The 139,539-nt window shown below is 43.7% G+C and overlaps 8 protein-coding genes across 20 annotated transcripts; 3 read left to right on the top strand and 5 right to left on the bottom strand.

Moving 5' to 3' along the window:
* The first annotated feature begins 3,510 nt into the window (after positions 1-3,510).
* Positions 3,511-46,626, top strand: EPS15L1 (epidermal growth factor receptor pathway substrate 15 like 1). 9 transcript variants are annotated; one of them, XM_086627943.1, is made up of 25 exons: positions 3,511-3,551; positions 8,558-8,599; positions 8,821-8,910; positions 9,266-9,313; positions 10,006-10,101; positions 10,645-10,707; positions 11,617-11,742; positions 13,334-13,393; positions 13,714-13,950; positions 14,565-14,722; positions 15,183-15,339; positions 16,071-16,133; positions 17,638-17,723; positions 18,125-18,197; positions 18,718-18,879; positions 19,742-19,939; positions 20,221-20,385; positions 22,509-22,635; positions 22,758-22,808; positions 23,163-23,299; positions 24,391-24,451; positions 24,825-24,907; positions 26,041-26,173; positions 38,283-38,488; positions 43,229-46,626. In XM_086627943.1, the coding sequence occupies exons 1-25, from the start codon at positions 3,522-3,524 to the stop codon at positions 43,373-43,375; spliced, it is 2,799 nt and encodes a 932-aa protein (XP_086484069.1). In that variant the 5' UTR covers positions 3,511-3,521; the 3' UTR covers positions 43,376-46,626. The 9 variants fall into 9 exon arrangements, with proteins under 9 accessions (XP_086484069.1, XP_086484068.1, XP_086484073.1 ...); XM_086627942.1 differs by having other exon boundaries at positions 18,718-18,885; XM_086627947.1 differs by lacking the exon at positions 16,071-16,133 and having other exon boundaries at positions 22,509-22,632.
* Positions 46,627-54,987: 8,361 nt separating this feature from the next.
* On the bottom strand, positions 54,988-57,313 carry KLF2 (KLF transcription factor 2). The gene is given in 4 exon segments (XM_086627816.1): positions 54,988-55,789; positions 56,201-56,255; positions 56,257-57,093; positions 57,227-57,313. Coding segments are annotated over 4 exon segments (1,143 nt in total). The 5' UTR covers positions 57,302-57,313; the 3' UTR covers positions 54,988-55,613.
* A 27,304-nt stretch (positions 57,314-84,617) lies between these two features.
* AP1M1 (adaptor related protein complex 1 subunit mu 1) lies at positions 84,618-92,529 on the bottom strand. The gene is made up of 12 exons (XM_086627752.1): positions 92,487-92,529; positions 91,850-92,006; positions 91,400-91,467; positions 90,690-90,820; positions 90,409-90,556; positions 89,903-90,029; positions 89,287-89,429; positions 88,396-88,467; positions 87,984-88,142; positions 87,201-87,326; positions 86,928-87,003; positions 84,618-86,691 (listed from the first exon to the last, which is right to left on the bottom strand). The coding sequence occupies exons 1-12, from the start codon at positions 92,526-92,528 to the stop codon at positions 86,669-86,671; spliced, it is 1,272 nt and encodes a 423-aa protein (XP_086483878.1). The 5' UTR covers position 92,529; the 3' UTR covers positions 84,618-86,668.
* An 884-nt stretch (positions 92,530-93,413) lies between these two features.
* FAM32A (family with sequence similarity 32 member A) lies at positions 93,414-94,256 on the bottom strand. Its single transcript, XM_086627799.1, has 4 exons — positions 94,180-94,256; positions 93,944-94,082; positions 93,757-93,810; positions 93,414-93,598 (listed from the first exon to the last, which is right to left on the bottom strand). Exons 1-4 carry the CDS (start codon positions 94,254-94,256, stop codon positions 93,530-93,532), a joined length of 339 nt encoding a protein of 112 aa, XP_086483925.1. The 3' UTR covers positions 93,414-93,529.
* A 1,097-nt stretch (positions 94,257-95,353) lies between these two features.
* On the top strand, positions 95,354-99,735 carry CIB3 (calcium and integrin binding family member 3). 2 transcript variants are annotated; one of them, XM_009982605.2, is made up of 6 exons: positions 95,354-95,404; positions 95,709-95,743; positions 97,468-97,579; positions 97,939-98,086; positions 99,004-99,199; positions 99,714-99,735. In XM_009982605.2, exons 1-6 carry the CDS (start codon positions 95,354-95,356, stop codon positions 99,733-99,735), a joined length of 564 nt encoding a protein of 187 aa, XP_009980907.2. The 2 variants fall into 2 exon arrangements, with proteins under 2 accessions (XP_009980907.2, XP_009980915.2); XM_009982613.2 differs by lacking the exons at positions 95,709-95,743; positions 97,468-97,579.
* A 3,330-nt stretch (positions 99,736-103,065) lies between these two features.
* RAB8A (RAB8A, member RAS oncogene family) lies at positions 103,066-108,894 on the bottom strand. Its single transcript, XM_086627668.1, has 8 exons — positions 108,765-108,894; positions 108,389-108,449; positions 108,066-108,126; positions 107,623-107,700; positions 107,079-107,168; positions 106,374-106,439; positions 105,838-105,888; positions 103,066-104,904 (listed from the first exon to the last, which is right to left on the bottom strand). Exons 1-8 carry the CDS (start codon positions 108,886-108,888, stop codon positions 104,812-104,814), a joined length of 624 nt encoding a protein of 207 aa, XP_086483794.1. The 5' UTR covers positions 108,889-108,894; the 3' UTR covers positions 103,066-104,811.
* A 488-nt stretch (positions 108,895-109,382) lies between these two features.
* TPM4 (tropomyosin 4) lies at positions 109,383-119,442 on the bottom strand. Of its 4 annotated transcripts, XM_086627874.1 has the most exons (10): positions 119,247-119,442; positions 118,361-118,508; positions 115,796-115,921; positions 112,518-112,651; positions 112,124-112,241; positions 111,733-111,803; positions 111,425-111,500; positions 110,796-110,858; positions 110,647-110,716; positions 109,383-109,507 (listed from the first exon to the last, which is right to left on the bottom strand). In XM_086627874.1, exons 1-10 carry the CDS (start codon positions 119,384-119,386, stop codon positions 109,425-109,427), a joined length of 1,029 nt encoding a protein of 342 aa, XP_086484000.1. In that variant the 5' UTR covers positions 119,387-119,442; the 3' UTR covers positions 109,383-109,424. The 4 variants fall into 4 exon arrangements, with proteins under 4 accessions (XP_086484000.1, XP_086484002.1, XP_086484003.1 ...); XM_086627876.1 differs by lacking the exons at positions 115,796-115,921; positions 118,361-118,508; positions 119,247-119,442 and adding an exon at positions 114,699-114,830; XM_086627875.1 differs by lacking the exons at positions 109,383-109,507; positions 115,796-115,921; positions 118,361-118,508; positions 119,247-119,442 and adding exons at positions 109,949-110,118; positions 114,699-114,830.
* A 9,046-nt stretch (positions 119,443-128,488) lies between these two features.
* Positions 128,489-128,930, top strand: TINCR (TINCR ubiquitin domain containing). The gene has a single exon (XM_086627925.1). It carries the CDS (start codon positions 128,667-128,669, stop codon positions 128,928-128,930), a length of 264 nt encoding a protein of 87 aa, XP_086484051.1. The 5' UTR covers positions 128,489-128,666.
* Positions 128,931-139,539: the final 10,609 nt, after the last annotated feature.

Here is a 139,539-nt window from a genome sequence, read left to right as displayed (position 1 = left end):
CCGCGCGGGCACGTGGCAGCGTGCCCCTCCCCCGGGGGACGCTAAGCCAATCTGAGCCCCGTTCATAATAATGAGGAGAGCGCAGCCAATCAGAGCCCGCGGAAGAGGGGCGGGGCCCCGAAGGCGGGAGGCGGCCGGCGGGCGGGGGCGAGAGGGCGGCGATGGCGGCCGAGGCGGCGCGGGGGGGCCGCGTGGTACGAACGCGATCGTTAAATTGCAAAAATACCATGAACTAGGAAATATCTGCGCTCCCAAAATGAGAGATGTGATGAGAAAGAGAACTTCCGAAAGGGGATTGATGTTTGCAATAGGTGATTGGGGGTTTTTTGTTGTTGTTTTTTTGTTTGTTTGCTTTTTTTTCTTTCTAATATCCCCATAACTTGATTATTTTAAAGTTTACGTATCTTTGAACTGTGTATTTACCTTGCGTCTGATTGGTTTCTTGACGGGATGGGGTTTATTCTTGTAATTTAAAATAATTTGGACTTTCTTTGTCTCGGATCCACCAATATCTGCCCCTACAAAGAGGTTACGTGCTTGTATCCTTAAGGTCTTTGCGGAGAAATACGGATTGTTTGCGTTTTCCTTCTAACACTGCTAGACAGCTCTCCCATTCCGTGTGTTTTGATGTATTCCGTTCCATTTTTAATGGATGACGTAGCTTCTACTCAAAAGTCTCTACGTCTACCTTAGAATTACATCTTGTGTAGTGGTAGAAAACCAAACCAGAAAACAAAAATCTAGGCAAAATAAAAGTTATCTACGGCACAAGCGAGTAACTATATAATTATTTTACATATATAATGACAAATTTCACTTTGACATACAAATGTGCAAAATTCACTAAGGCACTGGAAACTACATACTAGTATATAAGGGCTGATAATGGCCCTTAAAAGGGCAGGATGTTGTTTCAGTTAAAAGTCTTAAAAAAAAAAAAAAAGTTATACCCTTTACATATAAACCTTGTTGTTTTGGGATCTTGGGGACCTATGTCTTTAACTTGCTTTTATTGAAATACGTGTACAAAACAAGACGCACTGATCTTCTGTTGTAGTTATTGTTTGGATGATAATTTCCAGCTAAGTCGTGGGGCCTAAACTCGTTTGTGTAAGTGCTGCAAAGTGTGACTCAGTCACTTGACTGGAGGTGTGTAACTGGGGCTTCAAGCAGCTCAGTTACTCCTGACTTACCCTAAGATTAATGAGGAGAAATCTGCCCTCTGGGGTGCCTCTGAGATCTTCCTCTGCCTCAGGTCTCTTGGCTAGCCAGTGATGAGACTTAAAACTTCTTAGGAGAGCAGTGAAGTGTCTAAAGATAAAACAAGTTCTTTAGATTCTTGAAAACAGTTGTCAAAAAAGAGAGAATTCTTCATCAAATTCTGCAAAAATCTATAGGGTTCTTATTCAACATAATCATGTTATATGATACGAACATAGTTAATAAAAACACAACAGTTTTCTTAAGAAATGAAAACTTAAGAAAACAAATCCTAAGTTGGTTTTATTTTCCCTGTTCCTCCAAAGGTGAGAGCTGGCACAATTTTTGATAACTTCTTGATAACGGATGATGAGGTTTATGCAGAAGACTTTGGAGATGAAACATGGGGAGAAACAAAGGTAACATGAAACTCTTGCATCTGTTCTGGTTCTTTGTTGCCACATTTTAAAAATGCCCTGTCTAATCTGATCAAGAACCTATTGGTGCATAAAAATGAAATCTTAACATTAGGATCCTGAAAGGGAAAAGAACAGAAAGCAGACTGAGGAAGAGCAGGAGAGAGAAAGGAAAAGCTAGAGAGAAAAAAAGAATCTGGAAAGGATAGAGCAGTGAGGAACACTATCAAGAAGGAAGAGCTTTAATTGTTATTTGAAAGAAGTTCACTTTTTTTTTTACTTAAATCTTTATAGAGATTTTGATAGTTTGTTAACAGCTTGTTGGAATCTGCAGCAATACAGTTACATTTAAAACAGAATTTTTTAAAAAATTCAACATTAAATTTTGTGACGGGTTATTTTTTAATAAAAATACCGTAACAGTTGAATTCTCTATAGAAAGGTTATTTTTTAACTGTACCTTAATCCTGCTAAAATGTATTAAAACCACCTGTAATAAACAGTTCCAAAGCCTAGTGCTTTTGCATTTTCATGGTTCAATATTCAATGTAAAATCCACGCTCATTTTTGTTGAGGAAATGCCATGATAACCTTTCTATGATATTTCAGTAAAGCGTTCAGCATGCCAGATGTGTGAAGCACGTTTCACAGCACACTTCGAACCAAAGAGATGAGCTTTGCTAATTTTCTGCAGTCGTCGTGCACCTGTCAGAGTTTCAGGCTCCTCGGCCATTGCTCATCTGCTGATGGAACGTCCCGGCTGTCAGTCTGGGAGTGGGACCTGAGGGACAGCAGTCTGTCCGTCCACAGATCTGGAAATGTAAATGTGTTCAGACAATTTTTTCCATTCAGGAATCTGAAATGAATACGTGGTGCTTGGAAGTTGTCCTAAAATATTTTGTTTTTTTCTAACGGAGGGGAGGAATTTGAAACAGTGAACGTTGCGCCTGTTTTTCTGTCTGACCTCTTTCGTAATTCACTCTTCTGACTTGTTCAGTCACTTCCTTCATGCCTTCTCCAGTCCTTCTGCTTTTCTGCGTTTCCTTCCCCGTCCCAAGCCCTAATGCTGTGACTGTGACAAAACCTGAAGCCAGGCTTTGAGGCACCAGTTCTGCCTTCACCTCTGGGCTGCCCGAGCCGGGCCGCGCGGCGTTCCGTGCGGTAAGGAGCGGGACTGGGAGGATCTGCAGAAGCCCTGACTTAGCTGGGCCAGTTTCTGGAGCCATCGAGGTCAAATTCTTCTGCTTCTGCTCGCCCGAGTGATGTCCCCCCTAAAACATTTCCAGTGACGCTGTGGGGCGACGAACTTTGAAAGTGTCGAAACGCTCCGTAACGACAGTCGCCGTTCCCGTTCCTGTGGACTCAGCTTTTATTAGCCTGCCATGATGGAGCCTCCTTCAGGCTGCTGATCCGTATTCCCGCACTGCAGCCCGGGATGTGTGAACTTTGCTGTATCGACGCTGACGATCAGATCACAGGGCAGGGGAAGCCGAACGCGGTGAAGTCCGTTTTGACGAGGTTTAGTGCAACGAAGCAAAACAAGCGGGTTTGTGCAGGAGCAAGCGGGGTGCGGGTCATCCAGCCAAAAGGTGGATCCGTGCCGTGACGCCGTCACCCGGGAGAACGCTCCACAGGCAGCGGCAGCCTTCCCCAGAGCTGGAGCGGAGCCGCGCCCGGGAGCGGCGGGGCTGCGGGAACTCCGCGCGGGGCTGAGCCGGGGCGGGGCGGCGGGAGCAGCTGCCGGGGGCCGATAAGCCGCGGCCGCCTTGTTCCCGCCCAAGCGCCGGGCGCGGGCGGCCCGGCAGGCCCCGGCCCGGCGGGGCCGCGCGGTGCCAGGCGCGGCTCCCGCCCTCCCGCCGCTCGCCCCGCCCCGGCCGCGGCCCGGCCCGGATCGGTGGGAGGAAGATGGCGGCGCTCATCCCCCACAGCCAGCAGGTAACCGGCCCTGCCCGGCCCGCCGGCGGCCGGACGCTGCCGGGGCTGGGGCGGCTGAGGGGCGGCCGCGGGGGCTGAGCGCCGATCGGGCCCTCCCCGGCGCGGGTCCCCCTGCCGCCGGCGGGCGCATCCGGGGCTGGGGCGGCGCTGGGGCACAGGCCCTGCCTCTCCCCGCGGCCGGGGGGCGGCTGGGCCCGGGGCGGGGAGCGGGTCGGTGCGCGGCGAGGAGCAGGCCCCGGGCGGGCAGCCCCCGGCTGTGCCCCGCCGTCGGGCCGGGGCTGAGCCTCCCGGGGCGGGCGGCAGCCGCTGCTGGCGGGGGAGGGGGGCACAAAAGGCGCGGGCGCCCGCCCCTCATGGAGGCCTCGGGGCTGGGGCACGGGAGCACCGGGGCTTTCTGAACGCTTCCCCGCCCCGAGCAGCCGCCGGCGGGGCTGAGCTGCGGGGGTCGGAGCGGTCCGGCGGTGTGAGGTGCGGGGCTCGGACCGCCGTCACCCCGTTTTCCCGGGTGTAACGCGGAGCTGGTGCCGCCCGTGGCTGCTGGGGTGTCACGGCTGTGTGGGGGGGGCACACCAGTAGCGTAGCCGTGGGCGCGGGCACACCAGTGAAGGACGCGGTGGGGAGCACTGGGAAGGAGGAGGATGAAGACCCCGGACCTCGCCTCAGGAGGGTGGCATTCCGCTGGGAGAGGCGGTGTGTTAAGCTCGGGTTTAACACTTGGGATACTTGGGTCCATTGTTGTTGTTATAAGTCGTTTTGATTAATTTCTCACCCAAATAATATAAACCTGGACAGTGTCATCACTTATTTTCCATACTCATGAGAAGATAGTCAGCTTACTTAATTCCTTTAAAACAAAATAAAAGCTACACCACCCCGCTACTCCCCGATGCCTTGAAATGAAAACTGTTTTCTACACTGTGGCCAGACCAGTCAGGAATTCAGAACAGCTGCTGTTTATAGTGCAAATTATTTCAATTTCTTTTTAATGTTGGATTTTTGTTTGTGATACTCTGAAAACTTATCCGTGATGTTTGGGTAATGTGTAATTTGCTGTGTTTCTCATTAAGAGAGCAAACTGCTTTTGAGCTTTTGAATAGCAGTAGGAGTCCTGATTAACATCTATTTAACTAAATGAACGTATTCAGAAACATTTGAACGCTCTTGAACGTACGAACTGTTACCAAAAGTTTTCAAGTGAAGTGATGGGGTGCAAAATATATGTGTAAAATAAACTCTGGACTTGAAAGAGTTTGTTAGTGTGGAACTTCTGTAGTACCCTGTGTCAGATATTTATTACACTAGAAATCCTACTTCTGTGGTGTTGTTTAAATTCTAATTTATATTTGAGAGGCTGACATCCATGGTATTTTCTTTTTTGTAACATAATATCTTGAGGGGAAAAAGGGCCACCTTCTGTGAACATGTCAATTATTTTGATGTATTATTTTCCAGCTAATTCATTGGAAGCATTCTAGTTTTAAAACTTTTTTTCTATATTGAACTGTCGGGAGTAACCGAGCTGTAATCAGGGCAGTATACAGAATTTCCCTGGAAATTTGTAAACTTCCTCTTTAATAGCCTCAATTTAATGATTACTAGAGAGATGTGTGCTAGTTATAATAAATGCCAGAAATTACATTAAAAGGAATAGGAGAGGTTGCGTGTGCTGTGATGTTGAAGCATGTTCACTCAGATATAAAATAAAATAATTGATATCAGCATATTAGGAGCTATAAACGATATGGGTCATTCAAGTGTGTGAAAGTATTTAATCATATTTGTTCTCATAAATTAATTTTATTGTAGTGTCCTTTTGTTCTATGAAGTTATGTTTTCATGAAAGAGAATTTAGGTGTCTAACTTTACAGTATGCAAACTATTTAACGGATTTCAGCTGTTTAAACTGGCTGTGCATAAAAACAGTTGAAGGGCAAGCATGTAAAATCCGTTCTTGGAGGTAAACGACAGCTGAAACTGGATTTGGTTTAGCTGTGATTGCTTTATTTTCTTGAATATTTGATTACCTTATCAGTGGTCTTTCTGCTGTGCCAGGCACGTTCAGCCTCTGGAGGTTGTGGAAGGTGATGTTAGAGATATCGGAACAGCACAGGTCATTCTGTAGCTCAGCCTTCTGAGACAGCTCAGGATACTCAGCGAGTAGAGTAAGGGCAAAGGTAATCTTTCTGGGGCAGCAGCAACCTTCTTGGGCTCTCATCTTTGTGGGACACCTTGTTTTTTCCCCGTTCACAGTACCTATTTCCATCCGTCATATGGGGTGACAAGAGTGGCTGAAAGAAAATTGTGAAACAAGAGGACATCAAGGAAAATAATTCACCTGATCCAGAGTTCTTTTTGGCCCTGAGATGCCTCCAGGAAAGAGAGCTGCTAGGAACTGGCTCTATTAGTTGTTCTGGTGGCAGCAGCTCACGCAAGCCTTTTTCCCAGACCTCTGTTAAGGGCCATGGAGACGTGTCCATGTGCATGTGCCGCGTGCGACAAACGCAGTGTGCCGGATCTGCTGTGAGAGTGCAAGCTCAAGACTTGAACTTCGAATTTGTACAGGAAATCAACTTGGAGATCAAAAACAAGGCACCAGGGTTCTGTTTGAGAGCCAGCGTAAGGTGTTGGTCATAGGTTGTGTTTGGAGGAGTACAGAGTAGGCATAGAAACCATGAGGGTTGTTAAACTGCACGTTCAACTGGACTCCTACAGGAACAGGTTATATCCTTCGACCGCTCAGCAACTGTGAACTCTTCAGAATGTTTCTCTCTGATTGCCAGCATTGACACTGTGTTGCATAGGTTCTTCGTCAGCAGATGTTATCAGATTGCATAATCATCTTGAATGATAGTGATGTAGTCACGTGTGGTGACGGGCAGATAGGCAGCTGTGCTATTTTTATAATTTGAGCCCGTTTTGTCTGGTCTGCTTCATCACAGGATGCAGTCATTTAGGTAAGTCGGTCAGAGAGGCTCAATCTTTGTCAAATTGTGCAAGCAGAGAACGGAGCGATGAAGTGCTTTCCAGTAGCACGTGGATGAATTTATTGCTGTAGAAGAAACTTCGTGGCATTTAAGCACATCACCCTGGCTTCCTGCCACCTCCGTCAGGTCGGTCAGCTGCGTGTCGTGGCTGACAATACCAAACGAGGATGACGAGGATGTCTGGTGATGGAATGAGATCATTCCCTACTGCTGCCGGAGTAGTTTGCTGTCCATCTTGGTACGAGTCCAGCCTCTGCATGCTCTAGAATACACACCAGATTAGGTGAGCTCGTGGTTGGCATTTGGCTAGCTTCTCTGAGCTTTCTGATGAACAAGAGGTGTGTAGTTTGGTGGTAGTTGGCTAAAACGTACTAGGATTTTTTCAGAGTTGGGCAGACTGTTTCCTACCTCCACCTTTTCTCCGAATGATGTGTTTCCTACTTGGGGCAGGAACCCAGTGCTTATCCCTGCTGATCCTTTACAAGCCAGCAAAAAGCTGAGTCAGATTTGTGAGTTATGGTCACAGCTTGCTTCCTGAACTCCTCTCCAGCTTCTGGAAGAGCAAGAGCTTCTAGAGAGTGCTGATGTTGGAGAATGCAGTGGCTTGCTTTGTTGGTGGAGATAAGTGAAGTATGTGTAAGATGCTTAGGAAACTCTTCTGGAAATGCATCATTTTTCCAGCCAAGTAGAAATACTGATCTTCAAAGAGTCAGTGTTTGCTTGTGTTTGGTTAATGGGGTTTGGTTAATTTGGATAGCTCCTTAAATTAAGATTTGGCATGTTTATTGTAAACTTACAGGAAGATTCTCTTTGTGTAATATAAAGTTTTGTGCTCTTCCTTGGTCTTTTCTTTGATCATATTTCTGCCTCCCTTCCCCTCAGTGTAGGCAGAACTTTGGGAAATCCCTGTGGATGACACGGAAGAAGGTAGCATTTGGGAGGTGCCGTACCAGTGATCAGAGTTAGTGCAGAATCGTCGTTTGTCAGATGTTTGACTTATGGCCTGTAGGTGGAGAGCAGTTGTCCCAAGCAGCCTTTGGAATGTTTCGACGTCTTTGCCTCGCAGTCATTAAACTGTGTTTATTGGGTTGATTTTTCACTTGGTTTTTAAGGCCTTTGACTACTCTAAGGAGTGACTTGTTTGAGACTGGATTGTGACACTTCTGGGTTTGGCGTTGTGAGTAGAGAATGGTGTGAAGGTGCAACCTGCACGTGGCTGGAACTTGAGTTGGCAATTGTGGGAGACGAAAGAGGAGTTGAGTGTTGGTGCTTCCGCCTCTTTTGACGTTTCAGTTCCCGTTTGCTCGGAACATCAGCAAGAGGGAAGAGGAATCTGCTCTTTTAATATCCGAAAAGGCAGGACCTACCTTTGTATTTGCTGCTTTTGTGTAATGCAGTGACAACACCAAGTTGAAATCCTCAAACAACATTGTCAGGGAATTGTGCCATTTGTTAATTAACTGTTCATTCTATGTTGTGGGTTTTTTTTAAATTCTGTTTCAGTTTAAGATCCTAGTCTTCAAAATGCATAAACACAGACATATTTTGATACCAGGGCTCTGCATGTGTGTATATAATTTTCTGCTGAAAATGTTCCATGAGTATATATACAGTACAGAGGGTAGTTAAGTCCACGTTACGTTGAAAACTCTGCCTTTGATTTCGGTGGTTCTCAAACTGTGATCTGAAACACCTTGGCAGATAGTTCAAAGCTGTTCTACCAAACCTTAATACCACATAGTGTTGTTAATTAAAAGTGTGAGTACAAGTATGAACGCTGGTTAATAGGAAGTTCTAAGAGGTGACAGCAGACTGTTGGCTGCAGGTTTTGGGGGATCGCTGTTAGCCACACGTAGATTTCCATTATCCAGTTTGCAACATAGCAAATTAACATACCGCTTTATATTTTTGATGGAAGTCAGACACAAAGTACTGTGCACTTTTTTCCATCGATCCCTAAAGGTGGACTATCCATTATTACAGTTCTGTCTTTGTTTTCTTAATGTCTCTCTTGTTTTTCAGTTTTCTACTGGGAATCCATTATACGAAACTTATTACAAACAGGTAGGTTCTTAAAAAAAAAAAAAAATAAAGTGCAATTTCCTCTTCCCCAAGATTTCCCTGCCTTCTCTTTCCCCTTGCAGTGCTAAACTTCATCAGTTCTTTCTGCTGGGTGGTGATGCCTGCTCCTGTAACCCCTTTTGACCTGGAGACAAGAGACTTTTCGTTTATCTCTGCTTCCATGACAGACGTGCCTCATTTGAATGGGAATTTTTATCTTTCAGGTAGATCCAACATACACAGGGAGAGTTGGGGCAAGCGAAGCTGCGCTGTTTCTTAAAAAGTCCGGTCTCTCTGATATTATCCTTGGAAAAGTAAGTACAAGGGATTAAATAACGCAGTAATTATTTGTGCGCTTGCTTAAGTGCAGCTAAGGTTGAGCAAAATGGGTTTGCAGAAAGGGATTTGGTGGATTGCACGTCAGATCCTTTGAACATTGTTACCCACAGACTGGTAATAGCTCCAAGGTGTTGTTCCCAGTTCTGTAGGAATCTAAGAGGAAAAGTTGTCTGTTTTGTATCATTTTTGTTGTTCACTTAAAAATTAAGTAACATTGTATGTTCTAACTTGAAAGCTGCAAACAACAGCTCGAGAAGGCGTACGATGTGAAGTGCTGAGCTGAGTTCAGTTTTAATTTAAAATCACAGCTTTTATTTTCTATCTCCACAGATATGGGATTTGGCTGACCCAGAAGGTAAAGGGTACTTGGATAAACAGGTAAATGAAATGTGCTTGTAGACCTCTTTTCGTTACCTTCCACAGATCAGCCTTATTTCAGGAAAACCCTGGTATCCATAGTAGTTATCCTTAGCTTTTTTATTTAAGTTTTCGTTACAACATGAGTTTTTTTTCCTGCCACTGCTAACATCCAAGTATGTTACTCAGTGAGGCTGCTGGAGAAGTTTGGATCTAATTTCCTCTCCCTCTTTTGTTTTGTAAATAATCAGTGTGTGTGATGTATAGATACACAGGTATTGAGTTATCACAAATACAAACTACGATTTTGAGATTTATTTTAGAAGTCTTTCCTGCATGAAAAAATATATCTAGCATTTCTAAAAATAGCTTGGAATATTGAATACCGAGTTACTTGTAGATACGGAGAATTTTTTAAAAAAAAACATTATTAATTTTTAAGAAATGTTGAAATATTCTTAATTATGGGAGAGTCCTTCTTAAAACTAGCTTTGAAGTTTTCTGCCCTTTGTTCCATGTTACTGTAAAGCTTTTCCTGATTCATCTTTAAAAGCAGTGGGAAAGCTGTCAGTATGCAGTTAACGGAATGGGTCTGTATGTCTGTTGTTTCCACAGTTTTCTCAGTTACATCTGTACAGTAAAAATCACAAGTGGGTTATTGGGAGCTGCTTTAGACGTGTTGCTTTTTTAATAAAACCCACTCGTGTTTGCAGGGTTTCTACGTCGCGTTGCGCCTTGTAGCGTGCGCGCAGAATGGCCACGATGTTAACCTGAGCAGTCTGAACTTGACCGTGCCACCTCCTAAATTTGTAAGTAATATACCTGAATGTATGTATGATGTGTGAACTGAGGCTTCAGCTGGAACGCTGGAATAATCTTCTTTTTCATAAATGTCATGGTTCTGAGACTTCAGGCTGCTCCTTAAGACAGCTGCTGCCGTAGTCCTGTCTTCCTGAGTAGTTGGGCAGCAAAGCTGACTGGTCAGCTTGTTCAGGAAGCTGATGTGGCTAAACTCTAAATTTATGAAAAAAGAAAAGGAAAATTATTTCTGAGCTAAGTCACCAGGAGTGTGTAGTAAAGGGTACAACTGCGACTCTGCCTGCAGTGGCTGCTGTGGAGCCTCCTTTAGCTTGTCTTGGCTCTGTCTTTGGGTACCCCATGCTCCTAATGTTCTTATTGAAGTACTGTGATGTCATACATCAGTATGACGTTTTTTATTATATATTTACTTTTTGTTTTCAGTGTAGTTAAGCTTCATGTCTGTAACCACCCCTTAAAGCAATTACTAAGGATTAGAGACAGTGTGTCTGTTTTTATGTATACATATAAATAAAAAACTCTTCAATTTTTAGCATGACACTAGCAGTCCTTTGCTGATCACACCACCTTCAACAGAGACTCACTGGGCTGTTAGGGTAAGTGTAAAAGACAACATATTCCATCCGTTATTTAAAAGTAAATATTTCCTTGTCTGTAATTTTCCCAGTGAGAGAATCTTGTATCAAATATATTTACCATTTCAAAAGTTCTCCCTTTCTGATGACAGAACTTGTGCATAATAGAGAATACTGAGCTCTAGTTTTATATTTGAAATAAGTATTAAACAAGCCTTTGACAACCCCTGGTGTGATGTTTTTAAGACACAATGAATTTTAATCTCCTACCTGGATTTCTTCCAGAATCCTAATAGTAGGCACTTTCATGTTTGTATAAAGGAACTCCACTGAGAACAGCAAAGCATTTCACCAAATCCATCCCGAAGTATTAATTTAAAGCTTGAGTTCATATGTTCTGATTAGTATTTAGTAATACACATAATAGATATCGTTGGAAAACAGTAACTTTTGATACATACACGGGGATATTTCTATTTAGTGTCTAATGCTGTTTTTTTTTTTTTGTTTGGTTTTGGGTTTTCTTGTTGGTTTTTTTTTGTACTTGCATATTGTACTTTGAAGCGGGAAGCAAATTATTTGGGAAGAATAGCTTTTAGTTGTATGGAGTTTGTCAAAGTTTGTTGAAAATCTGGTTGGCAGTGTTGTAATCAGAACACGTTGTCCTTTTAGAACATTACAGTAACACATCTTGTATGCTGCATGTTAAAATCTCCCAGTTTTCATGAGCTCAGCTTTGAAATCAAGCTCCTAAATCTAGCTCTGTGGGGTTTACATTTAAATACAGCGTGGTGGCACTTGCAAGAAAGCTTGGAAAGTTAGAATGAATACATTACATTACTGACCAGTCTTAATTTCTTGCAAGATCTCATTTTCAACACTCACACAGGCACACTTTTTTACTTATTCAGGCTATTTCTTACCAACTAGGTGGAAGAAAAAGCAAAGTTTGATGGTATTTTTGAAAGCCTTTTGCCAGTAAATGGTTTACTTTCAGGAGACAAAGTAAAACCAGTACTGATGAATTCAAAGCTACCTCTTGATATCCTAGGAAGGGTAAGTATGCTGTTAAGATTTAGCTGTTCTCTATTTAGCTTCTTTTAGTTGCAGTGTTTAATTTTGAAATGTAACTTATGACCATAAGATCAAGTTTTGACTGAGATTTTACATTAAGTGTGTGCTATAAAGCAAGAACATGAAGTAGGCTCTGTAGTCTTCCACTTAGAAATAAGAATAACAGTAGTAATTTGGGCCCTGGAGGAGATTGGCTTCATTATCTCTGTATTCATTTTAAGAGCTAGAAATTTTGATTTTAGTTGTTTAAAACCAGGAAAAAGCTCTCCTAGACCATAATAGCTTTTACAACATTATATTCCACTGTTTTGTCACTTTTCCAAATACAATTTATTAGACATACCATTAAATCTATCCACTGTTTGTACAAGAGAACACTTTAAAACACCCTGATTTATTGTAGCTGTCAAATTGTCAAGTGTTTTTTTTTCATATATAAAAATACTTCTGAGATCTGAGTTCAGTGCATCCATTGCTTACTTGCAAGGGAAGCAAACCTTAAAGTATTTTTCTACTTTGTATTACAAAGACATTTGTAATCTATGTAATTACAATCTAGTAATTGTAATTACTATGTATTCTGTAATGTTTTGCATATGATATGACTGAGAATGAGTACATTCTGTGTAAGAGCTGTATCTGTTACGTACTTACATCTTTTCTTTCTCTGTATTGTCTACAAAATCTGAGTAAGACTTGTTTTAATTCTGTACTTGAATATTGTGAAGTACTCAGTCTTGAAAGGCTTTGTATTTTATCTTGTTATTGTCACGATAGACATTCAGGAAGCTTTTTCCTGTTCTGGAAAAGTTTACGAACCAGATAGAGGACTGAGGAAGTGGACAAAGGAACTAATCAACTAGCTGGAATTTGTACAGGGGTCCAGTGACAAAGCTGGGAGGAGAGTTCAGATGATTGAGCCTCAGTCTTAGCATTCTGTCCACTCTGCCCTACTGTCCCCAAACCTTACTGGTGCTGAAGCAGTGTTAGCTGATGGCTGAGTGTTCGAGCACACGACGTTGTGTGACCTGAATCTGCCGCAAGTGTCATCGGCTGTGCTTGACCTAATAGTGAACTAAAGTTGACAGATGCTTAAATTCTCTCCTCTAGAAAATCCTGGGGGGTGGACATGTTTTTTTGACTACAAGTGAAAACTAGAAATTTAGGAGTGGAGTGCAAATTGTAAATTTATTGACTTTTCTAAAATATTTTAACTTTCCTATGCGACAACTTTAAGCAGTCCGCTAGCCCCCGCCCGCCGGACGATTCTGAAACCACCTCTGAATGTTTTTAGTCAGCTTGATGACTCCTTAATTGCAACATAGAAGAAGTAAAACTTGCCTGTGTTGCATGCAGAATTTGTTAGAGCTGATGTTGATTCACGTTGCCAGAAAACTCTAATCCAGTCTGTTTCATCAGGGAATGTTTAGCTAGGTCTAATATAACTAATATGATCTTCACAAAAATCTGTTTGGAGTTTGTAGAGCGCATGCTTAGTGTGATGATGATTAACATCAAAAGTACAAAGTGTAACTTGTTCTCTAAATCATTGTTTTTATCATAATTGCCGTAGGTCTGGGATCTCAGTGATATTGATAAAGATGGTCATCTGGACAAGGATGAATTTGCTGTGGTAGGTAGCTTTAAATTCTCAATTCACAGCATGTCTGCTAGTTTTCTCAAGAGCTTTGCAGCTTTGTCTTCTACAGTTGACTGTTCTAATCTAAATTGTTCACATGGAGCTATTAAATGATGTTTCTCAAAACCGTCTACTGACTCTTGCCTGTGTCATCAAGATTAAACTCTTGGGAATTACCTTCAAAATTATCTGCTCTGGCTTACATCTCTAATCTTACTGTCTTTGTTTTACTAATATGTAAATGACTGACAATGAAAAATCTTATTGCTTTTTCTTCTAATTGTTCATGTTATCTGCCCTTTTTGCCCTTGCAGGCAATGCATTTGGTTTATAGAGCTCTTGAGAAAGAGCCAGTTCCTTCACTATTACCCCCTTCTCTCATACCACCTTCTAAAAGAAAGAAGACACCTGTCTTTCCTGGTGCAGTTCCTGTTCTCCCTGCAAGTCCTCCGCCAAAAGACAGCCTCCGTTCTACTCCGTCTCATGGTAGTGTCAACAGCCTGAACAGCACAGGGAGTTTGTCTCCCAAGCACAGCATCAAACAAGCACAGGTACCAATCTTTTTTTCTGTTCTCCCCTCTCCTTTTTTATTTTTCTGTTTTGTTTTTTTTTTTGTATCAGTAAATTGCAGGAAAAATTAAAAGTACTTTTTGATTTCTGCCTTATGTGAGCACTTTTCTGAAAACGTGTTTGTTGTTGGATGATTTGGGTGGAGGGAGTGAAATGGGAATGGTAAGACTTGGAAGAACGGGAGAAGAGCAAGCAAATTTTAGTCAGTGACATGAGGTAGCAAATCTTATGGGGAATTTTCACTTTTTGTAGATAGGTTTTATTCGTGTATCTGCTTTAATACCAAAGAAATCCTTAATCTACTTTCTAAAGCTCCTGTGTTATTAGTATGAGGACTTAGTATGCCTAGTTGGGTCCATATTTCCAAAGAATGAATGTTTGTCAACTGATGAATAGCTCTTTTATCAGTTTTTACAATTCAGGTGAAAAGTGTCAAGGTGAAACATTCACAGGAAAAGGGGAAATACCCATTTACCAATCAGATTTGTTTGCGTTAAGATGCTCAGCGCATCCAAGGCTGAATAATGTCATATGTACCCAGTGTGTTGATAAAGATTGTTTATCTTCTTTTGAAATGTGAAACTTTGTTTTACAGCCATCTGTGAATTGGGTAGTACCAATGTCTGAAAAAGTACGATACGATGAAATTTTCTTAAAAACAGACACAGACATGGATGGGTTTGTGAGTGGCCAAGAAGTAAAGGACATTTTTATGCATTCAGGTCTATCTCAGAACCTCCTAGCACATATATGGTAAGAAATCCCTAGTAACTGTATTTTTGTAACTTGCTGATCTGGAAAGTCAGGTCATCCAGCCAGAATTGTGATCCTAATACTAAAAAAAAAATCAAACAAAAAAAATTCCCAACTCTCTTACTGGTCCTGTTGCTGTACTGCAATATGTGGGCTGTATGGAAAAACAGGGAGAAATACATACTCTCAGTTTTTCCGGGCGGAGAGTATAGGTCAGTCTGTGAATTGTGATTTTTTTTTTGAAGTTCTAGTGCCCTAAATGTTTTTTCAGAGTAATGCTGTTCTGTTCAGTTAAATATGTCAATAAAATACTGCTTTATTTATGGAACTCTCACTAGGATAAGCAATCTCCAGTGAGACTGAATCAAAAGAAAGTTACATGTATATGTGTATTTCAGGCTTTTTGGTAGAAAAATAAGAGAAATAAACTTTTCTTCTTTATAAATCTGTTTTTTACCAGGGCTTTGGCGGACACAAGACAGATGGGAAAGCTCAGCAAAGATCAGTTTGCACTAGCAATGTACCTCATTCAGCAGAAGGTCAGTAAAGGGATTGATCCTCCACAAGTGTTGTCCCCGGATATGATCCCTCCCACAGAGAGGAACACTCCCATACAGGTAAATCATTGATTATTTGTGGATGATACTGAGCTTATGTGCTTGGAAAGGAATGTAATTTTTTTGTTGTAGTAGTATTATGGTAAAGAATTGCCAACTTTTTTTTCTCATTTCCTCTTAAAAAATTCTTTAACGTTTGAAAATATGCATAAATGTAAATTTTTAATAACACGAGACAGTAAGTAAAGAAGAATGCAGTAGAATATTCCATAAATAAAGGAATAATAATACTAAGAAAAGTTTAGCATGAAAAATGCTCCTTTGCATAAAAAAGAGGACTTTTTTAACTTCAGGGAACTGTTAAAAGCTGGTTTGGTAGCCTGTCCCTGACTGTGAGCAGTACTAAGTTACTCCCATGAAAACATGAAATTTTTCTAATGGCTAAACGCAGAGTGATGACTTCCTAGTTTCTAGGAATTGGTGGTTGATTCATCCCTTGTAGCACTGACAGTCCATATCCAATATCCATCACTGTTAATGCCATTTCACTGGAGCAGCTAATCTTTTGCTGAACCCTGCTTTGTTCTTTTCCTCAATAGTGTGTTAGTGTATTTCTGGAACTTAAATGAATAAATACTTCTGCAATGTCCGTACATTCGTCTTTTCTATAAATTATATAGTATTTTCCTTTACTTTCCCTAACCAGAAGGCTTCTGAGCCTCTAAATATATTTTAATTGTTGCTCTTGCTCAGGTCCTTTTAAGTTTTTTTCCTGTATCCTTTTTCTGTAGACTTTGTCAGGTTACTTGACCCCTGTAGGAACTGAGATCTCAGCACTAACAGAAATGCGTCGTGTGAGTAATTGTAATGTCCAAAAGAATGCCAAAATGTTGATGAATGCTACTTGTCACTTGACAAAGTTTTTATTTCTACACCTCCTGCCCCTTTGCTCTTGTGTTCTGTCACACTTGCTCGTGGCATGACGATAATGTTGCAGTCGTGGAAGTTGCCAGTATTGGCTGTTGACCTGGTGGTGTTGCTTCCCTCAGCACTTTGGGACGCGTTGATCTGTCAAGAAGTTCTTTGACAGGCAGCTCAGTGTTCACATGTTAATGTTACTCATGTTTTCATTCTCTGAAGCTGTGGGAATGAATATTCCTTGGTGCAAGAGCTTTAAGCATCCCATTATTTTCAGTTCTTTGTATTTTTTTTTTTTTTGTCTATTATGGTTTAATAAACTGTATGCTCCTGTGAACACAGCAGATTCCATTCATGTGGAATAATGAACTGGGTTATCCTAACCAGCACAGCAACTCACTTTAACTTCATCATCATATTGGGTAACACCTTACTGTGATCCTGGACAGCACACAGTACAGGTCTTCAGCAAATCTGTATCTGATCTGAAAATACAAAAGTGATATTCGAAGCTTTTGATATGCTAACTTGAAGAATTAGTCTGGATTGTTGTTTATGATTACTTAATGGCATATTACCAAAAGAAATGCTTATCCAAAAATGAGGACTTAATAAATTTATTTAAACCTTATATTCACCTATTGTTTCTGCAAAAAAGTCACTTTTTGTTATGCTGTTTGTGGCTTGTTGTTTGGGTTCTTGTTTTTTTTTTATATTGAATAAAGCCAAACGTTCTGTGGTTATCAGAACAATCTCAAAGTGAGTGAAGTAAGCAAACTACTTTCTTCTTTTAAATGCTATCTAAAAATGGTAGGTCTCATGATTTGTCATACTAGCAGTGAGTTCAGTGCTGCAGTGATTGTTTTTTTAAAGAACTGGCAATCCTTTTTATGACAAATTTTATACCAAGTGCTGAGATCCTCTGTTAAGAACTTCTAATGACAATTTTCACATCTAAGAGGTGAGGGATGCCCTCTGCATCTTCCCTGATCTACACCTGAGTGGCTGCAGAAATGCCCTGTGCTGCATGAAGCTGAGTGTAATTGGCATTAATTTGTGGCAGGGCTCAAGAAGACTGAAATTACGATCTGATTCCATTAAGTTCTCTGAAATCTTTGCTATTGACTGTAGCGGAGCTGGGGTTTAATTTTCGAATTTTAATTCTGCCATTGCCTACAGTTTATTCGTTGCCATTGTGCATGTGCTTTCACTGCTGTGTATTTCCACTGTCCCATTTGTTACTGGGCCTAGAGGAGATTCTCCTGTCTCACAGGTAGAATTGTGTGGCATGCTCAGTGGTTGTTGCATAATAATTTGATGTCTCCCATAGAATTTTGCAAATGCATATAATGAGGATTGTGTCCCACCTTTTCCCTCAGCCTTTGTAAAAGATCTTCTGTTATGACTTGACGTTTTAATAGACTGTTTCATTCTTAACAGGATAGTTCAAGTTCTGTTGGATCAGGAGAATTTACGGGGGTGAAGGAACTGGATGATATTAGTCAAGAAATTGCACAGCTGCAGAGGTAATAGTTGTGGACTATTAACAGAATCTTGGAGTAGGAGAACCAATTGAGTCTATAGTACTGATGTGTCCGTTACCTTTGTTTTCTTTTAGTCAGTTTGTCATTACTTGTGACTGAAGTTGGTGGCAAATCTCCCACTGTTACCCTACAGTTAGCCAGTTATGTAAAGCCAGCCTGGATTCTACTAGATGACTTCACATGATCCATTATGGAACAGATACAATTTTTCAAGGAATAATTGATATATGTTCACTTTTACTCCTTTAAAGAATATACCAGAATATGGGCTGGCATTTTTGGCTGCATGGTGTTTCCAGAATTATATTTAATTGATTTTTGCATGCACGTGTGTATGTGTTGTGTTCTTTAATCACGAATCCATGTACTTGTTTACCTTACAGAGAAAAGTATTCGCTGGAGCAGGACATTAGGGAAAAGGAAGAATCAATCAGACAGAAAACCAATGAAGTTCAGGTAAAAGCTCTGTTTATCATTATTAATTCTCATTTTAATCTAAAATAATATAAGGGAAATTAAGCATTCTTTTTTCTGTCTTTCCTTGTGTTGCTTCTGGGCAAGTCGTTCCTCCTTTCCCGGGATTTTCCTCTAACTTAGAGAAAGATCTTTATTTTCATGTTCTTAATCAGAAACGTTTTCTTCTGATGCTGGTTAATATAAATAGAAGATGATGCGTGAACAGTTTGAAACGTCTTTTTTGTTGGTGCTTCCCTCACACTGTAATTTATGAAATCATTGTTCAGAGAGAATTGGTTTTGGTAATTAGCATAGCGCAATTACAGGTGCTCTGTGTCACAGTCTCTTTCCATCTTGTGGGCACTGATTTGTCTCATGATGTCTCATATGCAGAAACAAAACATACGCGTGCAGGGAACAGCCTATATGGCATAGAAAATCCTTCCGAGTTTGCTAGCCTGTTTGTGGTTGATCATTCCTACAGCTAAATGTAAGTTACAAACTGTGGAATTTTCCTCAGGAACTGCAAAATGATTTAGACAGGGAGACAAGTAACTTGCAAGAGCTAGAGGCTCAGAAACAAGATGCCCAAGACCGTCTGGATGAAATGGACCAGCAGAAAGCCAAACTGAAAGATATGCTGAACGATGTAAGGCAGAAATGCCAGGAAGAAACACAGGTGGTGAGTGTACGTTAGTTCTGGACATGCTCAAGAGTATTGTCTTTTGCTGAAGGAAATTGTGTTTATTCAATGAATAAGCTTTCTTTCTTTACTCATTTATACCATAAGTAGCAATTTCCACACAAATACAGAGATCCCAGAAAGGATTTTGTTAACCTAAATACCTTTCATAATGGTCGTGAATGGGAGCTTGAACCAGATCATCTCCAGGGGTCCCTTTCTACCTAAATTGTTATTGTTCTGTGAATATATGAAACTTTTATTCAACCTAATAGGGTAGTTGAGAAGTGTTACTCCTGACCCATGAGACAGTCCATGGTCAGTGGTGCATATTTTGATCACAGTGAACCTCATCAGTATTCTGAGTTAAAAGTGGGTTTTCAGGGGTGTACAATTGCCAATCTGGCTAGTGTGTTCTCTTCGTGTAGAAACTTTGTGTACAAGGTCATGTAAGAAAGTATATAAGAGGAGTCATGTGCAACTGTGTAATTTTAACTCTTATCAGAGTTAAAAATCAACTTTACCATACTTGATAAATGTTTGAATGGAAAAGGAGCCAAGTTCTGAAAACTACAAGGTGACCATCTAAGAAACACCTTTTAATTCCCTTTATAATTAGTGTGATATTTCTGTCATTTAAAATATTAATATTTCTTGGTTTTATTGAATGTCCTATGTGCTTTTATCAAGGATTTTGTGTAACGTAATAATCAGTGTGCACTTCTTCATATTAAGTTCTTGTTGTCTTCCTTAGCCGTTGATAGGTTGCTTTACAACTTTCTGTTATGTATTACTAATTCATAATTTATTAAGTTGCATTTATTTCGAATTTCACTCCGATTTTCGTAACGTTTTGTTTCAGATTTCATCACTAAAAATGCAGATTCAATCTCAGGAATCAGATTTAAAATCACAGGAAGATGACCTTAATAGAGCAAAAGCAGAGCTGAATCGCCTCCAGCAAGAAGAGACTCAGCTAGAGCAGAGTATCCAGGCAGGAAAAGTGCAGCTCGAAACAATAATCAAATCTTTAAAATCAACACAGGAAGAAATAAACCAGGTATTCACTGTAGCTTGTACAACTTCTTTTTTGCTTCTTGAAAGGCTGAGATAAACATCAACTAGAAAGATTATTTTTCAGAAGAGGGCAAAAAAACCCACTGGTTCATGAAATGAACACTTTTTGACTAGTGTTTAGTGGGTTAATTCCCAGCCTGAGTCAGGAAAAGTTCAGCTCTGGTGGGGGGAAAACACAACTGTCTTGCAGATGTGTTTAAGGAGAGGGCAAGAATGACAGCGTTGTTGAACGCGTAACGTACCGAAGCGTTTTTCACTGCCTAGGCAAGAAGTAAACTTTCTCAGCTTCAAGAGAGTCATCAAGAAGTCAATAAGAATATAGAAGAGTACAACGAAGCTCTCAATGGGGTTCACGGTGGTAGCCTGACGAATTTAGCAGACATAAGTGAAGGCCTTGGGCAGACGGAAAGAAGCAATTATGGAGCTCTGGTAAGAAAAAAGCACTGTTACTCGGTGTATTTTACAATAATTAGGTTTGTGACTTGCACCTGGCCTCAGATAGTTCAGTTGTTTGTTTAGGTGGCTTTTGGTATGTTCACAAATACCATGATCCCTACAAGGTAACAGTCTTCAGTGCAAGGCAGGGATTTTAATGCTCATGGAAAACCTGATTTTTAAGCTTTGGGCTAGATCTCGTGCTACGATTTTGCACCCGTGTAACTCTTAATAGTATGGATATGTAAGCAAACTCTAGTTTTGCAAAGCAAAAAGAAAAGGTCGTGTTAACCCTTGATTTGTAACCTGTCATATCTTTAGTCTGGGAAGTAGGTAGGGCTTGATCTCCAATTCAGATGTTTCATTTTTTTCTTGCAAGTTCTCCCGTTTACCAAGGTGATTCCTTCTCTTGCTGTAAACTTCCCTTTAGTCTTGTATGTGTTTCTTATTTCCAAAAGAAGCTATACAAATTTCTCCTCTGCAGTGAGCTATGTTTGTTACATATTTCAGTAAAATACGTGTTTCCATCCCAAAATACATAGATAGCTTTCTTCTGCTTAAAAAATTCTAGCTGCTAATCATTTATCTCATTTATTGTATTTTATTTTAATCGTCTTTTTTCCCAATTCATAAGATCACTCAAGTTTGTGAAGATTTTTCCAATGAATTTCTTTTGGGGATCTGTTGTTGATTTTGATATTTAATAAATTACTCTAAGTCACAAGGTTTTTCATTTTTTAAGCCTATTTTTTCACTTGAAATATGAAAGTCAAATGCCTGCCTGATTCTACTTGCATGTTTACTTGGTGCTTCAGCATTAGGGAAACATATTTTCTAGAATCCTTGTAAGCACAGTATTTACTGTGGGTTTACTATGAAGTTAAATATGCTTCACATATAGTGCATCAGTAAGTACTCAGCAGGCATGCTGCCTTTATGCCCTGCTTTACACCTTCTTTATAAAACCAAAATACTCAAAAGAAGAAAAGCATGAATTAAAAACAATACATTGAGAGACGTGATCTTAAAACATTTTAGTGCTTAGGTTCCATGCTTGCATAAACATTGTGTTTAATTTCCAGTGGAAATGTCCAGATGTTTCTCTTATTTACAAAACTGAAGAAACACTTATTGGAAGAAAACCCCAGTATATGTTCATAGTAAATTTTTTTTAAAACGTTGTGTCCCTTTCCTGTTTCTTAATTCTTCTTTCTTCTTCCTCCTGTCCCCACCTCCCTCCCAGTTGTTGTGAGAATTACGAATTAAGACTTCTTCTTTTGCATCTTGTAAAGGGATGAACGAGATCCCGTATCTTTCTAGTGCTGGCAACACTAGTGTAAGTGGGTAGTTGTTGGGTATTTCTTAGATTAGAGCTGAATGGCTTTGATTGTCACTGGAGCTCTGTGGTACAGGTGCTGTATGCACATATTGCTACTGTGGCAAGGACTGGTTTCATCAGAGAGACCCAAACCAAACAAAAGACAGGGCTATGAGATGCAAACGTGTGCGCTGGCGAGGTTCTGATTGTTCATACTGGGGTTTTTGTAGCTTGGCCTCCACTGACAAACCTCTCCATTGTCAAAATGTTGGGGCGACACTCTTCCTGCCGTGCAGTGCTCTGTAATGTGGAATCAGTACTTGGGGCTTTCAACTCAAGAATGAGTTAACAAGAAGCAAACTTGTGTGTGACAACTCAGCAGTAACTTCTTGTTTGTAGTCCACAAATTATTTGTAGATCCTTTTCTTTTAAATAACTCTTACCTGAAGCTGAGCTGTAAAATAACTGAGAGAGAAGAATTTCTTGACAGAGTGATGGTTGAGGGTTTGGATTGGTTTTGTTATTTAAATATTTGATAATTGAATATATTAATATGAGAAACAGTTTAACCTTTTATTGTTATCTGTAAATACTTTTGATGTTCTGTGTAGCTTCGGGCTCCGTATTTCTTTTTGCTGTGTGATTACTTCTGCCTAGAAGCCTCTTATTCAGAAAGTTCTTTAGGAAGTTATTTTAAGATTGTAAACCAGAAACCAAGATACCATAGAATTTCTGCTAAATGGGTAGTTGAGCATTTTAATAATTAAGTTGCTGTAATGTTTCTCATCTTAATTTTTAGGATGATCCATTTAAGAATAAAGCCTTGATGTTTACCAATAGTACACAAGAATTGCACACAGACCCATTCCAGTCAGAAGATCCTTTCAAATCTGATCCATTTAAGGGAGCAGACCCTTTCAAAGGCAGTAAGTGACCAATGACTGACCTTAGACCTTGAAGACCAATTGTTTAGTAAATGATATTTTCACAAACTTTTATCATCTTGCTAAGTAGTGGATAAAACAAATAATTTTTCTATTCTGCATAGGTGATCCATTCCAGCATGATCCTTTTGCAGAACAACCACCTGCTCCAGCAGGTAATAGCCCTTTTGATGACAGGACAGAAGTGATACAAACAATTTGTAGCCAAACACAAAGATTTCCAAGTTTTCCCTGGCTTCAGGTTTTTGGTTTGCATGTGGGAACTTAGAAACCTGGCAGAGTGTGCATTCAGGATCCATATGGCAATAACATGCATGTAACTCCATCACCTTAATATAAATATGTACTTGGTCAGACTTAGTTAATACCCTCTTTAGAGAGGTATCTGGAAGTGTATCAGATTTCCCAAATCACTGTATGTTTTTATAAGAAAATCTGCATCAGTGAGTAGGAGGTCAAATACAGAATGGTTCATTATGGACACACATTCCTTTTAATACTCTTTCTAGATCCGTTCGGAGGTGATCCATTTAAGGAAAGTGACCCATTTCGTAGTTCTGCCCCTGAGGATTTCTTCAAGAAACAGGGCAAGAGTGACCCATTTACCTCAGATCCATTCACAAAACCCCCTACTTTACCCTCAAAGGTCAGTAATTTTTAAATCTATACATAGTAGATTTATTTACTATTGGCAAGCTTATTGTCTGAAAGCTAAAAGGAAGGAAATATCTCTACATGCTTTTCTCCTAACTGATGAAATAGCATTGATTTAATTCTTAAAATTAAGAATAGATTGTTTAGGCAATCATCAGTTTGTTCTTTCCAGTTCCATGATAATGGTATATATTCACTATGAAGATGCAGTTAGGTGGATATATTTATTTTTTTTCTCTGTTGGGAATTTCAACCCACCAGCACCCACTCATTCCCACCATTACCTCCATTCCATCCATGTTTCTATTTGTGCAGTCACATAGTGAATCGGATCAAGGAACTGATCTGGCTAAAGGATTACTGAGCTACCAACAGACAATAGAACCAACACAGTGGAAGGACTGCACAGAACACGTTTGTCGAATGTATAGTCACAGTTCTTAAGCTGTCCTTACGTGTATGGTCAGTTTGGGAGGCAGTGTGGATTTTTTGATTTGTTTTGTTGTGGTTTTTTTTAATTAATCCTTTCCTTCACCCTTATGGCATTCATTAACTGTTGCCACCAAGTGTTAGAACAATATTTTGGTATCAGACAGTGGGAGGTTAGTTTAAGTTTTGCAACATAGGTTTGTACTTGGGTAACAGCAGACTTTTCAAACTGAAGAGCAACTGTAAACACTGCCTGTTTAAAAAGAAACTATATACAGACTCTCCAAATCAGTAATAATGTAAATGTGTGACCCAAAATTCAGTCTCTTGTTGCTTAAAGACTGAACACTTCTGGGTGTAGTTTCTTATTTTGCCCTGGTAACTAGTATGGCTTGTGTTTCAGTGTGATCCACTTCTCACTTGAATGTGTTTCATTGTAGGTACTTGGTGTTTTGTTCAATGCTGTCAACAGCCAACTGCACTAATAACGCAAATTTCATATAATCGGTCCATTTTTACTCTACTGTATGTCCACTGAAGAGAGTGATCTGAAATTGGAAATAATTTGTCTTAAAGCAAGAGATGTTGATATGCATAAAAAGGAGAGTGCATAGCACAGCAGAACAATAATTATGTCTATCTGTTCTTATTTAGCCCGACCCTTTTGAAAGCAGTGATCCTTTTACGTCTTCCACTGTGTCTTCAAAAGGTCCAGGTAAGAAGAAGAAATTTTCTTAGGGAGATTAGTAAGGAGGTGTCTCTTTACGAAAGAAGAATCAAATGTAAAAGTTGAGAATAAAGAAAGTGTCTTGTGAACTGTTAGCAAATGTCATTGTGGTCCTATTAAGGATTATGAAGATTAAGTCTTTGCATACACTATAAATTTCACTTTTTTTTTTTTTTTTTTTAATCCTCCAAAGAACTGGTAGAAAACTTATTGTTTTAAGGAATTCTCTTTTAACATCTCATGCCAGGTCAAAATGCCAAGTGTTTTTTGGTCACCTACCTAGTTTTGTACTTCATTGGCATCAAGCATTCTTCATCATTCTTAAGTAAAATAATTTTTTTTTTTCCTATATCTGTTTCAGATCCATTTGGAACACTGGATCCGTTTGGAAGTGGTGCTTTCAGTAGTAGTGAGGGATTTGCAGACTTCAGTCAGATGTCAAAGGTAAAAGTTAAAAGGAAAGCAACTGTCCTTTTGAAAATTTATGTGCAGATACTTTTTTTTAAGGGTGTGAGATGATTGTAATTTTTCAGTTGACAACTCACTTTTGGTAATTTTTTTCTGATCAACCTCACCAGTTACTTAGGAAAGCATTTTCCATCCATCTCAGGTGTGGCAAAGTCTTACCAAGACCAGTAGATTCAGCAGAGATAAATGAACTTTTTGAAAACATTTTCAAATAGTGGAAGAGCAAAATAAATAACTCCTAGTTTTTACTTGTAAGAAAAGGTAGTTGTTCCAGATATTAATATATTTCAGTGTCCAGCCTTCCTCTAAGTCCTGATGTCTGCTTCTTGAATACTTCATCTCTCGTAGAAAATAGATAATCATATCACTTTGATTAAACTTCTTGTATTTTTTTTTCTAATTTTCATACTGGTTTTTGGGGGGGTTTTTAGCTCTCCACTAGGTGGCAACTTCTTTACAAATATTGATGTGTTTGGTTTGAGGTAGAAGTTTTAGTGAAGGTTCAACTGCAAGCTTTAGCTTTGCCCTCAAAATTGCTCTTTCTTCATTTCAAGATGACAAATTTCCCGGCATGGCATAATTTTTGTGCCTTTTTTAATCAATAGGAGAATCCTTCACAAGAGCCGGCTGAATACAGGAAGCGTTAAACATACAGTTTTGGAATTTTCCCTGAGCTTTTACAAAAAAGACAAATAGCTGTGGGTAACTTAAGGAAAGCTTGGAAAAAAGCTATCCTTTCTGCAATCTACCATGTTTTTCCAGTTTCCAGTCATGGTTCTGTTTATCGGAGTGAAGGCCAGACTGTAGCATGACTATTCATTGCCAAGTAGTAAAAAGTAGAGTTTTACTTCCTTTTATTTTTCTCATCAGCTTTTTCTTAGGATTAAACATTCTAGAAGTACTTAGTGATTAAGAGCATAAGTACTTTTGAATGTTGGTGAAATCCTAGCACCTCTGTCAGTGGGTCGTACACCACTGACATAATTCTGTAAATCTGTCCTCATTTTCTGAAGTTAATGCTTTTACTTGAATTAAGTTGTATCTTTCGTGAAACACCAGATATTCTACAATGTGCTTACATTCTTTTTCTTTTCTTTTTTCTCATATAGTCAGTAGCTTCAGACCCCTTTGCCTCCTCTTTTGGAGGGGTGGGATTCTCAGATGACCCTTTCAAAAGCAAATCAGACACACCAGCGTTACCACCGAAGAAAAATGTCCCTCCACGACCCAAGCCACCCAGTGGTAAGGAGGTTTGCTTCTTTTGGTAGTCAATTCCTCCATTTTTCTGTATATTATTAGACATAAGGACAAGTTGACAGTCTTCTATCTCATTACCTTATATTTCAGCCATGGAGGAAAGTAAAAGATTATCAGTAAATTGGCAGAAATTGTCAGTAAACCAGACTGGAACTCTTCAGACTAGACAAGAGATGATTGGAGAGTCATACTACTGTGTGACAGATCTGTAAAATCACTTCTGGCAGGGAAAAATGGGGGGAAAAACACCCTGTCTTTTCCAAGTAGGCAACAAATGGGATTAGTAACTGACACCTTCAAAATAAACAAAGAGGTTTGGTTTTTATACAGTACTCTAAATTTAGGATTTTTTTTTTTTTTTTCTCCAGAGAATATAGTGAATGCAAAAAAGTTTAAATAGGCTTCAAAAAAGAACTAGATAATTCTTAGAAGAAAAATCCAACAGGGTCTACCAAAAGCCCAAGTACTCTCTCCAGCTCCTGTGTTGCTGAATGTCTGCAAGGTAGTCTGAAATATGGCTGTATCTTTACCTTGTTTTGATGTTCTTCCTGAGGCGTCTGCCACTAGATACTGACAAGAACAGGATACAGGGCTAGATAAGACCTGTCTTGATCTGTCCAGCTATGATAGTTCTTGCATTCACAGATTGCTGCATTAATTAAATATAAACCACTTTCTGAATATATGGCTTGTTCCTGCTTCAAGTCCATTACGTATGGAAATGTTTAGAGATCTATGAATCTCCTGAATTGAAAATAACATCTCTTTTAATGGAGATGCAACTTCTTGTTCACCCTCCCTAGAGCTGATTTTCAAAATACTCAGATACCAGTGAAACTGTTTTAAGAACTGAAGCCACTTAGAGCTGTTAGTTTCAAGTCTGCTTTTAACAACAGTGGTGTAGTTCAGTTAATGCTAGCAGTGAACATTTAGCTGGCTAAAAAAAAGCTAGATTCTGCTTATGAATAGGCACATAATTTTGCATCAAACATGTGGGTCAACATCTAGTGTTCTCATGTATCTGCTGACAGTGTTAGGAAGCATAATACAAAGAAAACAGGTCCATTTTTGATGTCTCCCTGTCTAAATATGTGCATCGTCTACCTTTCTGGTCGTGTGTTTTGGAGCAAAGCCTGCACCCTACACTCATCCTGTTTATAGCAGGTATTGTTGATCTGGCTTGTTTTGCAAACCAGTTATGCTAGAACTAGCTCCTTGGATAATGTGAAAAGTGCTTTCTGTTACCAGGGTATCCTGAAGATGTCATTAAATATCCCATAGATTGATCCAAATTTCGGAAAATATTATTTAATACGGCAGACTTAAAAGCAGGCCATTACAGCAGCATTAGTTTGTTCCTATTTCTATGATTTTATTGCTCAAGAGATGATGATGCACACTAAAATCTTGAAATCAAATGATGAGGTTCTGTGTAGGTGAGTATTGATGAAAATTTGTCAGGAAATGCTCTAGGATTGTGGAAGAGTTCTTGAAGCAGCCTGTTCCATGCTTGCTTTCTGTAAGTATTTTCTACTGTTGAGGTACTAGAGAGCCTTTTGTAATTAAAAAAAACATCGTATGTGGTGTTGACTAATATCAACTAATAGGACACAAATGAATAAAAGCAGAATTTTAAAGCCAAAGGTAATCTTGTTTGCCATCATGAGTGGTGGTAGTTTTCATTCTTTATTTGGTTTTCAAGGAAAGTATCTAAGTGGCCATCTTTTTCTCTTTAAGAAATGTCTGCATAAAATATTTCGGTGTTTAAAGGGCCTATGCAAAGTTGAGTGAGTCAAACAAATACTAAATATACCTGTATTATCTCTTTCATGTGGTTTCTTTCTTTTTCTTGTTCGAAACATGATTATTCCTAGCAAATACAGTGTAATTGTAGCAGCAGAGATGAGAAATGCATGCCATAGGATTGACTCACCTACGTGGGGTTTTTTAGGATTTATCTCATCATTCCCTCTTTTGTATGGAGGAATTATGGAGAACATTTAGCTTTAATAATTTGTTTTTAATTTAGGTGTTTGCACTGGGCCTTTAATAATTTTTTTTTTTTTTAAATCTGTTTAAATTTTTACCTTCCCCTCGTCTTGGGAGACACAATATTTGTAAGGTTCCGCTGCTCTACCAAAAGCAAATGTTGTTATGATAAAATAGACTAAGGAGGAAACAAAGCAGGGTTTTTTTTAAAGCAAACGAGCCTCATGTGCTTATGCAGTTATACTCCTCCCTTCCTTCCACAACTAAAGCAATCTTCAGTGGTTACTTAAAGCATGAGAAATTATATAGTAATATACTGTGATTCTAGCAAGAGATACAGATGCACAAGTGTGTTAGAAATGGGAACGCTGCTCAGAAAACAAACAGACGAGAAACTTCCGTTGTTTCTTACCTTTCTCATTGGTCTGTTTAATTAAAAAACAAGTAAGTGATAAAGATCTTGCTGAAAGATGAATAAACGCTAGTTATTACCAGACAAATCTGTATTTTGCCTTTCTGTTCCCAGTTTATACTCTTTATAGTAAAACTGTTCTTTCTGTTGGGGGAGATTTTTAATATTGCGTTTGTTAGGCAGGTGCAGTGAAGATGTGATGCACAGCTTTACTTGTCCTCCACACTCTACAGTCAAGTGAAAATACTAATAAATATTTTTGCACAGCATTGCGAGCTGTCTGTAGTTGTTCTCAGGTAGTTGTTGATAGGGGAAACTGGCAAAATCTACCAGGAGTTGATCCCAATTCAGTGCTTTTCTATATGCAAAGGTTTTTAGCAGTTGTGACATGCCCTTGTCTGATCAATCCGTTGAGGACGTCCTGGACCATCAAGGTGTGGCCAAAGCGTGCCACAGTTCCCACCTTGCCCACGTGTCTATGTTTTGTCTGGATGAATGCAGAGTTGGGGTTGTGCATCAGATCTCGTTTCTTCATGAAGACAAAGGCAGAGCAAGCCTTTGGAACTGAACATGGGGCCAGGGAAACACTTCAGATACAGCCTTTGCTTTCCTTTCAGTGAAGGTCAGATCAAAAGGCCTTTGGATGTACCTGGAAAAACCTGTAAAAGGAATGTGTAGTTTAGATTAGCTGTGCTCTCGTTTAAGGGCTCCGGAGACAGTCATCATCACATGCTTGAGGGAACTCTTCTGCTGCTGCCAGTTTTGTCCCTAGCAGGGTTGCAGTGGGTAAACCTGACCTGTTGCTGGCTGCTGGTGAAGTGAAGATTGGTTGGTTGTTCTGGTTTGATTGCTTGTTTTTAGTTGGTGTTTGTTTTTTTCAAAACATTGGTCATTGAGAAGCAGCTATGATCTGCTGACTGTATTAGCAGATGTCTGTGGTTGTTACTATCTGGCAAGGATGGGCAAACACTTACTGGGTGGCATGTGTTAGACACCCTTGAGATCCATCTTTGCCTTCTTGAGAACTAAGGTTAAGAGAGGGGATGACAATCATGAGATTATTTCCTTAAGTTGAATCTTAAGCTGAATCTCAGGCTTATGCTTGTTCTGTTCTTCATAAATCATTTTACTTCTCTCTTACTCCTTTTTGAACCGAAGTCTTTAGATGTTACAGAGTCTTAAACTGATCCTTGCTTGGTCCAAAAGAAATGTCATATGGTTGTTTTTCTGATTAAATGCCATATTGTGTTTTTTCAATGTAACTGTTTAAAGGTAAAGTGCAGAACCTTTAAAGAGAATTCAAGGAAGGCCAATAAATCAGTGAATAAAAATAGAAAATGACAAGGAGAAGGTGTTTCAGAAGCAGCAAGCCTGGATACCAGCGTACATCAAAGCCCCAACACATCTGTTACATGCAAAGATTTGAAAAAATCAGTATCTCTGCCCCTCACCCAGTTTAAGATTCTCTTTTTAGGTTGAGGAAGATCAGCTAAGAAAAGCTCTTTAGCTCTTCTGACTAGACTGTTCTAATAAAAATTCCCAAGGGAGTAAGTGCACGTTCTTTCTCTTCAGGATTGCGTTCGTAGTCCATGAAGCTCCTGATGGACACTGGGTTTCGTACGGCTCCCCTGGGACTTGGGTGAAGTAGTTTGATGTTCACCAGGTGGTACTGGAGAATTTGAAGGTTTCTTTGGAGAGAAGTGAAAAATTTTCTACATTTGTCGATGCTGTATCTTGACTAATGCTCAAAAAGCACCAAAAAATTATCCAGATATAAACAGGCCAGTGCTTTGTATAACGGGCTATGATGAGCGGGAAACGAGACAATATTAATTACTTATATTAACAAAAAGAATTGTAGTATATATTGACATACTTAAGCGAAGGTGCCCTGTGACAGGGGTCTAAATTCCAGTGCAAATTAGTTCCTCAAGGAGTCCTGAAACATAGGTAAGTTTTGTAGACTTACAAGTACATTTTATTTTCTGTCAGAGAGGATTTGGTGTGCAGTGCTACGGAACGTCTGGTCGATTTATATTTCTTACACTAATTTCTTGGGTTTTGTAGGACTTTTGTGTAATTAAGAAGAAAAGGGTTTGAAAGAGCAGATACACTGAAACCTGTCAGTTAAAATGGTTTTTTGGAGGTTCTCACAGATTAACAATTATGTTTTCTGCCATGGGCTGCAGATTGAAATCAGTCAGAGTTCACCGCTAACTAGTTTCTAGGTAAAAGTTGTTGATTACAAAAAGAGAGAAACAGATTTTTTTTTTTCTTTTTTCTTTCTTTTTTTTTTTTTTTTTTAAAGTACAGGAAGCTGCTGTGTGGGTGTCAGTGATTGGGTTATAAGTAAAATTCAATGCTCTAGTGCTTTGATCGTGGGACCTACTGCTTCTGCCCCACCCTTACCACTTCCTTTAGATGCAGCACCATGCATTCCACATTGCGGTTATAACAGTGCTGTTAACCAGTGATATTAGTGGAAGAACCTTCACCACTAACCAGTGTGTAACCTTCAACCTCTTCTAAATTTTTATTGCTTGCTTAAAGTGGTTTTGACCTTTTTAACCTTGAAAGAATATAAAAAAGTCCTTCTTGCAATGATGATTTAAAAAAAATGAAATTATTTGTATCATTCTAGCTTGTTTCAGCCTGTGTAAACGTTATAATTTATATTAAATACGTTGTATATTAGTGACTAATAGAGGTGATGGGTGTTTTATTAATAGCGAACTTCTTAAATGCTAATGTAGTTTTAAAAATTCAGTTTTTCTTTGGCACACTAATACATAAATAGCAGAAAAATATCATGTAACTTAGAATTCAAAGGATTACATATTGAATTCATCCCGTCTAAGAAATAAATTAGTGGATTTATTTAGCTGCTATTTGAAATACAGGTGTTAAAATAAATTCTATTGGGAAGTTATTATTCCAGACTGCACACAGTGAGTTTGTCAAATAGCTTTGGCTTTGGCTTTTGATCCATTTGTTCTTTGTAGCTCTGATGTGTGGTGGCAGCTGAATTTATAAATTGGCATTTCAGAGGTCAGTGGTTAACACCTCTGTCTTTGAGTTAAGGGCTTCGATTCTGTTCTCACATTGTTTTTGTGACTGGTAGTGTTTTTGAAATGTCAAAATATTGTAAAAAGTCTTGAGAAGACAGAATAGGGGACTAACCAGCCAGCCCTTGGTTAGTCATACTTTCTTGGATTAGGAAGTGTGATTCTAATCCCTCAGAGCTGCCTGGCTTGTGTGCAGCCCCAGAAGACCTCAATGTTATCACAAAGGTTTGCCCAGTATTTAGTAGGAGTGACTAGAAATTGCTACAAAATCATAGTAATTATGTATTGATAATAAATTCAACCAGCCAAGGGTTCAGTACTTTTGCCAAATCACAAATTGCAAAACTGCTAGATGTGTTTTGCTGTCCCAGCAATGAACAGAAAAGGCCCCTACTGACTTAAGCAAAATCTGACTTATCGAGTCCTATTTTTTTTTTGTCTTGCCAGTTGGCAGATAAAGAGAAATGATCTCTGAACCAGTTGATGGCTTAAACAAGTGAAAAGGTGACTGGGCTTTAAGATCTATTATGATCTTCAGGATCTTCATATTTTGTTGAACTAATCTGAAAACTCTTTGTTATGCATGTTGTAATCCATCATCTACAGAAATAATAATTCCCTAGTTTTGAGTGAGGATCCTTTGCCCTTTCCTCACAAATGTGGTTGTGGGAGAAGACTGTTGGCAGCCTCAAAGAAGCTAGAAATGCAAGAAACCTTAACAGCCAGCTCACAGAGCAGCTTTCTGTTCTGTTCCTATGGTGCATGGACCTTGGAAGGTAAATTTTAGATAGATTTGCCCACTTAAGTGCTCATGATTAAGCATACAAACTGAAAGAAAATATTCTGAAGGTGGTTTGACTTCAGAATTTTAGCGAGTGGTTACCCAGATGGGATATGCACACATATTCCAGGCTTACCTGGACCAGGATTGTCTTAACTAGAAGCTTTTGAGCTACACTCACTTTGTGGGACGTTTTTTGCACCCTTGAACCATTTGAGATGCCTCTTACTGCGGCTGTGCACAGTCAGACGCTGGGTGCTGTCAGCCAGCACCGTGCTTGCACGAGGCAGAAGGGCTCACGGAACGGCGATGTTTGTACAGCCCTGTTCTGCTGCCTTCCTTTGTATTTGGTGCTTCCTCCTCCTTTATGTCAACGATAAATATAGTTCTTTTTCAGATGTGTCACTTCTCTAAATTTAAGGCATTTTATGGTTTGACTGTTTTTACCATTTTAGACTTATTTTTCGTCTATAAAGCAGTGCAACAGCACTGTCCACGTTGAGTTTATATTGACGGTTGTCAGTGAGGACAGAAGAGCACAGATCTTTGCTGCTTTTTGAGTTGTGAATGTTTTCAGTAGTGTTCGTGTGCCTATGCTGTTTTCAGTGTCTCAATTAGATAAAAATTTGAGACTTCACAGTTTGTTCAGGATCTTGCTTAAAAACCATGCAAACCAGAGCCTGAATTCTTTGCTGTGTGCGTTTACTGATTTCATTTCTTGCAAGAAAATGATGTCTTCTGAATCCTTAGTGATTAAACATCACGTTTCTGCGGCCATTCTTTTTGACCTGCACCAGGTACAATGTCCCCAGGATATGAATTTGCATTGTATTTTTAAGAAAAAAGAAGCCATAATAGGTGTAATAGATGTAATCAGGAGTTATGAACAAAAGAAAGAATTCGTATTAAGTGACCAGAAAAAAATTTTAAATAATTCCCTTGCATTTATTTACATGGGCATATTCAACTTGTGGGGATCAATGATTTGGTCTAGATGATTCAGCTTGTGGGGATCAATGATTATTCGTTGCGTGATCGCAGGAGTGCAGGAGTTTTATGTTTATTTCTGAGTGATACCACACACCTGTTTCCTTAGAGCTTCTTGAGTCCACAAGGTTATTCACAGCAGCACAGTGCCTGTTTACCTTTATTTTTTTTCCTCATCTGCAGCCGAGAGTGAAAAATTCAGCCTCAGTTTGTGACTGACAGGAAATTTTTTTTTATTTTTCATACCTTCTAGAAGACCTGACAGTTGCATTAGAGCACAGGCATCCCTTGTTGTGTAGGATAAATGACTCATGGGTGGAGCACCTGCCCAGCCACAAACTAAAAATTCCATTCACGCTTTGATTCTGTTGTTTATGCTGATCTGTCACAGTAAAGATATTTCAGTACTGGTTGTTGAAAGAGGTTGTTCAGAATCTGTTTCAGAACGGATTGTTAGGCTGAACGTGTAACGATTTCTCTGACCTCACCTTTCAAGAAGTTCGTAGTTTTCAGAATATTTTTCTTAAGCTAAGGTTTTCAGAGTTACAGGCTAGCTCAAGGTGCAAATTTTGCAAATACTAAGCAAAAACAGTTTCGAGAGTTTTTTGCATAGGAAAAATTCTTCCTTCTGTTGCTAAAAGTATGTGATGTGATTTTGTGCAAAAAGCATTATCGCCAAACAGTTGTGTTAGAAATACAGTGCAGAAATAGCCTCTGTTGAAGACAAATACCTCTGAGAATTCTGTAGAAAATTTTAATTTTCTTTTAATGTAACTAACTTTCAAGCACGTTTTGAAAACTAGTAGTAATTTTTCTGTAAGTTCCTGAAGTTCACGGTTCGTGTAAGTTTTATTCAGCATCAGTGGAAGAGCTGGATAATTTCACAGGATGGTGAAAAACATGCTGAGTAAGTTAGGAATGAAGCATAGATTTGGTAAAGTGCCAAGAGAACGATGGGAGGCACCTTACATAATGCACAGTCTCCGAAGTTTTCTGGAGTAACACTTCCTCTGCCATATAAAAGATGTGAGAGGTAGGAACCCTGGTACTATATATTCAGATATGATTGCAGGTATGGACCTGACTCACACCATCAGTACTTATCCTATGTAGCACAACTCCAACTTCTTAAAGCATGTTTTTCACTTCAGTTTTCTGGCAAGGAGTATTTGTTCAGTGAAAGTTTGAAGTCCTGTCATCTCAACTCTGCCCTGCTTGCCTGTGAGCATGCATGATCCAGTCTTCAAACACATGAAAACATGATACTTCTCATCATTCAGTAAGATACTCTTCTAGGCAGAGAGGTAGGACCGTTGTTGGAAGAGAGAATATAGAAAAAACTGTAAATGTTTCACTTCATTGTTTCATTGTCAATATCTCATAAGTCATTAAGACAAATTCTGTAGTTGCATCCTACTGGTGAGATGATATTTGCCTTGAAATACAGATCTCAACCCTAACGTTTGCTGGGGGGTATGAAATTAGACAAACCCTTCGTATGGGTGGAGTTCACTGTAAGTTAACAGCATTTGCTGTGGTAAACCATTTTGTTCATCGTCTCTTTTTGCTGAAGTGAGTCCTCGGTGTGGTTTGGGTGCACCACTTGGGTAACTGCTGAAACTGCTGTGGTTTCAGAACAGGACCTGTTTTGCTTTTTTCTGAACTTTTTTCCCCTGAAACTATTAGCAGAAAAATCAAATAAGTAAGGGTTACAACTGTTTGCCTGCACTTTCATACTGCCATACCTCAAAAACGATGAGCAGTATCGTGTAAAAACGTAACATTTTCCAGTGAATATAAGATTAATGCAATCTCAGTTACTACTAAGAGAATGTTTTGCAATATTACAATTTTACTGATGTCTTTCAGTTCAGTTGGTGACTTTTTAATGTGGTTTGGGTATTTTTGCGTTACATTATAGAAATACTGTATAATACAGAATACACATTCCTGACGTACTAAACATGGGAATGCAAAAATCTTTGTGTGCTTAAATATACACTTTTTTGCACTGGGAGATTGGTGTAAGCCAGCAAGGATGTCAGAAAGATCATTCTGGTGTCGTTATTAGTAATTTGCGGCCGGTAAATGACTAAATTTGAAGATCTAATGGAACGAAACAAGCTTCTGCCAGGCCTCAAAACCGTGTTTGCCAAGTGTGGCAGGATTAACCAAACTATAAGCAATGTGCCAAGCGTAGTGAAAGAGGGCTCGTTGAGGACTGTGTCGTGTCAGGATTGGCATGTTCAGCGTGGGCACTGCCCTTAAAATTGTTCTGCAAAAAATAAACCTGATTTTATAAGGGTTTCCCTCTCACCTTCTCTTCAGAATAACAAAGCCCACTTTTATTCTTTAACATGCAAAAGCTGAAGAAAATGGCATTGCATGTAAAATGAAAATTTGCAGTATTATTAGCAGCAGTGCTAGCATTCGTGATGGCTTTTCCTCTACAGCAAAGTTGCTCTTTGTGATCTGTTGTGAAGATGAAGCACAAGAAACCCCGATGCTCTTTGTGTATGTTCCGAAACCACTAGGGACTTTGTGCAAAAACATTAAACAGGCCACCTAGAAAAAACAGGCTTGCTGAGCAAATACGTTGCAAACCCTGCGTTTGTATCAACAGTCACCAGTTCCACAAAGTGGTTTCAGCAACAGAAGATGGAACCTAAGAGAAGAGCAGCTTAAAACGGGCCATTTTTGCCTCTGTCAATCAAAATTGGTTTGGGGCAATGTAGGGTGAAGGATACTGGAGGGGATTTGCTCACTAGTAACTGGCAATAGTGGAAGGAGGAGAAAATGTAGAGGGTTCTTGTTTTGCCTTGACCTTGAATTAGAAATGCTCTTATAAGTTAAAAGAGAAAATTATTTTAAATTATTTTATCTGGAGAATTCCATACAAAATGCTGAGTTACTCATCTCCTACCAGGTTTGCTTAGTTCCCTGCCACTGTGTAGCTGTACCTGAAGGTGAGACCTCTAAAGGCCATGGTGATGAGCAGGATGTAAATGCCACGGGCCATTTCAGGGGACAAAAACGTGGCCTCTGTTGGTGGGAAAGGCAGTTTGAAACTGGGGTGGTGGAGGGTCCATCCTCGTGGGGAGAGCAAATGCTGCTGGTATTTCTTGTATATTTTGCACTTCCTTCCATGAAGGACAAGTCACTGGTCTTTAGAAGTCCCACATGTGGGTGCTGATATGGGTATCTGTATATTCTTGCCACATCTGTTAACCAGGATGGAGCATGTACTGAACCATGAAAAACAGTACCAGAGTGAGCTTTAAGAGATTTCATTTATCCTCCAGCTTCAAGGCAGCTAAACCAGTGTGATTTCTAGAAACCTCATGGTTGAGTTTCTCAAACCTCATGGACATGATGATGGAATGCAACAAGTTCCCTACGCAGCCTTGAGTATTCTTAAGTTTTAAAAATTTCACAGATTGTTTAATACAAATCCTTCTTGGTAAAATCTAAATCCATTAGCCTTTTTCTTGATGGAAGACTTGCCTACAGGACTATGAGCAGGTTCCCCTTGAATACTCTTGCAACTAAACAAATCCAGTTGTATCTCCTGCTGCATGTGTCTTGTTTTCTACGTCTCCTCCTGTCTGCTTGTTCAGCTGTGGACTTTCTTGCTTCACATTTTCCCTGGAGCTCACTGAGTTTGAGGACTGTTGGCCCCCACCCCTGTGCAGTCATTACGGAGGTGCCACCAGCACGATGCGGAGCCCGCTGGTGGCAGGGGGCCGGGTGGCTGGCAAGCAGAGCACAGGGAAGGTGGACTTTTGGCTCGCCCCGGGGCAGGAGAGGCTGAGCTGTGATTTCCTGGCAGGTGAAGGCAGGCTGCTGGATAGGTTATTTGTTTAATTCCAGTTTGCTCATCTTTATTTCTCTCTGACAAATAAGGATTTCCGCAGATTTGAGCAGATATTACAAAGTTCATGAGGAACCCCCAAGGTAGATTTTTTCTAGATTTTCCTTTATCATTTGTCAAGTACACGTTATAATCAGGATTGTTCGGCCAAGGAGTATTTTCCCTGGAGACAAGATTGTGTACCTGTCAGGAGCAATCTTTTTTTTTTTTTTTGAAGAGAAAAAAAATTACATTTATCTGTTGAGTTATTTAACCTAATGAAATAGTACTTTTTGCAAGGGGAATTAAAAATTAACCATTGAGGTTCTAATTGCAACAAGTAAAATATACAGCCAATAATTATGAGCATACACAGTATTTCCTGTGATTTCTATTTGTTGTTAGAGTGGAATATAAGAACAAGCAGTCACCTACAAAAGGTGGGTTGCACAGCAAGCACCTGAGAGCAGGGTGATTTCTTAATCAGTCTCTTTTCCCTTGTACATGTAGTGGGAGAGGATAAGCCAGTTCCAGAAAAAAAAAAAACAAAAACAGAATGCATGCATTCTGGAAAGTCACAGATAAGTTAAACATGATTAATTGTTTATCTTTAGTGATATATATTTTAAGTATTTTGTCTTTTATACAATCCCAAACTTAAACTTGAAATGTCTCTAATACTGGAAAATGAACTTAAGTCATACTTGTCAAATTCTTCTGACCAAATGTTGGATTTGATCATTTAAAATCTTGATGGTATTAATATTGCAGTATGAATAAGTAAGATGATAAATCCATTTAAATGAAACAACTGCTTGAGATTATTTGCATTGTGAAATGAGTACCATTATATTTGGTTAAATTTCAAACCATCCCAGGAAGAATGGATGATGCTAATGTCCATCAGTAGTTTCCTATTTAAGGGGTTTGCATTGTCCATGGTAAGTAACTTCTCTTTTTCTCCTTTTGTTTTGTTTTGTTTTTTTTTTTTGTTTTCCTAAACTTTCCAGGTAAAAGTACTCCTGTAAGCCACCTTGGGTCTTCAGATTTTCCCAAGCCCCATGATCCATTCCAGCCATTCGGGGCTGACAGCAGTGACCCGTTTCAAAGTAAAAAGGGGTTTGGGGACCCATTTAGTGGAAAAGATCCATTTGCTCCCTCCTCTTCAAGTAAAACTTCTAAAGACTCTTCCTTGGGGTTTGCAGACTTCAGCTCTGTAAGTTAAGTTCATTGTCTCTGAGCAAACCACTTTCTGCTCTGCTTGCAGCAATCTGTTGGGTTTTTGTTTTAACTGCAAACCTACTGTTCACTGGCTTCTGTCTCTTAGTACCTTCATGCTGTCCTCATTGTTTTTGTATTAATATTTCTGTAATAAAAAGGCATTATTTCAATAAAAAAAAAGTTTCGTACTAAATTTTAAAGGGTTTACTTGCATTTAAATTATTTTAGTACAGTGTGCCTTTACTCACAAATTCTTTGTAGCAGAATCTGTGTATTGTTTTTGTTGCATGGAGGCTATTTTGTAAACTGATTTTTGGGAGCCAATGATGTAAAGATTCGAAAACAAATGTTGAGAACGTTTATATAGCAATTTCACCATATCCTGAGAAGCGAATCCTTGAAGGGAAAGATTCCATAAAGTATTTGTAATTGTTTGTGAAAAAAATTCCAACAATCCTGTCACAATGTTTGCTGTATATGATGGAATGTGGTCCTAGAGATACATATACAAGGCAGAGATTGAAAATTTAGCTGTTGAATTTTGTTCCAGTTACTGATATTGCAGAAGAGCCCTTGTTAGACCAAGAAAACAAAAGTGTTTTGTAGAACCAATATAGAAACATCCATACTGCGCTCCGACAGACAGTGTCAGAAGGTTTGAAAGCAAAGCCAAGTACCCACTCATGAAAAAATACCAGGGTTTTTGAAAGCCTGGCTTTGTTTTTAGCACTGGCAGGTACCTTACTGACTGGGAGGTCATTGTAAATGTGGTAGTAGTGTGGTTCTTGCTGCTTCCATGAATAGATGGACATCTGTTCCATCCACAGCCTCAGGCTTCCTCCTCCTTCCACGTGTTTTGGTCCTGTCACATTGCCATGCAGGAAAATTGCCAACTGAATCTGTCGCTTAACTGATGGACACAGTTCAGTGTTCAACAAGCGGAGACCTTGAAGCTGAATCTTTCAATTTGCTTATTTTTAATGTTTTTTCCCCTAGTTATTAGTTCATAGTAAACGTGTATCACTTTCCTATTTGATGTTGTTAGTCGAGGTCATCTGTGCATACTTTTAGCTGGCCTCAGTGCTTTAATTTATCGATGATACTGAAAACGTCGAAGTTCCAGATACTGTGTATGCTTTACCACAGCTAGTACTAGCCTGTTGAGTTTGCCCAGTTCAATTCTGTGATTGTATACAAAATGGTGACATTCTGAATAAAAATAAGACGCAAAACTTGCTTTATCTGAAATTTCTTGACCAACATCTAATTTCTTCCTTCAATGAAAGACCAATAACAGAATGGAATGACTTAACCCAACTGTTGTCATCTTTCTCCACAGACTGCATTTCTTAACTTAAGTGTGGCTTACGCCGAGCGATCGTATCAAAACGATTAACCAAAATCTCTGACCCCCATCCCAGTGGCTGCTCTAGTGTTAAATTTGCTGTGCCATCAGGTTCTCAGGAGATGAGAGTCATTTTAGAAGAGGAGGAAAAAGTAGGAAAAATGAGATCTCGAGCAGTAAACACTTAAAATTACTGTTGAGTGGCACTTCATCAAATGAAATTAATTTTTAATCAGTTTTATGAATTGCTTTCTACTGCTGTAAGAAAAAGAAGTGTTAACTGAATTTGACTGAAAAAAGAGCTGCTTGATCCATGTTCTTTTCAGCTTGTTGGGGTTGGTTTTGGTTTTTTTTTGATTGCTTATAACACAATTGTGTTGCTACACTTGATAACTCCCAATCCTTCTGTATGAAGCCTTAAGTGTACTGGTTACCTTGTGATCAGCAAGAATATTGTGCTTTGCTTTGCCTGATGTTTGGGAAACTTTGTTCATAATGGAAATTTAAGCAATTTTACTTACAGAATGTGTTTTGACACATAGTTTGAGTCCATGGAATCTGAGAACACAATCGTTGAATCGTGTAGTAGGTTTGAAAAATTAAATAACCTGATTTTTAATTGGAATTCTTTACTCTTGCAAAGAAGTAACATGAGGACCTTCACTAGATTTTAGTACCACTCTAGAAAATTGGACTTTTTTTTTCTGAGACACTGGCAAATTCATGCACCCAGAGTTTAAGTATATTCTCATTGCATTCTTAACTTTTCCGCTGACATTGAATATGACTCTTTAGAACAAAACAAAGTCTTTTGGTAGCTCAGATTTCAAGTGTTTCTAGGTTCCAGCTTCAGTTTATGGAACAACAAGAAAAGCAATCTTTCTGCCAACAAAAAGCATTTAAATTTCCAAGAAACAGAGCCCTTAGAACTAAAGTTTTTCTCTTAATATAAGCCAGTAATTTAGTAAACACAGATCAGTGCAGCTTTTTGTGTATTTGATTTGTTTCACTGCAGTCTGCTGCTTTCCTCATTAATGCCTTGGATCTAACTGTCCTTCTAAAAAAGAAAAAAAAAAAAAAAAGATGTTTTTAATGAAATGACAGATAGATGATACCTATTTATAGACTTCTTGAAACCTGGACATGTACAAAAAAATTGCTGTTGTATCAAATGACTTGTCATTCAGTACGTTACCTGTTTATGGGCAATCTGTGCAGGATTCAGTGGCATCAATGAACCGTTGCGTATTTCTCTATCTAATGGTCAGTTATGCTCCTGAAAATTTTACTTTTTGCTAACTATTTGTAATAATGCACATCCATATTTTTCCAGTTTTCCAGTGAATCACTTGCCTTTTTTCCTTTTTGGGTTTTTTTTTTTTTAACTCAGCACTTCTGACCACAAAAATGTAACTTATGTACCATAAACAAGTCATAATTGGGACTCTCATAAGCTTTGGAAGACTTATCCCAAGATGTAAGCTATATAAGTAAAACTGTTTTCTCAACATTAAAAAAAAAAAATAAATACCCAGAGGGTTTGACCAAAGCTTATTGTATTTCTGAAAATAGTAACTGTTACTCTCCATCTCAGCTATATGAACTTTTTGAATTCTTTGAATGAGTGGAGATGTCCTGCTTCCATTTGAGTCTGTCTTTACTGTATCTGGAAAAAAATAATCTATTTAAAATCTTAATGAGCTTTTAAATCTTACATCATTTAAACGAGTAATGATAGTAGGTTTTCTTCATTTTAAAAGTAAAATATCATAAAACGTGTGGCGCTTTTATTGTGCTTCAGTAACACTGAATGCAAAGGTCCTCATCTAAATTTTGCTAGCAATGAAAGCAGAGGTGTTGTTTGAAGAAAAGTAATTTTAAAATACTCTTCTTTTTTTTTTTTTTTATCAAATCATCTGAAAAATTGTAGTGAGAGAAATAAAATGAGGAATTGTGAGCATCCAGAATCACACAGATAAAGCGTAATTTAACTAAATTATAAGTAAATAAGAATTGGGCTTGGGTTGAAAGAAATTGGACTTGAAAGCAATTCAAATAGGCATATTTATTTAAAAATACAGATTATGGATACAATGCAGAGTGGAAAAGGCAGGGGTGGGGACCCATAGTGCAGTACCTGTGCAGCCAGGCATGTATTAAACACGCAGCGAGCTGAGTCTTAAACGCAGCTCAAAGTTGTGTTTAATATTCGGTTCAGTGTTTTAATATTTGGTTCAGTATTTTAATATTCAGTTCAGTATTTTGAGCTGGTCTGGGAAAGTGCAGCGTGTCAGCTGGTGCAGCAGCGTGTTTTGCTGTGCTCAAAGTCACCGTGTTGGGGACCGCAGGGCAGTTTTGCAGGATGCATTCAGCTGAAATTGAATCTATAAATTCCATGTAGCTTTCTCTTCAAAAAAAACCCCAAATAACATGTTTTTCTGAACATTCAAAGAAAAGATAGTACAAAGTAAATTTTAGAAGTGGGATATAATGCAAACATTTGCCTGCAGCTGTGCGAACGCTTCTGTTAACATCTTCAGCAAATGCTAAAATTAAATCGTAGCAGATTATATTTTAGTTTTAAACTGTTATGATTTTAATCAAATGTTTTAATATTTTGTGCAAAAATGTTCAAACGAGCAAACTTTTGCATACTTCAGTGGTGAATACTGAAATATAATTTTGGAAAACTTTGCTGCAGTGTACTTCAGTGTGTTTTGGGAAGCTCAAACAGGCTCAGAATGCTAAAATGTGTTTTATTTCCTCAGTGTTTTCTGCTGAAGTCAATTGGATTCTCTTACTTTATTTCTTACTGGAAAAACTCTGCACATGTTTTATGAACAGTAACAGAAGCTCTTTTTGTAATTTTTGATTTGATGATGAAACTTCTCACAAATCAGCAGTCTCCAGAGTCATCATTAAAACCTCTCACCCTTAGCAGGAAATACTACAATAAAACACTCTGCAATGGAATTGCACAAGAGTAAATAACACTTTTTTTTTTTTTTACCAGCTATTTACTGTTCTTAAAAATGGATGTAGGTTGCTGTGCTCCCAAACCACTAACTTGCTTTTTTTGTGTTTGTGGAGTTTTTGTTTGGCTCCAGTCCTCTGGCCATTTTCATACACAACTGAGACATGGATGCAGGGACGTGCAGCCCAGATGAGTTAGTTTCCTGGTGGGAGGAGGAAGAAATTAAGGAAATAAGTTAAAGGCTGAAGTGAGGAAATCAGTGAGTCAATTTTTATCTTAATCCAGAAGAACTACCCTAAGCCAGCTTGGTATACTTGAGTCATGTATTTAATAAGTCTGAATCATTGTATTTTTCACATAATTTCTTCTAGCTTTTTGGGAACTTTATTAATTTGTTTTCCATTTTCATTTTGTAGTTTGGAAATGAAGAACAGCAGCTGGCATGGGCAAAGCGTGAGAGTGAAAAAGCAGAGCAAGAGAGACTAGCTCGGTTGCGGAGACAAGAGCAAGAAGACCTTGAGTTGGCTATTGCACTCAGTAAGGCTGATATGCCCAGCTCTTAAACAGGTTCTTTGGCTTCACCCTGTCCGAGGGAAACCTTTAAACGTGGCTTTTATAAAAATACTAAATTCTTGGTTTATGTTGTGAGAATAATTTTAGTCACCTTCAACTCTAAACAAGACTGGCTGGTTGCGTCAAGCTGGGCTCTGTGTGGCTTTTCAAGTGCATATTATGCAGGAAACGCTGTATAAGCTGTATTATATGTTCTAGATAAAATTTACTGCTTGTAAGAAATTTAATGTATGATCCTAAGATACTGAAAGCAAAGTTTCTTTATCTGGAAGACAACGTTGCATTATAGTAAACTGCAACTTGTAGATCTGGCTTTTATTACCCGAATTCCATTGTTTTTTTGAGGCTGCAGTATGAAATTCAAAGAAAATGTCATAAAAAGATAATATTTATAGAATTAGCTTGTTACATTTATTTAATGATTCATGGTAGGCTGATCAGTACGTCATCTATGTCCAAGTCTTCAGCATAAGTTCCTTGTTAGATGGTCCCTTTTTGTCCAGGAGATGTGGCTTTTACAAAAGAATCTGGCAATTTATACGTAATGAACTGTATAAAATACTGTTAATTCGAAGCCTCTATAGATGAGCAGTTCTTCTAATTTAAACATCTGTTTGCACTGGGTTTTAGTAATTGTGACGTTGTAAAAGAGGGAGTTAGTTCAGTTGTAATAAATCAGACAAATAATTGGGCCATTAAATCATTAGGCAAAACGGATTGTGATACAAGTTTGAGTGCTGCTTTCATGTGAAATCAAGCAATGGAAAACTTAACGGAGCTTAAGCAGCGTTCATCCCTACGACTCATTTTACTCTCTTTTGCTCCAGCTGCCAGAACATAGACCTTGTTATTTGAGTTGCCCAGCTGACTGTGTGAGACAGTCTTCAACTCCGTTTCTTTAATTCCGTCTATCGTATCTTACGGTGTGACAGATCAAACACCATTTAGCTGAAATAAGGCCAAGTTGAAACAGATTTTATTTGCCAAATACGTGTTCATGCATAAGTTATAGAAGTACTGGTAGACTGGATTGGCTTTAAAATCCGGCTTGTAGTAGTAGGTCCAAGTAGGAACAGATTTTATATACACCTGTAGGACTCAATGCTTCCACCTGGTAAGGATAACAGAATGTGTTTTACATGTCATATATAAAATTAGTCCTTACAATAAGTCTGTGAATGATTTACTTACTAAAAATGCCTTTTCTGATTACAGGAATCCTAAAACTTCAGTTGTCTTTGCCTTGGACTTTTGTGACTAAACAGAGTAGGCACCTAGCACAAAATTTTAAAAATGTCCTTAATGTGTATCTGCTTTCCTGTTCTTGGTTCTGTAGGAATACAGAGCTTAACAGTCTGTGGTTTTACTGCTGCAGCCCTTATCTTACAGCTTTTTCTTTATTTTTGGAAAATGTGATATTCCTTCACCATCTTTAATGTGTTTGGGTTTTACATCCTTACTTGCTTACTTTTATTTTTCGTAATACAATGATAGTGCCTGTTCACGGAATGAAAGCAATCTTCCCCCATTCTGTTGGAATTGCCTTATTCCAGATGCTTTCCTTGCACAGGGATAAGAATCAGATTGGATCGTTTTTATCTTCCTAGTAGTTTTCAGCTCTGAAACGCAGCTAAGATGTGGCGTTTGTTGTCTCAGGCTTTTGTGAGTTGGGTTTCAGGAGTCACAGTTCCCTGGTTGCTGTGTCTGCCGTGCTGACGGTGCCACAGATAATGTGAATCTTTAATTCCCCTCAGAAGGGGAGAAGATATATTCTAGTATCAAAACCAACCATACAGTGATCTTCAATGTCATCTCTAATGACATCCTGTGAATGCAGTAGGAGGGGTTTCTAATATTGCAGAACCTGATTGGAAATCCCTTCCCACTGTAGTAATTTTTCTCTAAAATGCATTGGATTAAATGATCTAACATACTAAAATGCCAACAAATTCTCTTTTCTGTTGGTGTACAGGACTTGAAGTCTCTGAAAGCAAACTTGGGTCTGTCTGTAGCTAACGTGAGGAGGTAAAGCTTTTGCTATGAAAGAGCAACTTTCAAAATTGAATGGCAGGAGCATTCTCAGTGAAGTTAAACAAATTGTATCCGTGTGTAAGATTCTCCTTTTCATTTTAATTTGAGCCTAAGTCTTTGTGGTGTCTCCTCTGCTACAATAAAACCCCATTCATGTGTTTTTAGAAAGGAAAACAGCTTTTGGACTGCTACTGGGATGATGTCACTCCAGTGGGACGGGGTGGATGAGCTAAATAGCTTGATTCATTTTCGAAGTTATGTACCATAACAAGACTTTCTGCTGCTTTGTCAGTCCTCTGAAATACTGTAATTTATCGTGCTTCTAAGGCAGTGAGTCGGTGTTTCCAAGACGTTCAGCAGGAAGCCAGAAATGTGAATTAATGTAACATTCCATGTAGCGTTAGAACTAATTGCTCATCTTCCTAGTTCCTTGTTGACTCGTTCTTCATATTTGCTTGGACAGTAACAGAAGACCAAGCAAACGAGCAAGGACAGAACGTGTCCTCTATGCACAGTGTAGGAGATTTAGTAACCTTAGGCTTACTGAAACACTCTCGGTTCAAAATTTTAGACACTGCAGTAGAAAAAACACTTAGATTTCTCCCTGTTGTATTTAATAGTTTTCCATATAAAAAGGAGGATTACCCCCATTCTTCCCTTATGCTTGTAACCCAGTGTTTTGTAGAAAACCTGCACTTGTTCTTCTAAGGCAAAACTTTTATCGCAAGACATCGACCATCTTCTTCCTCCAGAACAGTGAAATTTAAAGCACAAATAGGCCTATTGCTATTTGGGCAGAGAAAATATGTACAATGCAAGATATATAAAATGTGAGTATACACAATGCATATACAGTGTACATTATGAGATCCATATTATTTGTGTCCGTGTGTGTGTATATATATATAGAGTGTAATGTATAATGTAATAATAGTGTGTGTATATACTATATATGTCCACATACTATGTCTAGGATATAGTTACTCGTGCTGTACATAAAATGTGTATATACAAAGAATATGTAGAATATGCATAAATATTCTATATATTAAAGCTTGTGTCTATGTATGTATTCTCTAAACAGAGATGGATACAGAAATGGGATTTTTACAGAAGTGCAGATTAAATCATGGCTCTAAGAATTTCAAAGTTCTGGTGAAAGAAAAAAAAAAAGAGAAATGACTACTTCTAATAAATTTGTTTCAAGATTTATTGGCATGAAAACCTGTGTTTGCTGGCTGTGCCAAGTGTGAGAGGGAAACCTGGCAGAAAGGAGGTATCATCTGCACTGGATGTGATTTCACATTCTTTTGTGTTTTTTAAGTGTCGTTTGGAAACGTAGGCTCAATTTCTGATCTTCTTGCACGTGATGGCCATGTCAGCTTTTCTTTTTCCTCTAGGCTGAGGCTATGATTTTTCTCCTGCATTTGCTTGTATTTTTACTTCTCTCTTTTTTTTTTTTTCCCCTTTTAAAAAAATTACTTTTAAGGAGCTGTTCACACACATACACACCCGCAAACAGTCACACGCAAAGGAGGAAAACATGTTTTTCTTGCTTCATTCCAGTTATGTAGGTTGCACATAATTGTCATCTGGATTTCAGCTCTGTTTTTCCTCCACTTCCACCTAAGCTTTTCCTTCAGGAGGAATGACTCTCCATTGCATTCTTGGCTTGGAGGAAAGAATGGAGGTGATTCTGCTTTCTTCTTGGCTACGTTATTGGACTCTGTGGTACATTGAGCAATCACAAAGAGTTTCGTAGGCTTTTATGGTGGCACATGTGTGTTTTATGCAGAGCATCGTCACTGCTGGAATGACTCATGGAAAGCCCTGAATTGCACACAGCACCAAGGCAAACAGTTAAAACAGGAAAGACGGACAATTATTCACGTTGAACCTACGCGTGCAGACTTTGCATGTAGGACACAGGTATTGAATTACCCACATTATCCTTTATAGACCAGTATGTTCATGTTTGCCTCGAGTGGTTTCCCTAAGTTACATTCAGATAGTCTTGTTGTAAAACATACCAGTCATTCTGCAATAAAAACAGGCTCATAAAAGTAGTACTCCTATAATACTGCTGTATGAAATATTTTTATATTGGCAAATTTTTCCTTATGAAATCTCTGCCCTGTGAGGATCATCAGTCCTTACTGTGTTTTGTTTCATGCTCAGAGTGTAGGAAATTCCAAGCTGGGTCTGACTGTGTAACCTTTTTTTTTTTTTTTAATCCTGTCTGCGAAATCTGTTGTCAGAAATTTTGTAGAAATTTTTTTCTCATCTTATGCTCAAAGATAATGCACTTTTCTTGGATCCTTCTTATAATCCTTTTGGGGTTACTATTTCTTCCTTAGTGTTTCTCCATTGAGAAGAGTATTTATTCTGTAGAACCGAGGCCCATGGAATTTTGGTCCAGGTAGAATTGTTGCTTTCCCTCGTGTAAGAGTTTGATTTCTCCTTTTTTCTGCGTTTTATTCCTCCCTCTCAGGAATTTCATTTCTCTTTAATCCTGATTTAGAGTTGAAACTCTGTTAAAGTGAGTTGATCTGTGCTAATAATGATCTAGTTGAAATATCTTCCTACACCGGTGGCACAGCTAAGGTTTTGGTGTGTGTCACCCATTGCATCTCTGTAGACTTCACAACAAACATCTTTTCTTAGAAAGGAATTTTGCTTGGAGTATGGTGGAATCATAGAAGATTTATTTTTAGAGTAAATATGTTAACTATTATTCATTGACACACCTGTTTTATCAGTTGATATACTGCTCTTTTTACTTGAAAGTTTTATAAATAAAGGCTAATTTGTTATAAAATGGAGTTTTCATTTTTCCAACTTCTGCCTTCCCCCTTTAAGTTGAACTTCAAAAGGAAAACTCCTGGTGACTGTGGTTCCTTCTGCTGTTACAATTACAGAGTGCTCTTCTGGTGTCCCTTTTAATATGACGGTCTTTAGTCTGACCTAAAAAAAAGGTGGAAACACAAAGTGGAAACTGCAATGTTGACCTGGATTTGACTAATATCTCCAAATATGTACATTATTGTAGTTATATTTATCTTTCAAATATCATAACAAATTGAAAGGTATTTTAATTTTAACCCATCTCATGTGTTTATTGTTTAATATAATGAGAGAAATGTTATTGTTTAATATAATAAATGAAAAGTTACTTTTTGGAGCCCTGAGACTTCGGCGATCTTTCTTTACTACTTTTTGTCCGTGATTTCACAAGCTTTTGTGTCAAATCTGTGAATCTTGCTGGGAAGAGCTGCTTGATTCTCCATTGAGAGCTTTTTTTTCTTTCGGCTGGTGCCCTCTACGCACTGTTTTCCCTTCTGTCCTTCCCCTTCTTCCTTGTCCCAGCCACATTTGGTCTGTACAGACCAGTCAGAAAATCCGATGCCGCACCCTTTCCAAAACAATTCGTGTGCCGCAATGCTAAACATCCAGGCAATTTATACTGGGAGGGGTTAGAGGGATCACCAGAGACAAACCCTTTCTGTGTGCTGGAAAAACACACCTCACTATCGCACCATTCGGCATTATTCACTTTGACTCATTATTCTCCCGTCTGTTTGGTTTATTTACTCTGCTTCTGCACACACTGGCGGGGTTAACAACAGATCTCCAAGGCAGGTTTCTCCTGAAATTGCTCTCCAGCAATATTTTTAGTACGTTGACATTTTGCAGCCAGGCTTTGACTGCAGCGTGTCGCAGGCAGGCGCTGCGTCCTACCCAAGCTCTCTCGTCTTGTGGCGCTCCTCTTTGCGTACAAAACGTGGGTCACAGCTCCGTGTTTTGCTCCTGCTGAAGTTTTTAGAGTCTGACATACGCAATGTTCTCATCCTTAAACATTCCCAAATACCTGCCCGATCTCCCTTGTCCATGCCTGATCCCTGTACCAGGCATTGCGTAGAGGCCAAGAGGCTCTTCGTTGGGAAGGGAAGAGCAGCGTAGGCGTCTTCTTCCAGAAGAAACATTTGCAAGTGGAATCTGGAACATAAAGAAACTCTAAGCTAGGAGCCCAGCTGTTAAACCTCGAAAACAAATGTAGCATTTGCTGACTGTACCTAAATATGACCCAAGACCAGCGCTGTGAAAGTCCGAGCTCTCGGAGCCCTCGTTGCCATCCCTACCGCTGAAATTGCAGTCATATTTTTCTCGAGGAGGCACCACCGGGAGAAAATTGCTGAATCTCCTGTCTGCTGTACATGACTATCAATTTAGTCACTCTGAGCATCTTTTATCTCCTGTCTGCTTAGCATTTTTTTAACGTAATGACCACAATTAAAACTTTTTATTGGTGCTGATACAGCATCTCTTACACATGCTGTAGCCTTCCCTATTCATGACTTCCCATACCACTTTACCAGCTGCAAACACAATGTATTTCTGCTGTTTAACTTCCCGTAAATGTCCTCAGTCCCAGCTTCACAGAAGGAAACGGCACAGAAGAACAAAGCCCTGTGCTCTCTCTGCCCATCCTTGCACCCGCAGGAGGGGCACCCAGGCATCCTACATCCCTTGTTTCACAAGTGCTTGCGATAAAAAATCACTAATATATCAAAAACCACTTACGCTGTCATCGTGCACGGACTGTAAAAAAAAGTGGTTGTTGGGATTTGAGGATTTTTTGTATGTTTTCTTTTGTGTTTAAGCCTCGGGCTCAGTAGCTTCTCGCCTAATATATTAAATGTCACAGGGAATGTCCAATGTGATATTCCAGATGTTTCCTGATGACATAATGATAGCTCAGAACTCCAGGAATGCTCTGAGCTGTAGGAAACCAAAGTAAAAGCAATTTAAAGGGATACGGTATCTAATTATAAACCTGCAAGAGGTTAAATTCATCTGCAATTTCTGGGTTGCTGAATTTATGCGTACTACAAAGGGCAGAATACTTTTGATTTGCTAAAAGGAATTATAATTGGAGCAGGTAAATAAGCAGGTAACTAATGCTGACTATGGTTACAGAGTAAATGAAAACTTTGTTGCTCCTGCTCTCCTTGTGCTTGGAAAGGTGGTTTTGGTAAAGTTAAAACATCTTCATTATATGAAGCAGCACATGTGACTCATTTTTTGTGTCTACATAAAATATTATAAGATCAAATAGTTGTGGCTGAAAAGTCAGACCTCAAAAGATTAAATCAAGCGTATTTTCTACCGAACAAGTTTAGGATAAATACCTGCCTCCTCTGTGCACTTCAAGTTTAGAGTACCATTTCGAGGCAGAGGCTATTCCCAATCTCACCCTAAGTGATGGGGAATTGGTTGTTTGGGATCAAATAGTACGGAGCTTTAAGGAGTCTCTGGGAACCAGTAAACTGAGCCAGTTACCTCCAGGGCCTGTGAATTGTGTATGGCTACGTGCTTTAGGTTACTGGTGTTTGGCTTGTAAACCCATTCCTTTTCCTCCGAGTCCATGGGAAGCACGTCTCTGAACGGAGATGTGCCTAAGTTGGGCTCTCAGTCATGGCAGAGGGGGGTTCCTGTAGTCCCAGCCAGTTCCAGGAGCTCCAACCACCCTGCCCTTGGCACGCAGGATGAGTCCTGGGCAGGTGGGACCTGTTACAGACCCAGCTGAGTGCGGCTGCTGCAAGGACACGCGGGAATTCTAAGGTTTGTAGATGCCACCAAGGACGTTTTGGATGTTGGCAACGGGGATAGCTTTCTCCCTATTAAATTACATGGGGTTTGGATTGAATTTTCCTCTTTATGTTTCCCCCCAACACTGCTAGTTACCATAGCAATGGCTACATGACTTTGTTGTAGTTGTTTTATTTAAATATAGCAAAAGAAATTGCTAGAGCTTGGGATTCTGGCTTCGAAAATTCAATTTAAGAAAAGCCTAACTGCTACTCTGAGTTATAGGTGCACAAAATAGCTTTAGAAACCACAGAGCTTCTACCACAGAAAACCACAGAACCGCACGATCCTATAATTTGAAGAATGGACAAACTTTTTTTGGCACTTCTTGTGGATGGAGGACCAACGTTTAGAGCGAGCCAATGTTTTCAGGCAGTTCATAAGCGGCTGCGAGTAACCCAAGACTCGCTCAGGCTGAACTCCCCCATCCCTGCACGAGGCGAGCTCCGGCCAGAATTAAAGCTGAAAACTTCCCTCCGCCGCGATCATCTGCAGAACTGCAAATCTAAAATGAACTTCCAGTGGAGCTGGAGGGTTTCTAGGCCAGCCTTGTGCTTTGGGGTCTAACAAAGGGGTCTGACAGCACCCTGCTCGCAGGGTGCCGGCGCGGTGCTGGGCTGCCCTGCAGGGTGCTGGGTCTCCCTGGAGAGCTGGGAGGTGGCTGCACCCGCCGCTGGGTGCTGTTTCAGCAGCAGCAGCCTCTGCGTTACGGTGTTTTCTGAAGATGAGTTCCCATGCAGTGCACATCTAACTGACTCTTCTGAAGTCAGCAGGTGAGAGACAAACCGTCCTCAGCGTAGCGAAACGCCCCGCTCGGAAACCCGGCGTGGAATCAACTGGCTTTAAACAGGGACTCCTCTGGATGGGGTCTCGTTCAGAAATTCTTGCTGAAACTTTCACTAGGAACATCGTGCAGGATTTGCTACTTTCTGTACTCAACATGCTCTATCTAATCTGGCAATCTATCTTGCAAGTCTAGTGAGCCCATCACTGTGGTATCTTACAAGAATACATGTGAAGATCTTGTTTACAACGGACTCTACGTTTCCTCTTATCAGGTTTAACTACAACTTCTTTTCTTTTCTTTTTTTTCTTCTTTCCCCAGTGTGTCAAAATCGAATCCAGGATAGGTGCAGATCGAAAGGACAGGTCGTCGCTGCAAGTGCCCTGGGAGGCATTTGGGATTCTGGGTCTTTTGTGTTAATTAGAACAAAATTACTTAAAAGATGATGACCTGATGGTCTATTATTAGAAGCTGCAGAGCGTTGGTGATTTCCTGCTGGGCAGGGGAGGTTTGGTAGATTGGTGGAATCACATCAACGCACCTTTGGATGTACTAATTTAAGGCAATTAAAAGAAAAAAAAGAAAAGAAAAAGAGAGTTGGCAATTACTCATAATAGAATGTGAGAAGAATGAGATCAGCAACTCTTTCTTTCTGCTACAAGATTATCTCAAGATTCAAGAACCTGCAGTTTCCTGTAAAGACCGCACAGAAATTATCATATATGCCCTCCCTTAAGCAATTAAAATAAAGTTGGTCATGAGATTGTTATTAGTGTTTTGTGCCCCCTGTTCCTCCCCACTTTGAGGCCTGTATTTATGTATTTCCATATGTGATTTTTTAAATATTCCTATACAAGAAGACGGCTTTGCCCCGTTTGCAGTTGAGTCACAACAAATCTAAAAGTTTGGAGGACACGACCTGCTCGTCTTTACATAGTGAGCAACCCACAGCAGAGCACATCTCCGCCGTTGGTCTCGATCTGAGAGTTGGTGGGGAACAGGGTGACATGCAGATAGCAAGTGACCTCTCTGAAGACCTCGAGTGAACAGGAGCAGAGGTAGCAGAGGTTCTGCCCCTTACCCCTAGACTATCCACTGGAGCAAAGGGAGACATGGACGTTCCCATGCAGAGGTACCAGAGGAGGGAGGAGGAGCACCCATACCATTGCGGTGGGTGCTACAGAGGAGCTACACAAGTGGTTGTTTTTTTTTTAAAGGGCTGGTGAATGCAATAACACTTATTTCTGCTTGCAGGCACTGTGCAGCGCTCATGCTTTGCACTGGTTCACCGGCTATAGCTCTTTCACCCTTGTAATTTGGGAGAATACGGAAGTGGCCCAACCAAAGGGCCACCGAGCCCAAGATCCAGAGCCAGAGAAGCATGTTGTGATGCTTCCAAGCTCTCCCCACTGCTGGAGAGCTCTATCTGGGGACCTTCCTGAGCCAGACGTGGGGCCTGTGTGTGCTGTGCACCCACCGCAGCGAGGTGTCGAACCACTGCATCTTTTTTAATTATGTTACGAAAGAGGAGATAGTTTAAGATTGCACTGTATCACTAAAGCCTGGGAATGCCTAAGAACACTTCAGGTTCTTCAGAAAGAGCAAGGGCAAAAGCCAGGTGACTATGGCAAGGTAAGGGTAAGAATTTATTTCAGAAATCCTGTTATAAACACCAAAGGACGTGCTGAAATATGAAAATCTTCGGCTATGGGGAAAGAGAAGGAAATACCTAGAACTGTTGCAACAATGAATGTGCTAATTTTAGAACATCTTTAAGTCATCCTCACTTTCTGGAATTAGATTGTGCAATTTTTTTCTAGCAAATAAATGAGTTTTGTTTTTAATGAAGAAATCTTCAATCTCCCTTATATTTCACTTTGAAAGAGCTATAAAAGTGAAATGTGGAACTCATTCTTCCATGTCAATGATTAGAAGCCCAAAATACATCTGTTCCACATGAACAACTGCAGCCTTTGCTTTCACAGAAGAACAGCTATATTTGTAGTTACACCAAATGTATTCCTGTTGATTTCATTCTTGTGTTTTCTCACTTGTAAAGTCAGAAAAACATCACAACCTTGATTAAAATCGAGCTCCGAGTGTCCAGATGTTAAGGAAAAACGCTCTGATATTAAGCTGAGGCTGCATACTTAATTAACAGTGATTTTGTTTGACAAGTATCAAGGCTCAGCACTAAGCTGTAGCTGTAAAAACAGAGGATCCTCATTAGTGTTTCAGAGTAATTGCCCAGATACACTGTTTGGACTTATGATGTCATCTACAGCTGCGGAGGAGCTTTTGGAGGGGCGGCTCCGTTCGACTTGTTGCAGTTATTTACTGCTCCAGCTGTTGCAGTACCCAGTTGGTTTCAAATGGGTTTTCAGAATCTGGATTCCTGGCTAACTTGTTTTCCTCCAAAATAGTAAATATCTTTCTTCACTCCTGCAGTCTAGGTGAGATTCAAAATTATTGAGGGGATTTCAGGTTTTGGGAATGAGTTATGAAGGTCTTTTAACCTGTGTCGTGAATGTATGTTTAAATTCCACTACTGTTCTATTGGAATTCTGCACTGAGCTCTTGAGAGCAAGGATAATTTATGTACAAGAATGCCTTAAAATAAGCCTCCGTAATTACAAAAATGCAGTGTTTAAATTTATAGTAAAAACCCACACACTGCTGGCAAAACTATAACTGCATCTGGAAAACATTAAGGATGCTATTAAAATAGTCTAGCATAAACTAGAAATGAGACTGAAATTACAGTGTTGCTTACTTAACCATTTTTAGGAAGTGTATTTTGAATATGATCTACTTTCCTATTTGATTTTTTTTTTGATAAAACGCAGTACTGTATCTTGTTTACTGCTGAGAATGAATTATGTGCTCTGTTGTCTATTGGAGAAAAATCTGTAGCTCAGATTTTTTTAAGCGTCTTCTCACAGTTGTTGATAGTTTAAAACATAACCAGGTGGTTGTTGGTGCAGCCATCAGGGAAAGAAGTAACAGGGAGGTCCCAAAGGAGAATAAAAATCCCAGCAATTAAAAACTTGTTTTATTAAAAAGATGAAATGTTTTCAAACATTGAAAAATCACGTTTTTATAAAAACAGAAATAGGCAAAATACCCATTTGTCTTCTATTTACATATACAATATTTCTCACGGTATAAAATTATTTACAATATATAAAAAACTTACAGTAAAATAGGTTATTTTCTTACAAGACATCAAGCCCTGTACTTCTAGTGTAGATCATGGCAAACAAGAATATTATTGCACCTGTGAAACAGACAGTCTAACAATAGGAGTGTTCTCTTAGCCATGCCTTCAACTGAGATCTAAAATAACATCGTTAGCTACAGTAACATTCATTTAATCTCTTCTAGGGTCAACTTCAGGCAGTTTCCATACAAACATTGTCTTGTAAAGCTTAGGACTGGGCAGTTAGAATCAGGAAAAAAAAAAAAAAAAAAGATATTTACAGCTTCTTCTATACAATCTGTATGGAGTCTTTCGGAGTTTACCCTTCACAGAAGCTGCATAAATAAACCCTATTCTCCCGCCCGGGACGGGCAGGTTCACTGATACAGTCACGTCAAATTCTCTGCAGGAGATGACTGGCTAAGTCTCCTTGTGTCAAATCCTCCTCGTTTTCCATCGCTAGAGCGTCGGTGCCTCCCTACGTAGTACCAGCTACAAGTTTTTAACGCTTCTGCACCTGAGCAGTTAAATAACGTCCGCTGTCGGCAGGTCGGAGCCGCTGGGGCTACATGTGCCGTTTCATGTGCAAAGCCAGGTGGTCCGACCTGGAGAACGCCCGGTCGCAGAGGTGGCACTGGAAGGGCCGGTGGCCGGTGTGCTTGCGATAGTGACGGGTGAGTTCGTCGGAGCGAGCGAACTTCCAGCCGCAGCCTTCCCAGTTGCAGTGGTAGGGCTTTTCACCTGTTGGAGGAACCACAGAGAGCGTGACTCAGCGCGGCACTCCCACGTACGGGCAGCATCACATGCTGGGCAACCTTCCGAGTTTATCTCAGCATATCCTTTTATTTGCTACCAAGCCCTTCTGCAACAAGACCCAAGTGCTTTTAAGCCAAATGGGACTGCTCTAGCAATTCCTCTACTAAGCTATTCCCCTTTGGAGAAAGGATGCTGGAAGCCCTTAGAAGAGCTTCTACCTACGTAAGCATAGGAAAACACTTAGGTGTTACAGATCTGACCACCTGTCGTAGCTACACCATGAATACCCCTGGAGTTTAAGAGACTACAGGGTTAAAGCTTAGGCTGCAAACTGTTTTACACAGGCAGCTGTTGCAAGCAGCACATCTCCAGATGAAGGCAACCAGTGGTATTTACCTGTGTGCGTCCTGAGGTGGGCCTTCAGGTGCGAACTCTTGGTGTAAGTCTTTCCCGCAACCCGCGTAGGTGCACGTGTGAGTGGCCGTCCTCTTCCGTGGCCAGGACCGACGTCCTCTTTTTGGTTTGGAGTCCAGCAGCTCCAGAGGAGAGGAAGGAGGGGTGAGCATGCCTCTGGGAGCGGAGGGTTGTAAGGGCAGGTTGTCCTCGAAAAGACCAAACTGGGAGGTGTTCTGGTACTGGAGATGGGGCTGCGGATGGTGGAAGCTGGAGGCCGGGTGGTAGCTTTGCTGGAAGGACACGGAGGAGGGGCACATCATCTGCGTGTGGCAGTCATTCACCATGAGATCGTCAGGGCTCAGCGGGGGCGTCTCTGCCCCAGGGATCTGGGGGGAGTTGGCCACCCGGGGCTGCTCGTAGGCCATCATGCAGGTCGCGTTGCCCTCCTGCTTGATCTTCGGGCAAGCCTGGGGCACCAGACCCAGGACTGGTCCATAATTGTCCATGTCAGGCTCGGGCTTAATGTTCTCAACAAACTGCGGGCCCCCGAAGCTGGGCGTCACGAAGAACCGCCCGTGGACGTTGCCAGGAGGGCAGTAGTTGGAGTCCATCTCGGAGCGGATCATCTCCGGCACGATGCCGGCGTTGTAGGGCGGGGGACTGCCCTGCTCCAGGGCACTGTAGCATCCCGGGGACGGGTTTGTCTGGTAAAAGCCACCGCTCTCCCCCTGGGCTGGGGGGTAGTCCCCACCGGCTGCGCCCTGGCCGTAGCTGTCGCTGCCCATGGAAAGGATAAAATCCAGCACGTTGTTGAGGTCTTCATCCTCTTTGCGCGGGGAGAGGCCACCCCAGGTGCCGGCGGGGGTCTTGGCCTCCTGCTCGCACTTCCACCTCTGGGGAAGAAAGAAAAGGGAGAAGGTTAGAGGTGGCCGTTTGCGGGGAGGGGGGATTAGGGAGAAGCGGGGGCGGCGGCACCGCCGCCCACCCGTGCGATGAGCGCGGCGGCGGGAGCGGGTCGGGACTCACTTCGTGGAGGGTTTTCTCGCGGCAGGGGCTGGCGAAGGTGGCGAAGGAGGGCAGGATGGTGTCGCTCAGGGCCATGGTGCGGCCGGGCGGGACGGCGGACGGCGCGGCGCGGCGAGCCGCCCTCTCCACCTTATAACTCGGGCGCGGGCGCCTTCAAGCCAATTGCAGGGAGCGGAGGAAACGCGTCCCGGACGGGGCGGGCGGGAGGCAGCGGCTCGGGCGCAGCCTAAATTTAGCCCCGGTATAAAAGGACGTGGCGCGGCGGCGGTCCCAGCCCGAGCGGGGCGGAGCGGAGCCGGCCGGCCCCCCTCGCTGCCTTCCCCGCGGCGCTGGGGCTCGCCCCGGGCGAGGGGCGGCCGTGGAGCGGCGACCCCCGGGCTGTGGGTCCAGCGGGGGAACTGAAGGGTCCCTGCCCCCCGGGCGCCAAGGGACCCTCTGAGCTGGGGGGACACTGCGGGGTCTCTGCCTCCCCTGGGGATGCTGAGGGGTGAGGGGGCACGGAGGGGGTCCCGGCCCCAGGGACGCTGTGGACCCTCTCTGACATGAGGGGACCGTGCACCAAGAGACAACGTGAGGGACCTGCCGTGGGATGGGGGACACTGAGGGGTCTCCACCCGGGAAATGCCAAGGGACCGTCTATGACATGAGGGGACACTGGTGGGGCCAAGTTCCAAGAGACACTCTGGGGGATCTGCTGTGGGATGGGGGACACTGAAGGGTCCTGGCTCTGGAAATGCCAAGGGACCGTCTGTGATGTGAGGGGACACTGGTGGGACCAAGTTCCAAGAGAGACTCTGAGGGATCTGCCGTGGGATGGGGGACACTGAGGGGTCTCTGCCCCAGGGACACTGAGGAAGACACTGTGAATGAGGGTTTTGACCCTCTCACAGTGGCTGCCCCACGACCTGGCCTCATCCCTGGGACACGTGGTGGGTCTGGAACCAGAAAACGAGGGTGGGAGTGGGAGGTGTAATGAGCACAGAGAGGGAGGCAGGTGCCCAGCTCCGTGTGGGTAAACGCACTGGTGAGCTGGTGAAGGAGACTTCCAGCTCTGGTCACCCTTGGGTCTCACGGACCCATCTCACTAGAGATGGAAGGGTGTTTAGTGCCGCTCTTGCATGGTCTCCCTGCGAGGAAAATGCTGGAGACGTGTTTAATGGAAGTTCAGGTCTCTAGCAGAGTTTCCATTTGCTGCACAAAGATTGCCAAGATCAACGTTTCCCTATGACATTATGAGAGAAATAATGCAAGTAGCTTCTGTGATCTCCTCTGGCCGTAGCCAATTTATGGTCCCGGGCTGAATTTTTCAGAAGGGAAGACTGTTCTCCTCCCTTACCTTGACCTCGAGCTCATATGCCCGGTCTGAAGGAGCTATTCTCCCAATAATTTTCGATAACGTGCCCCAGACTCCTGTTTTGGAGGGTCGCGGCTGCTTGGCAGTCGTCCAAGGGCGAAAGAGCAAAAGTGGCAATTCTTAAAGGAGGAAAAATGATGATGTACCAGAGGACAGCCCGATTCTTTGAGAGCCTGTTCAGAGAAAGAGCTATGCTTTCCTCTTACCTCCTCCGTATTTCCTTTGCAGTCACTTCTAAAAGGATTTCTAAGTGAGCTGGAGATCAGAAGAGCGTAGGAGAACAACTCTCACTTTTATGCGCTATGTGCCCCACGAGGGGAAAGAGTGATGGTCCTTGATGGGCTCCGCTTCTCAGAAGCATTTTGAGCATGTTCACCAGAGCCCATCCCAGGCTCGTGGCTGTACGCAGCCATCTCGGGAAAGCACGGTTGCTAGGGTGAGTAAATGATCTTTTCAATAGCTACACATGTTTTAAAATAATGAATATCTCTTGTTTAACTTTCTATACTTTTTATTCTAAAAGTTCACAGGATGGCCAGGAGGAGCAGCCAAACTTCTGTGACTGGAGCAGAATCAATACACTGAATGCATGGTAACAAAGTACACAAAGATGTATGACTCACAGCTATGTAATGTCACACTTGTGTAATCTTTCAATGTAAACTCTTTTCCTCTAATAAAATGTTAGTAAGTGTACAATACGTATATATGGTGCTGTGAGTCAGCCAAGAAAATATACTCTGATGAATTCAGAATGAATGTGAATGTTCCCTTGATAACACACCCCGAATGGCTGTGTCAGTTTATGTGCTTGTGATTTCAGCAACAGCTATAACAAAATATTTTGTTTCTAGGATATACAACTGTACGGGTAGGTTTCTCTGAGAAGCTCCAGTCGGATGCTGTCTTCCAGTAGGCACTGGAAGGACATTTGTTTATAGCTCTGCGCTGACTCTGTCACCGAACTGTGTTTTTTCTCTGCGTAAAGGAAACGTGTAGTGGGTAGTGAAGATGAAAGCCAAGTGCACCAAATACTAAATTCACTGCCTTTAGTCGCTTTTTGTTTTCAAGTAAAAGAAGTGAAGCTGAAAAACTATAGCTATACTAAACCTGGGGAGATGAATGCGAGATTTATTTACGTTGTGAGTCACTAGTTCTCTACAAATTGAGTACAACTTTGCCATGACCTTCCCCTTGGTCCGTGATCGTTGTGCTGACATTTTCTGGCTCTTTGCTGTATGCAACGCTTATTTTAAATATCTAAACCCAAGACCCTGGCACTGATCTCGCTAATGGCAGCGTAGCGATGCCACTGGTGTATAAATGTGAAGAATGTGAGATTAGAAAGTATTTGTTAATCTGCTGTGGTTGGGGAGAGCTAAATGATGTGTGATTTGTCTTCCAGCCAAAGTAAACACAGGCTCAGCCATTTTTGTATGGCAGAGTTGATTTTTCTAGGTGTTGCTGCTGATCTCTGTTGTTGCTTTTACACCGAGAGAGACTTCTTAAGGGATTGCAGTCAAGATTCCACATGTTACTAGAAGAATCAAAGCCGGGGCTGTGTGATGAACTGTACCCTGCAGCTGGACGGGTTGGTGAGAATGCCCACGTCACCTGGCTGCTAGAGCACTCTGAGTCATATCAGAACTCAAACAAACAAACAAAAAGCTCCTTTCTCATGGGATTGTTCTCAGAAAGTCCTGATTGCACCTAGAGCAAACGTAATGACAGCGGGGTAAATGAGAAATGAGAGGTCTCAGCACCGCCGTTCAAAATCCCGATGCTGGTAACACCGTGACGAGTCACTTCATATTCAAATGAGACGAGCTCGATGGTAGGATTTCCCTGCCTGCTTCTCAAATCGCCGTAGTTCTGTCGACTACAATTTTTTTTTGGCTCGTTTAAACTGCAGGTTCTGAGTTAGTACTTTTTAGAGTCTGCTCTCAAGGAAGTTGATAAAATGTTGTAAACAAACACATAAAATAAAATATACAGGTATTTTTTGGAGAGGCATGTCTTAATTTGAGGAAAGCGATTTCATCCTGTAGGCCTTTCGTCCGACTAAAGTAACATCATGAATTAATTTGATAGAAGAACATTTTTGACCAGACCTCTCATGACTGGAGCTGGTTCCCATTCAGGGACTTAAAAATAAAGGTGAACCACCTCTTTGAGAAGCTGAAGTTGAAGGGGCTCATGAAGTTTTTAACATGACATGTTTTCCTTTATTATTTTTTGTGATTTTCCTCTGACCTGTGAGGATATTTTCAAAATCTTCCTGGAGGTTTGAGCACTGGAAACGTGGAGCAGCAGAGAAACACAAGTCATCCCTCTTTAGCTTGTGCACTTTTGGTCATGGTGTTGTGCTCAGCCGTGAGTAACTCTTTCGGAAAACCCTCCTTTCTCCGAGCTCTTCCATCACGTCTCCACTTCCCAGTGACGGGCACCACCACCACGTACGTACCGTCTGCGTGCAGTGCTGGCTCGAGGCTTTTCAACTAGATTTCATCTACGGCGATTGTGAAAGCAGAACTCATGGCACACAGGAGGAGACTGGAAGGTGGAAGAGAGCCCTGGGAGGCCACGGTGGAAGTGCTGGTGGGCCATGATGCAGGGCTGGGAAGCATCAGGAGATGCTTGGAACAACTGGGAAGATTCCAGCTTGTTTAGGGCTGTGCAGATGGAAGGTAGAGACTGTGAAAAGGTACAACTAAATCAGACATCTGATGTTTGCCGTCTCCAGCAGAGCAATTCCCTAATTTTTTTACCTGTTGACCTAGGCAGGAACCTATTTTTTGTCTATACCAAGAAGCAGAGCTGCTTGCATTTCTCATTCCTAGAAGCAAGGCTTTAAGGCTGGCTGTAAGGCCGTGCGTCGTGTTTGTTTCTGGCTGGCTGGCGACGCGGTTACAATAATTCTTTAACAATGGCGTGTTCTTCAAATTATATTGCACTTCCTCGATCTCTGCCATCTAGGACTTTATCAGTAAGAGTTTCTGTTTTCTTCCAGGTCATTGTTAACAACATTGAATGGTAAGTGATGATAAAAAAGAGATCAAGAACTAATAAACCTGCTTGATTACAATTTAAAGTAGATTTCAAGATGGATCGGCCTGTGTTTGGACAAATTTGCGTGTGCACACCATGTTGGTTTGGCATGTTCTTGCTTCTTACTGCGAAAATCATACTGCAGCGAGGCAAATCCGTACGGAGATTTGCTTGTTACATCAGCGCCGCTGCCCTATTCAAAACACCATTGTCATTACCTAAACCATCTTTATTTATATTTCTTTTTATGTATCAAGTCCTTCCAGTCTTTTGCCCGGGTTTATGTAACGCTGTCAGGCGGATCTGGGTCATTCTGTTTACCCTGTTAAAATATTGACATAATATTAACATTCTTCAGGTCACCTGGGGCTTCCCCACTGTTCTAAAATTGATTGATAATAAACATTAACCATCTGGATATGTCCTTAGTTGGGTCTTTTGAAACACTCACTCATAAGTTACCCAGACCTGGCAACTTAATATTGTTTGAGATGAGTAGCAGTTGTTTTAACATCCTCCTTGGTTACTGGAATGGAAAGTATTTCAACATCATTATTGTCTGATCTGAACACAGCATCTGGCTTTTTTCCCAAAGAGAGAACAGAAATATTTTTTAGCACTTCTGCTTTTTCAGCACCATTATTGACAGTTCTATCATTTCCATCCATTGTGATGGCAATCTTAACTTGTTTCAGCGAAAGCCTTATTCACTTACTTCATAAAGATTAGCAAAAGTGAAGTGTTGATACTGTCAGCCACTGCACACTTTAGCTAGGCAGACTTCCATCGATGCGACGGAAAATAAGCTTCAGCTCCATTTCAATAAATAAGTCCAATTCTATAAAGAAAACTTTTCTCAGAAATATATAAGAAAATACTGTTCCCATCATTAAAGTACATTCGTGGTTCAGTAAATCATGCAAAAAAAATCAGCTGTTTAATTAATTTCATTGAGGTACTTACGTGTTGTTATTGAATTTGCTGGGTGAAGAACGATAGCATTCAGCTGTAAATGATTTTTTTTTTGTTGTTGTTGGTTTTGATTTGGAGACTCTTCAAACCTAAACAATTTATGCCAGTTTTTTAATTATCAGCTCTGATTGATATATAGTTGTGTTTCTGCCAGCTTTTACCGACGCGGGTGTTGAACGCACATATGTTGTATTGCAGATGTCCCTTTCAGCTGTCAATTAAGAACACATTTGAGAGATCTTTTTTTTTTTTTTTTTTTTTTACAGAACTGTGAAATGATACCACAGTTTCAAAAACTCTGCAAGTGTGTTTAATTGCATCAGTGAAACTGCTTAAAATATCAGTCACTGATTATGACTAGCAGTTTTCGGTTGTTGCCAAATACTTGGTGTTACAGAATCAAATGTCTAGTGAAGAAATGGGCAATAAGGGTGTGGAATAACAGGAGCACAGGTCAGAAAGTACCTATCTATCTGGTTTCATTCAGAAAAATTACTGTTACTATCAACAAACATGTAATAACCTCCAGGAATACCAAATGAGATGAAACTCATTTAATTCTGGAATACAGTGGGTGTTACAGTGTGAGATTTCATACTCGCCACGTCTTTCCTGGTCTGCATTTTAGGAGAGATCTTACACGGTTGGTTGGAGGTGAGAGGAGATAAAGTAAGAACGTGTCTTATCTCTTGTGTCCACTTGGGACAATTAGCAATGTTGTAAGACATGCAAAATTAACTGGTTTTAGAAGTGAGAACTGTGTTTGGTGTTTGATTAATTAATGCAGGAAAAAAATTCTGTTTGAGGGAACTTCAAAGAACTGATCAGATGTACTTTTCTCGCTTTTTAATTTGTGAGATCTGTTGCAGTCTGAGTCAGCACAGCAGATGCAGATGGCCTTCTGAGCAGATTTTTTTTGTCACTTTGAAGTTCACAAGTTTTAGCTGGGGGAGGGAGAGAGAAGACTGGACAAAGCTTAAAACCAGCCACAAGAAGAGAATCACTTGGACGTGAGGAAGGCTTTGGGTTTTTTCCCTCGTTGACATGCAGAACATCTTTAGAGGTTATGGTTTTATCAGATAAGTGGAGGTTTATTCCCCAAATATACAAAGTAGGAGTTCATATAGGGTGTAGGGTGGAAAGCCTTGTTTAACGTGATGAACATGTGGGTTTTAGTTCTCGTTTATAAAATACCTTCTTTGTACTGCACCTGTATTATTTATTAGTCATATGTCCTGCAGTTGAGTAATGGGAAATACTGGAGCAAGCGTTTCATTAACTGTGACACTGTTAATTGGTATTGCTCGCTGCCTGGAATTACTTTCCCTGTTTGAATACATGGAAGTATGAATCAGAGCTTAGTGAATTAGCCAGTGAGAGGAAGACAGGCATCTTTGCATGCATGGGCTGTACGTATAGAGCAGCTGATCTCATTTGTCTTCCTGGGCTGTGAAGTCCTTTTCAGACTTAGATCACTGAAGTATTCAGAATGGTATATATTTTTTTCCATGATCACAATTAGTTATATCATTATGATTAAGCTTTGAAACTTCAGTGGGATATTTTGGGACAGACTTTTTTCCAGACGCTTATGTCCATTGTTGTGATCTTTCTTTTTTTTTTTTTTCTTGAGCTATTAATGCCTACCTTTTAGGATATTTATATATTTAAATTCCTGGATACATCTGAGCTTATGAACAGCGCTTTGTGTCTTGTAGAAAATGCTTTTTTATTCATAATATATTTTATATTCATAATATTATTTTATATTCAGAAACAAAACTTCAGCTTATGTTCTCATGCACCTGAAAATGTACTCCAAATGGTTCAGCTGATATGCCTTCAAGGAATGTCACACTTACTGCTGACAATAAGCTCCAGCGTGGAACTAAGTGCCAGTCGTCTGGTCGATACTGATCAAAATTAGTAATATTTGGTGCTATAGTACATACAGCAATTATAGTTTAAGAGAATAATGCTGTTGAAATCCCTTGAACGGTTACAGCTACTCTTGAGCAATAAAATGCTTTTCAAGGGACAGCATAATACAATGCAACTTTGTAGAATGAGTTGTGAAATTTTCTTTTCATTTGCCACATAAAGTGCCAAATAAATGTTTGCAATAAAAATACAAGCCTGGGAAGAACGTGTTTTGCCAATTACAGCATAATGTGGGCTACAAAGAAGTGTTCAGAATGGGGTTCAGTTCAGTATGGACCTTAGTGTCAGGTTACAGTGGGGAAAAAGGTGCCTGAATTTGCCAAATACCCGGTGTGTTTTTTAATCCCACATTTGCAAGGAAAATCACTGCCTGTGAACGAAGAGAGACGGGTCTAAATCCATGCCAAATCAATTCAGGCAGCCTTCTGCTTGGCGAGAAACCCGCGCGGACTGCGAAGCACTGATTGATGGTGGCCGATGCCTTCGGCGGGCGGTTGCCACATTTAGCTCCTCCAGTTGGCCAACGCCGGGCGAGGACGGGGTTGGGGGGGGCACAGGGTGGGATTAAATCTTCTGTAGCAGAAGTGGTATAAGCCACATCGGGCCCGGCGGTGACAATTTAGGGGGCCCTTTCTCCTGTTGCTCAAGAGTTTGCATGATTCACCCTGTTCCCTTTTTTTTTTTTGAGTTTCGTATCGCAGAAACCCGAGTTATTTTTTCAACTGACTTTTACTTCAGCCTAAAGTTAGATACCGAAACACGTCGATACGGCTTCGCTCAGCCTGGCGACGCTCTTTGCCGTGAAGCCCAGGGTCCTGCTCGCCCAAAAACACGCCGGATAAGAACTGTCTTGTGCTCGGCTTCTTCGCCGACCGTCTTCTGCTTCAAAACCACCTGCTCCGACGGGACGGCGAAGCGTCTCATCCGCATGGAATCAGCGCGGCGCCGCCGGCCAAGAGGCAGCGGCGCGTATGAGCGAGAGGGGATCCTTTGCAGCCTTTATATACCAGAGTTATTTTTAACCACAGCCTCCATGCTTATTACAGTGTTTCCTCTCTCCGACGCTCAGGAAGCCCACTTGGCTCTGTTTCCTGCTAACATGCGGCCCTGGCTCGCAAAATCTCTGAGAACAACAGGCCTGAGACTGCTCGGCTCCATTAAAAAAAACCTGGCAGCTTTTCAAGCCCTGACAGAAAACCTTTGAAAGCTCTGGATTTCCTCCAGCTAACGTACAAGGCTCCTACATCGGTGACAAATTAGACCGAAACAGCACAAAATGCTCCTATGTAAATAGCCTTTTTCTGCCTTCGCCCTTTTAATAGTTCAAACATTATTTATAGTTATTTCTCTGGGTGGAAAAATATTTTTATATTTTTCCAAAGATGGGTTCTAGTGAAATGTTTTCCTTGTTTGTTTGGGTTGGTGGGTTGTTAGTTTTTTTTTTTTTTTTCCTTTTTCCTTCGAGATTTTTGTGACAGTTTTCTTAGGCTCCAGGAGCAACCTTTCCTTCCTGGAAACCAGGACTAAATGGCTGTTGTGAGTTCTTCATTAAAAGGCCTGTGTCCAGCGTTGAGCACAGGTCCCTGAACGCTGCCGTTCCCCAACTATTAAATAATCGTTATAACAGGCACAACTGACTTCTGGTTTCCCGAGGGACAACACAAGAGGTCAGCTGCACTTGGTCGGTGCCTTCACCCGTGCGTTTCATGCATAACCTTAGTCCTTCGTATTTTATTTTCTCGTACTGACTTTGCACTGCAATTCCAAAGGGAATCCTGCTTCCAAAAATGCTTTCAAGTATCAGAATAGATGTGACCTTCAATGCTGAGAGCGCTGTTTTTCTCCTGAGTTGGCTTTTTACAATAGACCAAGAAATCTAAGTGTGAAGCGACTTCTCATGTCTGTCAGTAACAATGAGTTAGGATCATAGATGATAACTCCAGAACATGAGACTCAAGTGATTTTGTGATTTTCTAGGAGTATTTCCAATAGTATCATCTTTGTCTATGTCAGTGTTGCCTTAAGGGTTATTTATTGCTCTGGGCATGAACAAGAACCATCCATAACATCTACCTGGCCTCTCTAGTCCCAGTATTTATCTCGGACACGGGAAGGATGAGTACAGCCAGTGCCAGGAGCAAGTTCACTGGAGCACGAGGATTTCCCTGACCTGCCCTTCTTCCTGCTAGCTGGGCAGCAAGGTGTGTTTATTCTCCCCCCTCCAAATTTTAATCATCCACAGCTTGAAGTATGTAGGCTAAGGTATTGCAAGGCTCTGTTTGTACTTAAAGGAGAGAGTGATGGAGAACTCATCCCACCCTGGGATGGTACGACCAGTTCTTAGACAGCTAATTGCAACTGCAGTTAATGCTATTCAAGTCCTACAGATTTATGGAATTCTCTCCTATTTTCTTTTTTCTCCTTAAAGGACTCTCTTCTGTCCTTCAATCTCTTCAGTTGCACCCTGAACCACTAGGTTATGCCTTATAGAAAGAAAGAAAAAAAAAAATTCTATTTTTTAGATTTACCATCAATTTTTTTATGACAGCAGCATTATGTCCCTCTGTCTTTCCCTTGGCACTTGGCTATTGTGTGTGAGCACCTCCAACGGGAAAAATCATCTATATCATGAGGAAGAGAGTAAAATTACTGCTTTACTGGTCTCAATAATGCTGTCAAGCAGCTGTGCTTTGCTACACCAGTGACAACGAAATATTGAACTGGGAGCTGGGTATATCAGGCATGATCTCAAATGACTAACTACCATCATCTCTCAGATGACCCTTGTTCTGATTGAAATCATTTTACTCCCAAGTTATCTACATTTCGCAGAGATGTGGTTAACTTTTGCAGTTGAAAATTACTCCTATGAGAAAAGAAAAATGTAAACATTTTCTAGATGTGAAAGAGGTGAATCCCACATTTTGTAATTTTTAGCAATTCATTCTACTGTTCGTTCGTTGCTTGTTTGGGGCTTTTATCTCATATCAAACCCGAATCGGGCTTTGGCTGTGCCAGGGGCACCCTCCTTTGAATGAATCTCGGCAAGCAAGTCTTTTAAATTCAGCATATCATTTTGACAAGTGATACTTATTTTTCAAATGCAAGTTTTGCAGTTGCAATCCCAGCTCACGGCGTTTGCCCATGTAGTTTGTGGAACAAGCAGTCCACGACAGCAGATTCAAGTTTATTTTCAGGCAGGAAACGGAGAGTGCAAAAATGCATCATGAACTGAAGGGTCAGGGTGAAGCCTTTTTAAAAAAGAACCAAGGTAGTTGGGTTGCGTTTATCACGCGCAGTCGAGCGGTCTAAAATTGACTTGTTTTGATGCTATTTGGAGCTCGCCGTAATGAAAAACGGACTTTGTGCAGATCGACTTTCTGCGTCACAACCCGTCTTGGGATGGTAATACCAGCGAGGACAATTAGTTTAACTGTCGTTCACAATTGCTGTTTGTTTGTACTCGGTGGTTTATGGTAGCAACTGCAGGACAGCTGTCCATTGGAGCTCTCGCCAGTGGCTTCAGTAATTGCCCACTAGTCACCGAAGGACAGACTCACCGAGGACTTTCAAAGCTAACTTACCCTCCTTCAAATATAACTGAAATTTATAGCTAGCAGCTTCTAAAATAACTCACATCACTACCACCTCCAAAAACAGCTCTGGGACCATGTGGCCTTGTGGTTATGGCTCTGGGGTTGTGGTGATGAAGTCAGAGATTCAAATCCAGTTGTAGGGAGATAAAAAGCTTCAAAGAAAGTGAAACTGGTTTTGCCTTGGTTATGTGGAAATAATAACAACTCGTTTTACTTACACCTGAAAAACAAAATTCATAGCTAAAAATAAGGTACGGTGCAGAATACCATGTCATGTCAGGAGATGCTCTGTGGCTAAAAGCATGTGGCTGGTATGAAGAGAGCTCTTTTGAATTGACATGGCAGAGGGGTTTGCTTCTCTTGGTACGCAGCATCAAGGTCTGGGGTGCTAAAAGTCTGAAGCCTCCACAGGCAACTCGGCCAGAGACTGACGAGGTCCACTGTATTTTTCAAGGTACTGTATTTCAAGGTCCACTGTATTTTTCTCTTGGCTGACCATCTGTGGGTTTGGGGTTTGAGATAGGAAAGGACTTCCTTTGCTTGCTTAGAGCTGCCCAGAGGTTTCTCTAAGCTCTTAGGGGCCATTTGCAGTGCATGGAGGGAATTGCGTACAAATCCCATGGATGCTACGCTGGAAATTGTTAGTATTGTATAACAATTAGTAAACCTAAATAGAATAATAGCTGTATAATTGTACATTATAAAGTCTCAGGGTGGACAAGGTGCTTCCTGCTGTTAGAAAGCTGCTTTCCTGGACTGCAATATCTGTGCCTTGTCTCACGTTTTGTGGCCTTCTGCTGTGAGGTCCAGCAGGTTTTACTGAGTTGCCAGACAAAGCAGACCTGCTCCAGATGGAGGACTTAAGAGATCGCCACTATGGGGTGGCCAATGCCTTCGGACTAAGTGTCACTAAGGAACACTATAGTGTCCTGTAGAGAGGTGTGTGTGTTTACACATGCACACGATATGTATTCAAGCATCTCAGGCCAAAGAGGGATCTAAACCTGGGTAAATGTAATTAAATTGCTGAGTTATTTGGCACAAGGAAGCACACAGGTCTCTTCAGCCAGAGAGCTCTGACTTCCCCCTCAATGTGCAGAATCATCATGAAGCCATTGTTCCCCTGCTCGGTTACTTCTCCAGCCAGTTGATATGTTGCTGGGGGCCTTGCTGAGAAATCCTTGAGGGAATTTCCTTCTAAAACTGGGCCAACTCTGACATTGCCCTTAGGAGGGACCTCCCCCTGTGAAAAAAAACCCACACAAAAACCCCAGACCCCACCAAAACCCCAACCTTGTGATGTTAACTTGCAGGTTTTGCGTCTCTCACTGATACTGGACTAAATTCCCATGTTTACACGTGGTACGAGAAGATTTTTAACTTAGGCTGAGGGTGAAAGTCAGGTTAAAGTCTCACTTCTTTGTACATAGGATGTAAACATGGAGGCCTATTTCAGGGCATAAATATCTACATACTCTCTGATACAGCTCGTAAGAAGAAGAGTCCAGGCTGATGTTAGTCCTAAGAATAGCTGTTATTGGGTTATGATGACATCTAGAAGTCCCTAAGTGAGCTTGCCACGTTTTTCTGATTTATTTAGGACCATTTCAATGGGAAAGCATCGAGATGATGATGAGCATCAATGGCACATATTGTCTCTAGTGCACAGGGAAAATCAGAACCCAATTCAGCAGTGGCAAGTTTGGCAGATTATTTCTTGAACTGCATCAGGATTTAGTCTACAGTAGAGACAAGCACTGAAGCATTTACAGAAAGAGAACTGATGTTTCCGTTGTTGGACTCCAGTGGATATCAAAGATGTCTTTGAATTTCTACAATTAGAAGGAGCCAAATAAAAACCAAATAATTTTCCAAGCAGATGGCCTTAGCCCTCAATACCAAAATTATCAAACTCCCTAAGTAGTGGTTTCAAGATAGATGTTAATGGATCTTTGAGCAAGAAGCATTAGTGATCTGGCCTACAGTAACATTTTAATTAAAAAGTTGTACAATAACAGACTCAAAATGTAAACTTCAAAACATTTAAAGCCTAAATTACTGTGGGTTAAGAACTGGCATTGAGTATGTAATTTTTAACATTCCAGACTGCCTTCATTATAGTTCAAGAAGCCACAGAAATACACCGTTACGAGCCAGGAATAGTTCTTCCTTTTATTTGGAAAGAGAATTACAGAGGGAGCTATTGGGAACTGAAGTTTAGTTCCTAAAGCAGGAGCAGGCTACAATATTTTTATACACAACTGCAACCACAGACTTGCACTCATTCAAACATGCCGGACTAAACGGTGCCGGCTGTATAAATACTCAACACTAAGTTAAAACACAGGTTCTTTTTTATTTCAGCTTTGAAGGTTTATCACGCTATTTCTACTTTTGCAATATCATTTAAAGTCTAGATGCCTTATATATATATGTGTATTATAAAAAAAAAAAAAAGAAAAAAGTGTGCTAGTAACTGAAACCTGCAAATTAAGACCAAGGTTCTTCAGTAGGTTTGGTCAAAGGCTGGTTCCGTTCCGGTCATTGTCGATGGACACAATGCTTGCTTTCATTTGTGAACATGCACTTAAAATTACAAAATAACTCCTTCTGGTTTCGTTGTAATTTTTTTTTTTTTTTCCAGCCAGTTAATCCTCGACTGCATCATAATGCTCAGATAATCTTTTTTTCAGAAATTGGACTCACATAACTCGGTATGCAAAATATGTAAGGCCCCAGTCTGCTCTGAATTACACCCATGCAAACGGGTGAAACTTAAAAGGGAATTTAAAATATGTGTGAGTAAGGAACACGAATGGAGCCTTCAATTTGGGATCTTTAGAAGATCGCTGTGCATTTTGTTACCTGTGCCCTGGAGACAGGGAGGGGAGAAGATCTGACACTTAAGCTAGGATTGCCAAAATCTAGGTTTTATCAGTGCTTTTGATAAATCAAATAGGGGAGGAGCAGCCACTGTCCCACACTAATGTTCTAAATTCACTATAATTAATTAAAAAGCTCTAATGAAAAAAATATCCTAAATCTCATGGCTTGTCAGAAGTCAACTGCTGTTTTGTTTCGCCAAGAGCAGTAAATAAACCCTACACGAAGAGACATGAAAGGACTTTCTAGAAGTGGTTGGCTGCGATAATTCCACTCGGGAAGCTGCCAAAGAGCAGCAGAGCCCGTCTCTTTTCCCCATGTCGTTATGAAAGACAGGGAATTGATTTTTCTTTGTGTCATTTGTTGACTTGGACACATAGAGCTGTGCTTCTGAAGCCGTAATTCTGGGAGAGAACACTTTTTTTGCATACTTTATAAACTGTTTTGACTATTTTCAGATTGACTATTGAACCACAGTGGAAGTGTATGGATTCAAGATATTTCTGGTGATTGTGTAACTGGAAAAAACTGTCCTGATTTTAAAGTATTTTTGGCATACAAGTGAAAGTAAATAAGCAATTTTAGAGACTCACTGGAAAATAATTGCTCCTGCAGGACACTAGCTGTGCCAGGAGCTCTGGCGATGCACTGAGCCCTCACTATTAAGCTTCAAATGAAAGCAATTTTTTTCTTTTTAATGCAAAAGATCAAAACCGAGGATATATAATCTAAAATGTAAGGAATTTGGAAAGAATGGAAGGGAAATGTCTAAACATATGAACTGCATTAGGAGGGAACATGATGGAAGGAAGGCCTGATGAGCTCCAGAGACACCTCGGCTCGCGGCGGTGGGACACACGAGCTGCGGCGGCAGCGGCACGGCCGTCACGCCGCTGGTGAGGGTGTCGAGAGCCCAGACCCTGGTGTGGGGATGGAGCCGCCTTCGTCCACGGCTCTGCTGGTGACACAAACTTCTGGGGTTATCAGAGGTGACCTCGGGCTGACCAGCCCTGCACGAGCTCGGACCAGCTGAATTGCTGGTGCCAATGCCACGAGGGAGGGCAAGAGCAAGAGAAGCACCGTGTTTTGGGTGACAGTGAGCCACCGCGACGGCAGCGTTTAGATAGAAACAGTCTGTCCCTGCACTTCCATCCAGTGATTCATCGGTGACTACGAAAGGGTCATAAAAGCACTGCTGTCGGCTAATGTGTCACTAAAGGAAGCATTCTGCTTTTTTTTTTTCCTAAACAAGAAGTTAACAAAGTGTTATTTTTCACCGCCTTCATGCTGTAAGCTGGCATTCCAAAGGCTGAAGCTACTGTCCTTGGTTGTTGCTTTACTTGCTCGTGGTGAAGCTGTACCTGCATCCACCCGGGCTGTTCTGGAGGCCTCTGAACGTCGGTGCTCTCGGCAGCTCGTCCGTATAAAGCCCTGCTATTAGCTCCAGCACCTCAACAGTCGCTCAGTAAACCTCAAGGGGCTGTGGACAGCCACATACTCTGTAGTAAACGACACAAGTGGCTCCGAAACTGAAGCCACCTGCAGAAAACCTTCAAGACGTGTTCGGTCAACCCCTTCCCCCAAGTTTCATTTTTCTTTTCCTTTGACCAACGTTTGCTTGAACTGCCCTTTTCCTGGGTTCCCAGCAATAATTTTTGTGGGGTGGATTTATCCTGGATCATTGTAGATGGTCCTTTGGCAACCCAGACCAAATGGCCATGTCCAAAGAAGCTTAAGCCTTCTCAAAACGGGCGGAATACTTCAATATGGGATGACAGATGAACTAAACCATTTTTAATGTTTCAGGATGCATGGCTTTATCTTCAGGATTTGTATCTGGGTTCAATCATCATAATATCAAAGTATTAAATCAGCCATAGGAGCACCAGCTCTCCATTTACTCTAACAGGACATTCAATTCCCTTCTTCTGAGATGCACTGGGACAGGAGAGGAGAAAGCCTCCAGAGAGAGAAAAGCTTCCAGGTTACAGTGCAATGCATCCAGCCAGTGAGATTGTGCTATGTGCACACCTCTGGTCCCATCTCCCTGAAAGTCAAGCCATGAAACTCAGCTCCAGCTCGGTCGCTGCACACCTGCTCCCTCGCAGCCACCAAATAAATGAAAGTTGTTTCCCTCCTTGTGAGCAGCAAGTGAAAAAGCTGCCTGTGCTGGCCTCAGGTTGGGATTTTGATTTTTCATTCGGTGCTTTCTGCTTTTCTATAAAATACTGTCATGGACAGTAAGTGTGAGGTGCTGCAATTGTTAACATTAGCAAAGGGCCAGTTTCCTGACTGGTAGATTTATAACATCATAACTCATCTTTTATTGGTGCTTTACTTTTGGAGCAAACATAGTTAAGTCATTGCATTCTGATTAAATTGCATATATTTATGTATATAACGTATAAAACATCTCTATGTAACCTGTATTTGCATGCACATATACACACACACACACACGTATAAACCCCAAGGATTTTATCTGAGAGGTGCATTGGAGGAAGGCTGCAACAGAAGAAAGGCTCTTGAATCTATAGACAGAGATATCTGTGCAAAACGAAGCTATTTGGCCATAGTGCAGGTTTTTTGGGATTAAATGTTTCAGTATATTTTTTGGGGAACATTCTGCCCCCCAAGCCCCTTGTTGTATGTATAAATCCATATCATGTGTGCATAAATACGACAGAAACTGTCACTAGCTCAGTGACAAACATGACAAAACAAGCATTAAACCTCCCAAGAAAGCCCATCCGAGGATCCAGCCTTAAAAAGGTGGGAGAACAAAGCACAAAGCGAGCACTCGTGGGGTTACCCCACCGCTATAAATCTCACAAGCCGTCCTATCGTGAGTTCATCTGGGCATTTTTGTTTGATTGGGGTTTTTTGCTTGTCAGCCAACCCCATCCCTCCTCCGACGCTGTTAGACCAGCGGTGGCGTGGGGAGGGTTGCTACGAGATGCGATGCCGACACGGTGCCTTTTCCATCTTCCCCGTGCCTTTGTCCGTGGGGCAGCGCTTCCTGAGTAAACAAGCTTGTGGCAGCAGAGGAACAGCTCGATTTTTCATCCCAGATGCTTCTGCAAAGGGATGATCCTGCAGAACACAGATGTACACCTTCAAGGAGTCACTGGCACTGGGCAGCAATGGGATATTGGTGGCAGGGGGAAAACAGCGTCTTCGGGGGTGTAACGAGTCGTTTCAGGGACACGGGGCAGGCTGAGCCCTGCCTTGTGTGTTGGCTTTTCTTTTGGCTGTTGGGCTTGGGTTTTGCCAAAAGCACAGCTGAGTTTTCAACTCCTCCACAATTTCGTATCAACTGAACGAGTCGTTAGAAACCACTGAAACTCAAAGCTCTACGAAAGCAATGGTCCCACAAAACGTGAGCTGCTCTACAGCACCTGATGCTGAGCTGCCACCGCGTGAGTGAGAGAGACTGTTCGCAACGCCCCGTTTTTCCTTTGGAGCCGATTCGGAGGGTGCTGCTGGTGCTGCTGTGGCCGGGGGAGATGCTGCTGGAGAAGGACAGGGCAGCCCCTGTCCCTGCAGCACCTGCTGCATGCCAGGCAGTGAGCCCCACCTCCTCCTGCTGGTTTTCTGAGAGCTGAGCGCTCAAATCGCCTTTCCTGCAGAAAAGCAAATCTTGAAACTTATTGTCTTTGAAACTGTAGTGTGAGCACACACAAAACTCATTGCATCTCACCAGCGGCGTTGCCTGTCTCCTTGGGTGCCCAGCCTTTGCTGCCACTGACGCTTCTGTGTGAGGTGGGTACTGCCCAGGTGCTGGTCCTATGGAAGAGATGAGAAGCCAGCCAGATGTAAAAGTGAGTGATAAGCGAGCTCCTTAGGGCAAGGATTGACTTTTCTCTTTGGTGCGTGCTCACTCTGCGGCGCAGGGGAGGCTTTCCTGTGCTGGGGACTTCTCGACACCACAGCACAAGTCAGTGCCAATAAAATAATATGAATCAGAGCAGGTCAATACTGGGGCCGTTTGAGTAGCGGGTGACGCGATATCGCCGTATGCAATAGTGCATCTCCAAAATTTGCAGTGCTCCGAGCAGACACGACGGGTTCGCTGCAGGAAATGGGTGAAATTCTCTGGCCCTTCTGGCGTGGGTCAGAGGGGGAATCACAGTGCTCTCCCCAACCTTTGGAATCTCTCTCTCTCCCTCCAAATTGCTCTTGGCTTCTCCACTTGCGCAGCTGGTAAGGACGTGCTACGAGGCAACCCCTATAGGCACTTTGGATTTTGAAATGTGCTGCTCAGCGAAGCAAGCTAGTCATTGTCATCCCCCCCAAAAAAAAAAATAAGCACTCCAGGAACAATATCTTAGAGCCAAAGCGAAATCTGCCAAGGAACGAATGCCCTTGGGTGGAAATTACTGATATTGTATTTGTTATATTAGGCAGGAGAGGTCAGACCATTCTTTAAAATAAGTTACAGCAAACAAGCTGGGTAGCTGAGCCCTTCAAATGTTTCATTACTGATGAGTTTTAACGTTAAGAGCTCCTATCGTGCAAATCTTGATCAAGGGAAAGATAAACGTGCTGTTTTTTAGCATTTCACTACAAACACGGTGTTTGTGCCAACTGACACAATGATTAAATATGATCCTCTCTTCTCAGAAACGAGGAGAACTGTAACCGCACCGAGCTATCCGCCGCTGATACGAGATAAAAAGAGTCAAATCGTGTGTGGTTTCCTTCAGACCAAACTTGCGGCGTAGCGTTTCGTGAATGATGTTGTCCAAAGTCAAAATGCTCTGTTTGGCCCAAAGGTATTCTTGCAGAAGACTGTAAGAGTGTATTTTTCTACAGAATAATAGAAAAGGTTTGTTTATCCGTGCTCAGCGTTGGCTCTTTGTTGGTGCCAATAGAGGTTGAACGTCTCAGGATGGGAATGAGAATTAATAGGCCCCCAACTGCCTGAACTCTAACGATGACTAAAAAGGCAATCCAGCTTTAAAATAAGCTGGCTTTTTGTTAAATAAAAACTAATATTCAGAACGTTTTCCCACCACCGTGGCCTCTCTCCCTGCTCCTGGGTGCTTTTGGCTCACCGCTGGTGCTGAGCAGTGCCGCCGATGGCCCCGGGGACACGGGCTCGTGCAGCACCGTGCGACAGCCGCTGACCCTGCTGAAGCCACGGTGCTGGTTGACACAGAAAATGAAAAGCAGCTGTTTGTTTCTTTTCAGCAGTCTCAGAAAAACAAGAAGATGGTCTCCTCCCCATGTGGGCCAAAGGCTTCTTCAGCCTTTTCACTTTCAGCCACACCGATAGCAATAGTTCTCTGCCTTTCTCTAAGCAGCTTTTCCAATTTATTTCATTGATGCTTTCTGCAGGCCCGTGGGAATTAGCTACAACTGTCCTTCCCCTGTTGTAGACCAAGATAAAAGCAGTGATGGAGCCACCCAAAAAAAAAAAAAAGATGAAGAATCGCAGCCCCAGACACCTCACCTCCCCCAGGGTGTTACAAACTTGGTGCTTTGCAGCCTCCCGAAGCCCTGCAGAAGGTTTGCTTTGCTAAATCTAAGTAGGATGCCTCACCCTTCTCGCGAACCAAGCGCAGCCGTACTCGCGTTTCCTTCGTAGAAAGCACCGACGCTGCACTGGTAATGCCAGTTAACAGCAACCACTTTTGCCAGGCTTCACGAAAAACCAAACCCTTGCTCGGCACAGCTTGGCTGTGCCCCATTGCCCCAGTTCCGGCAGGTCTATCCCCAGTCCTTCAAGCTCTGCTTTATAGGACACGGGCTCGGTGCAGTGCCCTACAAATATCCTCTTCTGCAGCACCTGGGCAGCCTTGGAGAGCAGTGCTCGCATCGCCAGGAACAAAATTTTGGGAGGAAATTTGTTGTGACTGACACCTGCTAGTTCCTCCTGTGCCCTGAGACGGCCCCGTATCCGCGATACGGTCTTGAAACCTTTCCTCTGCTTATGGAGCTTCTTAATGGTTCTGAGCTGAAGGCGGGTGCTGACGGGATCCATCATGGGGCATGATTAAACGTTGGACCACAAAAAGGCACACTGAGAGCCTCCCTTCAGAAATGCCCTATGGATGCAGGGAAAAGCAGCTGTAACATTTATATTCTCGCTCACTCTGCGGGTATGGGGAGAAGAGATGGTCAGAAGCCAGGAGTCATGAGGCCGGCATCCCCCAGGGCCAGCACAAAGCCAAGAGCTTCTAACCCATATGGCAAAGGATAGGGTAACCAATCTCCTGGAGGAGGAAAGGGGAAAATACCTGGTACTCAGTCCAAAAAAGAGGCAGGACTTCCAGCAACGGGCTGTGTGTGCGGATGGAGGGCAGGAAACAGAACATTTTTGGTACCAGCTGCTCAACGAGGCAGGATGGGACATACCATGTGCCATCGTGCCTTCCCACGCTGCTGGCTTCCCCCGTGCCCTCGCACGACCGCCGCTCTCACCAGGGATTCGTGCAGGAAACGTGGGTGAGAAGTTCTCCGAGAGCAGACGTAATCCTGCCGCGGGCTGCCCACGGAGGAACCCGGGCACCAGCCTCCCTCCGCGCCGCGCGTTGACTCAGCGCGTGGTGCCCCGCTCAGCCGGGGACGTCCCATGGCACCTGCAGGAAATTTACATTGGGTGTGGAGGTGTGCGGCTTGTTGCGAGGGCAGGAGCTTTGATGAGCTCAGCAGGGGAGAAAAAAACCTGTAGGAAGGATTACTCTGAAGTTTTGGAGGCTGAAGGACCGTTAGGGTCCTTTACAGCATCGCTATTAAAACAATGCACAGCGCTGAGTCCACTCTGTGCCCGTGGACACGAGCTGCAGCACCAGCAGCTCTGGGACTGCAGCTTTTGGAGAAGGTGCAGCTTTTGGAGGAGATACCCCCGACTTCACGCCAGGACCTCTGAGCTCTCCCCGACACCAGTGCTTCCAGCAGCAAACACACGCACACGAACTCACGCTCTGCTGGAAGCAAACACTTCTTTTCTAACTCGACTTTGCTTGGCTTTAACTTCCAACCATCACAGCTGCTGTTGCTTTTCTCTGCTGAATTCACGTTCCTACCCCCCAAAAAAAACAAAACAAAAACAACTTTTGTGTTTGCTGCAAAAAAATTTCACTTCATTAATCTAAACCCCTCTGGCTATGCTGTCACAAAATACTGCTTGGAAAAAAGAAAGCTGCTGCAACACTGCTGCCTCAGAGCTCGGTAACTCAAACTCTTCAGTCAGGAAGACCAAAATGTTCCTTCCTTACCCACCACCTCCACCAGCATGTTGCAAGAGTGAGCAAGAGGGAGGGAAAAAAGCTCTTACAATGCCCCATCTGTGCACTGTGTCAGTCCCTCAGAAATAACTCCTGTTGTCATCAGCCCCTGATATTTTTGGTGTTTGACACAATACACGGTTAGATAAGTTTGGGGACATAATTTTGCACAGGCTCCCTTGGCTCTGGCAGCACGGCCCTGGCTTTGCCCGGAGACGTCGGGACGTTTTGGGACAGGGCTGCCCGGGCAGGCACAGCACAGACTGGCATCGGTGCAGGATGCTGCTTTGTGCCCAACGAAGTTTGTGCAACCAACCAAGTGCTGAAACGAGCCTGCAGACTGCTGAGGGCTTTCTTTCTTTGCTACAGAATAAAAAGGAACACAAAATCCTGACTTTACTCATGGTAGTAGTTAGTTTTATCGAGAACAAAACGATCCCTTCACCCATCTCTACCAAAGAATCTGCTAAATAGAAATAACATTGATTTTCGAAGACAAAACGTTTAAGAAAAATCGTAGTAAGAGTGGAAGTTAGAAAATCTGCATTTGGGAACTCTACAAAAGCAGCCACAGATTAGTGCAGTAAAGGCTGTGTAGTGCTGTTCATTCTGAAGGATTAAAATGAACCCCCAGGTATTAGAATTTCGCATTATGCACCCTTTAGGACAGATTTTGGGCTGTCATCATGCTGGGGTTTTGTTGTTGTCATTTCTCCTTCTCGGTGGTTACAGCTACTTTGGATGAAAGCAGTGACAGCAGCGATGGAAAAAACCCACTCCGGCTTATCCGATGGTCCGAGTGAGGTTTGCCATAATCAGCGAGTGGTGTAATTCTGCGCAGAATATTAATTGCACTATTGGCCCCCGTCCAGCTCAGCTCTTTACAGCTCCATTTAAGTGCCGTTTGCTCTGATCTAACACCAGTTCTAGATGTTACTGGACTTTTTTGCCATTAACTGCATGAGGCAGGAGGGCCGTTCCTTTCAAAACACGGATCATTCGGCGCAAGGAACGCTTCTTACTTCGCAGCCCAAATATAACATTTTGTCATCTAGTGAATCTGGAATTTGCTTGGATAGAGCTCAATCCTGCACCATAGAAGCCTGTGAGTATTTAATGGAAGCTAAACAAGGCCTGCATTGATATGATTTATGAATTCCTTGTTTATTTGCTAAAGGCTTCTTTACAAGGCTTCTATCACCATGTTAATCACTTTAAATATGTCCATCTGCACTCAAATAATCAAAATATACGTACGAACCGTAATGAAATACCACCCTGAACCGCGCAGGGCAAGGAAAAATCATTCCTGCTGCAGCTATAGCAACTACTAAAATAGCAAAGCACACTGATTTCTGACATGAACCTGTTCCTAATGTCCAAAAGACACTGTGTGCCGCGAGCTTTATATACCAGCTCCCAAAATATCCGAGTCCTGATAGGATGAGAAAATACTGTCATGTTCTTGCACCAGGCCAATTACAAAGCTGTGGTTCCTGTGCTGGTAAAGATGTTTCCTGTTGATAACGCAGAAGGACAACGTAGCGCTTAGCTGCTAATGTTATCTGGGACCCTTGTGACCTCTCGGAAACTTTAACAATTGTAGAGTTCAGAACACGTAGAAGCGCTCTGTCTTGTGCTTTTGTTTTAATAAATAAGCAAGAAAGAAAATAAACACTGGTTCTGCAGCCATGCGCTCGCTATTGGTCAGGGAGTAATTAGAGGCGGCTGGAACGTAGATGAGAGCTCAGCTCTATTAGCAAAGGGTTCCTACCTGGGGCATGGGGCAGTGCTTGACTGATAAGTCCTTTTCTAAACAAATACGGTGAAAAGGTGGAATTTTACACTGTAATATTTTCTTTTGTCAACTTTAAACATATTCCTTTTCAACTTTATAGACTGTTTTTATTGTGTTTGAAGATGAAAAAGCAGAACTCATTTGTTTATAAGGTTGGCTTTTCTAAGCAGACCTCATTCTTATCCCCCAAGCCTTTTCTCCAACTTCTACACTGAAGTTTCTTCCAACTCTTCCTGTCTTTGTAGCTTTGTCACATCTCCTTGGCTAGAACACAGCAGTCACCGCTACGCAGCCTGGAACGCAGCACTCCAGGAGCTTTCAGGAAAAACTTCTTGCAAATACAAAACCACAGCTGGATTTGGGTATTACATTACCTCTTAACTGTCTATTTCTAAAAGTACAGTTGAGATCTCCTACCTGACACCCAAGGGGTATTTGCCACCCCACTCACAAAGCCCTTAACAGCAAAACCTCCTAAATCTTGATATGACAAGAAACCCAGTACCTCTGCTTGCTCCTTGACTTTGCAGGATTCTCAAATCCCTCATTTGTTGCTGGTGCAGGAGCACACAGACACTCACCAGAACATGGGCAGGAACCCACAGCTTCTACAAGCTCTTTAACTGAGGCTCAAAGTGGAATAACCCCGTGAGGTTTGTCCTCTCGCTGATTTGGAGCACAGGCTCCACACCTGGATTCCCAACAGCGCAATCTGGAGTCTGCCAGCAAGGAATCCCTCTGCGAAGCCTTCCTTGCAACCCAGTGGCTTGAAGATTCATAAAGAAGAGGTTTATGGATTTAGCCAAGTCTGATTTCTCTAGATATTCTTCTATCCTTCAAAATGCACGGTGCAACAACCGTGCTGCTTCAGACAGTCTAAGATAGCCCCAAATGAGGTTCAGGACGCTCCTTATGAAGGCCAGGAAAGAGGAGTTCTTAACTTAAAAACATTTTTAAAGCCTTATGATGGAGTATTTGGGCTTTAGTTCTGTGCTAAGGGCAAGTCCTTTCAATGCTGCTTAGAACATCCCATCCGCTGTTCACCTACACCTGCCCGATGGGAAGAGCAGAGAGAAAACCAGTCAGCGTTTTTCCTTGCTCCATTGTTATTCCTGCTGGAAAGAGGCAGAACTTCTTGCGATAGTTTCCTTTGAGCAGTGCTTATTCACAGCAAGTCACAGTGGGAGAGGGTGGGAGGCAGAGTTCATTCATTTTTGTAGCATAACATAGAGCAGATTGTGTTTGGATTTCACTAGATATTTGTTGTTTTACGTTTCTTTGCTTTATATTGGAGAAGGGCCTGCAACAAAACTTTGATCCAAGGTACAAATCCACAGCCAAGATTTGAACTAAGGCTACAAAACTTTCTCTGGAACGGGCTGCAGCCCAGCACGCTGACTTTGGGAGCATCTTGTTCTTCACGTTGCTGATCGTTTGATTCAGAGGCCTGTTTCTGCTTATTTATTTGACCATCAGCCTGCGAACGAACTCGGAGGCTCCAGGTTCTAGTCCGTAATTTTCTGAGAATAACCCAAAGTAATTCCACCTTCAGCACAACGAAGCTGCGTCAGTGCGATGCTGCAACTGCCAGGGCAGTCAACAAGACCAGAATGAGCATGAAGAGCTGCTGGCAGCTTGGAGGGGGAGGGAGAAGAGGAAGGACTGAGAGGTCATAACGTTAAGCTGGGCATAATTTCTGATATTAAATTCAAAATTATCCAGATCCTCTGGTTCAACCAGCCTGCCAACATCCATAGAGCAGTAGAATGGTGGGAAAAGTGGCTTTAATCTTCCCGTGCGATGCCACTGATTTTGCAGGGCCATTGATGATCTCGATTTCAGATGGCTGTTTGCACCAAGTTCCCGGGAACCAAGCCCGGAACGCGTCCTGAACAAACAAGACTCCTTCATTTTCAGGAGAACAAACACAGAACTGAGTTTAGCTACAACTCCTGTCTTTAAAAACCCATTACGCTTTTCTGTTTAGGAACTGGTGCACAAGGAACGGAGCCGGACACGCTGCTGCCCAGAGCAATGGTCACATCGTGCAGAACCCACCCCCAGAGCCGGCCCCGATCCGTGCACAGACCCTGCACTGCCAAAGCCAAAGCGCCGGAATTTACAGCCCTGTTCACCAGCCCCGGGAAGGGAGGAAATGCAGAAGGACCCAAAGTCTTTAATTAATGCACTAACGACCAAGTGAAATGACTGCAAAAGGGAACCTCCAGCATCTGCAGGGATGTGACCGACTGCGCTTTCATAAACGCTGAGTCAAGACAACGTGCCGTAGCGACAAGCGAAACAAGTTTTATCGGTGCGTAGGGAGGGCATGACTTGTGTGACGCTCTGGATTGCACAAAATTCAGTGGAAAAAAAAGGTTTACGATCGTTCGTGATTTCAGTACAGCTTCTCCCGTAGCATAAACGACATTGTTGTATAGTTAATTACCACAGCAATTAAGATTATTCATATTGACCCTTAACTTTGCTCTCTCATACTATTTTCTGCAAGGCCATCAATCCTCACCGTGCCAGTGCTGCTGAAATTACAAACAGCAGCGGGTGTCAACCACAGAGAGGGGGGGGAAAAAAAAAAAGCACAGAACGAATTGCAACATACTGCATTTGGCACAAGATAAAGTCAGGGGTGCCAAGGTTCAGCCCATTTCTTGTCACAGAACATGAAGTCAGAAACAAAACAGGTGCAATCTCTTAACCTGAGACAAATCCACTATGGATAAAGCCTTGCTGTCTCGCTGTATGCATAAGAATGTTTTATAGGCAAAAGCAGCTCAGTTTAGAGCCGGGAAGCGAACGTAAGCAGTCTGAACGGCATGCAGATATAAAAGGATGGCAATAAGGAAGGACGAGTAGAATGACGTAGAAGAAAACCAGTGAAAAAATCTCCCAACTGGAAAAACAGAGGTGGAATGGTGCTTTTCTAACACACCTGTTTGATGGGATTGGGAGGTGGGTTCTGGCTTCTTTTGTTGAGACAAACCAGTTTTCTCTAGAGGTGATCAAGTGGGAAAAAAAAAAATCAAAACAATAAACAAATAAAAAACCCTCAACTCTTTCTCTTATATTGCATCAAACAGGAGCTTTCAGACCACCAGCTGAGTCTTAATTTGTGACGCAGCGAGGTCCAACACCAACACACAACCGCGAGTAGCTGCTTCTGTGGCCCTGCACTGCCCTCTGCTCCGCAGAGTTACCATCATCAGCCACATGAGACTGATGGAAAGAAACGAGTTTTAGAGAAAACTCTCAAACTAAACGGAGGAGTAAGTTACTGAACTTCAAAAATCAGGGTCCATAAGCCTAAAGAAACATAAAATTATTTTTATTTTACTGAACTGAGGCGGTGAAATAGCTGTACCTTCCAAATCACGCACATTTGGCACATGCTCTTTGAGCGCAGGACTCCGGTCATTGACGGGAAGCACGCAGCGTGCTCAGATTGCCATCTCCTGGCAGAAGCGGCCACGGAGAGGAGGAAACAAAACCCAACACCTCGGAAGTTTGTTGCAATCTTTCATTCTAAGCAAGCCAGGGTATCAGGTACACATCCCCACCACTGCAGGAAGCACGGCCACCCATTTAGCCCAGCTGGGAGTGCCGCTGCCGCACCTGGAGGAGCAGCTATTAATCAGTCAGCAATTAAATAACGCGCAGATGAGGGTACGGTTTTGCACGCCTGCGGATGGAGAGGGGAGAATGCTTCCTAATGTGGAAATATCCTGAGCCAGCAATCCGTGGTACAGATAGAGCAGGGGAAACACACTTAAGCTGGCTGAGAAAAAAAAAAAAAATCAATCAGCCTGCTTCCCAGCTTATTCCAAAAACAAGACTGCGGAGAATGTTTTAACACTGCTTAGTACTAGGAAGAGAGATGTGTTTTCAGAGCCACCTAAGTTTAGTCTTTTAAAGCTCCAAATTCCAGGTAACACAGCTATGAAACCACATCGGGCTTAAAACACAGCTGAGACACTTCACTGCTGATCTGAATTATGCAAATTGTCTTTTAAAAGTACTTTACGTTAGGCACTTATCTGTGACATAGCGGCAGACCATCAAATTTACATTTTTCCACACTAGGCAGAGAACAGAAGCCACCAAGATAAGAAAGATTTAGCAGCTGCTCTAAGAACAAAACTTATTTTTAAAAAAATAAAGTTACTCCTTGAACAAGAGCTAGCGCTAGAAAAACCATCACAGGTTCTGTGTATGTAGACAGGGACCCTACACGTCCATGACAAAAGGATGAAGAAGTGGGTTTTGTTTTTTTTCTTTACTTTCTGACATAGAGGGTGCTAACGAGCACTGATTTTATGCTGCACTGGTGAATTTTGCAGAGAAGGATAGAAAAGCAAAGATTTTGTCAGTATTTGGTAAACAAACCAGGAACATGAATACTTCCAGTTTTCATGAAGTCCAGTTCCACTTCTCCAGGCCTCATACTGGAACAACTGAGGGTGCTCTAAGATCAGAGGCTAAAACTCGCCGTGGATCAAACCGAACAAAGAGCGAGCGAGGTGCAGCTGATTCCAAAAGGACTTTTTGCCCTTTATTACTGCCCAGACACGCACGGCCAATGCCCTGTTATCAAAACAGAGTCAAATTGCAACAAAATACGAGAAAAGCATAGTCCTGGTCTGCAAGATACAACCTTCACCAGGGAAACAAACGAAGCTGTTAAGAGTCACGTTTTACAGGCAAATAATTAACGTGAACACTTTGAAGAACAGTCATCAGAAAGTGATTTGTCAACCAGTTACAGTTTTAATATAAAAACGTTTAGTCCAGTCATAAGCTTAATTGTTCAGCTGAAAATGAGTGGTGGAACCAAAAATCTTGAACATGATGATTTAATATGTTTCACCATCAAGCTTGTTGGGTGACAAATACAGTAACCTTACTCCAGAACGTACATGTCCACACCCATCGTTGCCTAACCAGCTGTCTGCTTGGACATCAGTCCTTTCAGAGGCAGATCTTCCTCTTACGTTACAGCAGCTGCATCCCGGGGGAATTTAGTTGATTTTTTGCTAGCAGTATATACTGCATACATAGATACATGTATATAAAACATCTACACGGATTTAGTGGCGACAAGGACTGAAACATCTTCTCAATCTCGTGGGAGAGTCAAGGACTGTCAAGAGCGTGGTGTGGAGAACCCTGCACACGTGTATTACATCGCGTTTGCGGACACAGACTTAGACTTTGCTGGTTTAAATTTAGCACGTCAGGAGTACTAAATTCAAACCAAAACATTCTAAAAATCGTTTAAAAGAAAATACTGATAACCGTCAAAATTCTTCTGAAAAATGAAAATAAGTATGTACACCCATGCCAATCTTAGCTTCTCAGAAAAAAAATGAAACGGCATGTAAAAAAAAAATAATACCTTTAAGTATAACACTCTGAACTATTATCCATTCTGCCAGGAAGTTATTATAATAGTTGTTTACAGATGGAAAGGACTGAGAAAGCAAGCATCCCCACTTAGGGCAAATAAACAATTCTAGCAAACTATGGCAAAAAAGGGAAAAAATTGACCTAAATTAACACAAAGGCAAGCTGGAAGAAAGATGGCAACTGTATTTTTATCGGTCTCTTCATAAACAACAATCAATTTTCAGGAAGAGGTTGGAGTATACTACTATCATCTCAAAAACAAAAACAAAAACAAAAAACCCAGACTTCCTCCAAAATTGTTTTGGCCTTTTTAAAAATAATTAATCTAAGGTCTTATGCCTATCTATTACAGTTGTGGACTTGTTTTATGAATAGAAATTAAAAAAAAAAAGGAAATACTAGTCAATTGGCATAGGGTTTTCATGCCCTAGGGGTATCAGAGGGTTGAAACTCTTCAGTCTGCGTTTCGACTGACTCCAAGCAGCGATCATCGCGCTTCCGCAGAGATGCTCCCGGAGACGTGCGCTTCCGTGATCGCTTGTTCCCAGCTAACTTAGTCTTTAACACACCCATGGTTTTGTTTCCAAACCCTTCGCTTCAAGTTGTTCTGTCAGATTAATTGGTCTGAAACCAAACAGTGTTTTTGTACTTCAGATAGTTTTTAGCTCACATATTCCATAAATTTTTATAAGTTAACAGAGCTTTGAATGAGTTAAGGCACCCACATGCCCAGAAAAAAAAATAAATACCTTGGGCTAAATACAACGAAGTGTTCAGCAGTCACTGAATTGCACAATTGTCTCCCTACTTCGTAGCACAACGCTGCTAATGTCTTTAGAGATCTCAAACTACTAGAAACGTTCCGAGCGTAACGGACAAGGCATTGACGAGACATTCTTAAGGTTCATCCTGTATTCCTGGCTCCTCAAGGTAACTGCTACTTCTAATGTAATTAACATTTAGCAGCAAGATCAGCATGTTCTAAGAATGAAATAAATATTCACACAATCAATACTAATGGTTCAAATGCTCAAACACATTATTGAAAACAGCAAAATTCCCATCTTTCTCTTGCCAATCCAAGATTGCAGAAACGAGACCCTTGGCAACAACATTCACCGCTCTCAGGACCACAGAGGCTTCTGCAAACGAATTCCAGGCCTGAAGTTTTGTCGTCTGTGGTGCCTGAGAGGTGTTTTACTGTGTTCGAAGCTGGTAGTCTGTAAAAGGGGAAAAAAAAAAAACAAACAACAAAACCCCAGTTTTATTACATTGTCTCACAAAGGTAGTAAAGCAGATCAGCAAATCGGGATGCAGCAATATAAAATAAAATCAGATTTTTGTGCAGAAGGCTCATGAAAATGGGCTCTAAAGCAATTAAGGTAGCTCCAGGTGTACGCTGGAGAAACAAAACATGCAAGTTGGAGACATCTACAGTCTGCTGCCTTCCATTTACCTCCGTTCTGGGTAATGTAACGAACCCACGGGAGAGCCTGGTAGCCACTCTTCTCAATTATCTTCAGGTAGCGAACCTGGAAACAAGGATATGTTAAGAAATAAAGTCTCCCATGTCAGCCAAGCAGCATTTAGAAAAAATAAATACATTTGAGGGGTCAAAAACATATTTCACAGATAACAGTGAATAGGAATCATCAAGAAGATGAGAAAAGCTTGTGTGTTAAGAGCCCAGCATGTTAACTTGCCAGTATTTCTGTTTTCAGCTACCAACCTGGATTCCTGAAGTGGTGAAATATGGAATCTCAAACTTTACACTAATGGGAGGTTTTCCTTCCTTATCTTCAGCTTCAACACTTGGAAGTCCGAAGTGAGCTCTCATCAGGTATTCTTTTCCACCCTACCCAAAAGAGACAGATTTTTTTTTTCTTGAAATAAAAAAATAAAAAAACCAACTGGCAACAATACACAGTGGTTTTCTTCATGTCAAATTGCTGAACTTCCCTACTCGTTTCAGCTCTTCTCTAGGGCTGAAAACTGAGCACTTGTTTTTATTTTAAAAATATTTTTATTTTTTCAAGATGCAGATCAAATTAGGACCAGCCTGAGGAGTAACTCCTTTTCTTTCAGCCTCATACTCAGAGGGGGGAAGTAAAAAAGTTAGTTTTTTTGGTGCCACTGACCATTCTGATCAAATGGTGACAGGCAGTTGTACTACTGCACCACTAGCGTTGGAAAGAGCTCACACTCATGGAACCACCCAAGAAGCACAGTCTGACAAACTAAACCAGCTGCTGCCAAATCTACGCCAAGGGATGACGGCGTCCACAGACACCACTCAAAAATCTGCTCTCCAACCTAGATCTGAAAAATTATCCCTGTTAAACAAAAAATATAAGCAGTATCTTAAACATCTATGAACAAGTTCCAAACCTTCATCCAAGGAAAAGAGGAAGAGGCCAGTACTACTTGTCTAATACTATCTTTATCTGGCCATTCGCATTAACGTGAAGTAATTATCACACTAGTAGGAGATAAGACTAAAACTAACACTTACTGGAAAAGATTTAATGGACCAGACAATTTCACTGTTCTCTGGAACCCATTTGACACTTCCAACAGTGGTTTTAAACTTCGGCGAGTCTGCATCGTTTGGAACCGGAATGTGAATCTCCACATTGTTGGCAGTTGATCTACGCTTAAATTGACTTTTTGCCTGAAGAAGAAAAATCAGAAACGTGGAAAATTGTTTCCATTAGGCAAGTGAGGTCAGAAAGCTGCGAGACACACAACCCACCTCCTGAGAAGCAGGACTGTAACATCGATTGCAATTTACAAACAAAGTTTTCCAAAAGATAAAGTCCCACAGAAATACTAAATACTCGTAGAAAAACGCACATACTGTGGGTCAAGCTTTGAAAACAAATGAGAAGAATAAAACGAGCCACAATTATTTTCAAACTTCTGACCTTGATCATGTACTCGATGCGGCTGTGGGAATGTTTTTCAATCACAGACTCAATCCAGATCAGTGGTTTTACCTGATGGGGAAAAACACTCAACAGCTGTAGGTTTTACTTTGACGCAGTCACGAAAATGTTGCCCCTCCACAAAGCTACACTCAACACACAAACTCCACAGAAAACAGAGTCTGTGATGCTCAAAACGACAAACAAGTTGTGGCTTTACTTTTTTTAAAAAACAATTATACAAACAAGCAAGCACTGAGATACCAACATCCACGTGTTACAAGAATTAGAGGCTTGAAAAGGTACATCTCAGACTCATCCCGAACAGCAAACACTTCATTCCAAAACATTTGATAATTTAACCCACTAGGAACTCAACTATGACAAGCCCTAAAAATAACTCTAATTCAAACTACTGCCCTTAAAATAAAAAGTCAATACTAAACTTTTCATTTGTTGTCTCCTGTCATAGTTGCATATGACAGATCTCCTCTATATTGAATTCTTCCCTTTCTGAAAGGAAAGCTTATCACTGTGGCTAGTGTAATCTAAATTAAATGACAGAAGGAGTGCTGTTGTCGAGCACTAGGAACTGCTACACGGTCATTTCATCACATAGTCAGCTTAAAAATTAAAAATCATCACAGGAACGGTTATTTCAGAACGAGTTTCAACAGCAGCTGAAGAGACAGAGACTTACTGCCAAGTTATTTCTAAACTCACTCTTCCTTCCTCCAATAACAGCGAGCACAAAGCTTTGCTACTAACAGCTGCCTTGAAAACTACTCTGCTGCCCACAGTCTAAGAAAAAAAAAATCAGGGAAGGCCATAGTAGTTCTGCCTACAATCTAAAACCTCGTCATCTAAAAAAATGCCAACGCCCAGACTCACGTGAGTATTGAGACGATAGGACATGAGCTCGAACTCTCCGTCAGGCGGAATGAAAGAAATCGTCCTGTCGTTTTCAAAGCGAGAGAGACGGACACACTGGTGGAACTTTACGTCTTCCAGTTCTACCGATTTACTTTTGCCACCTAGCAGAGAACACACGTTTCAAGGTGCTACACAGACCATGTCCAAAGCCTCATGGCAGCCAGTTACATGGCAAAGCACTTCTCTACTGACACTCCTCCCTTTAGCCAATACCTCCTTTAGCTCACTACTGGTTTTTAGGGCTACAGGAGTCCCAACGAAACAGAGATGAGGAAGCCTGGATGGTTAACATGGTACTCCATCTTTGCTTGCTATTGCCACACAAGATCTAATGTGCTTTTGTACCCTGAGAAAGGGAGTATTTCTATCACCTTCGACCAAATTCCTTCAGCTGAACCTCAAGCATCCCCAAACGTACGACTGCCAACCTGGTGTAGTGGAAGGTGTCACTGCCCATGGCAGGGGGGTTGGAACGAGATGATCTTTGAGGTCCCTTCCAACCCAAACCATTCCATGAGCCTATGACTTCAGATAACACCTTTCCTGATCACCGGGATATCCCCAAAACACTCACGGCCTGTATTATCGAAGAGAACTTTGTCGTTCAAACCGAGGCGCAGCTCTGGCATTCCCGAGAGGAAGACTCGCATTTTAATGGAGCCAACGATCTCGCTCCGCAACACGTTTCCGTTGGCACTGACCTGAACAAAGCCAAAAAGAAAGGTAAGACCACCGTGATGTGACACGGCGCGGCGTCAAACAACACTCTCACCCCATCCCCATCTTCCAAGTTTTCTGGGATATCTTTCTCCTGAGAAATCAATCCAGTAGAGCAGAATTAGATCAGGAAGGTAGGTGACAGGCACAGAGGAGGAAAGGACACACCAGAAATCAGCAACACATCCCAGTAAAGCACTGTTTGTCTATGGGATGTCCTGTGGGGTACTCGGTCTCAATGACTGACACCATTTTGAGCATCACAGCACACTGGCCACCGTCGGTCTTACTTGCAGCTTTTCAGACAATAACCCTTTTCAAGATTTCCTATCACAATTCTCATTAGAAGTTAAAGGTACCCACCAAAAGGTTAACGGACTCTATAACATCCAGGAACACTTCATTTTTCCTGTATTTTATCCCTTCTGATCTCCATGAAACAGCATTCGTCACAGTGGCGGGCGGACGCGGAGCTCCAGTTTCAAGTTTGTGACCTTCCTGAGTGATGTACCTTTACAGCCACATAATTGGCACGAAAAAAAAATAAAATTATTCTTTTGATAACTAGATCAAGCCAAAAATATTTGTTTGCATATGGAAGAATGCTTAAAACTTTCCAAAAAGTTTGTCAGACTGATACTTACTCTTGTAAAATTTTACTATCAGTGGTTTGTGGATAACCAAAATCCATAAGCTCATCTAACAACTCATAAATAATAACAAAATTATCCCTAATGCTCTCTTCTTCCAGCTCCTTGAAATATTCTGAAAAAACCTGAAACAAAACAACAGGGGGAAAGGAAAGGAGGAGGACGTTAACTGAAGACCTACAGCACGTTCAGAATGTATTCTTGCACCTAAACCACCAATTCTAAAAAAAAGGGAAAACCAAACCCCTTAATTCACAAACCCCATAGTTCTGTTCACAAGATCAGCCTCAGCAAACCCACCTCAATTAAAAGAGAGCTACAGAATCCTAGAAACAACTCTGAGCATTATGAAAAATATTTATTCTGGGGAAAATATTTTTCATGCCAGGTACAGACGAGTCAAGCACAGAATCTACGTGATATAACACTACTCATGCACCAAGTTCACAATTTTCCTCTGTGTTCTTGGGTCTTGTGCAACTACTTACAGCATTGTGCCCCATCCTGTGCCTACTCAGCTACAAAATATCAATTCCATTATTAGTGGTTAGGAAGATAGTTCTACAAAATAATCAAATATAAAGTAAAAATGCTATTACCACAGAGTTCTTTAAAAATGCAAAAGCTCTACACACTTCTATTTAGATCAGATTTAGACTGAACTGAAAAGAAGATGGAGATTACTTCTGAAACGTCGTACTCACCTGAACTACTTTATACAAAAATGAAAACACCAGTGATACACAAGCATTCTTCTTAGAAGTTGCAACAACTGATAAAAGATGTTCAGGAATATGTGTTCAAAGTCACCATTTGAAAAGAAGTTTACTAAGTGCCCTTTTAAAAGCCTTCAGGCAATTAGAGTTAGCCAAAAAACCTAAGAGTTAATTAATTAACAGTACCTCTGGCCTGATGAGATACGAAGATAAATATTCAGAAAATAATTAATTAGAGTAGAATTAATATAAATGTTTTTCTGCACCCTATGCTAATGTTGCCCATTACACCACGTAAAGTGTAAAAGATTTTATTTAACAGAACCTCCTCATGGCACTTCACCCATTCTCCAGCTTTGCACCTGGGCACAAAGAAGGAAAACAATGCGGCAGCACCTGGCATGTCAGCACCTGAGCTGTCTGCAGGACAAAGGATACGATACAGGTTGTTATGTTTAATCCACATAAAGCGAACTCCTCCGTGCGCCAGGATAGGAGAAAGCGTCCCCTCTTCTTCCTTTTCCATCAGGATCGGCATGAAATGCTCCACCTCTGACATGTCCACATCTCCGCGGTAATTCCGACAGATGAGAACCTACAAAGAGAACACCAAAATTGTCTTTTTTTCTCCTTCACGAGGCAACACCACGGTGCGAGACGAACACAGAAAACATCTGGAAGACTTCGTAAAGTGACTTTTTTTAGAGTCACCACGCTTCACCCCAGCCTCTGTGCACAATCACGACGCCAAAACACTTTGCTGGTTGAACTCAAACCCTCGTCTGTCACCGTGAAGTCACATATTAACGTTCCCCGGAGTTATTCTTCACCTACTGCTGCGCACGCCCTAAATGCTTCAAAGACGGGAAAACACGCAACTCCTGAGACAAACCACCTCCGATTACGGCAAAGATTAATTACCTCGGGGATGGGAGCCTCACCGCCCCGGGGGGGACGAGCCCCACCGGCCCGGGGCCCTCACACACCGCGGCGCGCCCGCCGCCCTCCGCAGCCCGGGGCGATGGCGGCCCCCCCGGCTGCGGCCCCGCAGCGCCCGCCACGGCGCGGGCCTCACCTTCCCCTTCAGGTCCAGCACGTAGACGGCGCTGGCCGACATCGCCCCGCCGCCGCCGCCTCCCGCCCGGCCCGCCGTGTCGCCCGGCCGCGGACACCCCCACTTCCGCTTCGCCACTGCTACTTCCGGCAGGAAGTGACGAACGCAGAGCCGGCTGCTGCGGGGAGGGGCGCGCGCGGGACTGCGCCGCCGCGGCGGAAGAACACTCGTACTTAAAATAGTCCCGGGGGTCTTTTTTTTCCCGCTGGGAAACGGCCCCGCGTCGCTGGAGCAGCACCAGGAGCGCGGCGGGGCGCCACGATGAGGGGCTGCAGCGCGCGTGGGGGGGTTGGCCGGGCCGAGGGGGGGGACCCCCGGGCAGGCGCGGGGCACCGGGGCCCACCGGAGCCGGCAAAAGGATGATGATGGGGATCGAGAGGCGTTTTAGGGTTTTAAACATCGAGATAACGCGTCAGCGCTCCAAGGGAGCAGGAATCGTAAAGGCACTGGGGAAACTCCGCACACGGACTGTGCCCGCCCCTTGATTTTAGAGGTGTCAGGATGAAAAAAAGGTCGAAAGCAGCGTTTTAATAAAAAGTTACATCGAATTTACAAGTTACAGCAGTCTCCCACCTGACAGAACTCGAGATAAAAGGGAATTATACAACTCCTAGAACTGACAAGAGAAGCTGATGCTGTGTGAGGCTGTCAAAGACTCTCCACTTCCAAACGGAGAACTGTTGGTATTAAACAAATAAAAGAACATGTTCCAGCAGTCGATTTTGGCCTTAATGCTGCTTAAAGCACTAAAAAAAAAATAGCCCTCTGCACCTCTATAAACCAGAGCTCATCAGCCAAGAAGAGGCTGTGTTGAATATTTGGATTTAAAAAACAAACCAACGAAATATGATATTATGATTCCATGAAATAAGCCAGCACAAAGTCACAAACGTTCAGCAGATATATTAAACATTCAGTGCGCGGAACACGCAGATTTACATGGCAACCCTGTTTAATACAAACAAAACACAACTCCTGATCCGAAGCCTTGGGAAGCAGGCCGTTCACTTCGTCCAGCTGACTTTCGGAATGTCGTAATGCTCAGTCAGAGTATCCAAGTGCCTGTTGAAGTCCTGAGGGGGAGAGAGAGAGAGGAAAACTTTTAATATTTGGTGCTGGCATCACCGCCGTTGAGCTGTGAGACCCTCTGCCTCCGCGCCGCTGTGTTCCTCTAGCCCGACCAGCCTGATAAACACCGCCCAGCCCGAGGAAATGGGGATTTTCGGCTCACCTCCACTCTCTGCTTATGGGTTTTCGAGGCTTTCTTCAGGATCCTCTCCATTTGCTGCAGGAAGACACACGAGGCCGGTTACTTCCAGCACCCGCAGCCCCTCGGCGCCGCGTCCGAGGGGCCGAGTTGGGTTTTTACACCCCCCCGGACCCGCCGGTGGGGTCTGGCCCGTTCAGGGCGGCCCTACCCGCTTCTCCTGCATCTTCTCGTAGGCCACCTGCGCCGGGGTGCGCTTGTCCAGCCCGCGCTTCTTCTCCTCCTCCTGCTTCTTGCTGCTCACGATCTGCTCCACGATGCGCGCCTTGTCCTTCGACTTCTTCTTCTTCCTGCGGGGCGGAGCGCGCTCAGCGCCCACCCTCGGTTGCCCACCCCGGTCGCCCCCCCACCCTACCCCCGCGGTTCCCGGTCGCCCCCTTGGCTCACCGCTTGCCGGCCCCCAGGGCCGCGCCGCCGCCCTTCAGCCGCAGCGGCCCGCGCTGCACCGCCTCGTAGTCCGCCATGACACCTCGGCCGTCGCGCCCCCTGGCGGCAGCGCGCGGGCTGGCGGCGCGCGGCGCCGTTGCCCCGGCAACGGGCTGTGTCGTCTGCCGCCCTGAGGGAAGGCGCCGCGGCCGGAGCTCCCTGAGGGGAATGTCCGCAGATTTGGGCTGCGCCGGGACAAAAACCGGCCCCGGCCGTCCCCGCGCGCCTCGTTCCACCCAGCACGGAACGATCCCGGGTGATTTTTCCTTGTTCCAAGGCGCCCCGGTGGGTGGGGCCCTGCTCCTTCGCTGAGGGCAACAGATCAACCCGGCCGGACGGTAGGAACGGCCGAAAAATGGAGGTTTTACAACCTGCCTGCCATCAGGAAATAAGGCAGACTGCCACATGTCTTCTGTCGCGCAGTCAGTCCTTCCTTCCACCCGTGTTTTTTGTATTTAATTCAGTCTGTAACATCACATTTCTGTTCACGTGTATAAACTATATGCTCACCTGTATTTTCAGTGTAAAGGCCGTGTATGTATCAATATATGTGTATCGTGGCACACTAATAATCATTAAGTAGTGGTAATGAGCATTAGCAGATAGTGCAGAACAAGAGGAGTGAGCAGACTGCAGATATACTTCCTCCAGTACAAACCCATATTAGCATTAGTGTACAGTGGGTATTACAGTGAAAAAGGAGAAGGGATTACCATCACTGCTGCTAATTTCCAGCGTTTGGTGTTAACTCTTAAAGAAGAAAGACACTGCTAACACTTTTAGGGAAACTTACTGTATCTGAAGGAATGAAAAAGTGCGATCCATGAAGTTTCTCTGCTCCTTCAAAGACACAAACAAGCTGTTTGGCTAAATACTGTAACATGAGTCTTTGTTGTGCACACAGGAGACAGGTGAGTGACGCTGGGTAAGAGCCTTAAGTAGCCAGACTAAAGATTTGATGAAATGCTCCTATTATGATACTTTGTAGCCTGTGGAATAGGGAAGCCGGTTACTCGATCCTCTGCCGTACCCGAACCTCATTGTTCCATCTTTTAATAGCTGAATATCCAGCCCTCCTATAAAGGTGCCTTTGAGGACAGAACGATGGGACAAGAATCAGCATTCAGAGCCAGAAATGGGCAACAAGCAAACCGTTTTCACTCAAGAGCAACTGGATGCATATCAGGTATAGACCAAACTCAACAGCAGTTTGAACAGAACAACGAATAATGGCAAGGGCTTTTTTTAAAACAATCTCTTTTAAAAATTATCAAGCAGGAGTACTGAATTACAGCAAAGATTTTAGTAGCATAGTTTGGTTCTTACATCAAGAAGAAGGGTTTTTAAATGCACCTAATTATATGACAAAAAGAAGGAGCATTAATGCTAAGCCACATGTATAACTTCATTTAAGTGGCTGTATGGGAAAAGTTTGGGCCAATACATGCTAAAATCTGTCATTACATGTTATATCTTTTCTTATTTAATAGGACTGCACATTCTTTACAAGGAAAGAAATTCTGAGGTGAGTCTTGTATATGCGTTTTGTGGGTAAAGGACAGAGATTGCTATAAAGACATGTTACATATAGGCTGAGGTATTTTTAAAATAATTTTTAAATGGATTTACACAAATTTAAGACAATACCTTTGGGAAATCTGAGCATTTTTGTTGCCTTTTTTTTATGCAAAATCCTATGTTAACTATCCTAAGCTGAGCCAGAATTAGAAATTTTCTATTAAGGTACCAGGCTCTCTATTTATCAGAAATAAATGTTAACGAGTTACATTTTAGTGTACACTTTACCAGTGACATCCACGTTCCTCTCACCTTGTTTTATGACAGATGCTTCAAAGCATACTGTTACTCTTTGGACTACTTTGCCTGGTTTATGAAAACCTTAGCAATTGTGTCAATTTTTCTTCACATTTTCTTCAAGTCTTCCTATAAATAATTATACTGATACTCTAAGGTGCATTTTTCCCAAAGCCTTTATGCACTTCATCGAATGCTCCGTTTAATCTCTGGCCAAAGGATCTGATAAAGACAGGTTCAGTTTTCTGTTCATGGGGGGCCGAGAGTCTCCAGGAAAACTTCAACTTGTTCTCCTTTCATAAAAAAAAATACTTACCCAGCTAGCAACGTCCAAAACACTGAAGTTGCATTTGCCATTCCTGACCATTGGGCACACTAACAGAACGGGAAGAGTTTGGTTTCTGCCTCTTTCAAGACGTCATCACAGATTTTTTGCTAATATCGCTGAAGGGCAGAGCACAAGTGACAATTTCGTACAGAACATGTCCCTCTTTGGAACCTTGATATCTCTGTGTGGATTCCAGACAGCATGAAATATGAATGGTTCTGTAGTAATTGAAATCTGTCTCCTTTCCACGTACTAAATAGAGGCCAAAACCATAACTGTGTCATAAGACATTTATTATTGATAAGGATCCCTTTTTAAAATTCTGCCCTATTGTTTTGTCGATAACAGCTGTGAACTGGATCCTTATTCTAGCGCAAGAACAGAAGCAAAGAGCAGGCTGAAAAAGCGGTGAATACATTGAAGTTGTTCTGCATGTTTTCTGTCTCTTGAACTTGAGTTCTATTGGAAAAAACAGGAAGATACTTGGGGTGGATAAAAACCTGCTGGAGTTGGTCTCAGATCTCTCTTCCTGCCCATGGCCTTAGGCATTCAGCGTTTTATTCTGACATTCAAACCAAACCTTTTGTGCTCCAGTTTAAGCCCATTATTTTTGATCACATTCCTTGTGGACTCGGAAAACAGATCCCTTTTGCCTTGCCACAAGTCTTTGTTTGTTTGGAAACTGATTAGGCAGACCTTCAGGTTGAAGGTCTTGCGCCTCCTTATCATAAACATGTAAATCATAACTACGCTCCATGCCCCAATACAATTGCCGGCCATGTAGAAGTAAATGTGAAACTTTGTAAAAATCTGTTTTGAGACACGCAGTATCTAGTGGTCTGGCAGCCTGACCTGCCTAAGCGTTCTCACGTGGTTGTCCTGCAAGCACAAAGGCTTTGTATTCTTCACCAGTTACTCCGTGTTGTTCTTTGCAATGCTGTCTCTTCCACCAACACCTACAGAGCACACTAAATATTGTTTAGTGACTGAAATCTTCCGTCTGGGAAAGGATGCAAAAGGTGAAGAACGACATGGGAGAGGAAAACGCATTGTTCTCAATGGTCCAAATAACTCGCTCCCTAAACAAGCCACTCTTTCTGCTCCAGGCTGTTTTACAGATACCGAGATCTGGCCCCGCAGCTCGTTCCACTCGACTACACGGACAAACCAGACGTGACGCTTCCCTACGAACTCATTGGCAGCATGCCAGAGCTGAAGGTACAGAGCAAAGAACACGACCCGAATCGAGTGACACACACTTCAGTTTCATCTACCCCTTTTTTAATAATTCATCCAGCACTGCTTGCTGGGAGGCTGTAATACAAATAAATTTTGGCTGTTGAAGTCCAAAGTCTTTCCGGAAGCTTCTAGCGATTCCCTGAAACTGCAGAGAGGTTAACGGAGGCTGCGGCTGTGTCTGCCTCTGATACAACATGAGGCAGGAGCAGAATAGCAGAAAGGGGAGATCTGGCAAAAAGGGGTTACAACAGAAACAATCTTGCTCTAATTGCATCTTACCTGCGCTGACATAAACGCCAGGAAAGATAACCTTCCTTTGCTCCTGTGTTGTTTCCCAGGACAATCCGTTCCGCCAGCGGATAGCAGAGGTTTTCTCGGAGGATGGAGACGGCAATATGACTTTAGATGATTTTTTGGACATGTTTTCAGTGCTGAGTGAAATGGCTCCCAGAGACTTGAAAGCTTATTATGCTTTTAAAATTTATGGTAAGTGCGACATGCGGAAAAAATAAACTTGGGGGAATTCTGCAGCTTCCTGTGGGGATGCACAGTACTCATTTTGCCCCATAACAATTTCCAGTTTGGTATTCTTTTCATTGCATTGGAATGCCGGTTCTCTCTCCTAGAAACTTCTGCTCTTTGTCCTTTTGACTCTTACTCTCCTCATACTTATTTAGGATTAGCATTTACTACAAAATCTACAACCTGAAAGCATCTGCAGTTTTCAAGAGCTGATAAACATTTAAAGAAATACTTCTGTCTGAGGGGCTGCTTGCAAAAGCGCAGCACAAGGAATTTGGCTGCCCATAAATCTGTAGGGTGGTTTTGGTGGGGGGAGGCGGGAGGCAGGGAAGCACACTTCTCCCATTTTTCTCTGAGGACAAATATAAAATTTGGTGGTGTTTTTTTTTTTTTTATAGTACCATTTTCAGTTACTTTTTTCATGATCAGCTAAAGCAAAACAATATATCAAATCAATGGTGGTTTTTTTTTTGTGATTTAAACCACATATGCTTCAGCAAAGATGTTAAAAAAGTGAACTCTCACCAAAACTGAACAGCCCATTCTCTTCCTACAAGTTTGTACTGTTTCTTGCATTTAGTTCAGTAGAACTGATTTGCCAGAATGACTTAGTTACAGGTTGACTATATTTAGCCATTAAACTATTTACAATTATTACCCTTATGTATGATAAGGAGAAATATTCCAAGATTTTTATTTTGTTATTGACTTTTTGTACAAGCAAACACAGATAACTGCAAGACTTCAGTTCTGATTTGAAAGTTCTACTTCTATAAATACATTACAGCCTGAGAACCAAACCCTTCCTGTGAGGTCTTGGCAGTCAACCAGGTAAAATGCTGACTTTTGTCACTTTGAATTAATTTTGTTTCATTTGACAGATTTTAACAATGATGATTACATATGCAAATCAGATCTAGAGAAAACTGTTAACAAATTAACCCGAAATGAACTTACTCCAGAAGAAGTTAGCCTTGTATGTGAAAAGGTGATTTACGAAGCTGATGTGGACAACGATGGCAAGCTGTCTTTGCAAGACTTTCAGCACATGATAATACGAGCTCCAGATTTCCTCAGGTAATGTTTGCTTTTAATTTCTAACACAACATTGCTTTGAGTTTTTTTTCTTTTATCAGAAGTCTCTGAAGTGTGTGTTTTACATCTCAGCCATTACAGATCATCACCTTTTCCTGACAGTTTCTAACAGAGGTGCTCACCATAACCACTGGGATAACAGATGCTTGAAAAAGCGTGGAGGCTTCTCGACTGGCTTTTCTTGACTTGCTTTTTGAACCCTCGATGTACTTTTTACATGATAACAAGTCCTTGTAACTTAAAAAGCTAATATTAGCACTCAGGCTCCATTGATCGGTGTGTGAGATCAGCTCACTCAATACATAACATGGTCTTAACATGTTTTCTGACAAATGTGTTACACAAGCAGCACTCAAAATCTTGCTTTTATTTAATGCACCTCTTCTTTGCAAGTGCTTTGCAAAATAAAGTTCCCAGTTTAGTCCCAGGATACATTGTAGTGAACCCCTTTGAACAGAGTGATACATAAGTGATCCTTACTTCCTTTTTTTAACAGCACGTTTCACATCCGAATCTGACTCTAGCAAAACACGTAGAGAGAAGTGCTTCCTGAACCTTCAACAACTTTTCTTCACCCGAGGTTACTGTCCATATGAGAGCAAAACAAGAAGACCAAAGAGGACACTTTCTGGTAACTGAACCAGTCGGAGAACCCTGTCTTGTTTACCTCTTCAAAAGGAAACTTCATTAAGCTCTTCATCAAGATTTCCCTATAATTTAACTATTCCCTCCCACAGCTAGAGCAAATGTGGCCTAGAGTGACAGGAGAAATATTTTTTTTACAGTTCAGACACCACCGGGTAGTAGAGGAACTTGTATCAAATTATAGTATCTAAAAAAAACCCTAAGAAAATGCTTTATCCATTAAAAACCCCTTGTAAAAGGACATGGAGCTGCTGCAGCAAGTCCAGAGGAGGCCACGAAGATGATCTCAGGACTGGAGCACCTCTGCTATGGAGACAGGCTGAGAGAGTTGGGGCTGTTCAGCCTGGAGAAGAGAAGGCTCCGGGGAGACCTTCCAGCACCTCCCAGTATCTAAAGGGGCTACAGGAAAGCTGGAGAGGGACATTTTACAAGGGCGTGTAGTGACAGGACACAGGGCAATGGCTTTAAACTGAAAGAGGGGAGATTTAGATTAGATATAAGAAAAATTTTTCACTCAGAGGGTGGTGAGGCACTGGCACAGGTTGCCCAGAGAAGCTGTGGCTGCCCCATCCCTGGAAGTGTTCAAGGCCAGGTTGGATGGGGCTTTGGGCAACCTGGTGTAGTGGAGGGTGTCCCTGCCCATGGCAGGGGGGTTGGAACTGGATGATCTTTGAGGTCCCTTCCAACCCAAACCATTCTGTGATTCTAAAATAGTTTCAAAAACATTACGGTTAATGAAAATTGCGTAAGCAACTCTTCTGAGCAGCTTCAACAGTCTTAACAAACGGTCCAGTGAGTCAATTTGCTGAGGTGTTCTCCTCGTGTGCCACACAAGCCCATTACAGGTTCTAAGAAGAATACAGAGAAGACCTCTCCGTTTCAGAATTTACAACGAAGAGTCAACATAAAGGACAAAAGAGCCCACCCCGGGTTCCTGTCCCTCTTTTCTATTTTTAGAAACACCCCACTTTCCACATAAGAATCTATATGCACAGATAATGAACAAGACCGACAAACTAAGTTTGTAAAATTCTCTTTTCATAAGAAGTTTATTTATGCAGTGCTCAGGGTCCTGTACAACAGAGTAAAAACATACGTATTGTAATAAACAACAGTTTTGGGTTTAATACAAACATGAAAATCAATGAGAAGTGTTAAGAAAGCAGTCGTAATGCGCGAAGGGTGGCAGCCGAAAGTGGTCATTCTAAAACACAATGTACAGTTATTTTTACAAATACTGGGATGCATTAAGTTCCCTTCAAAACAAAGTCGTAAGTCCCAGCTCACGCTCGACGTAAAGCCCGTGATTCCAGCAAAAAGGCTGGAGACCAGCCCGCTGAACTTCATCACCCACAGAAACAAAAACTCCAACATCAGTGAGAGGTGGGTCAAAGAATACGGCAGCCTGAAACAATCGGACTGCACGTTACCATTAACGTTCAGCTGAACAGAGTTATTTAGTCTATGAACGAAGACACAAGTCAGTGATCATTCCTTCCCAACCCCTGTGAACTTCTAGGACAAATGGAGACCATCCTCCACACAGCTGTTTGTCCGTTCCCTCTCCAGCCTAACCACCAGCCGTTTCAAGTCCACAAGAACAAGAAATCATGGTAGCTTGAGCATGATCACCAGCCAGAAACACCACAACAACAAAACCCTTAACAATTGTCAGTGAGATGATCAGCATCTCACAGGAAAGGAGAGACCAAGTAATTTTCAGCAGCAGTAAAGAGACTTACAATAATCCATAGGATTTATAAATCTGAGGCTGGAAGTCTGATGCTGGCATAAGGCTCTGATGTTGAGGAACACAAGACGTGCCTATCAGCACAGGACCTGGTCAACAAGTGTTAAACCAGCAGTTTCACCATTTATTGACAGACGAGCTGCTGACAGCTCTGCCCCTGAAAGGGTGAAGACTATCTGAAATATTGCAACCAGCCTCAAAGATACGGTCAACCACAGAATTCCATGATAGTAAAGTAAGGGAATTTGAGAACACGCTCAAAAATGGGTTTGTTTCCCTACAAACCAAGTGTTAATCAATCACCTGACATTTTAGTGGCATTTGGACACTGAGAACGTGTAGTAAGCACATTGCTAGTTCTTCAGATCTACTTAAATTCCTCAGTTTTACAAGTTTTGTATCCAAATTTTGTTTTTCCTCCTTAAAGAGAGCTTACGTATAAACACATTCCTGTACGTATTTACGCAGTACCTCTTTTGATCGTTGTGTTTTCCGTAACATTCACACTTAAAATAACCACAGTAATCTAATTGTGTGATGGAAGCATCCACTACATCTTGAACTTCTCCAAGATGTGATGTCCACATTCAGCAACACGGAGCCAAGCACACACGCAACTGCAGTGCCTTCAACCTCTGCATTTTAGGTTTCACGTTGCTTACGCTGATTTAGTTCCTGTGTAGGCTCTGCACACCCCAGAAGTACAGTGCTGACTGCAGTCACAGTAACTGTATGAAACTTCCTGAGATCGGGCAATAACATAGTTGCTCATTGAGTAAAACCAATCGTTTTGTCAAAGGAAATCATGCTACAAATTCGGTACATAAACATGTGCAACAACCAGCACAAGTTTAAACAAAAGGTATTCACGTACAAAGAGTGAGCTCTGAACGCAAACGAGTAACTTAACATTTAGAAAGCGAGGAGTGAAAACCACAATTCTATCCTTCAAGTTTTATCCACTTGTAAATTAATATTTTCTTTCTCCTCTCGAGGCGAGTTATCCATTTAGACACTGTCAGCAGGCAGTGTCACAGTGGGCAGCCCACGACAGCAACTTAGACTGAACACTTCTTTTTCCAGTAACTTTGAAAAATGAGTCTGGCTGCAACATCTGGCTATGTTAAAGTAGAAGGATAGACGCGAGACAATCCCCGTTTGCTACCTAGCCAGAAACAAATCATTAAGCACATGTTTTGTGTAGAAAAACAACATTCAGACCACGCCTTGATCACCTCCCCAGTCCTGTCTCAGAAATCTCTTGAAGCACACACAAAGTCTTTTTTAAAGAGCATCCTCAAGAGAGAAGTATTGCTTGTCCCACCTACAGCTCTGTGTTAACTACACTCTGAAGCACATCCTGACTGGAAGGCTCTTCGGCAGCTTAACGGGATTTTATCCTGCAAACACATCTGTGTGCAATCCACTCCGGTGCACGTTCACCGAGTCCTCACGCTAAAAAGCCACAAGTAAACAAACAAACAAACCACTGTAAGGTTCTGGTTAGAGGAAAGCTTTACGTATTATTTTAATAGCAAACAGAGCTCACTGTAATCTGCTAGCTATTAAAAAAAAAAAAAAGAGGTTGTTAGCATATAAAATGCATTTCTATAAACCAGTAACTTACACAGCAAAATTTCCTTTTTCCATTTTAGAAAAACAGGCAATATTCCTGTTGAGCCCAATCGCATGCTGCAGATTTATAAAAGTTTAATTATGAACACGACAGATCTTTAACTACAGTAACATTTACGAGTGCTACTCTGAGGCCAGAATAGAACACCACAAACTTGAAGAACACAAAGCTGGTGAGTATATTAATTAACTTCAAAATCAGCTTTAATTTCACTCTTAATAAGTGCAGTTGCCAATGTAAACAAAGCACGTCAACAATTCCAGTGAGCTGCAGAGCACAGCTGATACGTTCATCTGAATCAAACACACCAGAATTCCCATCGCTTGGCAGCAGGCTTTGAAGCAGACGGCTCACACTGGCCCCTTTCTGAGTCTAACAAAGACCCAGGCTGACAGCCCCTGGGCTGAGAGGCTACCTAGGAGCTTCACTTGGCCACCACATTTTACACATCGGAATGTAATAGATGGTGTTTATAGGAATAAATACACAGAGTATTTCCACTGAGGTCTAAACATCACTCGCATCGATGCACGCTACCGACAGGTTTGCTGCTGCTCGGAATCTGAAGTGATTGGTACACAGCAGCAAGGCAAATCTCAGCCTAAAAAAGTCCGTTTTCAGAAAGTGTTCGGATGTGCAACATTGATTTGCATACGTGAGCAAGTGTGCATGAGAACACACAACTGGAAGCAGTGCAATACATTTTCTTGTCACAATTTGTAACTAGCTACGACATCATGACAGATCTGGAGTCATTCCCAACTGGAGAAGGAAAAGCCGCCCGCTGTAACGGTACAAATTTTGGGTAAACATCCCCACCTGAGCCGGGTCTGTTTCTCTAAGATCATTCCTGTGGGACTCCCTGTAGCCATCATCATCTCCTGTTACACACGTTGGAATGCCTGGAGTACTGAATCAAGCACGGTCAAGTCGATATGGATCAAGTAATTAACATGGATAAAGTAATTCCTGATGGTAAAGATCCGTTATATTTACAGAACGCTTTGGTTTTTTAAAAAAATAGATTCCTTTGAGGAGGATTTTTTTTTTTTTTTTTTTTTAACTTCAATTGTACTTGTGGATTGTCTAGAATAATGCAAACGAGTAAGGAACAGGCAGGTAAAGATTTTCTCTGTAGTAGCAAAGAGGTGGAGATGCAGGAAGCTTCCTTCTACCTTCTGAAAAGGTACAAGCCTGCCCTGCCTAGGGAAGTGCATTTCAGTTCCTTATTCTGACCGTAACTTCATCTTTCTAATCTGGACACATTACAGACACGAACGAAAAGGTTGAAGCCTGCCAAGGTGCTGTACGACAGGTCACGTTTGATCTGTACTCCCTCTGCTAGACAACACACATGCCCGGTGGCAATCTGACAAAAATAAACCTGTTTCATCTCCAAAATTGAAGAGTCAGACAATTACTAAAATAAACAATTTCTTATTCAGATGGTCACAAAGTGACAAAGTCTTTTGAAAACGCCGAGTCCACAGACAGAGGAAATCTCACTCAGAGCAGGCACAGTCCAGCTCGGCCGAGCAGAGGCTCCCATTAAGGCCGTGTCCCTCACAGAAGAACACATCGGAAAAAGCTGCTTTTCTTTTGCTGGTCTGGTGTGATTTTGACTCCCTGGTTGCTGCCTTGTGGGCTATTGCCTTCCTGAAGACGTAAAAAACACGGAGTTACTTATACTTAACAGCTTCTAGCACCCATACTTCATCTATTCATGCCGTTGAATCGAGCCTGCCGTACACAAAACCATTCCTGAAATCAACTGGAAACTTCACTCATTGATCTGACCCTCCCATCAGCCACCACGACAAGTCAGAGAACCGTGTCTGCTACTTTTGGCTCCGACTAGCAAACGCTGCCCCTATTCTTCTTCCTTCTGTAAGCTCAAAGACAGCTGAGATTCAAAAAAAAAATTACAGGACGTGCTTGGCTCTTGCTGAAACACTTAGGAATTGTCAGCGAGACCCAAAATATCCCAGCTCTACCAGCACGCGTCTGGTCACACGAAGGCGGAACGCTCAGAAAACGCAAAAGGAATCTCTGTGAGCTCCATTTCGTAGGGAGCAAACCAACATCAACACACGTTCATTTGTTGTACAAAAGATAACCCAACCACTTCTCAGGTCACCTTCACAACCCTTATCACAACACTAATTAGTTCTTCACCTATTTTTAAACATACTGGTTTGAAGACTACCCCGAGGTATGACGTGGGCCTCCTAGAGGTCTAATTTGTACGATTCTGTTTTTCACAGACTGTAAGAGTGAGAAATATCTTTAGACTGCTCTGCCACTCACCTGACTTTCACTAAAACAAGTAAAAGACAATTTTATTTAGAAAACCTCAACCATTGCAGCTAATTCCTGAAATGCAGAGACAATTATTTATGAGCCAAGGTCTGAGCATAGTTTGACAAAATTAAAACCAAATTTCTATAACCTTCAGCACATCCCCCATGAAAGAGACCACAAAACATTTTTATACACTATGAAAGGTATTTGTTATTTGGCTTTCAGGTTCGCTTTCTTTTTTTTTTTTTCCTATTTAAATGCAACATGGATGAAGCAAAGGTTACTCACCAACTTCTTGTCCATTTTTGCTTTGATATCTCTTGCAAGAGTGAAAAATGCCTGCGACAAGTAAAACAGTTAAGTGTTACACGGTTAATCAAATATATTCTAACATTTTTGATTAGCAATAAACTGCCCTCCCGAGTTTCTATGTATACCGAACTCCTGGAGAACACCAAGTTTTCCGTTTTTTTAGTTCCCCCTCCAGGTTTTAATGCTCCTTTTCTAACTCCACCACCTCCCTTCCGAGCCCGAGAACCACGACGGCCCACACCACCCACGGCAGGGCACATCCAGGGCTTGCAGAGTGGCAAGACGCCACCCTTTATCAATCGCATTGTTGAGTGCAAAGGTGAGTTCAATTTAAATAAATTAGCATAATGTTGGTTAGACACCACCTTCGCAGAGCGCACAAATATGGACTTAACAACCCACCTGCAGTACCTGAGGGCTGAGCTTTGCACCCAGCCAGGACGGGCCCGTGTTCTCATCGCTTGTTTGCACAAAGGCGACAAGAAAAGTCAGAGAAAGGTCGCAGTACTTACGTTCTCTATGTTTATATTCGCTTTCGCACTGGTCTCCATAAATTTAATTCCGAAGCTTGCAGCAAGCTGAACAAAAGCAGGTTTCACGTTAGTTGGACAACTGCAGGAGCAGCTCTCAACACAACCAGCTGCACAGGCCCTGCCCCTCCTGCCAGACTCACAGGAACTTGGGGATTTACTCCAGCAGAACAACTTGCAAAAATCAGGAACTAAATCTCCTTCCCATTAACATCTGTTCTTACTGGGCTTTGCTCTTCTGTTTAACGCTCTGCACACATTTTAATCTGCTCCTTTGTTTGTTTCCTTGCACAGATACCTCGACAGTCTGGTAACATCTGCAGTGGGCAGAAGTGCTCTCCCTGCCTTGACCGAGTCATGTCTGACAGCCACAAAAGCCCATCCTGCCTGCCTTCTCACTGGCTTTCAGCCAAAAAGAGACATTTCCTAAACATCACACTCTAACATGTTTTTTCTTTCTTTTCCTAAGAAAAAATCCAGCTCATTGCTTTGCACCCAACACATCTTAACCAGATAATCCACAAGAATTCCTAACACAGACTCATCTTTCTATCAGACCAGGGAAAACAGCCTGGGAAACGTTCCATAGTTCTGCTCAGAAGCACCACTGAGGCACTGACGGTGGCAAAGGCAGTTTTTATACTCTGAAAAGTCTGAGCTGAAATACGTTAAAGCTACAGCACTCACCTTCTCCCCTTGCTCTCTAGAAACTTGTCTTTTGTCATTTGCGTCACATTTGTTCCCAAGGATCATTTTTTCAACATCTGGAGAGGCGTGCTGGGACAGAAAGAGATGAAAGGATGGGCTTTGGCTCAGGTGTTGGTAGGCAAATATTGTCAAAAAGACAAGGCACAAGCAAGTGCTTGACACAGAGCTGCTGGTGCTGCTGGTGTGAAGCACCTTCTGCAGATCTGTGGGCGCCCACAGACCCCTCACCCCAGCAGCCACGCGTGTCCTGCGTGTGTCATGGCATGAGAACAGCCACTTTTAGGTCCCCTCACCACGAGGGGGACAGTGGTCCCCACAGCTGGCGCGCTCTCCTGGGCCAGCGCCACGAATCACCCTTAACCAAGGCATGCCAGGAGTTACTACTGATTCCCATTCCATTTATTTTCCAAGCACCCAGCACAGGAATGCAAAAGAAACTCACCCTCTGACGCAATTAAGTTTCAACTCCTTTTGAAGGAAGAAACAGCACCTTTAACGGTCAGTAAACAAACAGAAAAATTACCTCTTCAATATTCCTGACCCAGTTCCGAATGTTTTCAAAGGATTTTTCATTGGTGATGTCATAGACCAACATAATGCCCTAAAGATTAAGAAGGAGACAGGTTGTTTCAGCCAAGAGATAACGACTTGCCCACAGCAGAGAGGAGCAACTTCACAAAGACTATTTTCAAAACAGCTGGTTACGGTTCCACACAACGTTCCACCGCGGTTCATGCCTGGCTCCATCAGGTGTGCGGGACACGCGTTTATGGAGCGGGTCATGGAGCAAAGCTGCCTCCAGGAGCTCCCGGGTTGTCCAAGACAGGAGCACAACCGTGAACACTTGGCCAGGCAGAGTCTACGTGCCAGAAGAGTGGCAGCTGCGCGTGTTCCACGCTAAACCCACCGACCCGACGGCGAACGCCGAACGCGTGGCGCGGGCTCCGCGCGCCGCATTGCTCCTACCATGGCTCCCCGGTAGTAGGCTGTTGTGATGGTCCGGAATCGCTCCTGCCCGGCCGTGTCCCTGCAACACACACGACACGGGGGCTCAGGCGAACCGCCCCCGCCACCGCGCTCCGGTTAAAGCGCCAAAAACTTTAATTAATTTAACTTGAACCGGTCTTTGGACGCGCTAAAACTGTCTTTTCCTTCCTGAGCCATCGTGAGCTGCCCAAGGGCACAACTGGGGAAACGCCCGCCAGTAAGGCCACCCCGCCCGGCCAGACACCGGCACCGGACACGAACCCAAGTTAATGAGCTAATTAACCGGCGGGCAGACGCCTCACCAGATCTGCAGTTTGATTCTCTTGCCGTCCAGCTCGATCGTTCTGATTTTGAAGTCGATACCTGGGAAGAGACGGGACCCGATCAGGGAATTTCTGCGGATCCCAGATCCTCGCGCTTCCCTCACCCTCACCGCCGGGGCTTTCGCTTTCCCCGAGCGCCGGCGGCCCGTCCTGCCCCCGCCTCCCCGAACAGCCGCGGAGCGGAGCGCGACCCGAGCCCGCTCCCCCCGCCCCGGGCCCCGAGCGAACCCGCCGCCTCCCGCGGCCCGAGCCGGGACGCGCGTCCGCCGCCATCGAACCGCCCCGCGCGGAACGCGCCGCTCGCGGCCGCGGAGCTCCGGGCGGGACCAGCGGGGCGGTCGGGGCCGCCCCTCACCGATGGTGGAGATGAAGGTGGCGTTGAAGGCGTCCTCGGAGAAGCGGAAGAGCGCGCACGTCTTCCCCACGCCCGAGTCGCCGATGAGCAGCAGCTTGAACAGGTAGTCGTACGTCTTCGCCATGTTCGCGGGCGCCGCCCCTCGGGCCGCGCCCGCCCCCCGCGCCGCCTCACGGGCCGCCACCGCCGCCCATCACGGCTCGCCGCGCGCTCATTGGCTGAGCGCGGCAGGAAGAGCGCGGAGCCGGCGCTCCATTGGCGGGCGGCCTTCGCCGGTGTGTAAGCGGCGGCGCGATTGGCGGCTGTGCCCCCGCGGAGCGTCACTTCCGGCTGCGGGCGGCGGTGCGAGGGCTAGGTCTCACGCGCGACGTCACGTCTTTAACCGTTCGCTGGCCCGTGACGTCGCGCGAACAGAAGCGCAGCGCAAAAGGCCTCGTGGTTGTGCGAAATCGTTTATTACGAAACGTCAGTGACAGGCGCTGCGGGCTCGTATCAAAACGGCGGCGGAAAAGCGACAGCGGCGCGGCGGGAACCGCGCGGGAACGAGGCGGGAACGGGGGTCACGTGACCCCGGGCCGGGCCCGCCGCGGGTTCCGCCCGCCGCCGGTCGGGGCTGCTCATAACTTAGTCGGCGGTGCCGGGGCGCGGGGGCGGCGCGGGTCATATACAGTTCAGCTCGTTCAGCGTCTGGTCCAGCGTCTGGTGCAGCCCCAGGTTCTCCTCCTTGGCCTGGGCCAGTTTTTCTGCGGAGAAAAGGAAGCAAAGACTTGAAACACGTTCCCGTTTCCCGGACTCTTCTCCAGGCAAAACCCACCACTCACCTTCCCGTTCCAGACAGCTGGGGCCGCGAAACGGCCGCTTTTTGGGGAAATTGTGCTCATTTTTGGATGCGCTTTGTGTACAATGTGACAGACCCGGGGGTTGATTTAAGGTGGGATTTACAGGGCTCGTCCCTCCGAGTTGGGTCCTGAGAACTTTTCCCCGGGCGCACTCGGCGCCTTTCCCTGCCACACGCATCCTTGGGAACGCCGTGGGGGCTGGCGTGAGGTGCTGCACCCACCGTCAGTGACATCACTAGCGTATCTCCGGTGAACTACAAGGAAATAAGCCCGAAAGCGGAAAGGTAGAGATCTCGTTTTTATTGAGCTCGGCTCTCCCAGAGCGGAGTGCAGGATCGCTCGCGGAGTCGCACGGAAGTGACAGGTTTTACAGGCAAGGAAAGCTCAAGGAATGCAGCGAGTCAGAGCAGCCCCGTGCCCCCCAGGTGCCGGTCACAAGGAGGTCATGTCATTGAGGGCATGGTCCAGCTCCTCGCTGATGGCTTTGTACTTCAGCTTCTGAGCGTACAGCTCGTCTGGGCGGCGCGGCAGGAAGCGCAGAGACAGTCCGGAGGAGGAGGCGCGCGGTGGGAGACACAGAGACAGGCAGAGGGCAGCGGCCAGAGCAGGCGGGAGGAAAAGGACAGAGAGAAGAGATGCGTAACTGAGTATCGGCAGGAAAGCGAAAAAGTCCCCGCAGCTGTCAGGTCAGAAGCTTCATCGACATTTCCTTTTTTTTAATATCAAAATAATTGTTCAGGAATCAGATTAAGTAGGGTTATGATCTTGTTACTAACAGAAAGAGCCCTTGGGTCCATGTATCTGTCATGTGGCTAAAATCAGGTTATTGTCACTGACTTTTTGGAAGAGAACCTCCTTCAGGAAAACCTCCTCTGCTCAGGAGGTCCCACGCAGGACAGACGTGTCCGGTGGCCCCATCACTCCCACCTACCAGCACACGTGACGAGCGCTTCTGTCCCGCTCAAATCTAACACCCACTCCTCCAGTTTTGTTTTCTGATTTGAAACGGAACACTTCGAAAGGAACCTCGAGTAATTTCCTACCTTCCAGGTCATCGATAGACTTTTCCAGTTTGGCGACGGTTCTCTCTGCAAATTCAGCACGAGTTTCAGCCTAAAAAACATGAAACAGAGTAACTGGATGCTGTTAAGAAAATGATGCCAAAATACAGTCTGGGGATGGACAAACTTACTTCTTTAAGCTTGTCAGAAAGGATCTTGATTTCTTCTTCGTATTTATCTTCTTTTTCCGAGTACTGTGAAAACAACAAACGCTCTTTAAGGGGAGTTGTAGTAACAACAATCAATGTTTATGGAACCGTGACCTGTTTACAATCACTTTTCCTTTCACACCAGCTGCAAACCCCTTTCCGTGCTTCTCTTTTCCTTCGTGCCTCACCTCACACCTGAAGGGGCATCGCCCACCTCGTGCAGCACAGCACAGCCGGGTGTCAGGGGACAGGGCGCCTTCCGTGCCAATTCAGTGTTTCATTAAACAACCGCTTAACGAAGTCAAGTTTTAACAATTGTCATTATGAAGAGGGCAAAAACCACAACAAGAGCAAGACGAGAAAATGGAGAGCAGTCAGCAGCATACTGGTGTGGGAAACGGAGATTTGGGTCTGGCCTGAAGCAGCGCTGCAGATAACTTTCAGATACTGACTTGGGTTTGGGCAGAACTGATTCGGTGTTATCCACAGGCTCTGTTAAAGAGGAGGCAGCTAAAGCCTTTCACTTTCTGTGGATTTTTGGATGATTTCTACAGATTTTATTTACAAGTTTTGCCTTTGCCCCTACCCCTTAGTTCACTGAAAGAACCAACCTTTTCAGATTGAGCTTCCAAAGACTTGAGGTTGTTAGTGACGTTCTTTAGCTCCTCTTCAAGGTCGCTGCATTTACTACAGGGGGAAAAAAAAATATAAATTACTGCTGTGGCTCTTAAGATTTAACTTTAATTTTCAAGAAGTCTAAAAATACAAGAGATGAAGTAATTTTAAGTCTGAAAGGAGAAAATTTGGTAGAAAAAAGCTTTTCTACAAGCCTGCCCACCAGTAGTAGAATTTTTTAATGACATACAGCTTTGGCCTTTACTGTATTCTGAACTGCTTCCATGAACATGGAGTTACTCACACTTCGGACACCTCTGCACGCTCTTCGGCTCTCTCCAGTTCACCCTCCAAAATCACCAGTTTACGGGCAACCTGCACGAGACAGCAGCCGTGTCACGCCAGTCTGTGATTTCTCACCCGTTTCTCTCCACGCGCTGCACTCGTGCTTTCCTTCCGAGGGACGGAATCAGGTTAAAACACAATGCACAGACATAAGTTTTTTCCCCAAATCAGTTAGATTTGGCATCATTTTTGGCATTAAAGATCTAAACTCATGATTGAAGTTACTCCTTTTTGGGAACGTTTCCAAGTCAAAGCGTCGCAGTGAAGAGCGTTCAGAGAACGACTGAGCTGAGGACTGGAAGTTGTTCACAGTTCTCCCACCTGTTCAACCATTCCCTCATCCCTTTTACCTCCTCGTATTTGCGGTCGGCTTCTTCAGCAATATGCTTCGCCTCCTTCAGTTGCATTTCCTGAATTTCCATTTTCTCTTCATCTTTCATGGCTCTGTTCTCGATAACCTTCATTCCTCTGCAGAAGTTAAGGGGAGTTTAATGTAGAAGCATTTTAACACTTTTATCTCAAAGGTCCCGAAGTAGAATTCAATAGCCAAGAAGTGCCCACTGTGACCATACTACCACGTTCTTCAAGGCAAACCGAATTACTTGTGCAAGCTTATAAAAAAGTTCTGAGTCTCTGACCTGCAGCGCGCATTAGCACGGGCAGATACTGAATTAGACAGGAGTATTTTATTCATATATGTTCAATTTTTCACAAAAAAAGCAAGAAAAAACAGAGGAAGCGTACCTCTCACTCTCATCCGCTGCTTTCTCAGCCTCCTCCAGTTTCTGCAAGGCCGTGGCCAGCCGTTCCTGGGCACGATCCAACTCCTCTTCCACGAGCTGGATACGTCTGTTCAGAGCTGCCACCTCCCCTTCAGCCTGGATGAGATACAACCATCCGGAATGGAGGTTATGTACAAGTGAGTCGCCGGCTGACAAATGTTCTCAACTAACCATTTTCCTTAAAATTGCAAAAGCTTCTTCTCCCGATACGCAGGGAAGCTCTCAGAACCTTCCTGTCTCTGCCTTTTGTTTGCTTAAACTATGGCATCTCAGGAATTTCAAGGTACGGAGTGTGTGTTTTTCCTTTCTTTTTGAACGGTACTTATCATTCCTGCCCTACAACGAAGGATTCCACACCGACTGCCAACAAAGAACTATTTTCAGATCACTTCACAGGGCTGGATCTACCCATGGGATTGAAAAGTTAAAAAACGAGCTGTTTCTGTACTGGCTGGTTTCAAAAACTTCACAGTTGCTTTCTCTGTTCTTCGTGTCATCACTGATTGCAGCAACAGTCCGTCCCAGTGCCCTGCTGGAGTTAAAGCCATTTCATCTCCCAGTACGGGCTCCTCCGCCTGCAAATGCTGCATAATCTTTATGTGGTCAGCTGGGCAGACACAGCTGGCCTCAGCACGGGCGAGTCGGTCGTCTTTGTAACACAAATAGGGCAAAATCAGATAAGTTCTTAAAATAAGTTTGCTTTTTCATTGCTTCCTGTGGTACTAGAGGAATGAGGCAGAAAGCATTTCTTAATAATAAGGTCTGTTTGTGTATTATTTAATAAACTGCATAGTAATTGGAAACTATTAATGTCTAAAAACCAAGGCTGGCTAGTAAATGAAGTGATTGTTGGGAGAATTGCTCGCATACAGACAGTATGAACAAACTGGTGTCCGTAAATACATCGAGATTATGAAGATTTGGCTCCTTTAATTGCTTGTTAACATAACCCCTTCCTTTAACGAACTGCCAGGTTTGTGCTCCTAATCGTCCCCAAATCTGAGCGTGATTGCTACGTACAAGATTAACTTTTTATTTAAAAAAACACAGTTACAGGCTATAGACCCTGGAAGAGCAATTGTTTTATGCTTTTTGTTAAACACTTGGAAAAAAAAATGTGTCTTGCTGCAGAGCGTCTAGAATTTGGTTACTGACCGCTCCTCCTAAGCTGGAGGAAGTGGTTTCCATTCATAGCTGTACCATCTTGGAAGGGATTTCAGTGACTGATCCAAATGGAAGCTGACCCAGGATTCCTCTAGTCATAAATTATCCAGTTTCGTTTGTTTTCTACCCAGTGCTATGTGTTTAACTTTCTCTATTTACACGCAGGGCATCGATCACGTAGAAAACTGGCACGTGTTATGTGCCAGTCTGCTACTTCTGCCACTAACAGGCCACTTTTAACTCGTATTTTAATTAAGCAAGATTCCAAAGCTATGGAGACGGGGCCACTGGGAAGCTGGAGTTGGTCTGGCTCCACCTCTCCCAGCAGCAGCCCGCAGTCCTTATACGGTAAAACTAACTCGCTGACATGTGATAAAATAGCAGGAAGATGCCGGGAAGGCTGATCACACACAAATCTAAGTGAAACCAGCTGTCCAGCCCCGGGAGAGCCGCACACTACGGAGAGTGCTCATTTCTCTGTGCAAACCAGGAGGGAAAGTTATTTTCCAGCAGTTCGGACATTTCCCAGCTGTGCTGGAGCCAGCGGTGCGGCGCCGAGAGGCGGGAACTCCGCGCTCGTTGTCATGCAGCGCTTTTTCCTAATTAAACAGCCATTTCCTACTAAACGCGTAAGCGCTTCCCGATGCTGATCGGTGCTCGCAACGGCTTTTCCCAAGGAAACGGCCCCAAAGCGCGATAAGCAGCGGGCGCCCGGGACGAGCCGCTCCCGCCGCCGCCCCCAGGGGACGGTGCGGGGGGCGCTGCGGCAGCGCCGGCGGTTTCCGCAGGGAGTTTGCGGAGCGGAGCAGCGAGGGGGACAGCCGAGGGATGAAGGCAGCCGGCGGCCGAGCCGTCCTCCCGGCGCAGGGGAGAGCCGGGCGCGCCCCAGCGAGAGAGAGCCAGAGACAGGAAGGAAGGAGCAGGGCAGCCCGGGAGAGAGCGACCGAGAGAGGCGAGCAGGCAGCCCGGGCGGTCTCACTTTCTCCCGCAGGTCCCGTTCCAGGTCCAGCTCCCGCTGGAGCACCTGGGCGCGATCCTCCGCCTCATCCGCCTGTTGCTGCAGGCACTGGATCTTCCTCTTCACCGCTTCCAGGGAGCTCGGCGCGGCCATGGGCGCGGCGCTGGCGGCGGGCAGGGCGCGGAGGTGCTGCACGTGGCGGAGCGCGGCCCCGCGCCTTTCAATGGGCCGATGACGTCACGCGGCTGGAGGTGGAGGTGGGGGGGGCGGTGGTGACGTAGCACAGAGGAGGCGGCGCACGCAGCGCCGGGACAGTCGCGCCCCGCGCCCGCCCCGCCCGCTTCCCGCCGCGGTCCCGCGGGGGGCCCCGGCGCCGCCTCGCTCGGTGGTGCAAACCCCGCTGCAAATCGCCCGCTGCCGGGCTCCCGGGGCACCCCGGCCGTCCCAGGGGCACCCCGGCCATCCCCGGGGCATCCCGGCCGTCCCAGGGGCACCCCGGCCATCCCCGGGGCACTCCGGCCGTCCCAGGGGCTCCTCAGCCATTCCCAGGACACCCCGGCCGTCCCCGGGACCCCGAAGCTGGAGCTCAACAAACTGCTGCCCCCGAACACGGCTCCAGTCTGCTATTGCCGCATGTGGCCCTCGCAGACGAGCGAAAACGAACCGTTCCGACAGCCAAACGAACGGGGCGCGTGGCACGGGAGCTGGGACCGGGTTTTAAGGCTGGAGCCAAACCACATCCTCACGCCACAGCAGATCCCTCCCCTATCCCAGTTTCCCTGGAAGATCACCATTTTGTTTACTTCCATTAGGGGAAATGGCACCTTTCCTAAAGACTTCCTGCCCACAAACACTCCCCCCCAATTTCGGGAAACCCCTGACGGGTGAGCGCTACGAGTTCCCGTTTGGCGCTGGTTCCCGTGCCCTCGGAGCAGGACAGCCAGCCCCGGTGTGTTTTGGCAGAGCAGACAGGAGACTGAAAACACAGCACTGCCTTTCCTGTCCCCCCCAAAGTCCTGCACCACAACAACTCGCAGCGGTTCCTGCCGTCGGTGTGCTACATGCGTACTGCAAAACATGCCGCACGGTTACAGGCAAATGTTAGCCACGGTACGTACATCAGTGGCCTTCTTTTCAGCCTGCTCCAGTTTCTCCTGGGCATCTTTGAGAGCCTCCGAGTACTTATCCAGCTCATCTTCAGTTCCTTTCAACTTTTTCTGCAGAGCGACCAGCTCATCCTCCACCTTTCGAGAGAGAAAAAACAACACGGAAGTGAGCCTTTTGAGGGAGTATCAGTTGCAGGTTAACATGGTTACAATTTCTATTTACTATTGGTTTTAACCTCACATACACACAGAGTCACAAAGACCAGATCAAAGTTCTGCGGAGGCAAATAGTCCCAGTACCACCGGTAGCAACTGCCGGGGAAAGACGGTTGAAAACAACCATCCTTAGAACAACATTCCCTGTCACTGCGCACCCAGGGCCTGGTTTAATACATTAATTGGTACAAGCCCCTTTTCATGGCATTTCTGTTTCGGACTCCACAACGCCCCGCGGCAGTGAATCCTACGGCATAATTAAAAAGGTTTTACAATGATGTCCTTGTGTTTGTTCTGACACTATTGCCTGACGATTTATTAGGAAAACATTCAGTCTCTGTATAGCCAGAAAAAATGAGCAGTCGTTCCCTCATCACCTTTTGTGTGTCGTTCAGGACACTTCAAACCAAACGTAATTCTCCGGAAGCAGGAGGGAACAGGCCTGGTCCCGATGGACCCTGCCGTAAGCAGGAGGTGGGACTCGACCTCCGGAGGCCCCTTCCAACCCGAATTATTCTCTGAGTAACTGTGGGCCAGCCAGGGATGCTCCGTCCTACCGTGAGGGTCAGACTCTCCTCCATACCATATAAATCCATATTGCACACTGGAATGGTACTATTTATAACCCGCTGGGAGTCTGTTTAATGACAAACTGTCTCACGCTCCCTGAAGAATTCACATTATCAGGAGGTTTGCTGCTGATAAGGGTGCGCCTGCAAACCCATCTGCTCCACCGTTTCGTTTGCAACACAAAGCGCTTCGGTCTGTAGAGAAACTGATTTAACCATTTAGCTCCGCCTTCACATGAATTCAGTCTATCAAAACAGTTCACTCAAAATAGTTTGTTTCTTAGTGCACTGACTTTCTTCATTCCAGCTTCAAGGAAAGCTTCAACAACATTTTTGGTAGCCTGCTATTCTTGAACGTTGTTATGTTGCTATACTTTTACTCAGAGGAAGCAGAGAGTGTGAGAGAACTGGATATGGTTGCTGGGATGCTTTAACAGAGAGACAGTAGCAGGATGAAGGAGCGATGCTTACTTTGTGTTTTACTTGAGTACTGCGTCCACATTAAAAAAAAAAAGCTGAAATATTTGAGACAACTCAGAAAAGAGGAGTAAGAGCAAAGATTTATTTTCTCTTTCAGCTTTTTATTGTGAATTACCCTCATACAGATACTTGAAATTTCCCTCAGGTGTGTCATTTATCACGCTGCAGGAAATCACCTTTGATAACTCAATGTAAAGGAAGGCAAAGCATTCCATCACCATTAACCACCCCGAGTAACAACCTGCTGTGGCTGCTCCCCAGTGCAGAACGATTAACTGGGAAAACTGTGCCCCAACGGAACAGCAGCTGACCAACACCTCTGAAGCGAGGAAAGAAAGAGGGACTACCTACACGAGGCGATGCGTGCAGCTTGTAGAAGCTTACTGTAATGACACAGAACAGACGAGTAGTTTTCCTTATGTTGGGGGTGGAGGGGGAAGATAGCAGAAGCTGACCTGGAAAATTTCATTTTATCATCCGGGATCTCAAACTGAACTTGAACATAAGAAACGTTTGGCCAAATGAATGCTAAAAACGTATTCTAGAGGTCTGGAGGATGGAGTAGAAGCAGCCACGTTTAGAGAATGTAAAAGGAAAAGACATGGTAATTTTACAAGAAGTGCTATAAGAAACTTGAATGTAGATAACTTATATATCGAGATGGTTCTGAAAATACTATAGTTCAAATATGAGGTAGATACGCAGAGTAAAGAACATGCAAAAGCAAAAGAATACGAAAACGTTACCAGTATCATTCAGTTAAATGAAGAGCTTTCAAATTCAGAGATTTCTGATTATTCTTAACAAAAACATACTACAACATTATCTACTGTTGAGTCACAGCTGGTGCCACTCTGTATACCAAGGACTAGTCAAGTAGAACTTTATTAATTCACTTCGAGGAGAGACTCAATTAATATTTAGACACAGCTGACTCTTCAGGAGGTATTAACACCAGTCCTGTGGGTGCTCAAGGTACACAGCTTTGATTCTGAGTACACAAGGCCTTTTCCATGGAATCACAGGCACAAGAAAATTAAGGCAACTACGTAAGATTCAAGAAAACTTAGACAAAGTACTCTTAATAATCTGTGGATAATTTGCAAGGACTCAGATGGCTGAGAAGAGAAGTTAACAGCTAGCCCTGGCTCTACGAGTGTAACATCACAGAAAAGCAAAAGATTTCCAAAGAAGATTAACAGAAATCCTGACTTCACACTATGTTGCCTTCTGAATCAGAAAGTTGCAACACAGTGTTTTGTTACACTTATTTCCACAGCCACAGACAATCAGTGATTTTATTTCTACTTACCTGTTTGCACTTGTCCTCAGCCGCCTTCTTATCCGTTTCAGCCTGCTCTGCTCTGTCAATGGCATTCTCCTTGTCCAACTTCAACATCTGCATCTTTTTCTTAATAGCTTCCATTTTTGCTAAAGGATAGGTTGTATCTGTTGCGCTGCTAAAGAATTCCGAAGAGTAAAGTTTTAGGTTTTTAACAGCTGGGACAGAGAAACAACTTGTACCCAGCCAAGTCACAGGCAAAATAAGCTCAAGTGGTTGTAGTGAGCTTTAAAACCAGAGACCCCTGGACAAAACCCAGATCTATTGGCCTCTTCTCTGATCTTTCATATACAGCCTTTCTAAGGAATGAGCTGGAACAGGCTCACCAGAAGAATCTTCACCACTCCATCATCTCCTTATTTGGGTCCTGTTTTCTTAAAGAGAAAACTGTTTCCATTTTTAAGCTTCTGACAGAAGCAAACGTGTTGACATATGAACACATGCTTGAAAGAAAGCTTATTAGCACCCCTCTGTGTTTGCAGAGCAATTAAACAGCCCAACAGATCTATGGGGATGGCCTGGCTTCTTATAATTATAGAAGGAAAGGGAAGGATCTTTTTGGATTACTCCAAAATAAGTCTATGCATAAAATAAAATAATAAAAAAATAATCTACACTTAAGAGGTTGCTGAATTTATATTATAAAAAGATGCAGGATATGTTATGAGATAGCAGTTGTTTTTTTTTCTGTGAAAATAAGCACTGGTGTTAAGGAACTAGCTATAATCTGTAATAGTATAATACATAACAGAGGCCGGATTTAGATCCCAAGTTCAGGCTCAAAGGCATTCAGTGAGTTTGAATGCCTATTTCTGAAATTTCACTCACTAAATACTTAGAGAACTGAACAATACACCTGAAGTTGCAGTCTGATGAGCACTGTAAATTATTTCTTCTGCTGTATGAAGGAGTCACCTTCTCTCTGCCAGGCAAGGTGAGAGTAGGCTCTGGGAAGAACATCAGGAGCAGCTCCACTGAGGACACCAAGAAGGGCATCCAACAGCCCCAGGAAGGGCCACATTTCCTTTCCCAGTCCTATTAAACACATCCCCACACCCCCAACTGCCCTCTCCCATTCCTTCATGTGCCCTCGCGTAGCTCCACAGCCCCGGCACCTGCGTTGTCCCGACCGCAGCAAGGACTTACGGGACCTGCGTGCCCTCACATTCCTCCACTTCCCTCCCAAACTCAGGTCCCATTAACCACCCCATGATCCTCTCCTCCCCACTTCTGCCCCTGCTCCGCTCTCCACAGCCCCGCGCTCCCTGCCGGCCCGCGCACAGCCCAAACCCTCAGCGCACCCCCAGACCCTCAGGCCTTCCTCCCGACGCGCTCACGGAACCCAGCCCTGAGGGGTACGAGACTTGGCACCAGACACAGGAACTCTCCCATGCTCTGGAGCAAGATGGCACGGCACCGAAAGGCCTTCAGGAGAGACTCCAATGGAAAAACTGCCCTTTATTTAGCTAAACATGACGGCAGAATGGACGCGAAGCCCATAAGCAAGGCCAGAGCCGCTCAGACCATTCCCAAAGCACCACCAAGCCAGTCACTGCACTCACTAGGCTGCTCGGGCCGCCTTCTGCAATACAATTACTGCTGTTTTGGTTCAAAATAACACCCCCGCTCCCGCCGCTACCAAAGCCAAGCCCTCACTCCCCGCCGCCCGACGGCGCGGCCCTCGGCTCCCCCCGCCCCAAGATGGCCGCCGGGCAGCGCCCCGCGGGGCTGCTCTGGCGGCGCCAAGATGGCGGCGCGGCGCGGACTACAGCTCCCAGAGGGCTGTGCGCGATGGCGCCGCGCTAAGGGCGGTTCAGCGCCCTCAGGGGCGGGCGCCGCGGTTGTTCTTTCCCCCCCATGGATGAACCAGCGCTCGCGCTTTCCAGCAGCTCCAAGTCTGTTTGCCGGGAAGCTGCTGCCCGCTGCTCCCGACCCCTCCTCGGCGTGCCGATTAAATACTCGTTTTTCCCCCAGAAATGGCCGCTTTGCCCCCGCTCCTCTGGCCCACGGGCGGTTCTTTGTCCGATTCCGCCGATTTGAACAGCGAACAACACGCAGGTCCCGGGGCTGGGACGAGGTCCGCGGCGCAGGGGCGAGGCACTAATTACCAGCGCCGCTGAACCTGCAGGAACGGCATCAAAAACTAATAAACCGTATTGATCACCGTCCAGCCGCCATTTCCCCTCGCCCGCCTTCCCCATCCGCGCTGGCTCGGCGCGGGCAGCGGGTCACTGCGGGGATCCGGGGGATCGGGCTGACGGTGGGACCCGGGTGTGGATGTGGGGTTGGTGCCAGGACCGCAGATTGGCACGGAGGTGCCCGGGGAGACACGCGACGTGCCGGTGGCCACCGCCATGCTGCCTCTGCGGCAGCCAGCGCGGCACAGCACGGCACGGCCGGGATGATCCCCGCTGGCTTTCTTTGGGGCGGCGTACATGGTCTTTAGTAACTTTTTCTGCCGGCTGCGACCCAGTGGTCCAGCTCGCACGCTGCTGCTGTCAGTTCACACCAGTCGGCCGTGTGTTACGGCTTCTTCATGGCTTCCCTCCCTCGGTCACTCCGTCGCTGGATTCCTGCTTCCAGACTGGACCCCGCACGGAGGTGCCTGCTTCCCGCTGCGGTGCTGCACGCCACGAGGGTGGACGTGCAACAGGCCCTGTTTGTAGCTCTTTTTCAGAAGGAGCAGGTTTTGGGGCGCAGCTTTGGAGAGATATCAGGTGTGGGAGGAAACGGAGGGGGGAAGGAGTGTGTTAGCCCCGTCTGACCTGGCACATGCGGGAACTCGTGGGATGGAGCCAGATGCAAGACCATGCACGCCTCTTCCCGGGACTACAGCTGCATGTAGCTGTAGGCGCGTGTTTTGAGCTGGTTTATGGCCTCTTCGTAATTTCTGATTATTGGGATGAGCAGAGGTGGCTTTCCAGCCAGCTCACCAGCCCCTCTCCTGCCGCAGGCTTGGGCAGGCTCAGGATTGGGGCTGGGGAAGGAAGCACTGAACGAGACTCTTCTGCTTTTGTATTTCTACTGCAGGAAGATAATTTTTCTAATCAACTCTGTAGCATGACTCAGAGCCACATTTAGAAAGGAACATCATGGAACATGTCACCCTGTGTAGCCCTTCAACCAGGTACATTCCCTTCTTTCTCTCCCTGCTTCACGAACTGGAGAGAAATACCTGAAAAATTCACTCTGGTCTCTCGGTAATGATAATCCTGTCACTCTCACAGCCTCTGGCTTTCATTATCTTGGGAAACAGTGAGCAACCAAGGGAGAAAGAAGAGCCTTCCAAACACATTACTTTTTTTCAGGCAGGCAGGAAGGTGCTTTACACTGTTCCTTTGTTTTTCCTTTTCTTTCAGAGGGATTGTTTGGGCCTAGCAAGGCTTGGCAAGGTTGGGTGTGTAAATACGAGAGGATACCAGAAGGAAATGAAGCTGGATTGTTCCAGAGTGTGCTCATTTCTTTGGCAGCACGCTGCAGGGGAAGTGTGTCACAGCAGGCATTGTAACAGACTGGGAAGGGCGGTCAGACCTGTGCACTGAAGCCTGGCATGTGTCAAAATTTTCTATACTCTCAATTCTTACTACTTTTTCATTGCCCAGATGTTAGCTGGGACCCACACCATGTCCCATTTCACTGTCTGTGAAATGAAGACACTTCATATCCCCATTTTCTCCCCCAGCTCCTGCTCCTTTCTAAACTCCTCGTCATAAATGATCACCTTCCTCTCCTTCACATTGACCGAGCTCCAACTCCTCCTCGTATGCAAAGCGGCATGTGTCAAGGCTAGAAACATTTCAAAGCAGAAGAAGGAAGCTGTTGACAATCCTTCACCAAATTTCCTTCAGTTTATTAACCTCCTAAAAGTCCACTCTCTCTTGTAAATTTTCTGGTTTAGAAACCATAGAATATGGTGTATCTTTAGCAGCACCCAGTAGCAAAGGTGGCACTAGAATGAACATCAAACTTGTCTCTTCCTGGCGCTTCCTTTTAAATGACAAAATCCATAAATTTCACATTTCTTTTCTCTGTGGGTTCTCCCTGCAGGGCTGTCTCCCAGTGTGAAGGGTACGGCAGGGCAGTAACAATCTGTAATACCCTCTTTCTGATACTTTCTCATTAAGTATCCATTACTCACCACGGACAAAGACAAGGCACTGGGGCTAGGTGTGACCAAAATGGCATATCTACTCTTCTTCTGCCTAGATCCAAGGGGAATTTACCTTTTTTCTTAATTAATCCTGGTTATCTGCATTTCCCAGCAGGGTCTTGAACACGTGAGATGCTGAATTTGACACTGTTTTGAATAGGATGGCAGAATTCACTCAGCACTTGAAACATGCACCTGCTTGGGAAGCCTGTCTCACCGCCAGTATCTGGTACACCAGAAGAAAGCAAATCCCATCCCATATACACGTTAACATTCCTGGCTAATACAGAATGGAGTGGACAGGATGTCAGGAGGAAACAGCAGCGTCTATCCCAGGACTTTGGCTCCCATTCCTTTCTCTGGGCTGGCTGTATTGCCTTCACCAGTGAGACCCATTCAGTCGCAGAGGATTTGCCTTTGGACTGAAGGACAATCCTCTGTATGGACCATCCCCTCTTCGTTTACTTTGCTATTACAGCCCATTTCTGGGCCACAGTGAAAGCTTGCAGCTCTTCCTTGCCATTAGATGGCAATATAGATCCACAAATCCTCTTTCTTCCTTGAGCCCCTGGAAAACCATCTTGCTGCTGGTGGAATGGCTGGTAGAGCCTTAAATCTTCTATTTCCGCCTCCCTCACCTTTTAAGACTGAGGCATCCTGGATTTGTTTTGCCTGCAAACGAATGGAGCTTGCTGCCTGGGATGCCAGCTCCTCTGGAGTCCCCAGTGGCATGAGCACTCTCTCTCTCTGTCTAGGGCCCTCCTTTGTGCACAGAGGTTTATTTTTTCACTCTTCCAGCAATTAATCCATTTGTCTCTTGTTTTGCTGTTTCCACAGGACATTTTGCTGTCTTGCTTGTTTCTCAGCTTATTGCCAAACCTGGCAGGCGAGTGAGTCATGGGCTGCAGCAAGCCAAACCCTGGAGGATACAGACTTCTTCCTAAGGTCATGAATCTCCCCTCTGGGAAGTTATAAAGAACTGCAGTGAGAAATAACTACCACTGCAAAATGCTTTCCCCCATATCCATTTTTCAGCTTTTCCATTGTCTGCACTTGACTGGTTCATTTAACATGTGCGTTACTGGGGTTTTTTCCTTCACATTTCCTTTTCCACCAGAAAATGTCACCAACTCACATCCAACTTTGCCTCAGAAAACTTGCAGGTTCATTTGTGTTTCAAAGCCAGGCAAGTTTGTTCCTTCAAAGCTGAATATACATAGCTGTTTTCTGGAGCCTGTTTAAAGTTCAATCCCATGCCAAACAGAGTCCACCACCTCCCAGTAACACAACATTGATGCCAGGCAACTAGCCAGGGAAGTTGTAGGGCCTTTTGGAGTCTGACTTGGATACTGCAGCAGGATCTGCCTGACTTGGTAACTTCAGCTGCGTTAGTGGCAGAAATCCTCATTTGTACCAAAAAGAATGAAACTGGGGTCAACTCCCTTTTTTCTGTTATACTGTCGGAGCGGATGGAGAGCTCTTGACCGTGGTCTGGAACAGGGCAGGATGACAGGGACATTTTCCCCTGTGGCAGGCAAGGGTGGGAGATCATGGCTGGGTGTTCAGTGGAACAGAGAGGCCGTTTGGCCTGGGAGCCAACAGGACAGGGTCAGTTCAGAGACTGTCACCTTCCCTTGTTACTCACACCTCCTGTATATGCTAACATAAGCACCTTCTAGCTTTTCTGGATTTTAAATGGTCTAAACAATGAGGATTTTGCCCTAATCCTCAGGAAAAGTGCTGCTCTATTGCAGAAAGGCTCTCTTTATTCCTGGTACGCAAGAAGTTAATAGTGTTCCTAAGCACTCTTGCAGATGTGAGCAGTATGCTGTAGATAAGTTATATCAGGAGAAAGTGTTATCGCTTGGGCTTACATATTTTGTGCTTATCCATTGGACTCTAAAAAGCTGTTGCATTTAATTACCCATTTTTCAAAGCATTTATTAATCATTTATTAGCTTTTTGTTCATTTGCTGTAGATGTAGCTTGACACATGAAGTGAGCCCAGCCATTTTATAACCAAGCACATCTCAGAAGGAGGAAAGCACTGGGTGACACAAAAGGCCTTACCCTCCTTCCTTATCTGTAAAGCACTTGGCACATGGTGGTGCAGCTCTAGCTGGGGCCTCCAGGTACTTCAGGAATATAAATACAAGCACCTTAAGCTGCCCCATCACCAGAGATATCTGTGGCATTAGATGAATTAGGTGGCAGGCTGCATATTGGACTGGAGGTTCCTAACCTTAAGTTACGGCTGTCAAAACTCATGATTTGTCCTGCGTGGCCCTTCACTCCCTGTGAGCAAACCTTGCCCAGCCCTGTGCTCCCCAGCACCCAGCATAGCTCTCAGAGCTCACAACGCTGCTGCATCCCCTTTGCACCATCAGTTAACAGAGCAAGAGGATGACCACAGGGTAGAGAACGTGCTCACCAGCAGAATCGTGTGCTAAGGGGAGTCTAACACAAAGCCCCTCTTTGGTGCCCAGTGTTGCAGAGCTGCAGGTACAGCACAGTCAATCTGACAAGGGCAGTCATCTCTCACACTGCGTCCCCTGCCGTCTATCTGCTCTCAAACACAAACTTACCCCCAAAAAATCATCAGAGGAAAAGCCTTAGCGTTCAGCATTACTGACTGCAAGTCCTGGGATCAGAGAGCTTCAGGTAACAGCAAAGTCTCTTCCTCACCTGAAAAAAAAGCACTGTCAGAGTGGTTTCCTCAAAGACTTATAGGCTCTGCCAGGGGAATCAGGATCAAATTTTCACCAGCTGTTGCAATTTCCCTGTGATGGCTACCAGGAAAGAAAGAAAGAAAGAAACCTTTATTTCCTTACAGAACAACATCCCACTTCTCCTCTGCTGTCCTCTGCAAGGAGAGCAGCACAGCAAGCGCAAAACAGCCATCACAAAAAAAAAAAAAAAAAAAAAAGCCTAAGAAATTAGTGTCTCTATTCTGTCATTATAAGAAGATATTATGAGGCCCAGGATCACCTCAACAAGCTTGAGGCATCTTAATGAAGCACCTAATTTGGGCAGGTGTTTCTCTTTTGCTCTAGTCAATGGAGTAAGGAGGCTTTGAGAACAGGAGAGGAGACGACATTTTATAAATGCTGTTGCTTTATTTTTCCCCCCACCTGGGTTTTAAATTGCTTTTCGGGCTTTCCTAATGAATGTTACTCTGAATGTTTGCATGTCTTCTGTTTGCTTTCAATATGGGGAAAAGCTTAAGTCAATAAGTTCTTATTTGATTTGTAAATAATGCCAGAGTGACACATTATCACAGATTCTCAGAACTCTGACTCCATGTCTTGTCCTCTAGATATGACATGCCAGAGACATCACCCAAGTAGACTGCAAGGCACAGGGTAGGGGATAGAGTTTAAAATAACTTCGATGAAAGACCATCTAGAACTTTATCCTCTACCTCTGTTTAGCCCACAAACTGTCAGGAGCTGGTGAAATAATTGCTTTGGACAGATAATAAAACATCCTCCAGCAAAACTAAGGTACTTAATATACTGCCCAAGTCAATTTCTCTTATTTCTGCTGTCCTCTTGCTTTTAATAATGGTTTAATGAAAAATTCAAAATTAATTGGAACTGGCATTAGGCATTCACGTGTTCCAGGGAGGGTTTCACTGCTTCAATATTTCATAAGCTGACTTCACTGCTATGCTTCTCCTTATCCTGGCTTTCATAGGCTACGATATCATCTCTTTTCATAAAATAAAGGCTCTCAATATGGGCGGATGGGGTACATGAGAAAAGTTTGCAACCACAGCATAGGGAAAAAAATAAAAATAATAGCTGTGTGTTTTCTTTCTGCCACCATCCCCCCTTTCTCTGTAATGATACGCATCTGAGCCTTGTCTGGAAAGAGCTGTCCTAAAAATAAACAGGAGCCGTCTGAAAGGTGTCTGAGGGAGGTATTTGGCAGCTGTCAGGCTGTCACGTATGCTAGAAGGATGAAGCTGATGGACTCGCTGACACCAGACGGGCTCTGCTGAAATGAGAATGCCTTATGCTTCCCTTGGCACTCACCGGGCAAATTTTGCTGGCCGGAGCCATCAGACCTGAGTGTGTCTGGGGCCTGATCCAGTGCTGACTGCCGTCAATGAGAGCCTTGGATGCCCTTGGATGGCAGTGGGAATTGGATCGGACCCTTGCTTCACCCCTGAGACTGTGGCTTTAAAGCAGGGATGAATTTTGGCTCCCCAAGTGAATGTCACCCCAATGGAGAGGGATACACCAGGCCCTGGGCTTGAAAGTCTCTATAGGTCTCTGCAAATGAGACCTCTCACTGAGATGCCTAGATATGGGGACCAGGGCCTAACCTTGGACATTTTGTGTTTTAAGAGCTTTGCAGCACTCTGTGCCTCAGTTTCTCTGTCTCTAATAGAGATGGTGTTGTCTTGTCTTTAAGAAGATTATTGACATATCTGTAGATCCAGGCATTTTTAATTGTTTTAATTCCAGACCATGACTGTGCTAAAAGCTGTCCCTATTTCCCACAAGGTGCTTAATGAACACGTGTTACACCAGGCAGCACTCATGAGATGAGCCAACTGAAAGAGGAAGGCATGACATGACTCATTTCAAGCCTTTGCAGCAACTCAGTGGCAGAGGACCCAGGAATCCCAGTCCCCACCAAAACAATCATACCTTTGCAGTGACTGAATCTGGAAAGAAAATCTTGCTAGCAGAAGCTTCAGTTCTTCTCAAGCGCACAGGGAAATCTCCATCGCCTGGAGTGTAACTGAAGATATTTGCTGCTGTTCTTGGCAGAGACATAATGTGCTGGGGAGGGAAAAAGAAGAGAAGTGTGAAGACGGGGTGGAAACCACCTTGTTTCTCAATGGGAGAGGGGACACCTCTCGTTCTCAATGGGAGCTGACTGCTGCCATATCTGAAAATCTGTCTGTTTTGTTATCTACTAGGCAAGAGCAGCCCCTTTTTAGTGAAGAGCAGGCTCTGAAGTCAACTATCTTGCGGTACTTTGGTCTGAAAATACTAGTCTGCGTTGAGAAGAATGGACAAGGGAATTAATTTCTGTAATATGGGCTGCAGGAAATTACCTACAAGATAAGAGGGTGACTTGATCTTTTTGAGAAAAAGAAAAAAAAAGACGACTTCCTTATCTTGATGATGTTTGCTCTGAAGTATCATCTTGTGACTGCCAGAGTCTGCCTCGCAGGATCATTCAATTACAGCCGGCTCTCCCGGCTGGCACCGCTTCCTTCCTTTCCGAGGTATCCTTGTATTTACCAAAGTATTGCTTGTTCCTCTCGGTATTCCGAGGCCTCTGCTGTCGCCTGTTCGTGTGCTGTGCCTGCAGCCCCGTGATGCTGTCCCTGCTCACGTGCTAGAGCAGGATATGACCAGCCCTTCAATTAGGCAGCCATCTGAAAGGAAGAGGAAATCAAGATGATAAACCAGCGAGGAGCACGTGCGAGTCAGTACCAGATATCTGATGGTATGACGAGCAGTGAATGAGTCCTACCCCTGTGGGGGGTCCCAGCCTGTTGGCCTACAGTAACTATTCGGATCTCCTAGGGGGGAACTGCACTGCGCCGAGAGGTGTTCGCACCAGCCAGGCTCTGTCTCCTTCAGGGTGCTCTGGCTCTCTCTCATGAGGAATTTTTCACTATGCAGAGTGCTTTTCTCTTCTTCATTAAAATGGCCACGTTAAATAGCTGTGAGGTTCCTCAACACCTACTTTGTTGAACTGATCTACACCATGGCTGGCAGCTCTGTAGAGCAGGAGACACGAGGTTATTAAACCCATTTCTCACATGCACCCACGTTTCTAATGGCTATGGAGATCCAGCTTTAAGGTCCTCGGAGAGCCATTGGAATGAAGAGCACTTTGTGAGGACGTTGTAATTATTATGGGATTTAGGAGTGTGTGGAAATGATTCATGGAGATGTTTCCCAGCCAGCATGATCTTGGAGCCAGGTGAGCTCTTCCCTGGAATGTGAAGCATGCAGCGCAGCAACTGGGAGGAACAGGTTTGGCAGGACATTTTAAGTTGTTCACGGCAGACAGCCTCTTCAGAGCCACATCCCTGCTTTACCAACCTCCCAGCTGGATGCTCCTCTCTGCCACGCTGGCCTTGGTGAACTGGAAAGGATGGACACGCTGCGAAGGAGCCTTTCTCGCTGGAAAAGGTACCACATTAAGGTGCACCTGGCCGATGAGGACCTGATGATGCCTCTGACGGTCAAGCCCAGAGACACAGTGATGGACCTACGGGCTCACTTAGTACGGGAGGGTGTCACTTCCTGGAAGAAGACATTTTATTACAACTCCAGGCAGCTTGAGGAGCACGAGACTCTCAAAGAAGCCAATATCCAGAATGGCTCTGTCCTTCTTCTCGTCAGCAATAAAAGGTAGGCAAGGAGCTCGTCTGCAGTGGGGCGGTGCAAAGGAAGGGGAATGCTCTGCGTCTCTCAGCCCTTTGGGACACTTTCCTGTTGGGGTTTGCAGAAAGCAGACCAGGAACTGAAACCCTGCAATTTCCAGCAGGCAGATTGAGTTTCAAAGCTCTTCAGCTCCAGACGTGCTGTACTGTGAAATGAGGGGTAAGAGGAGGAGGAAATTTGGTTCATGCTGCCTGTACCTGTCTCGGATCAGGTCTCACTTTCCCGACTACGTGGCCAAGCACCGAGGGAGAGACAAGATGTGCAAAAGGGCAAGGGAGATTGTGTGACATGGGGAGTGCTCTGGGAGCCTCTCGTCCTCACTCCTTGTTGTGCCTGGCTCTCTCTGTTTCTTTTTAGTAGGTACTTTCTGAAAGCTCTTGGGGTGGCACAGTCCTGCTTTAACAGCCTCCAGCTGACAGCAAAGCACGACGAGTGCTGTACAGAGATGGCAAGAGGCTGCAGCTTCCCAAAACGTGGCCAGATCGTGGCAGAAAGTACAGTGAGACTAGAGACTTCCAGGATAGGCAGTGCAAGGGAGATCAGTCAGGGCAAGCAGTATGTTCCAGTGGGAATGAAAGCTGAGATAATGGGCCTGAGAGCCACTGGCCCCCAGGATAGTTTAGATTCAGTTGGGCGAATTTATGCCCACCTGCGCTGTGTTTCCTAATGCTTGATTGCTGCTGCCAGCATGATTAATTCTGTGAAGAATTTTGGGATATTGAGTAGAAGAGGTGCACAGCAGACCATGGGTGTACTGTGTCTAATTCATCTTTCTGAATCCTGAGCCCTCCGAGTTATGTGTCTACACTGATCAGAGTTTTCCTCTGCAGAAAAACCTGTGCTAAAGAATTCAGTTCCTGATTATATGCCACATACTGGAATGGTCCTATTTTCCAGTCCAGAGGCAGCCTGAAATCTCACACAAAGAAGATTTAATAAAGCATTTCCTTTCAGAGCTCAGTCAGACACAAGAGATTTCACATCACTCAGCTAACTGCAAACCCCAAGTCACCCACGGCCCCTTTCTCCAACATCTCATTTCAGCTCTCTGATTAACTTGGCTCAGCTCCTCCTTTCCACCTTGTTTTTAATGGCAGGAGCATTTCTATTTGTGGTTGTTTCCATGTTTATTTTCCTAAATTGTATTTTTGAGAGTAAAAAAGCATTCCGAGGGACTCGGTTGATGGAGCGCACATATTGACGCTCTTTTGACAGATGCCCGATTTCCATCACATGCCACGCACCTTCCCACGCGCTGCAAAAGCAGGGTGTAACTACAGCCATGCAAAAATCACCCGGAGATCCTGTCCCTGGTGTGCTGAGGTCAGAGTGCCCACTAGCCATTTTCGAAAATTTAGAGCCTATTGCTCAAAGTCCCAGCTCAATTTTTGTGAGTACATGAAAAAGAGAATGGGATTTCTAATATTTTTCTCCTTGAATTTCATCAAAACCTTCCTGGCCCCTAAATAAGCACTTTTGTCCAATCTCTTACTCCTTTTCCCAGGGCTGGGTGCATTGTAGGGGGTGGCCAGTATCTCCCTGAAGTCACATCTCTCCTTGAGTTCTTGGACACGAAGGATTACTGGCTTGTGACAACCTCAGCCAGTCTCAAAGTATTTTGGGTGGTACAAGTGGTAAACACCTGGGTATAGGGGATACATTTCTCTAAAGGCACACGGGGTGACTGAGCTACCGTCGTGTGGCCCCCCTAGATATTTCTGAGACACGCTTGTGTGTGGCTTGGCAGTCATCACCCTGCTGGGTACATAGCCCTGGGCTGAGCGCAGCCTCCGTGACTCAGCATCTTGCCAGGTCCTCAGCACGCAGAGGGCTGTTTTTTGGAAGGGTCTCTCTACCACTTTGGTGGGGAGTTAGGAAATACAGAGTAGGAGAAGGCAGGTGCTGCATTGCAATTGAGATCACAGCGCCATTTTGAGCCTTAAGATTATGTGGCCAGATCTTTAGGTATTAGAAATCCTTGTTGCTCCAGTAGTGACCATGGAGATATGCTGGTCTGTATCAGCTGGGCAACAGTGTGCAACCTTGGGGAACATGAGGAGAGGAACCTACGCAGTGTTGGGACCGTCTAGGAGCCACAGGAGCAGAGAGGAACAGAGAACATGGTGCTGGCTTTGGCCAGTAGCCCTGAGGATTTAAGAGTTGGTTTTAGTACTTCACCGACTCAGTGAAGTATGGACGCTCTCCATCAAAGGTCAGCTTCTGCTTCTTAAGTTCTCCCTGAAAATCTGAAGACTCCTACTTACTCTTTTGTACTGAGATGCCAGCCAAGCAGAGTTATATTAATTCCAAAAGTGGAGTTGCTCTGATTGCCAAGGTCTACAGCTCGGTGTCGTGCCTATAAATATTAATGGTCACTCTGTATGCTACGTGTTCCTACAAGGGGCTCATGGGACAGTTTACTTTGAACCAGAGAAAACATGAAAATGACCTTATTTTTCCTCCCCCCCCACCCCGTTAATGTCTGTGTAGATAATTGGCATTTAGCGAAGGCCAAGTCAGCATTTTCACTTCTTGCTCGTGTTTTCTGGCGTTTATAACTTAGTCATAAAAATTCACTTAAGACTACAGCTTGGCAGGAAAGGGATCAGCATACCAGCTAATGCTGAAAATTTATTTGGACCTTAGTGTTCAAAAGTTCGAGCAAGCTATTTTGGAGTTCAGTCAACACGACCTCTCGCCCTGGGAAAACACATGGGCAGGCCAGAACTGGGAATTCACATCCACTGAGGATGCAATTCCCCCTTGTGCAGAGCTCGTTAATCACATTACTGCTGCACTGATTGAGATTGCAACCCTGTTGCAGTAGAAGCCGAGCAAAGAACATGCTGAAAAACAGTTTCTGCCCTAGAGAGCTACATATTACAATAACATGGTTTGCAAGTGGGTGAAACAAGGAAAACAAGACTTGAAATGTGGATGAACAAGCAGAGAGAGAAACCCCCCAGCTCAGTGGCCTTGGGCCAGCCTGTGGTGTTCAAGCCATCGGTACCCAACGCAAGGAGACCACCAGCGAGTCTCGACATGAAAAGAGCAGCCAGCCAGCAGAGATGCAAGAGCATCCACCAGGACATGCAGCAGGCTGTCCCAAACGCCCAAGGCGTGATCGGTCCTGGCACTGCGGACCACGCCACGGCAGAACCTGTTTGGCTCGCTCCGGAGGTGGTGCAGGGCCCCAGAGCCAGGTAGCTGCTCGGCTGGTCTGGTGGTGTTGTGGGAGTTCCTGAAACTGGCACGACTCTCCCCGAATTGTCTGCTGCAGCGTGCTGCCCAGATGCTCTTTGCCGGCTGCATTCGGTGGAGCACCAACCAAAGAGGTCTTCCATGGCATAGTCAGCAGCAGTGCTGGATGGTGGGCATGTGGCATTAGCTGCTCCTTGTTGATAATTTGTTGGCTGTGTTTTAATGTTCGGTGTTAGGTGGAGGGATATTGTCTTGAACTGGTGAATCCACCACTTAACCCACGAGCTGTTTCAAACAGAAGACAGAAATGGGTGATCCAGAGTGATGCCCAATGTGCTGTGTGCCTGTCACTGACCATTCCTAAGGAAGCACAGCTCCAGCTGGGGCTGGATGTGGTATAAGCATGAGCACATAGAGCCTTTGCACTTGGTTTCAGGCTCCTTTCTTGCGCAGTCACCTCCAGCAGTCAGACAGACAAGTCTGTTCTAATAAATCAACCCGTGCCTGGACTGCTCTCTACAATGCTGGAGTATTGCACTGCAGTTTTGACCCAGTCCAGATGCATTTCAGGAGCTAGCATGGGCCAGGGACTGTTCCTTATGTGCTGCCTGGATGTGATCACCCAAGTTCGGAGGGTAAGAATTGAATATGGAAACTGGCCATTCTGTGCCAGCTGTCCTCTCATTGCAGAAGGAAGTCCCAGGCCTGTTTAATTTACTGGCATAGACTCAGACACAGCACATGGGATCCCCTCAGCCTTGTAGCAGCTGAGGTTCACTGAGGCCAAGCAGCTATTGTCATCATATATGGCTTGCCTGGAGGATGGAGTTCAATAAGTCATTGGTGAAGAGGTTAAATAAAGTAGATGCTGGCACTGAGTTTATCAGAAGTCTATTATCTGGAATCTCTTGGTGTTGATTTTCTGGCCTGGAGCCACCTTGAAAACATCTATCTCGGGGCAGTAGCTCAGTTACCATAACAACTCATCTAGGAACAACTCCTGACAGCTCGAAGAGCAGACCAACGTCCCATGTGATGTATAAGCCACTCTTAGGTCAAGATAAGCATGTCCAGGATTCTCTCTCTTCTGCAATCCAGCCTCAGTGTCCCTGGTGAGTGCCAGTGCTTAAACTAGCTTCAATATGCTTGGGACCCTGCTTTATCATGCAGCGGCTGTTCAGCCTAGTTTTCCAAAGGTCCATCCACTCAAGAAGCTACCTCCTGGCAGAATAACACAACCATCCATCTTTGCGGAACTGGCTAATTCCCTTATTGGCGTTCAGTTTACAGTCTCTGATTTTTTGCCTCATAAATGAAAACTATCACTGAGGCACTTGCGTAAGGTCCAGTTTAGCTGATGCTAAGAAACTACTGCCTACATTTGACTCCCACGATGACATGAGGACCCGTGTTTGACATAGACGCTCGGCAGTGGCTCACTACAGGCTTATATTACTCCACTATCCTGCCATCCCTTCTCACTCTCACTGGAATTGCCTGAGAAGCAGTCACCAAGCAGAGCAGATGATGCTGGATGTCCAGAAAGAGAGACTAGAAAAATAATGGGATCTCCACAGTTCGACCCTGCATAGAAAGCCAGCATTACAGCCCAGACATTAATTGAGTCCCTTACAATGGGTTTCAGCGTGTTTTTGTGAGGTCTGCTCCTTGCACCGACCTTCCAGCTCCTGGAGTTGCTCAGCAATTACTCCTCAGCATGGAGGGGAAACTTTTCGCTCCCATCCATCTACTACAGACTTGCCCTGTTAAGCTCAGGCCTAGCAGCAGGCTCCAAGGCATCTCACAGTAGGATAACGATCCTTTAAATAGCACTGGGAGTCTCTCTTCTCAGGGAGCACTAATTAAGTTCTTCAGCACATGCTTAGACATATGTTGACCTGGTATGGCCCTAACAGGCCTGCTTCCATCTACCAGATAAATAACACTGGCTTAAAAAATATCCTCCTAGAGACGCGTTACTTAGGCAACAGCCAGGTGGGGGACTGACTTCTCCATCTCTGTGGCTGAAGGTAGTATTTATGTGTATCACTTGCGAGTCAAGCTCTCTGCTGGTGTAAACTCCTTAAAATCAGTTAAATGATTTTTAAGTTCCGAAAGCACCGGTGCAGTTACCTGTGCTGACCTCTTGCAGTGTACAGGCCAGAAAATTACACCTGTATTTAGCTCAGTTACTTACTGCTCAGCCCAAGCAGCTCATTTAACAAAAGCAGAGGATGACACCAGTGGAGAACATGGTCCATAGCATCTGAATTCCTTCCCTGTGCGGCTGGATGGGATTGCAGTAGATGAAACTGAGCTAATGTGTCCCACGGGGGGTCTGTCTTGGCTCTAGGCAAAAAAATAATAAATGGAAAGTATATTCTGAACCAGGTCCTTTTCAGGCACGATATGGCTCAGCTTCCTGGACTTCTCTGTAGTTGTGCTGATTTATAGCAGGTGAGGATTTTGCCTAGTTGGGATAAATATCCCCTCATGTGTCCTGGTGTTTTATGGGGCAGATGTGCTGCAGGATGGGCTCATAGCAAATCCGTGGCTATTACAATCCTCTGAAATTTCAAGTGACGAGGCAAGTGCTGGAATATGAACCCTGTTCTGGGTTTTGCAGAAAACCCAACCAGTGATTGATATCACCCTAAGTAGACTTGTAGTGTCCTTTGCCTAGGAACCAACAAAAAAACCCCACCCCATAAACTTTGAACTTCTCTAAGTCCTGATGAAACGTTTGCAGCACAGGCTCAGTTTCTTGTCTGCACAACTGCAAAAAGCAATTCAGAGGAGCCAAAAGACTCAGCCCTGCACTGACTGGCTCGATGGGTGGGGTGGCTGCCTACGGGTCACGAGTATCTTGGTTGCAGTCCAAGGTAAGATAATGAGCTCTCTAAGCAGATGCTAGCGCTGAAGAGGTACCCCGAGAAACTTGCAAGAGCTTCAGTGTCTGTTCTGGACACCCCAGGGGGTGGTTCTAGATGATTTCCAAGGGTCGTCAGAAGAGTAACTAAGAAAGTAATCCCATTTTTGCTAAGCTTAAGACTTCAATGCAGGGTCTGTACCCCTGTCAGAAAATGTTTATGGAACCATAACCCCAGAAAACCACTGTTTAGTGCTAATGCATGGGGGTGAGTGTGTCTAGAGCAATTCAAGCTCTATCTTACTGTAAACACCCTCAAAGTGGTCCTAAAGCTACAGCCTGCCCTTGTCCTAAGATTAAAAATGGATTTACAGGTGCATACACTAAAGAGGGAGAACCTCGCTTATGGGAAAAACACTTCCAGACAGTTGCAGATTATCCAAAGGAGGGTGAAGGCATCTTTTGCAGAAGGATAGACAGGTCTGAAAGCCTGCAAGTGGCTTATCCTCAGCTCTACAGTGTGCCTGAAAAACCAAAACGGTTAGAGGATCAGGTTTATATTCTCCCCACACCAGGGTCAGTGCCTCCTTGGTCAAATGCCATTTTTGATTGCACGTCTAGAGCGCTCCAAGTATTTGCCTCTTTCTTATTCAGCTAACGCCAAAGAGCACAGCCAAGGCCATGAGAGACGGGGAGCACGACAAGGGCTGAAGGGAAGCAGATGGAAGAGAGCTTGGCTGTCGAAAGGCAGCCCGGCCACCGGCGTTTGGTAAGTCCCTCCCCGCACGCCAGCTCCAAGACTGTTGGGAAAGCAGCTCTGAGTGTTTTCAGCACAGCGCCCATGAATAATTAACCCAAACAAAACAACAAATACTGCTTCCTCGTCAGCGCACCGTGCGGTCTCAGCTGCCAAAGGAGAAGCGTGGGTAAGGCTGACTCAGCTCCCAGGGGCAGTGAATTGGGGCGAAATGCCCAGGAAAGGGGAACTTCTGCCGGGGTGACGACGCGAGGAGGAGCTGAGGTGGACTTTGCTTAGGGCCCTAGATGGGGACGTTGGACATCTGAGACTCCTTCTGACTCTCGCACAGGATTCCTCAGTAAGTTGCTGATCGTGGCCTTCGTTTTCCTACATGTAAGTCTGGGATAATTTATTCTTTCCTTTCTCCCACTCTTTGTCCGTCCAGCTGTAAGTCGCTCAGGTTAGGGACTGTCTGGGCTCCTGAGCAGTTCCTATAGAGCGGGGTCTTGCCTTTGAGGTTGAGGCTCTGTACAGCAAATAAGTGCCCTATAGACAGCCCTGGAGCTTGACAGCCTTTACATACCCAAAGGCCAGAGACTGGTTGGTCACTGTTACGGCGGCTACCTCACCTGACATTAGGGACCCACTGGTCCACCAAAACTGCCTTATTTTTGTTCCAGGGTTTGTAAGGCAGTGCGCTTCCTTGTGCTGTGCTTCCATGTGTGTGTCAGTCACCCTCACTCCAATAACTTCTGAACCAGCTGACCTCATTTAACCCAGTTTGATGGAGAGAGGTCTCACAGACCCAAGACTCCTGCCATTTTCATGAAAAACCAGCAGCTGGATAGAAGAGAGACCTTTAAGTTAATATCCTACTGAAGGAAAGGTAATTACACCTCTTGCTCCCTATCTATTTTGAGATGCAGTGGCCAGGTGACCAGTTGGCATTTAGATACTGGCTGGCCCATCAGTACCTGCCCAGCTTCAGACCAGCTCTTGCACTTGCTGCCCCTTGCCTTCAAAGCAAGAAACTGCTGGAAGAGCTGAGGACTTTGCTGGGGAGGTCTGGAGGGAATAACGATGCCCTGGGAATATTACAGTGAGTTGGGAGCACCAAGAACGGAAGAAATAAAAAGCAGTTGTAATACATAGATCAGAAGGAGAACGGGTTTCACCAGTTCCCCTGCTCACAGAATAACTTGATTTTTAGGTTCGAACTTATTTTCAGGACAAAATGGATGTTTCTTTAACCACTACAGTACTTTCCCCAGAAAATTTCAATGACTGGCAACTGTCTTACCAAACCTGCATTTTCTGTTTTTCAACTGAAAAACATGCCTTTCTGGACTTTTTTTGGCAATGAGAAAACACTTGATTCTTTTTTCCAACAAAAGCATTTGAAAAAACGCCACAGAAAACGGAGTTTCTTATTTTCTAGTGTTTTTTTTTTTTTCCCTAGGAACAAAAATATTTCCCCAAGTACTCACTTGGACTTTGCGCAGAGATTCTAAAAGACAAAAAGACTTGAACATAGTCACAGATGAAGATCTTTCTCCTTCAGTCCAAGCAACTGAGATGGACAAACAGTGGGACAAGACTAAGCATGGGAAGAAGGAATGTGACTTTTCCAAGGTCAACCAAAAAGCTAGGCACGCAGCGGAGTGTGCTGGCACTGCTGGGTCAGCAGTTCTGCCACCTGACCATGCGGCGCCTCTGCGCGTCTGTCTGTCCTGAAATAATGAGGTTCTTGGAGCAGAGCCAGTACTTTCCTGAGTGCTTGGAAAGTGCCTCGCACAGCCCAAGGTGCAGTCATAAATAATAATTTAAATGATAAGGATAATATTAAAGTGGAGGCACACCACTGAAGATGGGACAAACTCAGCAACAGAGTCCTAAATCAACGTCCCTCTGCTAGTGAAAGGTTCGGTTTGCCTCACAAAGCCTGAGAGACCAGAATTTACTTCTACGGACCTGATAATCACAGTTTTTTGCTCTGCAAAAGGCAAACTGACCTGAGCTGAATTAGGTCCAGTATCTACTCTAACACCCCATACCTGTAGCTGGCACTTCTGGTTGGCTTTTTGCAGCTCGGGGGGATATCTGGAAAGAGTAAATTAACTGTGGTGGTGTGGGGAGCTGCCTGGACTAATGTTTTTTTCAGAGATAGGCTTTGATTGACACTTCAAATCTGCCTGACAATCTTTTATTCTAAGTGCAGTTGCTGCCTTTCTTCAGAGCAGGAAGAGCTGGCTTGGTTGCTGTCCTTCAAATGATGGATCTTATCACATGGGAAAAAGAAGAAGAAGAAAAAAAAAGCAAACCACCTGAAAACAGCCACAGGTATAGCATAAAAAGAGGTAAAACTAACTGGATCTATTTGAGGTATTTCCGTTTTTTCCCTCTATGCCACAATCCAATGCAGGTACATGAGAAAAGAGGCTGTGCTCTGAGGAACAAGAGCTGACTACTTTCTGTCTTTGACTGTTCATGATGTTGTTGTTTTCCTTCGAGAGATTTTTAATGCTTTGCAGATAGGACTATGCCACCCTCCAGTGACGAGAGGACTGGGAAGTCAGTGGGACAACCCTTTTACTCACTTGTTCTACACTGCTTTTTCTACTACCTGTCCTCCCCACGCTGCCCCTTACTCCTTGGTTTCAGGCATCCTTAGTGCTTGCTAAATGCTGCGATTACACCGTTCAGTGGCTCTCAGAAGAGGTGACAGACACTTTTTACAATGTAATTTAGACATCTGGGGTTTACCTGAGTCCGGCCAAGAAGAAAGTCAGGTCTCCAAAGAGGCAGAGGCATGCGTTGAATCTCGTTCTGGACACCCACTTTGGTGGCAAAAATAGGTCTCTTGTTTGAGATGTCCTGTCTCTCCTCGCTCACCTGAGTCCCTCAAAAAAACAGCCAGGCTCTTTTGACTGCAGAGTATAGGGCTGTTGTTGTATATCCAAATACCAGGAAAGATGCTGATAGTAAGACCTGCTCTGAAATGGATGTTTCCCTTGTTCTCTGTGAATACAGGTGTGGATAAGACCAAGGACCAAAGCTGAAAGGTGTGCAAGCTTCCATCCGTGTACCAGCCTGGGGAGATGTTTGCAACTTCATATGCTGCACCATGGATGGGATTTTTTTCATGTCAGGAGTGTTTATCTTTGGGATCCTGCTATTGATGGGGCATCACAGACAGGATTACCAAAACCACTGCTGTTCCCGCTGCATTCACCTTCACCGTGGAGCCACAGCCAGGCCTACCCAGCCGGATCCTTCTTCCGAGCTTCTTGAGCAGAAGACAAGCCCAGGCAGGCCATCTCCACCAGCTCCTGCGCTTCAGTAAGGCAGCTCAGGCTGAGGCACGTTTCAGCAGCTCTTCCGTGCTTCTCCTGTACCGGAGCTGTGGATGCATCAAGAGCTTCAGTTTACAGGGCCATCAGCCTGGCAGCTTTCCTCAGCACTAAATTTACTTTTTAAAGTTACATCAGTGTTGTACCCAAAGGGAATGGAGGAACAGATGCAGCCTGTGAAGTCTGGCTTTAATTCACCTGCCTCATTTAATTTCCTGCCCTGCCTTCTAATCAATGAATCTGCACTAGCAGCCCTGGGAATACAGATTTTTTCATATACAGGAGAATTCCATGCAGTGGCTGTGCTGGCTGAGCTCTCAGGGTCTCAAGCAGGCTGTGTCACATCCCCTTTGAGGCTGCTTCATTATGGATTTCCCTCCCCTAGAAGCACTTGCATGCACTTTCCAATCCGTGGCAGCTG

The sequence above is a fragment of the Tauraco erythrolophus genome, chromosome 28 (genome assembly GCF_009769465.1).
Source record: "Tauraco erythrolophus isolate bTauEry1 chromosome 28, bTauEry1.pri, whole genome shotgun sequence".
NCBI lineage: Eukaryota > Metazoa > Chordata > Aves > Musophagiformes > Musophagidae > Tauraco > Tauraco erythrolophus.
Note: the sequence above shows the minus strand (reverse complement) of the source record. Positions and strands in the feature narration are given on the sequence as shown.

What these genes read in the sequence shown, in the direction of transcription:
- EPS15L1 (XM_086627942.1), top strand. Translation starts at nt 3,522, where the DNA reads ATGGCGGCGCTCATCCCCCACAGCCAGCAG. An exon ending in CCGTGCCACCTCCTAAATTT is followed by an intron (nt 10,102 to 10,644) that starts GTAAGTAATATA and finishes TTCAATTTTTAG; the next exon opens with CATGACACTAGCAGTCCTTT. An exon ending in CACTAACAGAAATGCGTCGT is followed by an intron (nt 16,134 to 17,637) that starts GTGAGTAATTGT and finishes CATTCTTAACAG; the next exon opens with GATAGTTCAAGTTCTGTTGG.
- TPM4 (XM_086627874.1), bottom strand. Translation starts at nt 119,386, where the DNA reads ATGCCCTTCTTGGTGTCCTCAGTGGAGCTGCTCCTGATGTTCTTCCCA. An exon ending in CTGAGGACAAGTGCAAACAG is followed by an intron (nt 115,922 to 118,360) that starts GTAAGTAGAAAT and finishes CTCTCTCGAAAG; the next exon opens with GTGGAGGATGAGCTGGTCGC. An exon ending in GTCTATCGATGACCTGGAAG is followed by an intron (nt 109,508 to 110,646) that starts GTAGGAAATTAC and finishes TTTTCTCCGCAG; the next exon opens with AAAAACTGGCCCAGGCCAAG.
- AP1M1 (XM_086627752.1), bottom strand. Translation starts at nt 92,528, where the DNA reads ATGTCGGCCAGCGCCGTCTACGTGCTGGACCTGAAGGGGAAG. An exon ending in TCACCACTTCAGGAATCCAG is followed by an intron (nt 87,004 to 87,200) that starts GTTGGTAGCTGA and finishes CCTTGTTTCCAG; the next exon opens with GTTCGCTACCTGAAGATAAT. An exon ending in TTACATTACCCAGAACGGAG is followed by an intron (nt 86,692 to 86,927) that starts GTAAATGGAAGG and finishes CCCCTTTTACAG; the next exon opens with ACTACCAGCTTCGAACACAG.
- FAM32A (XM_086627799.1), bottom strand. Translation starts at nt 94,256, where the DNA reads ATGGCGGACTACGAGGCGGTGCAGCGCGGGCCGCTGCGGCTGAAGGGC. An exon ending in AGAAGATGCAGGAGAAGCGG is followed by an intron (nt 93,811 to 93,943) that starts GTAGGGCCGCCC and finishes GTCTTCCTGCAG; the next exon opens with CAAATGGAGAGGATCCTGAA. An exon ending in CCCATAAGCAGAGAGTGGAG is followed by an intron (nt 93,599 to 93,756) that starts GTGAGCCGAAAA and finishes TCTCCCCCTCAG; the next exon opens with GACTTCAACAGGCACTTGGA.
- CIB3 (XM_009982605.2), top strand. Translation starts at nt 95,354, where the DNA reads ATGGGCAACAAGCAAACCGTTTTCACTCAAGAGCAACTGGATGCATAT. An exon ending in GCAGCATGCCAGAGCTGAAG is followed by an intron (nt 97,580 to 97,938) that starts GTACAGAGCAAA and finishes GTTGTTTCCCAG; the next exon opens with GACAATCCGTTCCGCCAGCG. An exon ending in TTATGCTTTTAAAATTTATG is followed by an intron (nt 98,087 to 99,003) that starts GTAAGTGCGACA and finishes TTCATTTGACAG; the next exon opens with ATTTTAACAATGATGATTAC.
- RAB8A (XM_086627668.1), bottom strand. Translation starts at nt 108,888, where the DNA reads ATGGCGAAGACGTACGACTACCTGTTCAAGCTGCTGCTCATCGGCGAC. An exon ending in AGAATCAAACTGCAGATCTG is followed by an intron (nt 108,127 to 108,388) that starts GTGAGGCGTCTG and finishes TGTGTGTTGCAG; the next exon opens with GGACACGGCCGGGCAGGAGC. An exon ending in GGGTCAGGAATATTGAAGAG is followed by an intron (nt 107,169 to 107,622) that starts GTAATTTTTCTG and finishes TTTCTGTCCCAG; the next exon opens with CACGCCTCTCCAGATGTTGA.
- TINCR (XM_086627925.1), top strand. Translation starts at nt 128,667, where the DNA reads ATGGACACGCTGCGAAGGAGCCTTTCTCGCTGGAAAAGGTACCACATT.